Source organism: Mesoplodon mirus, assembly GCF_964341445.2.
Source record: "Mesoplodon mirus genome assembly, contig: HAP1_SCAFFOLD_810, whole genome shotgun sequence".
Taxonomy (NCBI): Eukaryota; Metazoa; Chordata; class Mammalia; order Artiodactyla; family Ziphiidae; genus Mesoplodon; species Mesoplodon mirus.
Window position 1 is genome coordinate 112,836 of NW_028295226.1, and position 122,623 is coordinate 235,458.

Below are 122,623 nucleotides of genomic sequence, written 5' to 3' on the forward strand. Positions count from 1 at the left end.
TAAGCCTGTTGAAGTCACTGAGTCGGCCTAAATAATGACTGTGTGCCCAGGAGAATTACCCCTGTAGCTGAGCCTCAACCTTCTGGGGGAAAGGGAACTACTTTTTCCATATCATGGTGCAGATGGGTGACAGACAATGATAAGAAATAGCACAGCCAGACTTGCTTCCTGCATGATCACGATAGGGAGAGACCCAAGAGATGCGAAACTGCTGTTCCACAAGGAGTCTCCATCGAATTTTGCAGCAGCCAGGTGTCTGGAGGGTCTGGAAGGTAAGTCTGGAAGGTCTGATCCCCCTTGGTCTCCCAGGGGATGGATGGTTAGTGTGGAAGGGAGATAGAGATTGCCCAGCCGTTTTGTGATTATCACGGATTGATTGAGTCTTCTGAATTAATTTTTTTCTTTATATTTTGGGTATTGGAGCTTTTAAAAATGTTTGGTTTCAGGTATTTTTATTCATGTGAAGTGTATATGATTCTCTTGAGATAAGGTTTTAAGCTAAAATATTCCTTGTTTTAGTTTCTGAACTCTACAGATAAATGGGAACTTTGCTGGTGTAGTCTTTTTATAGGTTTTATAAACCACTTGAGCCTCTATCAGTCACTTTAGTGTCTGACATAACGTTTGGAACTCTCAGTGCTTTGTTGGTCTGTAGATGATGGCTTCAATTCTTTTTCTGGTCCGTTTCCTTCTTCCCTTCCCCCCACTTTAAAAATTCTCCTGTAACTTGCCTAACAAAATACCAAGTGTGATTCACAACCTCCCAGAGTGTTTCTCTTCAACACATCATCTGGTGCCAAATGAAGATTCTTAGGAGTGCTTATTAATTATGAAGGGCAGAGTTGTGGTACTGTCACTGACGATAATAATAATGGATTTTTGGCCTAGAGTTTTGACCTATTTCACCAGTGTTTTACCATTGACTGCCCCTCTATGCTGCTTCCAAAAGTGATAGTGTGTGATAAGATTTTTACTTTCATTTCTAAAGTTTGGTTTTTTTAGGTGAGTCCTGTTCTTCCTTTTTCTTTCAGCAGAAATGAAATCCCAGGTAAGTATAAGTATTCAAATATTTGATCAGTAAGTCACAGTTATCTCCAGTACATTAAATGACTTTCATCAAAAAACATGTTATAGGTAAAAAGCTCTGAAGGACCAGCTATGTATATGATAATTATGTTTCAGGCCTTCTAGGGTATTATATATAATAACTTGTCTTCTGGTCGTGGTCTTGAAGTCTTTATGGATTCAGCCTCAGTAGTAGCGAACTGCACTGCTACTTGGTTTGGAGTACAAATTAGACTTTAGCCCTCCTGGAGGTTGAGTTTTTGGTATTGAAAACCATAGGAATGAAATTATTGTATTTCATCAAAGGATCGAGGGCTTGAGGCTTAAACAAGCCAACATATGTGTGGGAAGCAGTCAGCCTTGAGAGCAGGCTACGGACATGCCAGGCATGCCGCTGCTGCTCGAAGGCACTGTCCCTACTTGTTCCCCTCCTTGTTCCATTCCACGGGAGATAAATCACCAGGGCCCAGAAATCAGAAAGAATGGAAAATGAGACAAGCAAATCTGTCTCCACCCTGCACGTGCAGGTTATTTTGGATGATTCTGGGTTTATGGGTTTTCTCCCAGGGAAGTTAACCTTGAGCCGAGACAGTCATTAGATAATGTAAACCACCGTCTGGCAACCTTCCCTTTTCTAGTCTATATAATCTGCAACTGTAGCATAATAAAACTTGCCTTGCAACCATCACTTGTCTTGGTCCTTCTGACCCCATTCGTCGGTGCTACTTCAGTTCCTTACCCCGTCCCTTCTGACCCTGGGCGGTGAAATCCTCTTTCTGAGGCTGGTCCGTGGCAAGTGGCGCCCGAACAGGGACCTGAAGCGTGAAGCCAATGAAAAGAAAAAGAAAGTTCAGGTAAGAGAACGCTTATGCAAAATATGTGTGGACACGAGTAAAAGTGAAACTAATAGAGGCATAAGGCAACAGTCAGAAGTAAAATAAGATGGGGCCAAAGGGCTCAAAGGAGCATGAATTATTTGCTCTGGTTTTACTTTTGATGCTTCAAGCTCGGGGTAATAAAGTTTCTACCTCACAGTTGACTGAATTTTTGCAGCATATCCATGATGTATCTCCCTGGTTTCCTGATGGCGGCTCTGTGACATAGAAATCTGGCAGAAAGTTGGAGAAGATTTAAAAAATTATTATGAGTCTCGAGGGCCTACTCATACTGCCGTTGTTACATTTAGTTTGTGGAACCTGATAAAAATATGTTTAGGTTCTTCTCATGATAGTGTTGATTTGAATGTAAAGTCAGAAAAACATAAGCCTCTGACAGAAGAAAAGCCTGTATTATCAGCTACTGTGTCGCCACTTCCTAAACCGAAAGAGCTAATTAATTTAAGTATTTCAGATGAAGAGGAACATTTTGACTTAACAGATGAGGCTTTTAAACATAAAAGAGAGAAATATCCTGAGGATGATTTTCTAATGGCTATAATAGATAAGTCAGTGCAAAAGCTGCAGATTAGTAAGGACTGTCTTCCTCAAAATTCTCCATCTGTAAAAATGCTCAGTCCCTTGCAACGTGCTGTACAAGCAGCAATAAAACGAGGAGAAGATCCTATTTTCTGTTGTCCTGTCACGGAAAGACCTGATCCTAATAATCCTCAACAGGCTATTAGGGAGCATCAGGCTCTTCCTTTTAAAGTTTTGAAAGATTTAAAATCTGCTTGTGCTCAATATGGGCCCACTGCTCCTTTTACTACTGCTATGGTTGACACTATTACAGGAGAAGCTCTTCCCCCTGCTGATTGGCAGTCTATTGCACGAGCTTGTTTAAATGGTGGAGATTATTTAATATGGAAGTTTGATTTTTATGAACGGGCTGCTGAACAAGCAGAAAAGAATGCTACCCATGGTATTCCAGTTGATTATCATATGCTGATTGGGGAAGGACCATATATTTCTTTACAAGATCGATTAACTTATCCCTTTGTTGCTTATCCTCAAATAAATCATTTGGCATTACAAGCCTGGAGGAAGTTATCTTCTACACACAAAACTGAGGATCTTTCAAAAATTAGACAGGGCGGGCCTCCCTGGTGGCGCGGTGGTTGAGAGTCCGCCTGCCGATGCAGGGGATACGGGTTCGTGCCCCGGTCTGGGAGGATCCCATATGCCGCGGAGCGGCTGGGCCCGTGAGCCATGGCCGCTGGGCCTGCGCGTCCGGAGCCTGTGCTCCGCAACGGGAGAGACCACAACAGTGAGAGGCCCGCATACCGCAAAAAGAAAAAAAAAAAAAAAAAAAAAAATTAGACAGGGACCTGATGAACCATATGCTGATTTTGTAGATAGATTGTTACAGCCGGTGGGGAGACTCATTGTGGATGGACTCACTGGTACAATTGTAGTTAAGCAACTTGCTTTTGAAAACGCTAATAATGCATGTCAGGCTGCGATTCGACCTTGGAGAAAACGGGGAACATTGGAGGATTATATTCGCCTTTGTGCAGACATTGGGCCTGCTTATATACAGGGTGCTGCTATGGCTGCAGCATTAACTAAAGTGGGGTTTAAAAACAATCCAAAGAGAACAAAGACTAGTTTTAAATGCGGAAAGGCAGGTCATTTTGCTGGAGAATGTAGATCTTTTCACTGTAACCCTGGTCCTTCCTTCCCTACTCAAAACCCTCCAGATGGTCAGAAGATCCCTGGTTTATGCCCTAAATGCAATAGGGGAAAACGTTGGGCACGAGATTGTCGCTCAGTGGCCCACAAGGATGGAACACCACTGTCGGGAAACTCCTCCCGGGGCCTTCCCCGGCCCCAACAGATAATAGGGGCAATGTCTGTGTATCCTCCTCAAACTATCAATCAGACATTAACCAAAATCAAAAACATACCATACATTTGCTCTCCAGAGAAACAGCAGGAAGTGCAGGACTGGACCACAGTACCTCTGCCTGATATGTATTAACTCCTGAAATGGGTCCTCAGGCCCTCTCTACGGGCATCTATGGACCTTTACCCAAGGGTTTGATGGGACTATTATTGGGAAGAAGTAGTGTCACCATGAAGGGTTTAACTATTATGCCAGGAGTCATAGATTGTGACTACGAAGGAGAAATAAAAATCATGGCACAAACTATTAAAAATATAATAATGATTTCTCCTGGGGATAAAATTGCACAATTGCTACTTTTGCCCTTTGTACCTCATGGACAAATTTTACAACATCAAAAGAGAGACACAAAGGCTTTTGGATCATCTAATGCTGCCTACTGGATTCAGAAGGTAGGGAAAGAACGTCCAGAAAGGAAATGAACCATTAATGGAAAGGTTTTTTCAGGTTTGTTAGACACTGGAGCTGATGTCTCTGTTATGACACAGATTCACTGGCATAAACATTGGCCCGTTAGTCCTACTATTACAGAACTTCAAGGAATAGGACAGAGTTCTTCTCCTATGCAAAGTAGTCAGTTATTATTATGGCAAGATAGTGAGGGCCATTCAGGATACTTCCAGCCTTATGTTTTGCCTAGGCTGCCTTTAAACCTCTGGGGCCGAGATATATTAAAAGAAATGGGAGTATTACTTTATAGTCCAAATTCTCAAATCTCTAATATGATGTTGGATCAAGGATTTCTTCCCACAAAAGGGCTGGGAACAAATCAACAAGGAACTGTCTATCCTATTGATGTGAAAATAAAAAATGATAGACAAGGTTTGGGTTTTTCTTAGGGGCCTTGGATTCTCCTCCACTCACTGCTGATCCAATTACTTGGCTGAGTGATGACCCTGTATGGGTGGACCAATGGCCCCTCACAAAGGAGAAATTAGAAGCTGCAGAACAATTAGTACTGGAACAATTAGGGCATTTAGAAATTTCCAATAGTCCTTGGAATACTCCTATTTTTATTACCAAGAAAAAATCTGGAAAATATAGGTTATTACAGGCTCTAAGAGCTGTTAATAAAACTATGCTAATAATGGGAGCTCTTCAAGCAGGCCTACCCTCTCCAACAGCCATACCACACAATTATCATCTTTTAGTTATAGATTTAAAAGATTGTTTTTTTCACTATTCCTTTGTTTCCTGAAGATAGAAAACATTTTGCTTTTAGCTTGCCTTCCTTAAATTTTAAGGAACCCAGGAGGAGATTTCAATGGAAAGTATTGCCTCAGGGCATGGCAAATAGTCCTACATTATGCCAAAACTATGTGGCTCAGGCCTTAACTCCTGTGAGAAAAAGGTTTCCAACGTTATATCTCATGCATTATATGGATGATATACTTTTAGCCACTGATAATATTTCTTTATTAGAGACTGCTTTTCAATTTTTACAACAATCCTTACAATCATTTGGCTTGGTCATTGCCTCAGAAAAAATTCAAAGACAATCTCCATTTTTCTATTTGGGAAAATATATTGATAACACTACCATTAGGCCTCAAAAACTGCAAATTCGAGTTGATAATTTAAAAACATTAAAGGATTTTCAAAAATTACTTGGAGATATTAATTGGCCAAGGCCTTCCTTAAAACTTACTACTGCTCAATTAGAGCCTTTGTTTGATATTCTTAAAGGTGACTCAGATCCTTCTACTTCATGCTCTATGACTCCAGAAGCACTTCAAGCTTTACAAATAGTTAATAGAGCTATCAGCTCTGAACAATTAACTCGAATGCATACTCACCTGCCAATTTCTTTAATTGCTTGTCCAACACCTCATGTGCCTACTGCCATCTTATGGCAAACTGTTGGAATTATTGAATGGATTCATATGAAAACTACATCCTCTAAGGTTATTAACCCTTATTTTGAACTTAGTAGTAAGCTAATAATGCAAGGTAGAACTAGATGCTTACAACTTCTGGGTATAGAACCTTCTCAAATTATTATCCCTTATTCAGTTAGTCAACAAAATTGGCTTTTTCAACATAGTAATGAATGGGGTCTTGCTCTTGCAGGATTTTCAGGTGCCTTGGAATGCCATTACCCTGCTGATAAATTGATCCAATTCGACAAAGTTAACTGTTATATCTTTCCTTCTATAATTAGGCAACAGCCTATTCCTCATGTACCTTTGGTTTTTACAGACGGTTCTTCTTCAGGAGTGGCTACTGTAATCATTGATGACGGAACCAAACTCATTAAACAAACTTCCTTGACTTCAGCTCAACGTGTTGAACTGTATGCTGTCATTATGGCTTTTAAACATTTGCCTTCTATATCTTTTAATTTGTTTTCTGATAGTAACTATCTTATCAGCTTATTATTTCTTCTGGAGACTGCGACCAGAGGACATACTAATGACCCTGAATTATCATCCTCTTTTCGTTTGCTTCAACAGCTTATTCGTTCCCACGATGGTCGTGTTGCAGCTCTGCATATCCGTGCTCATTCTAACTTGCCTGGTCCATTGTCTAAACTTAATGCGACTGCAGATGTTTTAACTCGATCTAAACGTGATCTTTATCCTGTGCGTTTTCCTCCCAAAAATAAAGTTAAAGTTACTCTTCCTCCTCAACCTCTTTTCCCTAAAGCAGGACATATCCCAATTTACCGTCCTCCTCCTTTCCATTCGTCATGCTGTCAAGAATGGCTAAGGTATTGCATTCATTATCTTCATACTGTTGATACTCATGGTCCATGTCCTGGACACCCTCATATCATGGTAAGTTATGATCAAACTGCTTCACAAGCAGCACAGCAATCGCATGCTTTACACCATCAGTCGGCGGCTACGTTACGCAAAGAATTTTCCCTTACTCGTGAAGCCGCCCGACAAATTGTTAAGCAATGCCCACAGTGCTTACCTCACCTTCCTGTTCCACATTATGGTGTTAATCCTCGTGGATTATCACCTAGTCATTTATGGCAAATGGATGTTACTCATATCCCGTCTTTTGGGAAATTACAATTTGTTCATGTCACTATTGATACTTATTCTGGTTTCCTCTGTGCTACAGCACAGACCCGAGAAGCTACTAAACATGTTATCACTCATTTATTACATTGTTTTGCTTTCATGAACCTTCATTTTACAGGAACCAACATTACTCTTACAGGCCCGGCTACCAGCCGACGAGAGGATCTTAAGGATACCATCATTTGGTATAAAAATGGGCAAGCTATTAATATTAGAGGTCGAATCTCATATGCCTCACCACTTTGGGATTCCTCTATTACTATAGCCAAGGTTCCAGGTGAAGATTCAGGAAATTATTTCTGTGTGAAGCATTTACTTGGAGGACAAGGGATACTTATAGTTGGACATAAGGTTACTATTCTTAACAGAAAATAAAAAACTCAATTTCCTCCTTTTATGACCATTAACTTTGCTGGATCCAATTTTGAATGTTGCAATGCATCTTGGAATAATAACCAAATATGGTGTACTACAGATCATACCAAGGGGTCAATTCTTCTCTCTTCTATTCCCATCATAGATAGGTTTATCACATTTCAAAAGAACTGGGATATATGGAAACTAGCTCTAACATATTCCAATGCACCTGTTATAACTTGTGTTGCTCCTCCATATACACTTTTGATTGGTTCTATTAACATTGGTAATTCTTCCAAAGGAGGATATAATATTAGCTGTGTTCATTGTATTTTTAGCAGTTGTATGTTCCCTTCTGCAGGAACACAATCTGTGCTTATACTAAGGCAACCCATATATGTTATGGTGCCTGTACATCTGAGAGAACCTTGGTATGAAGATACGGGAGTACAGGCATGGGTGGAACTCTCCAAAGCCTTGCAGAGAAGGAGACGCTTTATTGGGTGGCTAATAGTAAGTTTACTTGCCTTGGCTGCTCTGTCTGCTACCGCGGCTACTGCCCGTCTTGCTCTTTCACAGAGTATTAATCATGCTCACTTTGTTAATCAGTTATCTCAAAATACCAGTCTTGCTTAATCTTTACAAAGTCACATAGATTTACAGATTAATAACAAGTTAGATGAATTTAAAAACGCAATTTTGAGGATTGGAGATCAGATGGCAGCATTAAAATTGAGGATGCATTTAGCTTGTCATGCAAAGTATACGTGGATTTGTGATATTCCTTACAAGTACAATGACTGTATTTGGGAATGGGAAAAAGTAAAAATGCATCTGCTGAGTGTTTGGTCAGATAATATTATTAGTCTTGATCTTAAGAAATTAAATGCGGAAATTCAGGATATACAAAATGCACATCTTGATGATATTTCACCAGAAGATGTAATTCAAACTTTACTGGATCATTTAAAGTGGTTAAACCCTTAGTCGTGGATTACTAGAGGGTTGTCAGGATTTATTACCCTGGCCATAATTTGCCTATTATTGATAATAATCTTCTCATGTCTGTTTCGTATCCTCATGCAACAGTATACTACTCTCGGCACTAAGGTTCATGGAATTATTTTGCAGCAAAACTTAAAAAATAAAAAAGGGGGACCTGTGGGAAGCAGTCAGCCTTGAGAGCAGGCTACAGACATGCCAGGCATGCCGCCGCTGCTCGAAGGGACTGTCCCTACTTGTTCCCCTCCTTGTTCCATTCCATGGGAGATAAATCACCAGGGCCCAGAAATCAGAAAGAATGGAAAATGAGACAAGCAAATCTGTCTCCACCCTGCACGTGCAGGTTATTTTGGATGATTCTGGGTTTATGGGTTTTCTCCCAGGGAAGTTAACCTTGAGCCGAGACAGTCATTAGATAATGTAAACCACCGTCTGGCAACCTTCCCTTTTCTAGTCTATATAATCTGCAACTGTAGCATAATAAAACTTGCCTTGCAACCATCAGTTGTCTTGGGCCTTCTGACCCCATTCGTCGGTGCTACTTCAGTTCCTTACCCCCTCCCTTCTGACCTTGGGCGGTGAAATCCTCTTTCTGAGGCTGGTCCGTGGCACATATGAATATGTTTTTGTCTTGCTGTACTGCACATATGCTGTCTAGTAACAGATATTTTGTCTGCTATTAGTGTTTTAGATTATGTCTTTCCAAAGCGCTGAGGCAGTGCACCTATTTTGAAGTTGCAGCTGATGCCTGAACGTATCCTAGCTGACAAATTATTGATTAATAAAAACATGAATTTATGAAAGATTTGTACTGTTAACCAAAATCTGAGCAAGGAGTCTCAAATGTAATTCTTAGCCAGAATTACATGTTAATGAACCATTTAGCAGTGTAAATCAAGGAACATCAATGTAGGAATTTCTTTTCATTTATTTCTTACCTGCTTGAAATAGCAGTTAAAGGTTGCCAGCTTGGTTGCAGATGAACGGACGTTTGAAGTTCCCCGAACTACTTAATGTGGAATAGGATACTAGACTTCCAACGCCCTCAAGGCTGTGACCTTGCAGCCATTTTACATAGCACATCATCCTCCTATAGGGATGAACCTTTCCCTGGCCCGAAAAGTAGCCACTCCGTTGAAGCTTTGCTTATTGTAACAGGCTTTTGTTTCCAGGTTACATGTCTGTGGAAGACTTAATTCTGAATAGAGATATAGATATTACTGGAAACTAATTGTTTTTGCTATTATACTCTGCTTATACTCTGTTTTACTCTGTAAAACATTTAAATTGTGCTACAAAAATTCAGATGTTGTCTTGCAATCTTTAAACAATAAATGAATGAATTGCCCTTAAAAAAAAAGAATTAAGCAGTTAGTTAAGCTGTTGGTCCCACATCAGACAAATTATCCTTATACCTCCTGTCAATATTGTTAACAGAGACTGTTATTTTATTAATCCTTATGATCCCGTGATTCTTTCTTTCATGTTTCGGGGCACAGCAGGTGAGAGAGTGGGTTTGTTTAGCTGGGTGGCTTTATCCTTCTTTTATGCGTTCATTCAATTTTCTGTTCGTTTACTTATTGTATACATATGGCAATAGAAGCTGCTAAGGCAATCATTGTTATTCTGCAAAACAACAAGGCACAGAAGCAGATGTCTTATTTCCGAGATTTCTCCCCCCAGGATTATTATGATTAAAGATCCTTTCCCCCCACTCCCTGGAGTGGACAAGGGGCTGCTCGCTGGAGGATTTTTAATGACTTGGGGAAAGGCTCAAATATCCCCCCATTATGGTAATCCACCCCAGGGGCAAACCACCAAGAATATTATGAATTTATTTTATTTTTCTATCCTTGCAAAGGTAATACTCAGCTCATTAGAATATGAAAACTATACTGTCAAATTTCAGAATTACATGGATGAAGAAAATCACCAAAGTGGCATCATATCATGTGTGTTATAGTTGTATTTACTATATTGACTATATTAAATATGTTGTGTTAACAATGTATTGTATAACTATATATTGAAAAGGCAAAATGCTGTAACGTATTTCAGAGAAAATAATTATGTTGGCCAACCCCAAATTGTACATTGTAGACGGGTCCTAGGAAAAGAAGATTTAATTCATAGTGAACAAGAGGTTAGCTTCTGTTTTCAGCCATGTGCTATTTCAAGAATTAAACATCATGAATAATACAGGATATAAGAGGAATAGTCTAAAGATGGAAAAGCACATTTTGATTAGGAAAGAGAATTTAAGGCTTAAGTCTTTTTTTTAAGGAAAACTGCCTTATTACTATGAGATAAGAAAATTGTTTCCTTCTTTTCTTCCTTGCTTTCTTCTTCTTTTTTTTAACCTTTTTAATTTTGGATATTGGACCTCTAAGCTGAGATGACTGAAAATGCCTCCTCTGGGCATCAACCTTTTTGAAAGACTTTTTCCCCCTCCCTGAGGGCTATTTGTCTCTTGGAGGCTTTGTCTACATTACTCCTCAAGAGGCAAGCATTTGTCCTTGCACTAAATGCTGACATCTCCTGAGAAAAGGGAAGCTGCAAAGTAGAAGAATTGAAGGTCAGTATGTTGATATTGGTCTCAAGCGCATTGATGTACATTTGTGTATTGGGGAAGGGGAGTGAAGCTTGAGAGTGGGCCAGTGGGGAGGGGTAAATATTTTGTGATGCTGTCTACCTATGGGCTTATAAAGTTTACAGCTGCATTAGGAGGACAAGCATTACCATTAGCATGAAAAGTAGGGCAGACCTCAGTTGCAAAAGCTTCTAGCCATACACATAGGGCAATACGTAAATGATACACCTTATTGCATTCACCCATTCACCCTCCCCTGTTCACGCTAATTGGAAATTTCCATCCATTTCAGAGAAGTAACACAACTATCAATCATTTTCCCTGGCACGAATCTTCCAGGAGGAAGAAAATGGAATACACCTAGCAACAGAGCTCACGCACTAGTAGTCCATGTGTCTTAGATTTAATATCTGATGACTAGCTGCATTGAAGCCAAGAGGTGGTTCACAAAGTTGCTGCACATTAGAATCACCTGGGGAACTCTGAGACCTCCCCGTGCCCAGGCTCCTCCCTAGACCTACTGAATCAAAATCTCTGGGGCTGGGACCCAGACACCTATGTTTTTCTTCCAAGCTCTTTAGGTAATTCAAACGAGCAGCAAAGCTTGAGAACCAGCCCAATAATGGGAACAAACTTATTTCACACAGATAAAGTGGGGCAATTCATATGTTAAAAGAACGTGAATATATGTATATATTTCTTTTTTTTCGCTTTATTCTGTTTGTATTTCAAATAGGCTTTTTTTTCCTTCTGCAAAAAGCGTTATTGGGGCTTCCCTGGTGGTGCAGTGGTTGAGAGTCCGCTTGCCAAGGCAGGGGACACGGGTTCGTGCCCCGGTCTGGGAAGATCCCACGTGCCGCGGGGTGACTGGGCCCGTGAGCCGTGGCCGCTGAGCCTGCACGTCTGGAGCCTGTGCTCCACAACGGGAGAGGCCACAGCAGTGAGAGGCCCGCGTACCGCAAAAAAAAAAAAAAAAAAAAAAAAAAGCGTTATTGTTTCCATTTGGTCCAAGGCTTGGGAGAGGGCTCCAGGGCGGTTACAAAGCTGCCTAGTGGCTGCAGAGCGGGGCTTCAGGCAGAAGCTCTGACGCCAGAGGGTCTCCTCAGACGCGGCTGGACTTCAGAGACTCCTGTTTGGCTCGAGGGTGAGCCTTTCAAAGAGATACTCGCCCAGCACAGCCTGCGGACCAGCCAGCCTGCGGAGGTTGGTCAGGTGGTCGCCCATCTTCTGGATGAGTTTCACCTGCTCCTCCAGGAAGCGGCTCTCCAGGAAGTCACAGAGCTGGGAGTCTGCACGGGCAGGACCCAGGGCGCGCAGATCCGATAGTGCCTGGTTCAGATTCTTCTCCCTAAGAATGGCGGCTTCCACAGCATCCTGGGTTTTACCCCACTCATCCTGAGAAGGCTTCTGCGCCTCCTGGAAGAGGGCGCGGCCGCAGCACTGGTTTTGCATTTTCAAGAGGCGCTGGGCGCCCTCACACTTCTCCTCAGCCAGTTGGCGAAAAATGTGGCCCATACTGTCCAGAGTCCCATTGTTGCTGTCGAAATAGATACTCAGAGAGAGGTAAGTGTCCACAGATGCATGTTGAACAGGCGGTGGACGGCGGCCTCCACCTCGGTGGAATAACTCTGACGAACCTGGGAACTCGTGGTTGATCAGTGATAAAGAGCTAAGCTCAAAAACTGGTGTTGGCCTGTCCTGGAGGCTGAGGATAGCTGAGTGTCTGATTCCAAAGGTTGCGAAAGGAAGAAAGGTTGGAGGGTGGTCGGGGGCTGGAGCAAGGAGCGTCCCTGGGTCTGTTCATTCCAAACACTGTTGAAGCAAAAGACAGATCTGCAGGACTGCCGAACGCACTGCCTCAAATAGGCTTCGATATAAATGAACAAGAAGTCCAAGCAAGGACAAAACTTACCCTTCCTCCCACCAAAATAGCTGGTGATACTAGAATCTAGATCTGGGAAGGGATTCTTCCATTACTTTCTTAACATTCCAAGCCACTAGAGCAGTGGTTCTCAAAGTATGGTCACCTTGTAACCAAGCAGTACCCTATGGGGCCTTCCTAGGACAGACCCATCCACCATATCCTCTATTGTAGTTTCTCTCTGAAGTACTCAGATAATAGTATCTCAGGCATATTTCTTGAGTTTTCAGATGCTAAAAACCACCACCCAATGGAAGAAATGAACTCCTTGATGATCATGAGCACATAGCCCCCAGACCTTCTGGCACCTAAGGATGGATAATGTTACCTGCCTTGTGGCCTCAACATCAGCCAATCAGAGGATTGTGCACGAGCTGATCACATGCCCTGGGATGTCCCTCCCTCACCTGGCCTTTAAAAATGCTTTGCTGAAATCCTTTGGAGATTTCAGGGGTTTTGGAACACGGACCACCCCTCTCCTTGCTCGATCCTGCAATAAGCCTTTCTCTTCTCCAGACTCCAACCTTTAGGTTTTTTTTTTTTAATTTAATTTAATTTTATTTTATTTTTTTTATTAGTTTCTGCTTTATAACAAAGTGAATCAGTCATACATATACATCTGTTCCCACATCCCTTCCCTCATGCATCTCCCTCCCTCCCACCCTCCCCATCCCACCCCTCCAGGCGGTCACAAAGCACCGAGCTGATCTCCCTGTGCTCTGCGGCTGCTTCCCACTATCTATCTACCTTACGTTTGGTAGTGTATATATGTCCATGCCTCTCTTTCGCTTTGTCACAGCTTACCCTTCCCCCTCCCCATATCCTCAAGTCCATTCTCAAGTAGGTCTGTGTCTTTATTCCTAAAAAGAAATGAAACTGAGCTATTTGTAATGAGGTGGATAGACCTAGAGTCTGTCATACAGAGTGAAGTAAGTCAGAAAGAGAAAGACAAATACCGTATGCTAACACATATATACGGAATTTAAAAAAAAAATGTCATGAACAACCTTTAGGTTTGTTTGGCCTCACTGTGCTTCAGACACACGAACCTGCATTCGGTAACAACCTGACCAGCTTTACCAGCGTCCCCTGATAATGTGTCAGATATTCAAGTTTTAGGGCCCTATCCCAGCCCTATGGAATCAGCAACTCTAGAGGGGCTCAGTGATCTCTGTTATAACAGGCCCTCCATATGATTTTTATTCACCTTAAAGTTTGAAAATACCTGCATTGTCAGCTGGCCAAAGCGTCCACCAGCAGGTGAAGGGGAGTGAGGCCTGGAAAAGATAGGGAGTAGCCAAGGCAAGTACAGCAGCATTTGCCGTGGTAGTAATGGAGAATGCCTTTTCTCCACTGGTTGGCACAGACTAGTATCTGGGAGCAGTGGCAGGGTTATTTAGGATGCTTTACAATTCAATGTAGAGTGACCGCTGTCCTGGTTTGCCAGGGACTTCCCTTGTGTGAACACTTAAAATCTCATCCTGGCAAACCCCTTAGCCCTGGATTTGAAAAAATTAGGGAATAACATGAAATTTAGGGGAAACATGATCTAGGATTTGGGCAAGTCACAAGTGCTAATTAAAGCTAAGCAAGTATGGACAACATCTAGCCTTCTTTACCCCTTTGTGGGAAGGTAAATCTGATTGGGTGAAAGGACTTATTGTTAAGAAATCTTTGTAGAAACATCCCCTTCTGCTTAGTCTGCTGGTTCTCAGTTCTGGCTAGACACTGGCATCGTCTGAGGAGATTTAAAGTTATTTTATTGGTCTAGGATGACCAACAGTCAGTGTGAGGGTTTTTAAAAAGTGCTTCAGATGATTCTAATATGCAGCCAAATTTAGGTGCCACTGCTTAAGCTTTTGAACCACTGCTACTTTTTTCACCTCATCTTCCTATGAGAATATCCAACTGTAGTTGAGGTGTGTTGTTTTTTCTTTTTCTTTTTTTAACTCTCTTATTATAAGATTTACTGTCTTAAATAAGATTGAATGTACAGAAAATCCTGCTAGTCCATCTGGTATAGCTAGATACTTAGAATAATATCATTAAGATATATACCATTTAAGTACTGTGACTGGCCTTTTTAAAATTAACATATGCATTGAATTAGTACAATCTCTTTTGAAGTTGTCATGTTGGGGAGCTATACCTGTAATCTGCTGCCATTGCTAAATATCTGGACAACTCTTATTAGGAATTGTTTTTAAAAATCTTTAGGGATTAAAACCAAGAGTGCTGTATTATTTGTACTGGGACCACAAAAACCTCACAAAGTTTCCCCACTGTACCTTCTACCCCCATCTCTAACCCTTGGCAACTTCTAATCTGTTCTCCATCTCCACAGTTTTGTTATTTTTTTTTCAGTTTTGTTATTTTAAGAATAATATGTAAACATAATCATGAATTACTTAATCTTCGGAGATTGGCTTCTAAAAATTTTTTCTTCGGCATCATTCCCTTGAAGTTCATTTTAATTTTTGCATATATTAATAATTTGTTCCTTATTGTTGCTCCGTAGTATTCTATCATAAGATTTTATCACAATTTGTTTCAACATTCATCCATTGAAAGACATTTGGGTAGTTGCCAGTTTTGGGCTATTATAAATAAAACTGCTATGAACATTTATGTGTAAGTTTCTGTGGGAACTTAATTAAGTTTTTGTTTCTTTTGGATAAATGCTCAAGAGTACAAGTACTGCGTTGTAGGGTGAATCTACTTTTAGGATTAAAAGAGACTGTCAAGCTGTTTCCCAGAGTGGCTAAACCATTTTATTTTCCCACCAGTGACGTGATATAACTTTTCTACGTACTCGCCGGCATTTGATGTTGTCACTATAATTTTAGTTATTCTCTGATATCTCATTATGGTCTTAATTTGCATTTCCCTAATGCTAATGATGTTGAGCATCTTTTCATGGGCTTCTTTGCCATGTGTATATGCTCTTCCATGAAATGTCTGTTCCTGTCTTCTGCCTATTTTCTAGTTGGATTTTTTTAAGTTGTTTGGAGCGTTCTTTGTATATTATAGATACAAGTCATCTGTCTCATATGGGATTTTCAAATATGTTTTCCCACTGTGTAATTTGAGTTTTCATCCACTTAAAAGGATCTTCTATGAAGCATTTTTAACTCATTTTGATGAGATCCAATTTATCAGTTTTTGCTTTTATTGATCATACTTTCGGTGTCAAGTCTAAGAATTATTCACCTAGTTCTAGATGCCAAAGATTTTCTCCTATTTCTTTTTCTAAAAATGTCCTGCTTTTACATTTAAGATTATGATCCACTTTGATTTAATTTTTGTGTAAGGTGTGGAGGTTTAGGTTAAGGTTCATTTTTTGTTTTTGTCGAGGGATGACCAACTGTTTCAGTACCATTTTTTGAAATGTCTATTCTTCCTTGATAGCTTTTGCACTGCTGTCAAAATCAGGTTAAATGTATTTATGTCAGTCTATTTCTGGGTTCTCTATTCCATTCCACTGATCTATGTATCTACCCTCCAAAATTACTGCAAAGTTTTGAAATTGGGTGGATTAATTCCTCCCATTTTAATCTTCCTTTACAAATTGTTTTAGCTATTCTTCAGCCTCTTCTTACCATATAAATCTTAGAAAAAGCTTGTCTATATCCGCAAAAACCTTGAGGGCATTTTAAGAGTAATTGTGTTAAGCCTCTTAAATTGGGGAGAATTGACATCTTTATTATGTTGTGTTCTCTAATCCATGAACAAGGTATGTCTCCCTATTTGTTTGGGACTTTAAAATTTTTCTTCATCAGCATTTTGTAATTTTCAGTATAGAGGTCCTATAAATGTCTTCTTGGGCTTGTATTTAAGTACTTATTTAGGTCAGTTGTAAATGGCATCACATATTTTAATTTAAGCTTCTACACATTTGTTATTAATATATAATGTGATAAAATTGTGTTGATCTTGTACTCTAAAACATTTACAAACTAATATTATTTCTCAAGCTTTTTGTGGATTCCTTGGTATTTTCTCCATTTAGATTATCATCTCCTCTTCAGACACAGACAGTTTTACTTTTCCTTAGGCAATATAATAGGATATATTACTCTTCAACATTCAGTAGGATATATTCCTTCCTATTCAACATAGTAGGAATAGTCCTTTTATCTTTTAAATGAACTTTTTAAAAATTTAACTTTTAAATGTATGTATTTATTTATTTTTGCTTTATTTTCTTACTAGAACCTCCAGTAATATATTTAATAAAAGTGGTGAGAGCAGATATCCGTGCCTTGTTTCTGATCTTACAGAGAATGCATTCAGTCTTTCACAGTTAAATATAATGTCGGTATAGGTTGTTTGTAGATCATCTTTATGAGTTTCAGTATGTTCCTTTTCTATTCCTAGTTTGCTTGGAGTTCTTTTTCCTTCTTTTTTTAAAATCATGAATGAGATTGGATTTTGTCAAGTGCTTTCTCTGCATTATTGGATAGGATCACATGACTTTTCCCTTTAATCTATTGGTTATGGTGGATAACATTGTCTGATTTTCAAATATTTAACCAACTTTGCATAACTAGAATAAATGCCACTTGGTCATGGTATATTATTCTTTTTGTATATTTCTGGATTTAATTTGCTAATATTTGGCAGAGGATTTTTACAGCCAATTTCATAAAAAATATTGGTCTGTAGTTTTCTTCTTTCTATACTATCCCTGTCCAGTTTTGGAATCAAGGTAATACTGGCTTCATAAATTTAATTAGGAACTGTTCCTTCTACTTCTCTTTCTTATCAAATCACGTAAAATTGGTGTTAATTCTTTATGTCTTGGGTAAAAGTGAAATATCTAAGCCTGAATATTCCTTTTGGGAGTTTTTAAATGAAAAATCAGTGTTTCTAATGGTTACAGGAAAATTGAGATTATCTATTTCATCTTGGCTGAGTTTTGGTAGTTTTGAGTGTAGAAGCATTGGCCCATTTCACCTACATTTTTGAATTTATAGTGTAGACTTGCTCATAACAACTTGTTCCTCATTAACCTGCAGGATATGTCATGGTATCCCTGGTTGCATTTCTGATATCTGTGATTTGTGCCATCCATGTTTTTATCTTTATCAGTCTTGCTAGATCTTTATTGATTAGATTGTTTATTTCCAAGAACCAGCCTTTTGTTTCATTGATTTTTCCCCCCTATTTTCCTGTTTTCAGTTTCATGGATTTCTATTTCATCTTTATTATTTCCTTCTTTCTGCTTGTTTAGTGTTTTTTTTCCTCTTCCTTTTTTACTGTTGTAATATAGAAAATTAGATTATTGCTTTGAACTACTTTCTTTCCCAATTTAGTGCTATAAACTTCCCTTTCAGCATTGCTTTCACTTCATTCTGCAAACTTTGATCTGTTATATCTCCATTTTCTTTTATTCTATGCATTAAAAAATATTTCCTTGCTGCTGTCTTTTTTACCCATGAGTTATTTGGAATTGTGATGTTTAGTTTTCACATGATTGAAGATTTTCCTGTTGTCTTTCTGTTATTGATTTCTAGTCTGATTCCATTATGGCTAGAGAACATACTCTATGATTTTAATTCTTTTAAATCTGCTAATTTTTTATGAATATATAAATGAAAGAAATAAGAAATCCTCTGAGTCTTAGCATCCAACACTTAGGCACATTACAATTTAAATCTGCTAAGGTTCTTTTTATTGCCCAGTATATAGTATATGAGTGAATATTCCATGGACACTTGAATATGTATTCTGCTATTACTGAGTGTGTTCTTTAAATGTCAGTTATATCCTATTGATTGATGATGTTTTCATTTCTTCCATATTCTTGCTGATTTTTCTCTCTGGTAGTTCTATAAATTGCTGTGCTGAAGTCTCAAATAATAATTGTGGATTTAAAATTTTCTCCTTTTACTACTTTTTTCAGTGTTTGCTTCATGTATTTTGAAGTTCTGTTGTTTGGTGCACACACATTTAGTATCATTAGGTCATCTAGGTGGATTATTCCTGTTATCTTTATGTAATGACCCTGTTTGCCCCTAATAATTTCCTTTGCTCTGAAGTCGATTTTATCTGATATTAATATAGCCATTCCTACTTTTTCTGATTAACATTCACATGATATATCATTATCTTCCTTTTACTTTGAACTACCTATATCATGATGTTTAAAGTAAACTTCTTATAGACAGTATATAGTTGGATCATGCTTGTGAATTTTTAATCTACTCTTCCAATCTCTGTCTTTGACTTGGTTATTTAGATCATGTACAGTTAAGGTAATTATTGCTATGTTAAAGATTAGGTCTACCATTTTATTTTTTGTTTTGTCTTTTACCTTAGTTTCTCAATCCTGTGTTTCTCTTATTTTGCCTGGTGGGTTACTTAAACATTTTTTAATAAGTCCATTTTAATTTACTTTATTTATAATCATTTGTGTATACTGTTTGTATAGTTTTCTTAGTGGTTGCTTTTGGCATCACAGTATACATATGTAACTTACCATAGCCTACTGGAATCAGTGTTTTATTACTTCAAGTGAAGTTCCAAAATTTTACTTCCATTTAGTCTCTTAATATTCCCCAGTTTTAAAGTATGATTTTCTGTAGTATTTCCTTTCTCTACATTGAGAACCACATCAGATGGTGTCATAATATTTGCTTTGACCATCAGATAGTATTTAAGAAACTCATGAGGCTAATGATAGTCTCTTATATATACCCCATTTGTTTTCACCCATTCCATTGTTCCCCTTTTCTTTCTGAAGTTCCCAGTCTTCTGTTATTGTTTTTTTTTAATGTTTTCATAACATTAGGTGATATCTGGGCTTTCCAGTGCCTTTGGATATGAGTTTCAGGAAACACTGAGTCTGGCTCACTTAATGCTGCTGAGTTGGAGGGTTTGTATATGTTGGGCCTGTTGGCGCAGCAGGTGCTAGCAGATTAGACTAATGTTGATGGGACTAGTGCCACAGGAGGATGGGTTCCCATTCAGGCTATGCTGCTGCTACAGTAGATCGAGTCCCCCTCTACCCCAAGTGTGGGGCAGTGACCTGCTGCTGTCACTGCTTTGTATTAGGCTGCTTTTGCCTCAGGTGTGTGGTGGGATCCCTTGGAAGCTGCTGTCAATCACAAGGTTAAATTCATTTCAGAAATACTTAAGTATAAATATATAGCCTGGCTCCTGTAGGACCCCTGTAATAGTTTTTTATTGCTTCCATACAAATGACCACAAATATAGTGACTCAAAACAATGTAGATTTATTACCTTACAAGTCTGACATTGGTCTCAATTGAGTAAAGTAAAAGTGTTGGCAGGATCTACAGATGAATGGATAAAGATGTGGCACATATATACAATGGAATATTACTTAGCCATAAAAAGAAATGAAATTGAGTTATTTGTAGTGAGGTGGATTGACCTAGAGACTGTCATACAGAGTGAAGTAAGTCAGAAAGAGAAAAACAAATACCGTATGCTAGCACATATATATGGAATCTAAAAAAAAGAAAAAATGGTTATGAAGAACCTAGGGGGCAGGGCAGGAATAAAGACGCAGCCATAGAGAGTGGACTTGTGGACACAGGGAGGGGGAAGGGTAATCTGGGATGAAGTGAGAGAGTGGCATGGACATATATACACTACCAAATGTAAAATAGATAGCTAGTGGGAAGCAGCCGCAAAGCACAGGGAGATCAGCTCTGTGCTTTGTGTCCACCTACAGGGGTGCGATCGGGAATGGAGGGTGGTAGGGAGATGCAAGAGGGAGGAGATATGGGGATATATGTATACGTATAGCTGATTCACTGTTATGAAGCAGAAACTAACACACCATTGTAAATCAGTTATACTCCAATATAGATGGTTCAAAAAGAAAAAGAAAGTGTTGGCAGAGCTACATTCTTTTCTGGAGACTCTTAGGGGTGTTTCTGTTCCCTGGACTTTATCCGCTTCCAGCGGTCACTTGTAGTCCTTGACTCAGAGTCCCCTTTCTCCACCTACAAAGCCCAAAATGTTGAATCTCTCTGATTCTGCTTCTATTAGAACATCTCTCTTTCTCTTTCTACAGTTGGGAATGGTTTTCTACTTTTAAGGACTCATGCAATTAGATTTGTTCCATGAGGTAATCCAGGATAATCTTTCTATCTCAAGGTCTATAACTTCAGTCATATCTGCAAAGTCCTCTTCACCATGTAAGGGAACATATTAATAGGTTCTAGGGATTAGGGTGAGGGCATTTTTCGGAGCCATTATGCTCCCTACCACACCCTTAACAAGTGACCTTGAGAAAATTACTGAGATTTTTAAAGCCTTACTTTCCTCAAACATAAAATGGAAAGAAAGCTAACTAGTTAACATCATGAAAGTGAAACAGTATATATGAAATCAACTAATTCAAAAAATAAGATTTCTTCTTTTTCTTTATGATTTACATGATTCTCAGAGTTCAGTTACTTGAAGAGTTCCTTTTTTTTAAACAGAACTAAGGAATTTCAGGGTTCAGGTGCTGTAAGATTGTCTGAATTATCTGAGTAACAATTAGCTAAGCACAGGTGTAAAGCATTTGATTTACTCCCTGGTTTTCTTTATCTTCTCATCCCAGTAAATGCATATCCTTTTCTAGCTCCAGCCAGTAGAGTCAGAGCTTGTTTTACTGTTTAACTAAAGTTGAATTTAAATTCTCTCTACATCTCCAGATTCTCAGCCCTGGTTGCATATTATAATCACCTGGGGAGATTTCAAGAACTACTGATGCCAAATTTCTACCTATCATGGATATTTGAGGAAGGACCTGGAAGGAAATGCTCTAGCTTATGGTTTTTGGAACCAAATCATAGTCTACACTGAGCCAAATTATTTGCGAGATCACCTCTAAAAAGGAATTTATCTGTGGTAACTAATGCTCTTCCTTTGTCAGTATGCTTGATTTGTCCCTCTTTGGGGGAAAAAAGAGGGGGAAAAAACCCCCAGCAGTTGTGCTCCCTGAATTATAACCTGATGCTGTGGAATTAGTGTTGGCTTAGAGCACACATCTTCGGATACCCATTCTCTCTCCTGCTTCCTTGCATGAACTTATATCCTTGGGCAGTGTTTCATCCACCACCCTCTTTTGCTTCTAATCTTAGCAAGTAAAGTCTCCCCTTCATGAAACAGCATTTCATGAGGCTTACTGGGAGCATAGGTCTGTTCCAGACCTATCCTATGTTAGCTAAAGCAGATATAAGTGATGTATTTTTGGCATTCATCCTTGTGGGTTGGAAAGAGAAGACAGAATTTTATCCTTTAGGTGTCATCTGACTGGACAAATGGGCTCTTTCCCTCTGCTGCCTACCATGTAAAACCCTGAGGGTGTTACCTCTAGACGGTATCTTCTAGTTATCAAAATAGTTCAGATAAGTCAAATTTCTCAGTAAAAGATGACAAAACTATGGCTTAGGTGGTTAATTTTCTATGTCAATTTGTCTGGGCCACCATGCCCAGTTATTTGGTCAGATATTATTCTGGATATTTCTGTGATGGTGTTTTCGTGTTTTTTACAATTTTTATTTATTGATTGATTGATTGATTGATATTTTTGGCTGCGTGGGGTCTTCGTTGTCACACGTGGGCTTTCTCTATTTGCAGCAAGCGAGGGCTACTCTTTGTTGTGGTGTGCAGGCTTCTCATTGCGGTGGCTTCTCTTGTTGCAGAGCATGGGCTCTAGGTGCACGGGCTCAGTAGCTGTGGTGAACGGGCTTATTTGCTCCACGGCACATGGGATCTTCCCAGACCAGGGCTCAAACCTGTGTCCCCTGCATTTGCAGGCGGATTCTTAACCACTGTGCCACCAGGGTAGTCTCTGTGATGGTGTTTTTGGATGAAATTCATATTTAAATTGGTGTTGGACTTTGAGTAAAGCAGATTATCCTCCATAGTATGGGTGCGCCTCATCCAATCAGTTGAAACTCTTAATAAAACAAAGACTGACCTCCCTGTCGCAAAAAGGAATTCTGCCAGAAGACTTACAGAAATTGAACTGCAACTCTTCCTAGAGTCTCTAGACAGCCTAACCTGCAGATTTTGAATTGACCAAGCCTCTATTATTGTGTGAACCAATTGTTTAAAATATCTCTCTCTCTTTCTCTATCTTTATATAGATATGGATATTGATCTAGGTATCAATATTGATATCTAGATCTAGATCTATCAATATATATGGGCACATTGTATACACATGCTGTTGGTTCTGTTTTTCTGGAGAAGCTTGACTAATATAGTGGCCCATATAAATAGAAGGATGAACTCAAGTTCACCCAGGTAGAAAGTAGTACAATGAGAACTGGAGCTTAAGGCCTCATGACTCATTCAGCTGTGAACACTGACCCAGAACTGGGGTCCGCAAACTCTGGCCCACTGATCAGATCTCGCTTGACTCCTGGTTTTATACATAAAGTTTTGCTTGAACACAGCCACACCCATTCATTAACGTATGGTGCATGGCTGTTTCTGTGCTACAGCAGCAGATAGGCAGTTGCAACGGAGAGGTATGGTACACAAAATCCAAAATATTTACTATCTGACCCTTTACAGAAAAGATCTGCTCACCCTTGCTCTAGGATGCCATCTGATTTCTGATAACACAGAGGAGAATAATTCATGCACATTGGGGTTGATTGTTAATCTCATGTCCTCCTTAGGTCAAAGATCTCTTAAATGCTCACCCTTGCAATAGCCAGCTTGGGGAGCATTGTCTGAGGATGCAGAAATATTTCTTGCCAGGTCTTTCCAATCCACACTGCTCCCTGACTATGGTTCTTAAAACCTATTTTTTAAAATAATTTTATTGGAATATAGTTGATTTACAGTGTTGTGTTAATTTCACGTGTACAGCAAAGTGAATCTGTTATACATATACATATATCCACTTTTATTTTTTTTTAGAGTCATTTCCAAATAGCCCATTACAGAGTATTGAGTGGAGTTCCCTGTGCTAATAAGAAGAGCAGGTTCTTATTAGTTATCTATTTTATGTATAGCAGTGTGTATATTTCAGCCCCAATCTCCCAATTTAGCCTCCCCACCACAATCCCCTGGTAACCCTAAGTTTGTTTTCTACATCCCTGCCTCTACTTCTAAAACCTGTCTATTTTAACCAACTACCACTCATTGCTTACTGTCTCTGGCTTCATGTACTTCATAATAAATCTACCTCTTGTTCAATCCTGGATGACGTGTTCCAAAGACTGGGATAATATCTTATTCTACATAACTTGTGCTTGCTATTGTCTAACTTGGGGTCTTTATCTATGTCCCAAAGAAGACAGTCACACTCTGTCTTCTAGTACTACTAATAATACCACATTTTAGGGCATGAATTTGACCCAATGCACTGAACTATCCCTTTAGAAACTGTATGCAACCTGTCACTGGGTTTTAGCACCGGGATAGAGCTCAAATTAGTGTTCATATTTAAACAAATCTACTTGACCAGAAACTTTTTGTCTCACCATTTATTTTATTACACAAGTAACTTTTCTCTTTGCATCTATGATGTAAATATTTTTAATTTCCTAAATTATCTGAAAAATTATTTAGAGCTTCCATTTCAGTAGGCATTGGAATTGCTGTGTTATGACTATTTCATTATTTTATTTCCAAATGCTAAATTAGGCTTCAAGCTTTGGCCAGGAGTAGACAGGAAAGGGTTTTAAAAGAAATGAAGAATGGGAAAGACTTCTGATGCAACGGAGACTTAATAAAGATTTGCTTTTGAATCAAGAATTTATAATAAAGGTTTGATTTTGAATCAATAAGTTATGTCATTGCAAAATAGCTCCCTGGTAAAATTCCATTCTTTTGTAATCATTAAGTACAGAAATTAACCATCAAAATATGCAGTGATCTTTTTCATTTTCTAAAAACAAACCTATATCTAGATGAGAGGAGAATTCATTTCATAACTCAGGCTCTGGACTTACGACTCCAAGTCCTGTTTTCTTTCAACCATGCCTGCTAAGTTTCTGTCTAACTTCTTGAGCATGAGGTAATGGCTTCAGCTTTCATCTCCTTACTCAGTATATAGCTTGGTGACTAAGAGTAAGGGATCTAAACCTTGAGAACTTGGGTTCCAATCTTGACTCTAAAATTTACTTGTTGAGTACTCTTGAGCATGTTATCTGTTTCTGCCTCAGTTTTCTCATCTATAATATAGAGATAGCATTACTTCTCTCAGCGAGTTGCTATGAGGGTTAAAAGAGAAAATTCATACAATGCAAGAATTTATCAGTTCTTGGAACACAATAAATACTGAAAAGAAATGTTAGCCATTATCAAGGGCCCCTCATTTTATGGATAATATAGATTAGTTTATATAGGTCTAATATTTACATATACATAACTATTTTGTACCTATATGTGTGTATACGTTCTTCTTAGAAATTGAGCAGTCAACATTCACATCTAAAAGTATGTGCTCCAGGGAGATCAGCTCGGTGCTTTGTGACCGCCTGGAGGGGTGGGATAGGGAGGGAGGGAGGGAGACGCAAAAGGGAGGGGATATGGGAACATATGTATATGTATAACTGATTAAATTTGTTTTAAAGCAAAAAATAAATAAATAAATAAAAGTATGTGCTCTGTGAAATGTAGATCTCCTGTGTACAGACACAGTGCTGTAGTTATCTATTGCTACATAATAAAGAAGTCCAAACTTAGTGGTGAAATAAACAAAAATTTTAATATGTGCCCAGATTCTGTGGGTCAGCAATTCAAACAGTACGCAGAGGAGATGGCTTGTCTCTACTCTGTGACTGATGTCTGAAACCTCAGCTCAGGAGGATTCAAATGGCTGGGGCTGCAATCATCTAGATAATTTTAATTCACATGTCTGGCCCTTGAGATGGGATGACTTGAAGACTGGGCCCAACAAGGACTGTTGCCTGGAGTGCCTATAGATGGCTGCCCATGTGGCTTGGACTTCTCATAACGTGGTAGTTAGGATTCAAGATAGAGTATCCCAAGAATGAGCGTTCAGGGTTGAAGCATTCCAGGAGAATCATGCAAAAGCTGCATGACCTTTGATGACCTAGTCTTAGATGTTACATAGCATCACTTTATACTATTGCAGGCGTTGGAGACCTTTTTCCATAAAGTGTCAGACGGTCAATATTTTAGGCTTTACACGCCATACAGTCTCTTTTGCAACTACTTAGCTCCGCTGCTGTGATGTGAAAACAGACACAAACAATACATATACTAAGGAACATGGCTGTGTTCCAATCAAGCTTCATTTATAAAAGCCGGTAGAGGCCTAGATTTGGCCCACCAGCCATAATTTACTGACCCCTGCTCTACTGTTTGAAGCCATGGAAAGCCTGCCCAAATTCAAGGGGAAATGCCCACGTCTGGATGTGAAGAATGGCAACGAATCTGAAACCCTGTATTAAAACCACTACATATGGGATACTTAGAAGAAGATCTGTCTGCATACCTTGTTTCTCCCATGTATGGTGGATATGAGGTATTGGCACATGTTACATCTCTGTAAGCCTGGGTCAAGGTCAAAGTTGGAATCTGAACTCAATGACCTTGATTTCTGGAAGAATTGGTAACTCTACTTATGATATCCTTACACTCCTTACCCATATAAATACACCACAAAAGATAGATTTCAAGTAAACAGTTGCTTTATGGCAGATTTTTATTATGTCTCCATTGACTGAATTATTCCATTTTGGTTAGAAACATGAGTTTTGGTTCTTTCCTAAAGAGATCTGCAACTTTTCAGATGTGGCATTTCATTCTAATGAGAGGATGATGTAGGTTTTTATAAATGGAAAAAGCAGGGCAGGCTGAGTTCACTCAGATCATACCAATGCTTACAGGAATAACCGAAACTGGAACACAGGCTTCCAGGTTTTCCCGTCCTGTGCTCTTTCCGGTAGGTGCCATTGTCTGCTGGGCCTGGCAGTAATAAGTTTTGACCTTTACCTCTCTACACTCTTGTGAAGTGGTTTTGGGCTTTGTTAGCTTTCTTATGAGTTTGTACTAAATTGTGTCCATAAAGTAGGCTGAATTCCTCAGGGAAGGATGATAGCTGTTACTGTGTTATTACTGCAAATGTTGTGTTGGTTACTTTTTTTTTTTCTTTTCTTTTGTCCAGTTGTATCCTGAACTTAAAAGTTATATTATCTGAAATGAACGATGTGCATCTGGTGGAAAACACTAATTTAAGGGATGAAAATTCCTGATGATTGCTTCAGTCAACCCTTAATACACACTGAGCTTCATTAGTAAATAGACAACTCTCAGACCTTTCCCTTGGAAGAGGTCGCATAATCAGGCTTTGTGTTGATTTCGCATTCTGTTCGTTAGAGACAGAACAAAGTAGAATAATTGGCTGGTACAGGGAAAGCAGAAAGAACTTTCTTCTATTTTGGTGATGCATCCCGTAATAAGGGTTGAAAATGAGACTGGAGGTAAAAACGTGAAACTCAGAAGAGCAAAGGAGAGAGGATATTGTTTCTTTGAAAATATTCTTTCAGTGTTGGCCCAGATGAAATATGAAGCTGAAGAAATTTTTTTTAAATGATGATTTTTGTGTTAACAATGTGAGTGTGGAATTAGTAAGAATCAGAAAGCAAGCATCCTTTTCCACCAAGGACTTGGGAGCAAGTGAAACCATAAATACTCCCGGTTCTTAGAAACCCTTTTGGCGCAGTAATCAGAGAAGGGTAAAGGCAAAGCCTCAGAGCAGAGGTGTTCAGAGCAAAGGGATAGGAGGAGAACAAAAGGAGAGTGGATATTTTTAGAGCTGTCATTTTGAAATGTACCTGCTTCTGATTCAGTGCTGCTTTGCTACTGTGTTGATCCCGTGGAAATCCTCAAAGCAGGAGCATCCCTATTTTAAAATAATAAGGTTAGAGCAAGTGACTTGAATCCAGGTCTCTTTAGCTCAAGAGCACAGAGGAGAGTGTGAGGAAAGAGTGAGGCCACAAGGAATTGTTCACTGGGTACATTTTCCCCAAACCTCACTAACTGGGAGAAACTGACCACTGGATTATGTGGCTTGAAGGAAAGCAAAAATGTTGAAAGCAAAGAGTGTGGAGCTTGTTTAGAAAGCAAGCTCTATCGTTTGGTCACCTGCTGATGATAATAGCATTGGCTGAGTCCTGACCATTTACAATGAAGGCACTTCTGTAGGTCATAAGTTCCAGGAGGGCCAGATCTGAGTATGTCTGTTTCAGCATTTAGCATGGTTTAGCATCTTAGAGCCCGGTACATTATTGGCATATAGTAGACTTAAAAATGAATATTTGTGGATTGTCTGAATGAGTGGATGGATGTGTCTGATTCATATCCTATTTGCAGGTCCTATGCCCTACAGTGGATTTTCAGTGTCAGATTGGGAACGTATTTATGATGGGGATTGGCATTGTTCCCTATCTAATGGATAAAGATTACACATCAAAGGACTTTACATTGACATCCCAAAAACCTCATAGGAATTACTTAACAAAAAAATAAACTTGGATTCTGTATAATTTCTAATTTATAAGCTGGCCAGACCACTGGTATTTCTGCCAGTCCTCTGGTAGTTCCGATGATGTCCCCATGATGACCCAGGCATAATCAGAATGGCTTTAGGATTTGGGAGCCAAAATGTTCCTCAGTATTTACTGCTTTGCTAGTCCATTTAAGAAAATGGACTATTGAAAAAATAGCTTCAGACACAATATGGCATTTTATGATTTAGCATAAAATCTGAGAAATATAGAGGTTATCTGAGGCCTGCAGTGGTAAAGTTCCCTCTGCTATTGAAGTTATTGTCTTTAAATAAAGATTCTACATCAGTAATGCTATATATATATATATGTTTTTTTTCTGATATTCAGGTTAATTTCCTATTCTCTATAAGGAAGTAATTAGTTGGTTGGTATGAGAGATAGTGTGGCTTCCAAAAGTGAAAAGTATTATTTTGTTGTAATTTCCAGCTACCTAAGGATGGGAGAGGCCCAGGACACTGCAGTCAGTATATTATGTGGAGCAGGTTATATTGTGGTTTATTTATGACCTTTTACATGTTTATTTTCTATGCAATTTTGTGTGCTCCTTTTTGAGTTTTGGTAGATAAGTGTTTTGTAACTTCAGAATACTTGGAGTTATATATATATATATGACATATATATATATATATATATATTCTATATATGTATATATATATATATATATATCATATATATATATATTTATCATAGTAGTTAAAGCCGTGGACAGTGTACTAGTCTACCTAGGTTCAAATTCTGGCTTTACCCTATGACTTCCCTGTGGCTTCCTCTGCTCACCTATTTAAAAGGAGTATAATAAGACTGCTGTGGTGAGTTATATACTAAGTGCTATTTAAGCATTTGCTATAATGATTATGTATACTCGAAGGCAAGGAACTTGCCCCTTGATTGTCTCTGTATTCCTAGTGCTTAAGAATTCCTAGTGCTTTCCTAGTGCATTGTCTTAGGATAGAGATAGCTCAGTATAGTTCTTCTCACTATAAAGTACTGTTACGTTGAAAGTCTTTGCTTGTGTACTAATAATCTATGACATATCTGCTGAGGACAAGGAAAGGAATAGTTTTAAAACTGCAATGGATAACAAAAGATTGTATGATGTAATGCCTTTATTATGTAATTATAAAACTAACAAATGATCATGGTAGAAAATTTGAAAAACTCGTAGACAAAATAGAGATCAATAAAATTTGGAGTAGCATTCAGAGTGTAGAGTTGTCCATGAATATTAGTGCTTTCACATTTTCCAGGACTTTAAGTAGACTCTGCTTCTTAAGAGGCTATTCATGATATTTTATTTTAATGATGTTTTCATCATGGGGACACACACACACACACACACAGAAATCTGTTTAAAAAAAAGAAAGACATGTAAATCACTGATGTTTCAGATAGCCACATGAAATAAAGTGAGAAAGGTCAACAAGCTGAAAGAATGTGGAGTAGCATCTCCTTAATTGCTTACATAATTCTGATAATTACCTCTCTGTGGATAATGTAATTAATGGGGAATCTAATTCAAGAAAAATGTATGAACTTCAAGCCTTCTCGAAGCCAAGTATTTCTTTCCACAAAAGTTTAATTTCCACGGCCGTGCTTCCTTATTACCTGACAGGGTAAGTGTATTGTATGGCAAAGGATCTTCCCAAAGGAAGGTGCTTCCCACACTGATCATCATAAATGACTTCGGAATTATTGTTGCTATATTACCAAAATCTTAAACTAGGGTATTTTTGACAAATGTGGTCATTAGTTAATTTTTAGAGCTACAAACTGTCAGATGGCTCTGCAAAAACAATTGTCTGGCTGTTCTTCAGGGTGATCACAATATGGTAATGACCTTGAGGTACCACTAAAAAGCAGGAAGGTGTGAGTCTTCCTTTGGTTCCAGAGTGAAATGCGAGTTGGAGTTGGAGTTTGAAAAGAGGCCGACAACCAAGTGATAGAGAAGGAAATGTGAGGTCATTAATGAAAAACCAGGTTTAAGTTAAGGTGAAGAGGCATGAGGAAATGGTCAGCTGTTACAGTATTACAAAGATCATGAAGGAGCATATCCATGAATGTGGTTTGTATTGCAATCTGCTGAAAAAGAGACAAATATCCTGGCCTGGCCTTCATGGAGATTATTTTTATTGATTCTGATAATAGATTATTGTTGAAAAGGGCCTCCTATAAATTATAACCATGCAAAGGCAGCAAGATAACTTGTTTTTTCTTTATGTATGTGTTTCTCATTCCTACTCACTTCTCTCTTAGGGGAAGAGAAAATCACAAAAAACAAAAATGTCAAATCTCAGCTATTCATTTCCAAATAATTTTTTTTCCAAATTCCAAAGGAGGCAATAGGTTAACTGTTAAGATTTGTCAGGCTCAAAAAACTAGATTTTTACAAAGTGTAGCCAAATTTTGTTTCATAAATAGTAGCTTTGGAAAGAATATGTGATGATGCAAAGTTGGAAAAAGCTGGTTTTTCTTCCGTAAATGACTTCACCGTGTGAGAGAAGAGGCAGAGAAGAAATCAAAGTAATTAAACATGGGGTGAGTTTTTCTGATAGGGGACTCTAGTGCTTTAAAATAGACTAGATAATCCTCGGGATAATCTGAGGGTAGAACAGACCAGTGCCTCATTTCCAATCTGGTACCCTGGAAGAAACAGTGTATTTCCTTTGAGGTCTTGAGAGGCTTTTCTTCTTCTTTGTTTTGTTTTTGGTTCATTTTGTAATCAACTTTATTAAGGTATCATTTACACACAATAAAATGCAGACATTTTTAGTCAACGGTTCAATGACTTTTAATTAATGTACACATTTGTATAACTACCACCCCCATGAGATCGATAACAATTCTAAAACCCTAGAAAGTTTCCTCCTAGGCTTTTGCAAAAGTATCCCCATCTCCCACCCCAAGGCAACCACGGATCTGATTTTTATCTTTAGAGATGAATTTTGCCCAGTTTAGAATTTCACGTAAGTTGAATAATACAGTAGGTGCCCTTTTGATCTGGCTTCACTTGCTCAGCATATGGTTTTTGAGATTCGTTCATGTTGGGATGTTTTAAACCAGGACTTTAGCCTGGGTGGCTGATGTTGTCTGAAGGCACCTTATAGGTAAATCTGAGTCTCTGGCATTGTCACTGTCTGTTCTTGGCTCAGTATTTTCAACTTTACTAAGAAGCACAAGGTTGAAGTAAGGAAGATCATTGTCAGTATAATGGAGGTGAAGTGGGTTCTGTTATATAATATTCTCAGCATAAATTGACCTGCTTGGAATCATTGTGTTGAAAATCGACAAGGATACTCTTCCTCCAAAAACCTTGATACTATAAAACTTCTAAAGGACGCTGTCCTAGGACTCTTTTAGTTTTCAATTTTTGGGGAACATTTCTGGAAAATTGAAATGCTCACAACCTGAAAGAAGCAATTATTCACCTGAAGGCTAACTCTGCTAAAGTTGAGTTGTCCGACCTTTACATGCTGATAGAACCCAAATAGCCTTGCAAAACAATGCTCTTATTGGATATAAGCATATAGATTGTTTAAGATGGACGTGTATATGCAGTAAAGTGAAAAAACAAAGAATCTTTGAGTTTTCCTTGCTGTTTTTTTTTTTTTTTTTCACTTACGCTTCTATATCATACGCTAATAGTTTAGGGTAACCTCAGGTTAGTTTTAGGTCCACTCTTTACGTAAATGTTGATGTACTCCATACGCAACTTTTTTCTACCTTCCTTCTTTTCTTCCATCTTTCCTTTCTAACTTCTTATAATCCATTATACTTAATCCTGCATTTGTTGAGGTGGCAAGTACTGTAGGAAAATTGAAAGCAGTGTGAAATTTTGCTGTTCAGAATGCATGTTGACCAAATTCTATATTGAGAAAAGGTCTGAATTTACCCACAGTAACCGTTTCTCAGCCTCTCTGAATAAAGGCCATAGAAACTGGGCTCTATATAATATCCTGACAGGTATGTAGAATTCATAGCAATTGCCCTCAAAGAGCTTACCTAGCGTAGATGCATATGAATGCATTTAATGATTGCTTTATTGGCAGCAGTGCCAACACACACAGTCTATTTTGTTTTATATGATTATCATTACCTGCTGTTTACCACTGTATACATTGCTAATGGTGTGGTTTCTATGGCTTGTGAATTTCACGGCCCAATATTATGTAATTTATTGCACACTTTAGTGTAGAAGATGGAGACTCCATAAATTTTCGTGTGCTCTTTGCCCCTTTGGAATCTATTACACTGAGATCAGACAAAGTAATAAATTTATTTCAAATGTGCGTGATAGCTAAACATCAATTAGGACTTGATGGGAAATATTTCTTCTTCCAGCAACATAACAGTTTTTAAAGACTAAGCCATTGAACGTGGAGTTCCTGAACATGGGACTCAGTTCACTGGGATCCCTCCTTAGAAAAATAAAGGAAAACTTGAATTGGATATGTGTGGCTTATTCAAGTAGTAACTAATCAGCTACATCTTTGTTAACTTAATTTGTCACAATGGTTTGGTATTTTATTAACTCCCTTCCCCTTCTTCCCCTGACTCTCACGAGAATGGATCATGAGTATCTTAAAACATACTAAGTCGTCTTCCATCCCTGTTAATCTAACTACAAAAACACACTTTCCTTATCCAATGTAACATACTGTCTTTTAGAGTAGCTGTGGTTTTAATTCTCTACAAAATTAAAACCAGCAAAGAGAAACATTTTCAAGGAGCCACCACATTGTAGAGCTTTAGAAAGAAGACTTTAGAATTAAGGGCAACTATATCATTTTATAGCTAAAGCACCTGAGACCTAAAGTAGGAAGGTAACCATTGAGGTCAGGGAAAGGGGTTGAAGATCAGGTTTCAAGCTGAGAAAGAGTCTACAGGGACTCAATCTGAGCAGGTCAAAAACTGAAATGAGACCACGAATGTTCTGGGAAGGGTGGCACCTGGCCTCGAGGGTGGGATTCAGACAGGGAGTGGGCCTGGGGGAACTGAGCTTCCGCAGTAGGCAGAGAAGGCCACCTCATCTGTGGAAAGTGCCACTGACATCAGGGAGTTGAGGGGAAAGAGCAGTGAATTCCAGTCCCCCTGAGAAAGCAGGCCAATCTGATTAACTCTGAATTTAGGCTTATTTCAGATACTTCTAATTTTCTTTTTTTTTTTTTTTTTTGTGGTACGCAGGCCTCTCACTGTTGTGGCCTCTCCCGTTGCGGAGCACAGGCTCGGACACGCAGGCCCAGGGCCATGGCTCATGGGTCCAACCACTCCACGGCATGTGGGATCTTCCTGGACCGGGGCACGAACCAGTGTCCCCTGCATCGGCAGGCAGACTCTCAACCACTGCACCACCAGGGAAGCCCAGATGTGTAGTTCTTTAAAAATATTTTTAACATTTTTCCAGCTACATGTAGAATATAACTTAGCATAAAAACAGTATGGGTTTTATTTTAAGTAGTTTAACATTTTGACATCCTCATAATGAAATTGAATCCAGACAGTTTCTCTCCATGATCTCTTGAAATAGTCCTTGATCATCCACAGTATTTCCCATCATCACAAAGGTGGTACCAAGGGCAGAGAACTCCAACATTATTAAAGTTTCATAAAGCAAAGTCAATTTTAAGAATATAATGTCCCCTAACTGATAAAGGTCTTGACAGATAATTTCAAGGGAAGCATAAATTATTTTCTGTTTGTCAGAGGGCAAAATTATTTAGGTTGACTTAATGAATGGCAGAGTTTTTGAGTGGAGAGTGTTCTTAAAATATTATGTAGATCTGTACTGTCAACAGATGCTAGCCACGTGGCATTATTTATATGGAAACAAATTTTAAAATAAGGTTAAAAATTCAGTTCCTCAGTTGCATTTGCCATATTTCAAAGATGTTTATTAGCTCCATGTAGCTATTGAATACTGCTTTGCATAGTACAGATATAGAATATTTTCATTATCACCAAAAATTCTACTGAGCAATACTAAAATTATACCCAGATATTCACAGAGAAGGCAACCAAGTCTCAAGGAAATGATATATCTTCCCCACGGTCACACAACTATGTTTTTAAAGAAAATCAAAATGACACAAAGGAAATAGTAACAGAGGCATTAAAGAAACCCAGTAAGTTTCTGGAGCAGTCAAAGTAGGGTTTAAAAGTGCACACTTAGCTGTTAGCAGGGTTGAAGCTCTTGATGGTTAGTAAGATCTACCTGCCTGAATTTGGACATTAGCATTTTATGCAATGAATTAAAAGCAAAAAATCATTTCAACGAATGCCTTCCAGCTCCATATTTTTAGCCACTGCCGTGCTTCCAGATTATGTTTATCACTTTCATATACAGGGCACCACTGTGAAATGTGATGGTTTATCTGACCCCAGAGAAATCAGGAAATCTTGTGGGGGTTATGGCTCTATTTGAAAAGGTTGATTTTTCAATGCATCATGCAGACTGGCCCTGTTTTAAAAGGGATTCCTGCCATCAAATAATCAAAATGTAAACCTCTTCTCAGCTTGCAAAAGTCAAAGATAGTCCCTGCATCTTTATTATTTCATTGAAATCCAAATATTATTTTTCCTTTCTCTAACTTGTTTTCCTCACAGTGTGATCAACTATTGCCAAGGAAGGAAAGGTTAGATTTATCAATCAAAGTTTACTAAAGGCCCCCTAGGTAATTGAACCCTCAGGAGAAACAATCCTCATGTATTCTTTTTCTGTTGTTTCAATAGCTTTGTAAAGAGTCATTTCAGTATGTTTGGCTCTGTAGCAGAGGTTCTGTGAAGTGCTTGTCATCCTCAGAGGTCCAGAAAGTCTGCGAGTCTGTGGGTAAAGATGGGTAAGGAGAGAGAGGGAAGGAGGATAGAGAGAGGCTCAGGGCTGAGATAAGGACAGTGATCTAAAGCCTCCTGGGGGTGAGGCTGGGGTGCACAGACACCCACGACTAATCTAGACAGAAACTGAGTAATCAAGGGCATGACCACTGTGAGGTCATGTGGTCACCTCTCCCTCTAGAAATAAACATTGCCCTCAGTAAGTCTCCTCCCGCCCCAGAAGAGCATTAGGAAGGTCTGGGGAGGGGGCTTATTGGCAGAAATGGAAAAAGCAGGTTGAAGGGATTAGCCTGGAGCAGAGAGACCAAGAAACCCAAGCCAGTAGGTGGAAGGCAGACTTTTCATGGAAGTCTCCAAGCCCAAGTCAAGTTCTGGGACCACCAAGTACAAGTCAAAGAGTGCACATTTAACCCCTTTGGGCCCCCATGGGAGTGGAGGAAGACTGGACAGAGAGGGAGAAGGGGCCAATGAAGGTACAGTATTTACTATGGGATTTAACTCCCGAAAGGCCTCCCAGTAGCTTCAGGTCTGCTCAAGAATCCTTCATGTCCTGCTGGTTTGCAGTGAGTGGCTCACAGCTTCAAGGCCTCCTCTGCCAGATAGAGAACTATTTCAACCATCCTGCCTCTATTTTGGACTGTAGCAATGCAGACAGGAAACCTGACCCCATTTTCAGGTTCTAAAGAGAAATTCTAAGTACCTGAAAGACTGAGGAACATGGTGGCTTTTATTTAAGATGGGGAGCTAGAGAGCACATACCTGGACTTGGGCCTGCAGCAGCACCAAACTGCACCAAGAGTTCCCTTTATTTTCTCTCGCATCTCTGTTTCTCCTTTTCTCTCTGCTGGATTAGCCACGTGGACTCCAAGTTCTTCATTGTGTGGTCCTGGTACCAAGATTCTCCTGGGAATTGTAAAGCTATTCACCTTCTACATCGAGCACTTCTTGTTTTTTCCCCAGCAAAGTTAAGTCATCCTTAAGAGGAGTCAGGGTGCTAGCTCTTAAAAATATTTCAGTCATCCCTTTGTACATTAAATGCTCTTTCTTGGAGACTGCTCCTGACGTGGCGTTCACCGTGCTCTCAGCTGGCCTCCTGAAGTTCTGCCCTGCCTTCCCCACCAGGTACAGTTCAGGAGCTGCCTACCTCAGGGTGATAGGTTATCTTCTAGTTGCTTTATTCCTTTCCCTTTTACATTTAGAAAATATAATTTGAATACATAAACTTCTCTGTGGCCACAGCTTTATTTGCAACCCACAGGTTTGGTTATGGCATATTTTCATTATCATTCAATTAATAAAATTCTAATTCCCATTGTGACTTTATCTTTGACTTACATAATGATCAGAAGTATGTTTTTAATATCCAACTATTTGGTAAAATATTGGTTATATATTTTTAAATTTCTTGCTTATTTGGAGTCTTGTTTTATAACCGGAATATAGTCAATTTTATAAATGTGCCATGTGCACCTAAAATTTTCTGCATAATATATATATTACATCATTGTTGTTGCAGTGTTTTATGTAAATTTAGGCCAAAGTTTTTAATGTTGGTATTCAGATCTTCTCTAATCTGCTGATTTGTTGTTGTGGTTCTATGTTACTGATCTAGGTAATTTAGATTTTTCTATTTCTACTTAGTTTTTTGGAATTTCCCTTCATCTATTGCATTGAAATTTAGATTTATAATATATTCCTTGTAAAGTAGCAGTGGGTTTTATTATCCTGCCTTATCGCCAGTGATACTTTTTGCTTTCAAATTTATGTTAACATTAAAAAATCTTCTTCAATTTTACTTATTGTTGTTAGGACATAATTTTTGAATCCTTTAATTTTCAATCTGACTCTTGTCTCTTGTAGGTGGCATAGAATTATGTTTTTTGTTTTAATAATCCTTGTCCTTTAATTTGAGTATTTACAGTTAAGGTATTTTCTTGTAGACCGTTTACTCCTCGTTTACTATCTGTCCCACCTTGTTATGTTCCTTTTGCTCTTCTTTCTTCCTTTTAGATTTCTTCAAATTCCATTTTCCCTTGTATTAGCTTGTTATTTTTACATAAGTAGCAGTTACACATGTACCATGACTTATTAGCTCTTTTACTGCTTCTCAAGCAATGCTGAGATCTTAAATATCTTTTACTACTTTTTCTCTTCCATTTGTTTTAATGCATTTTAATTTTTGATATATTTCATTATTACTTTTTTGTGCTGTTAGATTTTATTTAGGTTTATCCACTTATTTATTCCTTCTGTTATACATAATTCTTTATAAAGTCCTTATTTTCGTCTATGATAACCTTCCTTCAGCCTGCGGGTCTCCCTGTATAATTTAATTCAGTCAGTTCTGATGAGAACATATTTTCTAAATTTTGTTTGTCTGCAAATTTCCTTATTTCATCTTTCCTTCCAAACAACATTTTCTCTGCCTCTAGAATTCCCAATGGGCAGTTATTTTCTTTAGCACTTAAAAATGTTATTCCATTATTTTCTAGTATCCAGTTTCGTTGAGAAGAAAGCTGTAATCTTAATCCTATTGTTCCTTTGAAAGTAATCTCTCTTTTTCGTCGGGCAGCTTTTAAGATGTCATGTTTTTCTTTGCTATTCATGAGTTGTACTGTGGTGATCTCAGGTGTGGTTTTCTTTGGATTTGTTCTTGTTGCATTTTTTAATGCTTATTGAATTTATGGCTCCATATATTCCTTTTAGTTTTAGAGAACTCTCAGCTGTTAATATTTCTGAAATATTGTTTTCATCCCAATCTCTCTCTCCTTTTTTCCTTGGACTCCAGTTTACACATATGATAAAAAATATTTACTGTGGCCCATGTGTCTCAAATGCGCTTTTGTCTACTTTTTATTCTTTTCGTTTCCCATGCCTTAGTCTTAATATTGTTACTACTCTATCTTCCAGTTCACTTACCTCTCTTTACCTGTGTCCAATCCAGTACCGAGTTTTAAATTTCGTATAGTTTTTAATTCTATCAGTTCAACTTCAATCAGTTTATAGTTTCTTGTCGTCAAGTTAAGTTCTCCACCTTGTCATCTATTTTCTTGAACTTGATAATATTTACCAAAATATGTATGAACTTTAATGTTTAGGTCATCCATGATTCTGATTCTGTTTTGTTTTTTATTCTAATTCTCCTTTTCTTGGTAGTCTTGGTGGCTCTTCAGCGAATACCAGACTTGGGATATGACAAGTTGTAGAGAATCTGAATGACATTACAGTTGCCCTTTGAACAACCTGGGTTTGAACTGCACAGATGCACTTATACATGGATTTTTTTTCAATAAGTAATACAGTACTACATGGTGTGTGGTTGGTTGAATCCTCAGATTCAGAACCACAGATAAGAAGGGCCGACCATAAAGTTATATGTGGATTTTTGACTGCACAGGGAGTCAGTGTCTCTAACCCCTACATTGTTCAAGGGTCAACTGTATTTTCTTGAGGAGAGAATTTCCTATTCTTAGGTAGGGAGCAGAGGGGAAGATCACCTCAGTCACTGGACCAACTTCATACTCATTTTCCTTCTTTATAAGGTTCAATGTAGACGTTGCCTCAACCTTCCTCACACACACACACACACACACACACACACAAACACAGACACACACACACACGTAGAGATTTCAATGTCCTAATTCATATCATTAGTTTACCATTGGGCCACAAATCTTTCATAGGTTCTGAACCCCAATTTTGTCTCTTCAGCATTATGAACCAACTAAGTCTTTGCTTTGACTTCAGTTAGCTTTTGTTTGACTTCTTAGCATCTTGCCTTGTCTACCTATTATACATGGAAAATACTGCAAGGGAACACTGTTGCTGAATCCAGCTCCGCTCTCTGAATCTTTACTCTCTCTGTGATTTTGGTCCTTAAAATTCTAGCTGCCTTGTTATTTCTCAATTCCAATTCTGGTTTCCTTAGTCCTATGACATTGTCCTAAGATCTACTGGCTTTTCTACCTCTTAGGAGCCACATTTGGTTTCTCAGCCTTACCTCTTAGGAGCCACATTTGGTTTCTCAGCCTTTTGCTCTTCATCAGTAGTTTCTAAATGACTGGGCTAGAAAAGCATGTGCAGAATATTGTTCTCACTTCAGTGAGTTTCTTTCTCTATTTTACTTTTCTAGGTCATGGCTACCTCAGTAGCTTTCTAACGCTCACAGTCCAATGTTGCTTATGATTTATCTGGCCTTTCTAGTATGTTTTCCTAAGGTAAACTGATATAGTTGGAAACAGAAGTTCGTACCCACCATTTAAAAAATGCTGTTTTGTCTTTCTATGAACTCTCTTTTCGTCCCATCTTCTGTCACTTTTTCCCAACAAAAATTCCCATTCTCACAGATAGATTATTTTAAGATGAAAAATTATTATTAAGCTAATATGTTAATTTTGAAAGGAATTAATTTTGCTTTGAACAAGAGCACAGATTGGTGAATGGAATATGGAAGATTCCTTAAGACCTTTTTCATCTCTAAGAGTAGTATCCAACCATCGGTACCATAATAAGTTTGTCAACAATGGAAGAAAGCAGTCTTTATAAAATCAGCATTATTCAGTACTCTCAAAAACTGCTTCACGCCGCCGACACCGACGCGGCCCGCCGCCGCCGCCGCTGCGGCCCGCCGCCGACGCCGCCGACGCCGCCGCCTGCCGCCGCGAGGCCTGTGTGCGGGCGCGGGTCGCTGTCCGCCCCGCCTTCCGGGGGGCCTGTGCACCCCGCCACTGCCGGGGTCCCGAGACCCGGGGGCGGCTTTCCCAGTAAAGCGCACGGAGCGCCACGGGCTGCTGCAACGTCACGCCGGCCTCTGCCGCCGCAGGGCCGCCCCACACTGCCCGCCCCTCCCTCCCCTCTGCCTGAGTGAGCCAGAGCCCCCGAATCAGCGGCTCCTTTAAACCCGTACTGTCTGAGCGAAGAACGGACGCCCTCCAGCGACCTACGCACAGAGGCGGGGCCGGGTCCAAGGCTGAGACCCGGGAGCTGTGAGAGCAGAGACAGGGAAATTTCTCTGTGCAGTCTCGGAGGCAGCGGATTAAAGCTCCACGGTCCATTTGATGTGCCCTGCGTCTGTGGAGTGCATGAATGGACAGCGAATCATCCCAAATTGAGGAAGTGGACTTTGAGGACAAGATTTAAGACTTTCCCCCCTTTTCCTCTTTTTACAACGAATTATTCCAAATTGAGGAGGTGGACTTGGAGAGCAAGATTTTTGATTTTTCCCCCTGCTCTCTTTTTGTGAATGTGTATGTGTAATCTTCTGTGTAAGATTCTCTCTGTATAGCTTTGCTTCCACCATATGTCCCAGGGTTCTATCGGTCCGTGTTTTTTTTTTTTCAATAATTACTTTCTAATTTTAATAACGCTACTATATTTCATACTTTATTCTAATTTACTTTACCTGCTCTTTCTTTTTTCCTACCTTCCCTTCCTCCCTCCCTCCCTCCACTCCTCCTTTCCTTCTTTCTTCTTTCCTCCCTCCCTCCCTCCCACCCTTCTTCTTTCCACTTTCTTTTTCTTTCCTTCCTCCCTCCCTCCCTCCTGTCTTTCTTTCTTTCTTTCCTTCCTCCCTCCCTCCCTCCCTTCTTCCATTCACTCTTCCTTTTGCTTTCATTCCTCCCTCCCTTCCTCCTTTCTTTCCTTCTTTCTTTCCATCCTTCCTCCCTCCCTCCTTTCTTTCTTCCTTCCTTCCTTCCTTTCTTCCCTTCTTCCTTTCTTTCCCTCTCTCTTTCTTTCTTCTACTAATTCTTTCTCTCTACCTTTTCTCCCTGTTATTCTGAGCCGGGTGGATGAAAGGCTCTTGGTGCTGCAGCCAGGAGCCAGTGCTGTGCCTCTGAAGTGGGAGAGCCAACTTCAGGACACGGGTCCACAAGAGACCTCCCAGCTCCACATAATATCAAGCAGCGAAAATCTCCCAGAGATCTCCATCCCAACACCAGCACCCAGCTTCAGTCAACGACCAGCAAGCTACAGTGCTGGTCACCCTATGCAAAGCAACTAGCAAGGCAGGAACACAACCCCACCCATTAGCAGAGAGGCTACCTAAAAACATAATAAGGCAGTAGGCACCCCAAAACACACCACCAGACGTGGACCTGTCCCCCAGAAAGACAAGATCGAGCCTCAACCACCAGAACACAGGCATTAGTCCCCCCCACCAGGAAGCCTACACAACCTACTGAAACAACCTTAGCCACTGGGGTCAGACACCAAAAACAACGGGAACTACGAATCTACAGCCTGCAAAAAGGAGACCCCAAACACAGTAACATAAGCAAAATGAGAAGACAGAAAAACACACAGCAGGTGAAGGAGCAAGATAAAAGCCTACCAGACCTAACAAATGAAGAGGTAATAGGCAGTCTACCTGAAAAAGAATTCAGAATAATGATAGTAAAGCTGATCCAAGATTCTATTTCCAAGATCCATAATCTTGGAAATAGAATAGACAAAATGCAAGAAACAGTTAACAAGGACCTAGAAGAACTAAAGATGAATCAAGCATCGATTAAAAACACAATAAATGAAATGAAAAATACTCTAGATGGGATCAATAGCAGAATAACTGAGGCAGAAGAACGGATAAGTGAGGTGGAAGATAAAATAGTGGAAATAACTGCTGCAGAGCAAAATAAAGAAAAAAGAATGAAAAGAACAGAGGACAGTCTCAGAGACCTCTGGGACAACATTAAACGCACCAACATTCGAATTATAGGGGTTCCAGAAGAAGAAGAGAAAAAGAAAGGGACTGAGAAAATATTTGAAGAGATTATAGTTGAAAACTTCCCCAATATGGGAAAGGAAATAGTTAATCAAGTCCAGGAGGCACAGAGAGTCCCATACAGAATAAATCCAAGGAGAAATACACCAAGACACATATTAATCAAACTGTCAAAAGTTAAACACAAAGAAATCATATTAAAAGCAGCAAGGCAAAAACAACAAATAACACACAAGGGAATCCCCATCAGGTTAACAGCTGATCTCTCAGCAGAAACTCTACAAGCCAGAAGGGAGTGGCAGGACATAATTAAAGTGATGAAGGAGAGAAACCTGCAACCAAGATTACTCTACCCAGCAAGGATCTCATTCAGATTTGATGGAGAAATTAAAACGTTTACAGACAAGCAAAAGCTGAGAGAGTTCAGCACCACCAAACCAGCTCTACAACAAATGCTAAAGGAACTTCTCTAGGCAAGAAGCACAACAGAAGGAATATACCTACAATAACAACCCAAAGCAATTAAGGAAATGGGAATAGGAACATACATATCAATAATTACCTTAAATGTAAATGGACTAAATGCTCCCACCAAAAGACACAGAGTGGCTGAATGGATACAAAAACAAGACCCATATATATGCTGTCTACAAGAGACCCACTTCAGACCTCGAGACACATACAGATTGAAAGTAAGGGGATGGAAAAAGATATTCCATGCAAATGGAAATCAAAAGAAAGCTGGAGTAGCAATTCTCATATCAGACAAAATAGACTTCAAAATAAAGACTATTAGAAGAGACAAAGAAGGACACTACATAACGATAAAGGGATCGATCCAAGAAGAAGATATAACAATTGTAAATATTTATGCACCCAACATAGGAGCACCTCAATACATACGGCAAATACTAACAGCCATAAAAGGGGAAATCGACAGTAACACAATCATAGTAGGGGACTTTAACACCCCACTTTCACCAATGGACAGATCATCCAAAATGAAAATAAATAAGGAAACACAAGCTTTAAATGATACATTAAACAAGATGGACTTAGTTGATATTTATAGGACATTCCATCCAAAAACAACAGAATACACATTTTTCTCAAGTGCTCATGGAACATTCTCCAGGATAGATCATATCTTGGGTCACAAATCAAGCCTTGGTAAATTTAAGAAAATTGAAATTGTATCAAGTATCTTTTCCGACCACAATGCTATGAGACTAGACATCAATTACAGGAAAAGATCTGTAAAAAATACAAACACATGGAGGCTAAACAATACACTACTCAATAACGAAGTGATCACTGAAGAAATCAAAGAGGAAATTAAAAAATACCTAGAAACAAATGACAATGGAGACACGACGACCCAAAACCTATGGGACGCAGCAAAAGCAGTTCTAAGGGGGAAGTTTATAGCAATACAATCTCACCTTAAGAAACAGGAAACATTTCGAGTAAACAACCTGACCCTGCACCTAAAGCAATTAGAGAAAGAAGAACAAAAAACCCCCAAAGCTAGCAGAAGGAAAGAAATCATAAAGATCAGATCAGAAATAAATGAAAAAGAAATGAAGGAAACGATAGCAAAGATCAACCAAACTAAAAGCTGGTTCTTTGAGAAGATAAACAAAATTGACAAACCATTAGCCAGACTCATCAAGAAAAGAAGGGAGAAGACTCAAATCAATAGAATTAGAAATGAAAAAGGAGAAGTAACAACTGACACTGCAGAAATACAAAAGATCATGAGAGATTACTATAAGCAACTCTATGCCAATAAAATGGACAACCTGGAAGAAATGGACAAATTCTTAGAAATGCACAACCTGCCAAGACTGACTCAGGAAGAAATAGAAAATATGAATAGACCAATCACAAGCACTGAAATTGAAACTGTGGTTAAAAATCTTCCATCAAACAAAAGCCCAGGACCAGATGGCTTCACAGGCGAATTCTATCAAACATTTAGAGAAGAGCTAACACCTATCCTTCTCAAACTCTTCCAAACAATATCAGAGGAAGGAACACTCCCAAACTCATTCTACGAGGCCACCATCACCTTGATACCAAAACCAGGCAAGGATGTCACAAAGAAAGAAAACTACAGGCCAATATCACTGATGAACATAGATGCAAAAATCCTCAATAAAATACTAGCAAACAGAATCCAACAGCATATTAAAAGGATCATACACCATGATCAATTGGGGTTTATTCCAGGAATGCAAGGATTCTTCAATATACGCAAATCAATCAATGTGATACACCATATTAACAAGTTGAAGGAGAAAAACCATATGATCATCTCAATAGATGCAGAGAAAGCTTTCGACAAAATTCAACACCCATTTATGATAAAAACCCTGCAGAAAGTAGGCATAGAGGGATCTTTCCTCAACATAATAAAGGCCATATATGACAAACCCACAGCCAACATCGTCCTCAATGGTGAAAAACTGAAACCATTTCCACTAAGATCAGGAACAAGACAAGGTTGCCCACTCTCACCACTCTTATTCAACATAGTTTTGGAAGTTTTAGCCACAGCAATCAGAGAAGAAAAGGAAATAAAAGGAATCCAAATCGTAAAAGAAGAAGTAAAGCTGTCACTGTTTGCAGATGACATGATACTGTACATAGAGAATCCTAAAGATGCTACCGAAAAACTACTAGAGCTAATCAATGAATTTGGTAAAGTAGCAGGATACAAAATTAATGTACAGAAATCTCTGGCATTCCTGTACACTAATGATGAAAAATCTGAAAATGAAATCAAGAAAACACTCCCATTTACCATCGCAACAAAAAGAATAAAATATCTAGGAATAAACCTACCTAAGGAGACAAAAGACCTGTATGCAGAAAATTATAAGACACTGATGAAAGAAATTAAAGAAGATACAAATAGATGGAGAGATATACCATGCTCCTGGATTGGAAGAATCAATATTGTGAAAATGACTGTACTACCCAAAGCAATCTACAGATTCAATGCAATCCCTATCAAACTACCACTGGCATTTTTCACAGAACTAGAACAAAAAATTTCAAAATTTGTGTGGAAAAACAAAAGACCCCGAATAGCCAAAGCAATCTTGAGAACGAAAAACGGAGCTGGAGGAATCAGGCTCCCTGACTTCAGACTATACTACAAAGCTACAGTAATTAAGACAGTGTGGTACTGGCATAAAAACAGAAAGATAGATCAGTGGATCAGGATAGAAAGCCCAGAGATAAACCCATGCACATATGGCCAACTTATCTTTGATAAAGGAGGCAGGAATGTACAGTGGAGAAAGGACAGCCTCTTCAATAAGTGGTGCTGGGAAAACTGGACAAGGACATGTAAAAGTTTGAGATTAGATCATTCCCTAACACCATACACAAAAATAAGCTCAAAGTGGATTAAAGACTTAAATGTAAGGCCAGAAACTATCAAACTCTTAGAGGAAAACATAGGTAGAACACTCTATGACATAAATCACAGCAAGATCCTTTTGGACCCACCTCCTAGAGAAATGGAAATAAAAACAAAGATAAACAAATGGGACCTAATGAAACTTCAAAGCTTTTGCCCAGCAAAGGAAACCATAAACAAGACCAAAAGACAACCCTCAGAATGGGAGAAGATATTTGCAAATGAAGCAACTGACAAAGGATTAATCTCCAAAATTTATAAACAGCTCATGCAGCTCAATAGCAAAAAAACAAACAACCCAATCCAAAAATGGGCAGAAGACTTAAATAGGCATTTCTCCAAAGAAGATATACAGACTGCCAACAAACACATGAAAGAATGCTCAACATCATTAATCATTAGAGAAATGCAAATCAAAACTACAATGAGATATCATCTCACACCAGTCAGAATGGCCATCATCAAGAAATCTAGAAACAATAAATGCTGGAGAGGGTGTGGAGAAAAGGGAACACTCTTGCACTGCTGGTGGGAATGTGAATTGGTACAGCCACTATGGAGAACGGTATGGAGGTTCCTTAAAAAACTACAAATAGAACTACCATATGACCCAGCAATCCCACTACTGGGCATATACCCTGAGAAAACCATAATTCAAAAAGAGACATGTACCAAAATGTTCATCGCAGCTCTATTCACAATAGCCCGGAGCTGGAAACAACCTAAGTGTCCATCATCGGATGAATGGATAAAGAAGATGTGGCACATATATACAATGGAATATTACTCAGCCATAAAAAGAAACGAAACTGAGCTATTTGTAATGAGGTGGATAGACCTAGAGTCTGTCATACAGAGTGAAGTAAGTCAGAAAGAGAAAGACAAATACCGTATGCTAACACACATATACGGAATTTAAAAAAAAAAATGGCATGAAGAACCTAGGGGTAAAACGGGAATAAAGACACAGACCTACTTGAGAATGGACTTGAGGATATGGGGAGGGGGAAGGGTAAGCTGTGACAAAGCGAAAGAGAGGCATGGACATATATACACTACCAAACGTGGGGTAGATAGATGGTGGGAAGCGGCCGCATGGCACAGGGAGATCAGCTCGGTGCTTTGTGACCGCCTGGAGGGGTGGGATGGGGAGGGTGGGAGGGAGGGAGATGCATGAGGGAAGGGATGTGGGAACAGATGTATGTGTATGACTGATTCACTTTGTTATAAAGCAGAAACTAATAAAAAAAATTGTGTAAAAAAAAAAAAAAGGCAGTCGATATCAAATGATCCATACTATCATTAAGTTCTGTAGTGCATAGTGTCACTAGTAGTCTAATCATAGTAAGTAGCTAAAATACTTGTTGAATTGTACTGTATCATGTTTACTTTCCAATATAAGTAGGGTCATGTCCTGAACTGTACTCAATTATAATATAATAACTAATGCTAATGGACACAGTAATAAAGTTAAAATAAGCACCTGAAAAAAAAAAAAAAACTGCTTCACTTTCCTGCTCATGCCACCAATTTCCAAATGTTCAATAGGAGCAGAGAATCATGGGATGGGATGTGGAGAAATGGCCTGTCATAGTAACTATAAATATTGGAAGAATGGAATTATAAATAAAGAGGGTTTTCTATGAATATATTTGAAGTGTTTGTTCCTACAGAACTTCTAGAATAAGACTCAAAAGTTTAACAAACACCTCTTAATAAGTATGAAAATCACTAAAATTTATCTCATAATACTTTTTTCTTTTGTGTTATGTGATTGTCAGAGTCACACCAAACTATTTTTACCTGGACTTCACAGATCTTCTTATTTTTACTATGGGATCAGTTACCCTACATTTTTGAAATTTGGCAAAATAGTTAAAGTTGGAACATTTCCCCAAAATCCAGGGCATATGACTTACATTTCTGTAGAAGGCAATATTATATTTCTGTCTAGTTCTGGGGTAAACATTTTCATACCTGCCAATCCAATTTGACGAATGTATCATTTTTCCAGTGCACTAGTGTAAAGTAAATGGTAAATTCAGTCAAACAGTCATTTCATACATCAAAAAGGAAAATCAGTCAACACAACTGTCTGACTGAAATGAATGAAGAAAACAAATCAAGGCAAACAACTGTCCCAGTAGACTTGTATAAACACAGTAGTGGTGTCATGTGCAGAATTAATCTTCCCTCACCCTTAACTGGAGAACACTCTGCCAGCCAATTCAGTCACTCAAATGATACTGAATTATAATATTCCAGTTTCATTTACTCTCAGTTACTGCTGACTGCCCTTCCTTCTCCTTCATCTGTCCATCAGTGGAGAATGTCAGAGCAGGAGAATAGTAATATTGGCATATTGTAATGTACTGTCGTGAATTCTACAGCTTCAAAATTCTTAGGATAACTCAATGATCTTAAAGAGTCTGGTGCAGAAAGGATATGTGAATTAAATCGCAGACCACTGTCTGACCCTTCCAGCACTAACACCCCTTATTCCTGGTTCTAATATATCACAGAATACGCAAGAGGAAGGTTTTGAGTGGTCAGCAGAAATATGGCTCCAAAGCAGGCACATGGAAAAGAAATGTTGTCATCTCTGATCCACTTTAAAGTTGACTTGTCTTTTACTCATAAACCAGATTCAGTGTGAATTCTGTTCTGCTAAATGTTAGAGAATCTATTGGAGGAGTGTGGCCAATTCTTTTGAATTTTTTTACTCTCTAACTTTTTGTTTTTTTAACATCTTTATTGGAGTAGAATTGCTTTACAATGCTGTGTTAGTTTCTGCTTTATAACAAAGTGAATCAGCTATACATATACATATATCCCCATATCTCCTCCCTCTTGTGTCTCCCTCCCACCCTCCCTACCCCACCCCTCTAGGTGGTCACAAAGCACCGAGCTGATCTCCCTGTGCTATGTGGCTGCCTCCTACTAGTTTGTGTTTTACATTTGGGAGTGTATATATGTCCAAGCCACTCTGTCACTTCATCCCACCTTACCCTTCCCCCTCCCCGTGTCCTCAAGTCCATTCTCTACGTCTGCGTCTTTATTCCTGTCCTGCCCCTAGGTTCTTCAGAAGAATTTTTTTTTTCAGATTCCATATATCTGTGTTAGCATACGGTATTTGTTTTTCTCTTTCTGACTTACTTCACTCTGTATGACAGTCTCTAGGTCCATCCACCTCACTGCAAATAACTCAATTTCATTTCTTTTTATGGCTGAGTAATATTCTACTGTATATATGTGCCACATCTTCTTTATCATTCATCTGTCGATGGACACTTAGGTTGTTTCCATGTCCTGGCGATTGTAAATACTGCCACAATGAACATGGTGGTACATGTCTCTTTTCGAATTATGGTTTTATTAGGGTATATGCCCAGTAGTGGGATTGCTGGGTCGTACGGTAGTTCTATTTTTAGTTTTTTAGGGAACCTCCATACTGTACTCAATAGTGGCTGTATCAATGTACATTCCCACCAACAGTGCAAGAGGGTTCCCTTTTCTCCACACCCTCTCCAGCATTTAGTGTTTGTAGATTTTTTGATGATGGCCATTCTGACTGGTCACAGAAAGAACTTTGGCATGATGTTCATCATCTAACTTATCCTAACATGCAGACATTTATGAGAGTAAAGTCATGTCTTTGCCAGAGTGGGTTGCTTATCTGGGCAACTGGGTCAAATCAAGAAGGGCAAATGTAGGCTGCCAGAGTAAATAAGGAGAGGAAAAACAAAAGAACGAGCCATATCATTCATCAGTGATTTTCCCCCCAATATTCTTAGCCTCCACCTATCTCCATCTTACTGGTAACACAGGAACTAGACTGAACTATCAGGTAAAAGGTCTCTACAGAAACTGAGGTAATATAGAAAATTTAAAAAAACATAAAATTGTAAACTTTCTTCCTAGGGCTAATTGAGATGATACTTCAATAATAACATAAGATCAGGTGAGGTCTAAAGAAATTTTAGAAAACCTGGATACAGTAAGAAAACATCTGTTCGCCAGCATCCGAATGTTAGAGAGACACCAAGACATGTGGGCCAAGTTGTGGAGAGAAGGGAAACACAGATGCAAGCTTGACATTTGGTGCAGCTTTTCTCCTTGGGGCATTTGCTGATTCAAATGTTACAGCCTAGGAGCTGAAAAGCCAAGGAGTTCAAAAGACTGTAACCACAGAAGCCAAACGGCAAGAGCTCAAGCTAAAGGCAACAACTAATGGAATGACAAGCTACACGTATCCTTAGTCTCACAGGGCTGCGGGAACCATTACATTTAAAGCCTAACAAATACAAGGGTAGTTGGGAATAGGGAGAATCCAAACTTTCACACGGTTAAGCCCAAAGGGCAACACCCGTAGAGGAAGGACAAGACAGAAATAGAGCACCCTTCACACAGACGGAAAAAAAGGCTTTGAATGAGCTCAAACTGAGAATGGACTAAGGTTTCCAGTCCCTATAGTAACTGTCTGCCATGGGCAAAAGGAAATCTTTTCAAGAGAACAATAACAACATCCAGAATGTGGAGGTATCTTTATAGTTTCCTAAAATAAGTTAAGCCCAATTTTAATAGAAAAAATAATTGGACATACCAGGAAAAAGACTAAATGATCAAAAGCTCAAAAAAGAAAGAAAGAAAGAAAGAAAAAAGACAATATAAATAGACACAGGAGGACAAGAGTGAGTAGGCATTGGGTAAAAAACAAAAGAAAACAACTATGATTAAACAAAGAAAATAGACACATGGCAAATAAGCATATGAAAAGATGCTACACATTCCATGTCATCAGGGAATTTTAAATTAGGATAACGAGATACCACTACACACCTATTCAAATAGCTAAAATCCAAATAATGAAATACCAAAGTTGTTGATGATGCAGAACAACTGAAATTCTCATTTGCTGCTAGCAGGGTACTTGGCAGTTTCTTACAAAACTAAACATACTTTTACCATACAGTGATCTAGTAATCATGCTCTTTGGTATTTACCCATAGGAACTGAAAAGTTATGTCCTCATAAAAACCTGCACATGGATGTTTATAACAGTTTCTTTCATAATTGCCAAAACTTGACATCAACCAAGATGTTTTTCAATAGGTGAATGGATAAACAAACTATGGTATATCGGTACAAAGGAATAGCATTGAGCAATAAAGAGAAAATGCTATGAAGCCATGAAAAGACATGGAAGAAGCTTAAATGCATATTGCTAAGTGAAAAAAAAGCCAATCTGCAAAGGCTACATGCATATTATATGATTGCAGCTATATGAAATTTAGGAAAAGGCCAAAGTGTGGAGACAGTCAAAAGATCAATGGTTGCCAGAGGTTGCGGGGAGGGAGAAAAGGATGGGTGAAGCGCGGAATTTTAAAGGCAAAGAGACTTCCTGTGTATGGTTCTGTAATGGTGGATACAGGTTATTGCACATTTATCAAAAATCATATAATGTACAAAACAAAGAGTGAAGTCTAATGTAAACCATGGACATTAGTTAGTAATAATGTATCAATATGGGTTCATTAACTATAACAAACATCTTACGCTAATGTAAGATGTTAATAATAGGGGAAACCGGGTAGAGAGCTAAGGAGGTACGAGAACTCTGTCCTTTCTGCTTAATTTTTCTGTAAACCAGAAACTGCTCCGAAATAGTCTGTTAATTTAAAAAACAAATCTAGACCTGCATACATAACTTGCACGTAAATCCAACCACAGCAGCATTATTCATAAGAGCCCCAAAGTGGAAATAACCAAATGGCCATTTACTGTGAATGGATAAATGAAACATAGTAATATCCACACCATGGAATATTATTCAGCCATAAAAAGACATCAAGTACTGATGCATGCTACAACACGGATGAACCTTGAAAACATGCTAAGTAATTGTATGATTCCATTTGTATGCAATGTCCAGTCTAGACAAATCTGTAGAGACAAAGTATATTAGTGGCTGCCTAGGGTTTGGAGAAATGGGGGAGTGAGTGACCTATAATAGATTCTTTTTCTTTTGGTGGGTGGATGAAAGTTCTAAAATTGATTGTGGTGGTAGATGCATAACACATGAAATTGTACACTTTAAATAATATGGAAAGTAAATTATATCTCAATGAAACTATTATTTAAAATTATGATTAATGTATTAAAAGAAGGGCAACATGTACAATTTAAGCAAAAATTATCTGTGAAATGCCACCAAAAGAAACTTCTAGAATTAAAAATGTTGAAATTAAGCACTCAGAAGATTGGTTGAACAGTACCTTAGTCAAACAAAAGAAAGGAATACAAATGTCAATTAAAAAATAACTACACAAAAATTTGGAGGGAAAATGATGGAAAACAGAGAAATAAGTACTTAAGACATATAGAGTATATGTGAAACACTGTGTCTAGCCAGCCCCAAGTCACACAGCCTAGGAAGGAGACACACAGCCTACCTGAATCACAAGGACTTCTCCAAAGTAAAAATGAGGTTCTGAGGCCAGAAGTGGAAGGAATGAATTACAAAGGAAAAGAACAATGGTAAACTGTAATGTAGATATACATCAGTAAATACATAGGTTCCCTGGGGTTGTGATCTGGTACAAACAATAAAAAGAAAAGAGATAAGACTCATAGTAGAGGCTGCTAGATTCTGCTGAGGAAAATGTCCAGGGAGGGAAGAGTTGATTTATTTCATTATTTTTTTAGAGTCCACATATAAGTGACATCATGCACTATTTGTCTTTGTCTTATTTCACTTAGCATAGTGGCCTCCAGTTTTATCCATGTTGACTTAAATGATAGGATTTTCTTCTTTTTTAAGGTTGAATAATATTCTATTCTATATATATACCATATTTCCTTTCTCCATTAATCTACTATGGACACTTAGGTGGTTTCCATACCTTGGCTCTTGTGCATAATGCTACAGTAAACATGGGAGTACAGATATCTCTTCAAATTATGATGATATTTCCTTTGGATATATACTCAGAAGTGGGAGTGAGGAAGAACTTATGACACAAATTGACCATATGTAAAAGATGCTGTAGGAATGAAAAAGTCTGAACACCTAGAAAGAGTGTGGAGTATTTGGAAAGGTCATTGTTCAAGGTCATACATAGTTTAAAGTTATGACATTTCAGTGAGCCTGTGTGCATGAAGGCTTGCTTATATTTGGGGATTTGAATACAGTGCAAAGAAGTGTTGCTAAATTTTCGATCAACATCAAAAAAAGGGTGGAAATGTTTTTTCTTTGATTATGAACCTGCAGGAAAGGAAGCCTAGAATTCTAAGCCCACTAGAATTTTCCCTGATGATAGTGCTAATTTAGGAGAAGAAGAAGGATCCAAGGCTATAGAACAATTTTGAAAGCAAAATAAGACTGCCGAGTCTTCACCCAGTGTATGAGATTAAGTTTTAATGGCATATGATGAAGTGGCCATGACACAGCCGGCAGAGCTCGTTGAGTTTTGGAAAATGGCTCTTGAAGCTACAGGAAATGGACAGTAGACATAGAAAAAGAACAAGGTAAATGCCAAAGAGTGGAAGGACAAAATTAATCAAGAGAAAAGTCAAAAATAGAGAAGAAAAGCAGTAAACGTGACAAAGAAAACCAAAAGCTTGCTCTTTACAAACACCAATAAAATAAGCCATATTTGGCAAATATGATAGAGATGGGACTAGCTATAAAACAGAGAGAATTTTTTTTTAATTACAAAAGAATACTATGGTAGCTTTATACCAACACATCTAAAAATCTGGACAAAATGGCTGATTAGGATTAGTTATATGCAGCCATTATTTACTCCTGTTTTGAGTAGAGAATACAAGAAGCTTTATGAAAATAGAAAACATAATCAAAGATATACACCTTAGAAAGACATCAGTTATTTTCCAATATATATAAAAAATTAGAAGAGTCCTAATACAAAAATCAGATATGGGGCTTCCCTGGTGGCGCAGTGGTTGAGAGTCCGCCTGCCGATGCAGGGGACACAGATTCGTGCCCCGGACCGGGAAGATCCCACATGCCGCGGAGTGGCTGGGCCCGTGAGCCATGGCCGCTGAGCCTGCGCGTCCAGAGCCTCTGCTCCGCAACGGGAGAGGCCACAACAGTGAGAGGCCCGTGTACTGCAAAAAAAAAAAAGAAAGTGAGTGACAACTTAAATGATATATGGAATATTTTGCTGACTTACAAGAGCATGCATAATTAAATATGACCCAGTTGAAATGTTAATTTTATTTTAATGTGTATGTTGGGATGGAGTCTTCAAGGTGCCAGAAAACAAGCATTCATCCATGCTGTTTGGAACTGCAGCACACAGACACCTTCAGTTACCAGTTCTGTTCATGCCACAGAATCATCTTCAGAAAACATACTGTTTTTTATGGACCTGGTATATATCTTAATTAGTTTGAAGAATTCCCCAAATACCTGTTAATATGTAGTGCTCCAATTCCAATCTTGCCACGTCCTGTACCAGTGACACAGCACATAGGAGTTTCATTTCTCTTTCTTTCTCTGGGTTGTTCAGAACCCAACGAAAGAACAATGGAATGGCATCAAAGAGATCAGGGTTCTTGTCCCAGAGTTACCATAAAATAATAGTGTCCTCTTGGGAAAATTATAGTTATTCTAGGCCCCTTTCCTTTTCTTTACTTTGACAGAGCTGCACTAGGTGACCCCAAGTAACATTGCACTCTTTGCAGTAGTAGCTTAGATGTTACTGGTTTTCTGAAACAAATGAAGACAATGACACATGAAACTGTGCCACATCTCTGTAACTATGTTTTCTTAGAGTTGCCTCCATTTGACAGATGATAAGATGGCTGAGCACAGAAGTAGATGTCTTGACCAGAGGTTGCAGAGTAGATGGAACTGAACCACAAGTTTCCTTCTTTCCTGAAGCTCACTTAGCCAAAACATAGGCTTCTGAATATTAAGCTGTAAAGCATATTATCAGTATGCTTTAAAAGAAGCGGTTCTTCTAGGATTTCCAATTAATAGCAGGAGGTTTTGAAATTCTTCAAAGATCATCTAATTTTGTGAGATTTACAGCTCTATTTTCCTGTCAAGCAAGTTGTATTAGTGCCAATCATCTGAGCTGCTGGATGCTTCTCTGAACTTCTTGAAGTTTTCTTCTTGCTCTCTGAAATTCATGCCAGATAAGCCTTTTTCTAGAGCGCATATACAGACTTGTGTATTTTTATACAGAAAAGCGATGCAGTGAGTCAGGACGGGGGTTAAGCCCTCATTCTCAGAGTGGTATTGAGCTCCTGGTGAAATATAATCATCATTTCCTCAGAATCGAAAAGCAGTTATCTCTAGTTTTTAATCCCATTAACTATTTATACATTTATGTATGATACATGTATTTATTGTACCTACTAGGTGTGTTCTCTTTGGGAAGTACAAAGCTCTTTGAGATATAGGTTGTTCATTTTTTCGTTTTCCCACAAATACTGTGACCTTTTGAGCAGGAAGGTCTATATTTTACTAACATCTAGAACCAGCAGTTAACACGGTGTCTAAGATGTAGTCAATAAATATGAAATACATAAATGAACACATTTTTAAGGAAGGGCCAGGGAATGAACAAATAGAAATTTTTCATTTTCAGTCACAAAGCAACCAGAGACATAAAAATGATACAGACAACGAGTGCTACGGTCATTCAAATAAGGCATAGAATAGATACAACAAGGATCTCCTTATTGGCACAGGGAACTCTACTCAATATTTTGTAATAACTTATAAGGGAAAAGAATGTGAAAAAGGAATCACTGTGCTGTACACCTGAAAGTAACACAACATTGTAAATCAACTATACTTAAATTAAAAAACAAACAAACAGACAACAACAACAACAAAAAAACCCGAAAGAGGTCATAGAAGTTTTTATGAGATTCCATAAGAGAAGCCAAATGAGGACGGGCGAGATGGCTTTTGAATCAATTCAGAGGAGAGGTCACAGAGAAACTTGTCTTTGACCTGAACTTGAGTTTCCATTAAGATTGCAACACAGGGATATTACAGATGAAGGTAATCACATAAACTTACTACACTGAAACTTGCAGAGCTTATGAGTGTTGTTCAAGATCCCAAAGCAAGTGCATTGTGGAATCAGAATTTTAAGTGAGACCTAATGAACTAAAAACAAACAAACAAACAAACAAACCTTTTCTGTGATACCATGTTGCCTTTGAAGTCGTTATTTTGGTGGGTTGGTAGAAAGTGGTTCCTGTGTTTCTGGCAGCAATGACTAGTTCTGTCCCCCCCGCGGCCCCCCACCCCCGAGTTGATCCTCAAAGTTTCCTTTAGAATGGACTTGCTAAAATGCAGACATGCAAGTATTCATGACGCCTGTGTCCAATCATTTCTCCTGCCATTGCCTACTTCACTTCTGGATTATATGAACAATTCACTGTCTTCATTTATGCTTTTCCCTCCTCCAAGAATTCCTTTCTCCCTATGGGGCACCTGGGAAACCCACTTCAGTTTTCAAACCTCAGTTTACATATTATGTCTTTTGTGCAGTCTTCTTTTTAGTGTTGTGATCACATGCTCCTTTTTGCTACTCTTGCACTTCTGCATGCCTGATTGTTGCACTCGCTACACTGTATTGTGATTGTGTTGTTTACATATATCTGTGTTCTCCTGGGCAACATTCCTTGGGGCCAGGGACTACCGTTTTTCATCTATTGATGTTGCCTTAGCATGTTACTTGTTGCGAAGTAGTTAGTTATAAAAATGAGATTTGTTTAAATTGAAAATTGTTATGTACATATTAGTTATTATCATTTACAGATATAACAGGAAAAAATATTAATGCTGGTGCTGAAAGTTCACTTCTAGTAAATGATGGTGGTACTTGACTTCACTTATATTATTTTCCCCACTATTTTATATCTTTCTACCTGATATCTCTTCTTTATTCCCATCTCTTTCTTTATTACTAAACCAAGAAAAACAGGGATGAGGGTAGGGCTAGGCCATACTTGGCTGGAATAGTAAAGAAATTGTGTGGGGCTTTGGTGAGAAAATCCTGAAGCATACAGGTCTGCATCTTCCTTTTATTTTTATTTTTTTGCGGTACGCGGGCCTCTCACCATTGTGGCCTCTCCCGTTGTGGAGCACAGGCTCCGGAGGCGCAGGCTCAGCGGCCGTGGCTCACGGGCCCAGCCGCTCCACGGCATGTGGGATCTTCCCGGACTGGGGCACGAACCCGTGTCCCCTGCATCAGCAGGTGGACTCTCAACCACTGCGCCACCAGGGAAGCCCCTGTTTGAAGTTTTTTGATAAATTAGATTTGATAACACAGTTTTATAAAAACTTAGTTTGGACATTTCTGAACCTCTTTTTTTGTTTCCTTATGGAAGAAAGCTGCTTGTTTAGGGTTAATACTAATTCAATGGGGGTAAGATTTACACAGGACCAACCCTAACATTCATAGTGTGTGGCACAGGAAACAACTTTGAATGGCCATTTCAAGGAACAATATACTTAAGTGTATACAATGAGTAAAATGGATGAACTACACAAATTTATGAGTTGAAAACCATAGAATCATAGAATTTTCTCACTGTAAAGGCTCTCACTTTTCCAACTGCTTAACTTCAACCTCTGTTAAAGCGCTTCAGTAACAGGGAGTTCTTGAGTTTAAAATGCAGTCGGTCCATTTTATAGTTGAAAGGTTCTACTTGTCAAAATATTCATCCTTTTATCAACCTAAACCTGTCTACTTGGTCTAAAATCTTCAGTGTGGGACAGTCTAAACCCTTTTTCATAGGACAACTCCTAAAATCGTTTAGAGCGACCACCTACTTCTCTCCTGGTCTTGCTTCATGTCATCTATTCCCAGTTCCTTCAATTACTTCTTATTTTAGATTCCAGACACTTTACTGAATTCATCACTTTCTTCAGTATAATAACTCATTTGCTGAATGTGATATTTTAAGCCTAAAAGGATTTGTTTACTGTTTTCTGTAAAGAATTAAAACATAAAATGTCCAATCAACCAATAATTCTTCACCTAACATGATTCATATACACCAATTGATAAGGAAAATTTAAAAACTCAAATTACTTCATTCTTGAAGAGTGATCATAGTATGTCCTTATTTATAATGTACAGGAAATATGAATTTTCTTTCTGTGCATCTATAACAGTGCCCTCTTGCAGGGTACAGAGGATCCTCCATTGATGCTGCCTAATGATGTGTATGTGATATCCTGATATTTACTAAGAAGTTAGACATTCAGGAGGATTTTTTGTTCCCAGCAGACATACACATATGAATTTTTCTTCTCTATTTTTGTGTGTTTCTAACTTTTATTATTCATCTATTGGCACTTAAGTGCATTCACCAAACTGCATCATAAACATCAAAGTAGATTACTTCACTTTTCCTTTTATGAGATTATTATACTTGTCAACCAATATTTGAGCCCTTAATATGGGCAAATCATCCTAGCCTGTTAAGCACAGAGGTAAAGAGCATGGAGTTGAGAGGGCACACACCAAGATTTGAACAAATTACTTAATCTCTCTAAGTCTTCATTTTTGTATGTGAAAAATGAGAATAATTACAATGATTGAACTCATAAGGCGGATCGTAGAAAACATCTAGGTGCTATGTGCAAAGAGCTTGTTTGACTACCTGGCAAATATATCCATTCTTTATTAACATGATGGTGATGATGTTGATGGTGATGATGATGATGATGCAGCTACCAGCAGGTGTCCTTATTAGGTTGGTAAGGATGGTGAATAAGCCACAAGATCATGTCTGTGAACATTTGCATTCTAAGGCTACACTGCCTTTGCCTTCCCAACTCCGGCTCCACTCCTCATCTGTTTAAACATCTCCCAAGATAGCTCAGGTCTTCTCCTCTGTGAAGCTATTCTGAACTACTCCTCTAGAATGAACTTAAAATACATTGCTTGCACTTATATTAATTTATATCAAGTACAAACTTCTGCAGTGGAATCACTCATCCTCCGTCAACCTTATATGGACCTTTACCTCCAACCCTGATACCTAGCAAATCCTTCCACTACATTATAAATTATTAACCATAAGGTTTAGCATGTTCTCTCTTCCAAGGTATTTAGAACTTTAAAGGAGAAAGAAGCCTGCCCAAGTGGACAAAGCTAACACTTATCAAGCATGAGCTCCCAACATTTGCACCAGACAATTTCACATCATCTCATTATAAACTGACAATAATCTTTGTGAGGTTGGGGTCCTAACCTTCTTTTTACTGTGGATCCCTTTGACAATATGGAGTGGCCCATTTAAAGAGTCTTAAAATAACACTTTTAAATTCATAAAATATAATACATAGAATCTCAAAAGAAACTAGTTACTATGTTTTAAGTGCAGTCATTAGAATATTTTAAAAACCAAATTTGTGATATAGAAACGAATGGGTATTTAAACTCATTAAATAATGAGATACAACAGAGACTCTATTAACTACTATACTTAAAAATAGTGATGTTGGGGAGATGGGTTCACAACTCTGGTACATGTGTACTGAAATTGAACAATTAAATAAATAGATGGTGGATGGTGGTAGCCACATTTCTCAATATTGAAGTATGAATTTACAGATAAACAAGAGGAGGAGGCTAAACTAATCTCAGCGTTAATGCATTATAGTTGCAGACATCAGTATACACTCAGCTCAATATAGATATAGATAGTTATATATAGAAATATTTACTGATATGTGTATATACATGGGTTAGTATACATATATATTTCTTTGTTCTCTCAGTCAAGAGAGCCTAATCAAATAATAGCCCATTAGCAATAGCACATCTAGAGCCCAGATCTTGGTTTCTATTACTACTCTCCAATAAAAGGAATCAGGGCTCCTCAGAGAAATGACTGATTCTAGGACTGGGGCAGGACATACACAAAATGAGCCTGGAGCATCTTGTGGTACCAGAAAGTCAGGAAGTGTTAAACACACACACAAACATGCATGCTAAACACAGATACACAGACACACACAAACTCACACACCCCAAAGGGAGTATGTCAAAGGAGCACAGGCGCCAGAAGCAAACGCTCCCAATGGCCAAAGCTGGGACAATTCAAACAACAAAATAAAGTAGTATTGGATTATAACCCAAAGGATAAAATAGATATCCATGAGTCTATACTGATATAAATAAATATCAATAATTGAATAAATTAATGTTTAGGGGAAAATAGACAAATCTGTGTGGAAGAATTCCAAATACTTTATGTACATACTCTGTCCTCAAGGAGGTGGATCATAACTCTCCACTCTTTGGGTTTGTGCTTCACATAGTGACTTCCTTCCAACAAGTGTAGTGTGGAAGGGGTGGAGGAGTAACTTTACAGTGGAGAAATCTGAGACACGGCCTCAGCCAGGTTATCAAGGTCAACATCAACAGGCAAATCACGTTGATAGCATGTACCCTTGATAAGATGTTATAAAAAAGGCACTTTATCTGGTTGTCCTCCCAATAAACCATAATCCCAGTCTTACCATGAGAAAAGCATTGGACAGTTTACATTAGTGAGGTATGCTACAAAACACTTGATCACTGCTCCTCACAACCGTCAAGGTTGGGGCTTCCCTGGTGGCGCAGTGGTTGAGAGTCCGCCTGCCAATGCAGGGGACACGGGTTCGAGCCCTGGCCTGGGCAGATCCCACATGCCAGGGAGCAACTAAACCCGTGCGCCACAAGTACTGAGCCTGCGCTCTAGAGACCGTGAACCACAACTACTGAGCCCATGTGCTGCAACTACGGAGGCCCACGCGCCTACAGCCCGTGCTCCACAACGAGAGAGGCCACTGAAATGAGAGGCCTGCGCACTGCAACCAAGAGTAGCCCCCGTTTTCCGCAACTAGAGAAAGCCCACGCGCAGCAACGAACACCCAACACAGCCAAAAATAAATAAATTAAATAAATACATTTAAAAAAGAAACTGTCAAGGTTATCAAAAACAAGAAAAGCCTGAGAAACTACCACAGCCCAGAGGAGCCTAAGGGGGCTTGATAACTAAATGTAATGTGGTGTCCTGGATGGAAGCCTGAAATGGAATTAAGGACACTAGGCAAAAGCCAAGGAAATCTGAATAAAGTACAGACTCTGGTTAATATTATTGTATTAATATTGGCTCGTTAATTGTAAAAAAGGTACCACACGAGTGTACGGTGTCAATAATCGAGGAAATTGGGAATGAGATATATAAGAACTCTGTATTATCCCCTTAATTTTTCTGTATATCTAAAACCATTCTAAAATAGATATAGTCTATTAGATAAAACAAAAAAGGTAATGATGATTTGATTGTAACAGCAGACTAGTGATACTTTGAGATAACTATAAAAACTGCCTTAGGAAATTGTCTGTGGTATCTGCTGGGGATATAGTCACAGGTACTCCTAATATTATTGTGGTTTGTTGTCTGCATTTAGATTTAAAGGACATGCTAAATACTAAATTGCAGCTAGAGGTTAGTGAAATTAAAGATGTAATATTCCCATCCAGATTCCACATACACTTTGATACATATTAAGAATCCCCTGCTCTTTGGTGAGGTCTAATGTTATGAAAGTGAAACTCAGAGAGATGAATTAGGTTGTTCCAGCTTTTAAAAAGCCCGCATTCTAGGGTCAAGAATTCTTACTGAGCCTTGTTGAAACTGTTTGCTACACTACCTCCTAATTTGGGAACTGCTAAACAGAGAGTTGGGAACTCTTCCTAGATTAAAAGTACTGCCTTGGCCTTGTGCAATTATACTGTTTAGGTTGCTGGACAAATCCAAGGATAAAACTGGCCTGGACCTAGTGATGGGCAATTCCAAAAGCAAGCTGAATGTGAGAAGTTCACTCACAGAGAACCCTAGTGTCAAAAAGCCTCTCTACTTGGGAATGGCTGAACACCGGGAAAATAAGCCCTGGTTCAGCTGTAAAGAGAGCACATCCTTGGCCTTTTTTCCCCCTTAAGTCCGGAAACTGATGATCTGGTCAGCTTAGGAGAGGGAGGGAGGGAAGGAGGGAGGGAGGAAAATGAGAGAGAGAGAGAAACCTGTTAATAGCTGGTGCCAATTTAAAGAGAGAAGGAAAGGGTTTATTATATACGTATATGCTAATATTATTCCTAAAGCCAATTCTGATAAATCCTTCGGGAAAGAAAGAGATGCAGCCACCTGTTAATGTGGCTTCAGCTTCTTTGTTTCCAAATGTTACAGCGGTCACCAGACCAGCCATTCCACTTGGGGCGGGGCCAGGGGGTTAGAGGGGGAACATCTGTCCACTAAGGACACTACTGAACAGCAACAAAATCTTGGGGCGACCCCTCTCTCTTTCCTCGAGTGCTTTCGCTAGCCGGTCCTACTTCCCCACTCCTTTGGGAGTTTCCTGTTCCATTACGTAGGCAAGAGGGCGAGAGGTCCCAGCTTTCCTAATTGTGAGTGGTTTGGCTGGGTGTGTACGTGCGAGTAACTGTGTGTGTGTGTGTGTGTGTGTGTGTGTGTGTGTGTGTGTGTGTTGAGGGAAAGTGGAGCTTGCTACAGGGGCTTAGAAAAACTAGTCGCCAATTTAAAATATTTTCGGAGTGTTTGAATGATATCTTCAAAGCTAATCCCACTCTCAAATTCAGCGAAATGAACAATACAGATAAGGAAGATGAAGAGGGTGGAAAACCCACACAGCGGAATGGAGCTGTCCATGCCGCGGGAGTGACAGGGGAGCGCTCAGAGGTAAGGCGCTCTGCAGAGAAAGTCACTCTGGCTCTTCTCTCTCGGTCCACCAGCCGGCGACGCTTCTTCTGTAAAAGCATTCCTAGAAAATAACCCTACAACCGGGAAGGGTAGCGATCTTTGAGCGCAGTTTCCAGGAGCCGGTCCCCGCAGCAGGGAGAGGCCCCTCTCCCCCCGCGGCTGGCGCGGAATGTGGCGATCCGGCCCGGCGCGGGGGATGACTTCCTGCGGCCGGAGCTCGGCGGCGGGAGCGGCGGGAGCAGCTGCTGCAGCTGGCAGGTGGGGTGGGGGCCGGCCGAACTGACCAAGCACAGACCCGGCGCGGCGGCACTGCGGCCCCGGGGCAGCCGGCGCGGGGACATGCGCTGATTCGATCCCTCCGGAGAAGGTAAGCAGCCCGGCTATTATTAGCCTCGGCCACACTGCGCGGTGCTTTCTGCTTGGTTAGTAATGGGGTTTGTAATACAGAGGGAAGAAGGGGAATATCCCTGCCGCCTTCTGCAATGGGAAAAGGAGCAGCAACTGGAATTGAAATATTAATCAGCCAAGTGCTTGAGATGATTGGAGGAGCGGTGTTACTGGGCAAACAAAGAAGGCGGTCAGCCTCTGTAATCTTAAGATAATCAACCATTGCTGTGCCACACTCGCTTCGATATTGAAGAGGATTCAGAATGGAAAATAATTTGAGTTTCACTTTTACGTTGCTACCTTCAACCTTCGCTTGGTTAATTTCTGGTTTGCGAGCAGCAGGTTCTTGTCAGCAGCCTAGAGAAGTAATCGGAAATCTTCCCTCTCCTTTTGCCTTCCTCAGTCTTCTCCCTTTCCAGTTATTAGAATGGGTCTGCACATTTCAACGTCAAACACCCCCTTCAATACTGAACCTTTAGAAAGAATCTCAAATTAGAGGAGAAACTTACCTCCTGGAGTTCAGCTTGGGTTGAGCAGCACTTGTCCCCACTTCTCCCTTCATTTACCATCTTCTCTTGTCAATCATTTCATTGATTCCCCCACCCCCCACCCCGGGGATGCTGTGCTCATTAACAAGCCAGCTCTTGTCAGCTCCTGTCCACCACCTCTGTTCCGTGACTGATTTTTCAAGGACCCAGAAAGGACATTGCCTTATACCATGTTTGGACTATTATCTGTGTCCTTCCCCAAAATGCATGGCATGAAAAATCCTTTAAACCCAGTACCAACATGGTTTCCGATAACTCCCTTCATTGTAGTCACTGCAGCTACCAGATGGGTTTCGAGGACAGCAGAATCTGTTGGGGTGTGAGAAAGAGGGCTATACCTACATATTTTGCTCCACGTGCATAAGACTAGGTGGAGGTAGAAATGCAAATGTCAGTCTGTCCCGTTTTTCTTGAAGCTTTTTTAGTCCAGCTAGGTTGTGAGACACCTAGCTGGGTAGGGTATGGGGCAAGTCCTCCTGCAAAAGCAAGCAGTGTGTTTGTCCTAGGATTCCCCCAATAACCTCAAAAGAGATTCCAGAGAGGCTTTTCCCACAGGCAGTCAGAAAGCCAGGGGAGGTGGCCAAGGTAAACCTCAGGTTATTTGGGCATCCTCAAGTTAGTCTCCCCTTTTGGGGGTTCTGACCTAGGATTTCCCCACAAACGCTTTGCTGCTGAGCTCAAGTGCCCATTCTTGTTGCCCACCTAGGGGTGTACAATTGAATGATATTCTGTGAAATGGTGAAGATTGCTATGGTGGGGATTACAAATGTGCCACTTCACCAACAGAGAACAGTTGCAATAAGCCAGACTGTGTGGTGTCTGTGTGCCAATATTCCATTTAAAAAGAGATTTGTTATCTTTAAATCTGAAATTAAAGAGACAGTTTGACTCAAAAGGCCATGGATTTTATTTTAACAAATTAAAATAGGAGACCAATGAAAAAGAGGTCCAGGGTTTATAGCTAACCTTCTTACCTTCTTTTTTAAATATTGCTTTAGAACAAGATACTGGTTCTGAAAAATCATGTTACTTCTATTATATATCGTTATTGTTTTTCTGATTACAAATTCTCTATTTATAGATACACTTTGGAAAGATTTGAGTTGGTTTCTTTGTCTCTATCTTCAGTATATGAGGCAGAAGGAGTGGAGGGGGGTGGGCAAATCCCACTCCAAATGGCCCCCTCAGAGAACTGTTCCCCAGACCATGCAAACCTCTGGACCGATATTGTTTTGGCTGGTTGTTATTATTATCTTTAAATGTGGTTTGGGTTTGAAATATTAAATTTTCAATATTCTAAAATTTTGACTCAGGCACACCAACTAGAAGAGAGAACAAAGAACAAGAATAGCAAAACTATTTTCCACCTTTCTTACCTAATTGTAAAATATTTAATTATATGAATAATTATTCTGAATAATAAGTGAAAAACATATTAAAATAATAATTCATTTTTTAGAAAGTAGCCCAAGGTTTATGAAATACAGGTTAGTGCAATTGATCTTAAGTACAGTACAAATTTCTGTAATTTTGAAAGGTGTTTTTATGTTGAGTATTAGTACATGAAAATATGCTAATGATGGTTAGAAATTGAAATGTCTGTTACTTGGTTTCTGAAGAAACTGAGTTCTTTGGCAAGAAATGGGTCAGGATTAGGGGACTGGAGCCGCCAAAGCCGGCATCATACCTGCCAGTGATTGTATAGGTGAGATGAATGCATTAAGTTATGGATTAGGGTTGGAGAAGCCTTCTGGGGAAGAAAGAAAACAAGATAGAAAATAGAATTTGTTATTTTAGTGCAACTAAGATAATTAAATTTAAGGTATTTCTGAATTTGGACTTCGTTATATTTAAACAATTTCTGAGGAAAGTTTCTAAATTCAAAGCCCTAGGTAGAAATAGTTGTATGATTTCCTAACCAAAACTAATTTATGACTCTATTTCCTTTGTTAAAAACGTTTCCCAGAGAAAGGAAAAATTAATTGCCCCGTGTTAAGGAGGAGTAATACCAAATAGAAGGATGTATTCTATTAGTTGCTAAATGAACTGTAGGAACTTTTTTGTAGATATGACAAGATAGAATTGAAATCAATCTGTTGCTTTCCAATCACATAAAAAAAAAACATGTAGTCTGGTGGGTGGTCAGTGTTATCAGTAATTTAAGACCTGAGTACCAACTTAGGATTCACAAAGTTGCCCTCTCTTTACAAAAGGCATTTTCTGGTGCTGCATTACTGCCATTAGCTACAATTGAAATAGACTTATCCTGAGATTTTGAAAAACAGAAAAAGAAATAGTAGGATTCATAAGGCTTTGCCTCCACTGAGAATGGGTAGAAAAAGTGCTATTTTGAAAGTTATCAATGGCCTCTTAATTGCCAGATTTCTGCGCTGTTTCAACCTGCTCTTTATGCCTTTATTTTTAAGTTCTCTTCTAAGTTCTTTTTTAAAAATTTTACTGCTTAGTGTTTTATTCACTAAAATAGCATTTTTAATTGAAGTATAGTTGATGTGTAATATTATATAAGTTACAGGTGTAAAATATAGTGACTCACAATTCTTAAAGGTTATACTCCATTTATAGTTATAAAATATTGGCTATATTTTCTGTGCTATGCAGTATATCCTTATAGCTCATTTTATAATAATAGTTTGTACTTCCTAGTCTCCTATCCCTATATTGTTCTTTTTTTAAAAATTAAATACTTGTGTTCAAAAGTATTATTAATAAGTAATACATAAAGAGATATCTCTTTATCTAGTTTCTCACTAATCCCCTTAAATTACCTCATGACCAGCCTAGAACAATTGCTGTTTATTTCTAGTTTGTGCCTCATGATATCACGACTATATGTCTTCATTTGTTCCTTTCACTCACCCTGCTACACGTTGAAACCTTGCTCACAGCATACACTGCCTCTTCCATGAACCCTTCCCCATACCCACCTTCCTTCTCATTTCAGATGTGTTTCTCCCTTGTCTAAATGCCTGTGGCACTTTCTATTTTGGTCTATCCTTTAGTTTGAACATGATTTGCTGTTGTAAAATAACCCTAGGGAGCAGAGTCTTTGACTAACAACTTTTTATTACCTGAAACTCATAATACAGTGCCCAGCTATGTATATGCAAAGTAGACGTTCAGCAATTTGATTTTAGTGAAGAAATTAGCTATTATTTTCCAGGGGTGTATATCCACCTACTCTAATATCCAAGTTAGGCTCTAAATAGTGTGTGCAGGTACATTTTAGTTTAAAATCCCTATATAATAATATAGTGAAAGTACATTCAAACAGTTATATTCAACAAAAGTTATTGTGAGCTTACATGCCCTTAAGTGGATATTGGCTCATCCGTATCAAAAAGCATAGTAAGCATTACAAAAGAAAACTTTAAAGAAGACATTGTACCAGCTTTCAGTATGCTTTCATTCTACTGAAAACAAGTAAGCAGGGGAAGATGTCTTGCATAAATAAGTACTAGTCTTAAAGCGCTCTGCTAGGTACTTTCATCTATGGTGTATAATTTCATCCTTCTACTATATGCTAATTTTACACTGAGACTCAGAGATCTTACCTAAATGGCAGAGATTCTTTCCACATTCACATGCTGTTCTTTGAAGTGTTAACAAGTGAAGGAAAACTATAAAAACATAATCAGAGTAGTTTAAAATGGTTTTGTGGTCAGGCTTTCCAGTGCTTTTTAAACTTTTGGGTCTTAACATCCCCTTTAATAATTCAATAAAGGCTATGCGTCCACTCCCCAAGTACATACACAACACACACACAGAATTTTGCCTGTAATTGCAGGTGTTCGCGGACCTAATAAAGCCCTCCTTTGCAAATGCTTTAAGGACATCTACGCTGGGCTCAGGTTTTCTTTTTGCTTGTTCTATGCTTAATATTTATTTTTGTACCTATTAAAATTAAACAAATTGTTATCTGTTATAGTTGAGATATAAACCTAAGCAGCTTCGTACTTTACAACTTTTCTTTTTGCATTTTTGTATTCTGTCCTTCTCTCTCACACAAACACACAAATTTATATAAATGAGATCAAATAATACTTTTCTGTGAAGAGAATGCTTAGAATTTATTCTTAACGATTTTTCTATATATCACACGTCAGTGTTAGCTGTAATCATCATGTTGTACATTATGTCCATAGTATGTATTTATCTTACAATTGGAAGCTTGTACCTTTGACCATCTTCCTCCAATTTCCCCTCCCCTGACCCTCTGTCTCCTGTAACCACAGGTCTGATCTCTTTTTCTATGATTGTTTTCTTTTTTTTTAGGTTCCACATATAAGTGAGATCATATAGTGTTTGCCTTTCTTTCTCTGACTTATTTAACTTAGCATAAAGCCTTCAAGGTCCATTTCTGTTGTCTCAAATGGTAGCATTTCTTTGTTTTCTTACAGATGAATAATATTTCAGTGTGTGTGTGTGTGTGTGTATACATATAATACGTATATATCTATAAATATATAAAACAACCTCTTTACCCATTTGTCCATCAATGGGCACTTAGATTGTTTCCATGTCTTGGCTATTATAAATAATGCTGCTATGAACATGGGGGTGCAGATATCTTTTTGAGTTAGTGTTTTCATTTTCTTTGGATATATTCCCAGAAGTGGAGTTGCTAGATATATGGAGTTCTAGTCTTAATTTTTGAGGATCCTCCATACTGTTTTCCATACTGGCTTTACCAATCTACAATCCCACCAACAGCACAAGGCTTCCCTTTTCTCCACATCCTCACGAGCATTTGTTATCTCTTGACATTTTTGAGGATGACTGTTCTAACAGGTGTGAGGTAATATCTCAATGTGGTTTTAATGTGCATTTCCCTAATGACTAGTGGTATTGAGCATCTTTTCATGTACCTGTTGGCTTTTCGTGTGTCTTCTTTGGAGGAATGTCTATTCGGGTCCTTTGCTCATTTTTTTAATTGGGTAATTTTTTTTTTTGCTATTGATTTGTATGAATTTTTAATTTATTTTGGATATTAACCCTTATCAGATATATGGTTTACAAATATGTTTTTCGCATTCTATAGGTTGTCTTTTCAATCACTTTGTTGATTTGTTTTTGTTTTCGTTTGCTGTGCAGAAGCTTTTTAGTTTGATGTAGTTCCATTTGTTTATTTTTTATTTTGTCGTTTGTGTTTTCAGTGTCATATCCAAAAAGTCATTACCAAACCCATGTAATGAGCTTTATTCCTATGTTTTCTTCTGGCAGTTGCATAGTTTCAGGTCTTACATTTGAGTCTTTAATCCAATTCAAGTTAGTTTTGTGAGTGGTATAAGATATTGGTCCAATTTCATTCTTTTACATGTGAATATCCAATTATCCCAGGGTTCCCTTGTATGTAACTTCTCTCTTTTCTCTTGCTGGTCTTAAAATTCTTTCTTTGTTTTTGACTTTTGATGATTTAATTGCAATGTGTCTCAGAGTAGCCCTATTTGAGTTCAACCTATTTGGGCTTGTTTGGACTTCATGGATATGGATGTCCATTTCTCATCCTAGGTTTGGGAAGGTTTCATCCATTATTGCTTTAAATATACTTTTTTTCCCTTTCTCTCTCTCTTTTCTTCTTCTGGAATTCCCATACATGAACATTGTTTACTTTATTGTGTCCCATAATTTCCATAGGCTTTCTTCACTCTTTTTATTCTTTTCCTTTTTGTTCCTTTCACTGGGTAATTTCTAAAGTCCTGTCCTCCAGTTTGCTGATTCTTTCTTCTGCATGGTCGAATCTACCTTTGAAACTTTCTATTGAATTCTTCAGTTCAGTTATTGTATTTTTAAAATCTAGTGTTCCTGTTTCTTTGATGTTGCTACTTCCTTGTCAAACTTCTTGTCTTGTTCATGCATTGTTTTCCTAATTTCACTTAGCTGTCTGTGCTTTCTTGTAGTTCACTAAACTTCCTTAGGAGGATTATTCTGAATTCTTTGACAGTTCATAGATATTCTCTTTTTTTTTTTTTTTTTTTTTGCGGTGTGTGGGCCTCTCACTGTTGTGGCCTCTCCCATTGCGGAGCACAGGCTCCGGACGTGCAGGCTCAGCAGCCATGGCTCATGGGCCCAGCCCACTCTGCGGCATGTGGGATCCTCCCGGACCGGGGCACGAACCCACATCCCCTGCATCGGTAGGCGGACTCTCAACCACTGCGCCACCAGGGAAGCCCAGATCTTCATTTTTTTAAGGTCAGTTATTGGAGTTTTATTACTTTCCTTTGGTGGTGTCCTATTTGCCTAATTTTTGTGATCCTTGATTCCTTACATTGGTATCTGCATATCTGAATAATTGGGCTCTTCCTCCAGACTTAACTGGGTATTATATTCAGTAGTAGTAGTACATGGGGCTATGAATTAGTTTCCTGGCAGAGAATCAGAGCTTGTATAGGACCTGGCTCTGGACAGGACCCAGAGCCTGTATAGTTCATTGTTTGGGAACCCAAATCAGGCCAGAGTGTGCACTTAATTCCCTGGTCAGGTGAGGGCACTGGTTTTGCCCTGCAGAAGGGGGAGGCCACAGGCTGTGCTGTCTGTTCAAGTGCCACTGTATCTAGGGCTGTTTAATGGGCTGTACAGCTTCCCATGTTCTCTGGTTAGGTTCCCCAGTTGGACGTGCTGAAGGCTGTATTCAGTGATGAGTAGGGCTATGAATTAGATTTCCTGCCTGGGTGCAGCAGGAGAAGCAGCTCTAAAGCCAGTAAAGCTCTTTGTTGTCTTAACTCAAGCTGATCCACACTCCACGTTCTGTGGCTGAACAAGGCCACTGGCTTTGCTTTGCAGACTATCAGCTCTGTCTACCCTTCTCTAGGCTTGAGCACTGCTTGGCCGCACAGTTTCTAGGAGTTGTCACCAATCCTTCTAGTCAGATGGGCCAGGAAGACACTCTCCACAGCAGATGGGATGGGGCTAGTCCCAGTTCCTTTGCCTGGGTGGGATGAGGAGGGACCACTCCAGGCGACTCTTAATTTCTCAAACAGGCTCCCCAGTTGGGAGGAGCTGGGAGCTCCTCTCAGCCTTAGATATGAATGAATCTCCCTGCCTGTGCATGGTACAGGATCCCTCCACACCTGATACTGGCTCTGCTTTGTACCAGAGCCAGTGATGAGCTCTGGCTGCCTGCCTCTTGGCTGGAGCACGACTGGGCCAAATGGCTTCCAGGATTTATTGCCAGCGCTTTTGGTCAGATGGCCAGAAGACACTCTCCACAGTGGGTGGGCTGTGACTCTGCTCTTTCCCTGGGTATGGGCAAACCAGGTTCAAGGGCCAGATGCGTATCAGGTGGATCTGTACCCTGCTGAGTTCCCCGGTTGTAGTGTCCCACCAACCTGGCTCTGTAGATAAGCAAAGGTGCCAGTTGTGACCACTACTTGGGCACTGCAGGTATGAATTCCATCGGTCGCAATCCATGTGCTGGCTGTTGCATGCCCCTTCCCCCTTCATCACAGTCCAACTTTTAGTGGTCAAACCCTGCAGATTCCCCTGCAATCCCAGTGGAGCAGGTTAGAGCAGTGGCTCCCACAAAGCAACCCCGATGCTAGTGGTGGTGCTTGCTGTCCCCCAGTTCTCTTCTCCTACTGGAGGAACCAGAGGTTCAGGGGAGACCTCACCCATGGTGCTCCACTGGCTTGGGGGAGGGGCAGTGTGGTCAACGTGTAGCTCCTTTTCTCACCCTTCTAATGCAGTCTGTCTTGGTCTCTGTGGTGCACAGGGGTGCTTCAGCCTCACCTCCATGTTCTAGGATTCTCTCAAATAGTGTCCTGTTTCCAAATAATTGTTAGTTGTTCCTCCTGTGGGGGACGTGGAGCCAGGGATGACCTTGGTGATGTCACCCCACTCTGGGCTTACTTTGACAATATGTGTGTCCTTTATAGCCCAGACATTTCTGGTACTTGAAATGAGGTTCTCCTTTTATTGTTCTCCCTGCTTTAGGACCTAAACTGGGAGCTCTTCATTAGCACTGGCACAAAGGCTGCTGAGATGACTAGGAAGCAAGTGCCAAGGAGGATAGTGAATCAAAGAACCTTGATTCATGGAAAAGGAATCCCAGAAGGAGCTCTAAACGTTACACATTCCAAAGGATTTATTCAGGGTTTCCCAATCAAAATCATTTTTACAAAAAAGAAACAGTTCTCAGACTTCGAGTAGTATACTGCCAAGTATGTGGAAGAACATTGCCAGCAGTTGAGTGGTGTGGTCTGCTTTGAAATATATTCAGTTTGCTTAGGATGGACATATGTCTACTTCAAAGTTACTATTTCTTTCTAGTAATGCTGTCTACAGTACTATATTTGCTTTTGGCAAGTTAAGAAAACAATGACATCCCTCCCAGGTTCTAAAACAATTACCAGCATAAAAATACATTAAACTTTTTAGCTGATACTTAAGGAAACCAGTACTAGCTAGCATTCCTACTGATGCTAGTATTCAAAGAGAGGCGTGACAAAACCATTAATCTAGAAAACACCAGGTTGGAAAGATGGAGAGAAAGAACTCAAGAGGACTACTTAAGCTGTTGCTTTCTTTACATGTCCCCAAATATGATAATAACCATATAAGCTCCTAAAATAAGTGCAATTTTATGCAAACTTCATAGTATGCCTAGTAAGAGGTAAATTTGTACTTTATTTTATAGTATATTTTTATTTTTTATTTTGGTAAAATGTCCCATAATGTAAAATTTACCATTTTAACCATTTTTAAGTGTATCATTTATTGGTATTAAGTACATTCACAATGTTGAGCAACCATTACCATTATCCATTTTAAGACCTTTCTTGTTATCCCAAACAGAAACTGTACGCACTAAACAATAACCCCTTATTTCTCCCCTCCCCTTAGCCTCTGGTTAACTCTATTCTATTTTCTGGGTTTATAATTTGCCTATTCTAACTACCTCATATAAGTGGAATCATATAATAGTTGTCCTTTTGTGTCTGGCTTCTTTCACTTAACATAATGTTTTCAAAGTTTATCCATGTTATAGCATGTAGCAGCATTTCATTCCTTTTTAAAGCCATACAATGTATAGTGATTTTTAGTTGCAAAACACTTTTAGTACATTGTGTTTCTATTATATTAATGATATCTAGCATATATCACTACCATATTACCTTTAGTAGATGCCCAGTAATGTGTACTATGAGTGAGCCATAATTTCATTCAGTCAAAACCCATTGATAAACATTTATTAAGTTCCAAACAGTTTTATGATTTCAAGAAATGTGGTAATGGGCATAGAGGTTCATGTCTTTATGTCCTGGAGCTTTTACTTTTGATGGAAGAATTCTTGGAGTGGCATGGAATGGTATTGTTGGGTCAGAGATTATGCAGAAACATTTATCATTTGAATACATACATTGACTATAAAAACCATCAGCTTCTTCAACAGATAATATTCCTGTATTTTATGTAACCATTTGTGACTATCTTAAAAATGAATGCAAGTAATGTAAGGGAATCCACTTAATGTGATTTGAGCAAGGAAACATTCTCACTTTTTTCATTTCTAGTTCATGGAAGAAAATTCCTATACACAAGTATTGAAATATTTCAAGTCTCTGGATCACACATTTCATCATTTCAAAAATATTGCAGAGTACATCACGGATGTCAGTCAAGTCTTGTAACAACAGTGTAGAAAACTAGTAACATTTATAGCTAGTTTGTTTTTAAGCTTCAGCAATGGATCAATTCTATCCAGCCTAATCTGTAATTTTAATTAGATTAATTTTTAAAATAAAAAAGATTAATTTTTAATTTAAAAGTATTTTTAGTTCATATTTATGTACCTGCATTATGGTAAATCTTTTATTTTGTTGTTTTTTTTCTTAGTTTCTCTTCAGAGTATCTTTGAAAATTTATTTTTAAACAGAATAATTAAAGCCCAAAGATGAGAATGTCTCATTTAAGATAAACTAAAGGACGTTGGAATAGCTGAAGTATGAACACAATTGGCACAACTTTTCACTACCCTCCTTAGAAGAAGACTGTTTTGATTTGCATGGTCCAAGAAAGGAGAAACAGATAACTTGCTGGGGATTGCATCCTGCTTTACTTAAATTAGACATTAACAGGCTAAAAGGGTAAGGATGAAGCAACCTGTTTATAACATATTTTTGAAAAGCTACTTAAAGGTGAAGGGTGGCAAGAACACAGACAGACACACCCTAGACATTTCACTACAATATTTTAAGGTATGCCTTTTCTTTGGTTGATAGGGATGGAGGGACCTATTAATAAACATTTCTCCTATTTACTTTTGTCTTTATTGCTGTCTAATCAAAACCTCATTAAAAAACAGACATAAAACAAATAAGCATTCTGACTTTTGCCTGAATAAGCAACAACAAGCTCACATCTTAAACAATGGACTGCAGTGGCGATGAGACTGAGGATCCTTGGTCATTGCAACAGTAGCAGCAACACAACCTGCTTTGTTCCTTCTGTTGTATATACTGCAGAATCTGAGTAAATAGGGAGAAGTCAGTGATACCTTTAGTGCCATTTCTTACACTCCTCTCCATGATCTTTCACACTCAGGTTCTCTGGTCATCTCAATGTAGTGAAAAACCACCAGGATGTTAATACCCTCTATCCATTCACAAAACTTAATGCTTCTGAGACTTGCAGGAACAATGTTGAATCTGAATTGGTGGTACCCAATAGAGTCACTAAGAATAATCCGTCAGACTCACCAAATCCAAATTCAGATTTAAAGGCCATCAAATTTTAAAGATAATGAAGATTTTAAGATTTCCATATTTATTATATATGGTCATATGTAAAAATTTAGAAAAGTAAAATTACATGTATAGGTTTTTAATTATAAGCTATATTCACTGGAGAATTAATGCATTTTTAAAAGGATTCATTCTGAAAAGATTACATTAGCACTTTTTTTAAACCACTACCCTCAAAAATAAATTGTGACAAATCATTGTTCACCCAAGTTTATGTCTCATCTCAAGGAAGTGAGTTGTTCTTGGGGAAATTGCTTTCATCTAATTTGTGCTTTCCTGCAGTGGATCAAGCTGAAATGAAATGGGGCTGACATTCTTAACTATTATTATGCGCCCACATTTACCAGAATTACCTAATGATCAGTACCGAAGAGTTTTATAATAAATAAATATGTATGTACTGAGAGTCTCCACTGATAAAAGTTAGTTGAGACATGGCTGGTGATCCCATAGAAGAGATATCTAGCTTATATTTCTTACATCATCTCCATAGGAGAAAGCAATCCAGGATTGCAAAGCAAGGCATGAGACAGTAGCATCTGGTGTATTTTATAAATGTTTAGATTTCTAGGGAGCTCATTGGTATTACATATTGTGGTAAGCACTCAAATGTAAACTGTTACTTTAAAATAGTAAAATATCAAGACCGTACAAATTCCTGCAACTTAAATGGTCAGTTTGGTATTTGGCTTTATGATAGGCCTCTGCAAGATATTTATTAAACAACCAAATGAACCAATACCATTTAATTTTGAAAACTGCCTTCCTAATACAAAAGAATTGGTATTCTACACAAGTTCCTTGTGATTATTTTTGTAGGTGTGGTGGGAATGAATTACGGATGGCACTACCCTTTCTCCTGTTTCTTGTCTGAGGTTTTGGTAAGGTGGAAATTAGAGATGATGGACCTTAAAGTTTGAGCAGTTCAAGACACTCAACCAGTAAGTCAGAAGGAGAAAGACAAATACCGTATGCTAACACATATACATGGAATCTAAGAAAAAAAAAAAGGTCATGAAGAACCTAGGGGTAAGATGGGAATAAAGACACAGACCTACTAGAGAATGGACTTGAGGATATGGGGAGGGGGAAGGGTAAGCTGTGACAAAGTGAGAGAGTGGCATGGACATATATACACTACCAAACGTAAAATAGATAGCTAGTGGGAAGCAGCCACATAGCACAGGGAGATCAGCTCGGTGCTTTGTGACCACCTAGAGGGGTGGGAAAAGGAGAGTGGGAGGGAGGGAGACACAAGAGGGAAGAGATATGGGAACATATGTATATGTATAACTGATTGACTTTGTTATAAAGCAGAAGCTAACACACCATTGTAAAGCAATTGTATTCCAATAAAGATGAATAAACAAAAAACAGTGAGTAGAATTCAAATAAGTAATAGTAGATATAAAAATAATAAAAAAGAAATTTTGGCAAAACAAAAAAAAAGACACTCAACCAAGCACAATCCATTTACCCAGGACAAGAAAACATATGACATTACTCTTCTTTTTTCAACCACCATGGATTTGAACTTTTAGAAAATTGAAAATGCAAGATACAGATTTTATTTATTTTCTTAAGTAATTTATTTATTTCTGGCAGCGTTGGTTCTTTGTTGCCGTGCCTGGGCTTCGTCTAGTTGCTGGGAGTGGGGACTACTCTTCGTTGTGGCGCACGGGCCTCTCATTGCGGTGGCTTCTCTTGTTGCACAGCACGGGCTCTAGGGCACGCCGGCTTCAGTAGTTGCAGCGCATGGGCTCAGTAGTTGTGGCTCGCGGGCTCTAGAGCGCAGGCTCAGTTGTTGTGGCCCATGGCCTTAGTTGCTTTGTGGCATGTGGGATCTTCCCAGACCAGGGTTCGAACCTGTGTCTCCTGCATTGGCAGGCGGATTCTTAACTGCTGCACCACCAGGGAAGCCCAAGATACACATTTTAATAAGAAAATATGAGTCAACAGTTCTCTTATCTCTGTGTCTTTTTCTATCTCATTGATTGTGAAGAATACAATCATAGAGAAAGCAAAATCTACATCAGTTGAAAATTTTTTCCACCTGCATGCATGTTATAGTGGATGTGTAACATCTTCACAGGGTTTGTGAAATCAGTATTTCACCACAGAAATTAAATATGACACTAAAATGATCTGACACTAATTAGTCCATTGAATAAGGGGAGGAGGATCGGCATCTTGGTCATCGTTTAGAAGAAAAAAAAATCATTAACCTGTTAGGCAAAATACTTGTCTTTAAATTATCCCTTAATAAATATAATAGAAAATGAAATAAAATGGCAGTACAGTGTTATGAAAGGAAAGCAATTGGGTGATCTCAAAGTGAGTGAGTATAAAAATCAATATTTTTTGTTTAGTTTGTTAATAATTTTATTCTTAGAGCTCTCAGGCAGCTAGCTTTTGGTCATTTTTAAGATCAATCAAAAAGTTCTAAACATTATTTTTAAGGTATGCAGATCACTAGGCCCTCCTCCCCTCCTTTCTCTCTTTCTTTTAATTTTTTAATTTATTTTGGGGAGTTTTGGCTACCATTTATGTTCTAATCATGTTTTTCAGGAAGTGAATTTGAACTTTGAACCTCAGCTAGTTTGAATCCTACCTCTATTGTTTTCTATCTCTATGACTTAGGGTAAGTTACTTAACCACTGTGAATTGTTTCTGGATATTTAAAACAGGAAAATCACAGGGTTGTTGCGAAGATTAAAGAAGATAACATAAAAGGGAACTTACTGCAGTGTTTGAGACATAGTAAGGGTTAGTAAATATTTCCAGTTTTTATCTTTCTAATTCTCGTGAGCAGTTTACAATGAGATCTCATTACCACAGATTTTCCCTAAAATTATGAACCTTTTCCTACCCCTCTCCATTTTAAAGCAAACCTTGAAATGACTGAACCTCATAGGAAGATGTCTCAATGCAGGGAATCCCAGTAGCAGGAGAGGTTGGAAGCTACCACAATGCAAAGTTGTCAGGCTCTGATCTGGCAGTAGCTGTGGGAATTAGTCTTAGCTTCTATTTTTAACTCTGCAAGGAGTTGATTGGATGACCTGGGAAAACTCAGTTGGCATCTTATTTTCTTTCTGAATTTCTTTCTGCATCTTATTTTCTTTCTGAATTGTACCATTTGTCTAATCACTCTTTTCACTGACTCATTATCAGAAATGATATCAAGGGTGTTGAATAAGGGTGTTGATTTCAGAAGTAATGTTCTAGAAAATGGGAATTGTTCCCTTTCTTAAAAGCAATAGTTGACAATTTTATTTTTTTGTGATACAGTATTGAAGTTCCTGGGAGAGGGCAACTTTAATTTATAAAGAGTTGTTAACATTCACTTCCTCTAACAAAAGCCTTTAAAGGTAATACTACTAATTATCTGCCTTGTACCCCAGTCTTTTTTTTAATATGTAACTGTTGAAGTTTTTTAATGTTAATCAACATCATTAAGTTGTCCAGAAAGGAAAATTAATCTGTTACTCCATTGTACATCATATACAAAGGAATCTTCCTGGTATATGATATCTTTCTATTTGACTGAATCTCAATGAATTGAGAGAGTACATGTAAGAATTTTAATATTCAGAGTCTTATTCATAAAAGTGCACTACTGAGTAGATTCAATCACTAGCAACACCTTTAAACTGAAATCAAAAGTAGAGCCTCAATTAATGTGAAAACTTTAGTAGCAGAAACACCTGCCTATAAAAACTGCACTGTTAGTACACAGGCGAGCTTTAGCATGATAACAATTTTGTTGAGCTTGAAAAGCACATAATTTTACATTTTTTTCTTATTTGACTTTTTATCATTATGTGGACCCTTTAGGTCTAAGGAAACAAGTACAAAAACTGCCTAAAGCCTTCCATTTAATATGTAAGCCATAGTTGTCCGCAAGAGAGAATTTTGTGGTGATCAACAGCTCTAGCCAAATCGGCAATAATTTATTATAGTTGGTAGAGTCTAATCATGTGTACCTAACTATGTTCTTTTAAGTAAAAAGTGTAAAACATTTTTAGTAGTAAGTTTGTCCTGAATTTCCAAGTCAATATTTTTAATCCCTGTTTGAATACTGAATTCATTAGCTATTCACCAAAGGCTTGAGGCATAGATTTTGGGCCTAGTCTGCTTCTAAGATGAGATGTAGCAAACAGTCTAAATTCCAGTTTTAAATATACACGTGCAAACACATATCATACACATATATTATACAAAAATTTATATACAGACATTCCCCAAATTACAATGGTTCGACTTACCGATTTTTCAACTTTACCATGGTGCGAAAGTGATACTCATTTAGTAGAAACTATAGTTTGAATTTTTTCATTTTTTCAAAGTATACTTTGAATTTAGAGTAGAAACTATACTTTTCCCAGACTCCTGATATGCAGCATGATGCTCTCTTGTGATGCTGGGCAGCAGCAGCAGCAAGCCACTCCTCCCACTCAGCGACTCGATCACAACTGACACACTTACAACCGTTCTGGTTTTCACCTTCAGTACAGTATTCAATAAAACAAATGAGATATTCAACAGATTATGCTAATGTGAGTGTTCTGAGCACATTTAAGGTAGACTAGGCTAAACTATGACGGTTGGTAGATTGGGTGTAGTATAAGCATTTACAATTTATGATATTTTCAATTGATGATGGGTTTATCAGGATGCAGTGCCATAGTAAGTTAAGGAAGATCTGTATTTTATGTGTATTATATATATTCATTATATTATCCAATTATGTGTATATATGCATATAAATGCATGTATATATGTCTGCTTTCATGAACATTTGCCTTCTATTTCAAATATTTGATTATATTTATTTATTTTTTATTTTTATTTTTTTCTTTGGTTATATTTAAAATAAACAGACAAGTTCTTGGAGAAGCATTTGAAGAATCTTTGTTTCCAGAGTCAAGTTTTGCAAAGAAAACTTATTTTTTCACTAGCTGTTTATTTTCCAATAGTTAAAAAAATATTTTTAAATTTTAAAGTGATTCTTTAATATATGAATATGAATATGTATTTACTTCAGGTGCTATATATGTTATTTATACATATGTGTATTTATATATATTAAAATGTTTTTAAACCTGATCTTACTGGGTTATGTCTACTATCCAATTATGTGAGAATAGTGAGATTGTTGCCTTTCAGCTTGGAACATGCTTCTGTTTCATTTGATTATATTTTATCCATTAAGTGCTCTGGCCTTCCATTAGCTCTTTTGCTTTGAGGAATACATTTTATAGTGCATTAGAAATATTCTTCTATTTTTCATGCCATAATTTTCCAGTGTCTCACAAAATCATAATTTGGAATGTTCTGACTTGAATAGTGTTTCAGAATAGAGACTTGTCCCTTTTGGAATCATCAGATCTGTTGGTTAGGTACAGTATTTCTTATTTTTTCTGTTGGGGAAAGGGAGGAAGGAAACTGCAGTATGGAACGTTCCAGTTTTTTTTTTTTTTTTTCCTTACGCTTATACCAAAAAAATGCACTCTTCTAGTAAAACTAGAAACATGAGAGTGGCAGTTACATAGTTCCAAATTAGGACAACCTAATATACTGTAATTTTTTCAAGTAAAAGAATAACCCAGGTAGTATATACTATTAACTAGATTTTTTAAAACAGCCATTTGTTGCTTAATAATTCTATTCTTTTTCCATTCTTAGTTTCATAACATTTTTACACAAAGGTTTATATTAACAAATGCCATCGGTTGTATTGTTGGTTTCCTCCTGCTTTCTGATGAGTTCTATAATTTAAAAATGCTTAAAGTCCAGACTTCTCAACTAGAATACATAAGCACAGTAAAAGCAGTGTTTTTAAAATTAATTCTAGAATATATTTCTCTTGATGGTAAAGACATATAAGATTACAGATGTGTATGTTTGGATGCTTTATAAATAAAAGTAATAGGATTAATCATGTATTAATTTATACTACCAGAAATTCCCTCTAAATCCTTTCTAGGACACAAACATTTATGACATTTCTATATTGTTCTCATTTTATTATTTTAATGAAATATTATACAGGTAGTATTTCATAAAAACATTGCATCAATTGTAATACAAGTTTAGGAATCTTCATTTGGTATGTAAATATACTAACTTCTGTTGAAATTGCTATAGCTTAGGGTCAAAATTAATTTGAAGGTTATTAGTGTTATTATTCTGGTTTTTATTAGCTGCTGTCTCAAATTAATTATAAAGACAAAAATATCCCTGGCTTAGAGTTTCTGCACTATTAATGACATACCGAGATGTCTCTTGGGTATCGGTAAATGATATATTTTAGAGCATAACTTACAAAATGACTTGCCGGTTGGCAGACCACCTTTGACAATGAAATACATTTGATAGTCTACCTTTGCAAATTCATTGTACCACACAAATGTGATCTTGGTAATTGACATATGACTATTAAGCTTCAATCATTCTCCATAATATTCCTATTAGCAATTATTAACAGAATAAAGGGGAGATAACAATTCTATAGTATTTATTCAGATTTTTATTTAAAGTCAAGTATAATCTATATTTCTATAGTGCTTTTTTAATCTAACACCTCACTTAAGTAGAAGGACGTGTTCTAGAGGTTTGTTATCAGCTTTTAAATGAAGTCATCTTTATCTTTTATTTAAAAATACTAAAAACAAGTTTCATGGTCTTTAATTAAATATAAATAGTGGAATTGTCTATGAAACTTTTGAAATGGTCAATCACATAAAAACATAGGGATATCCTTTAAAGCAGGGGTCCCCAACCCCCTGGCTGTGTGAGGAAATGGGCCGCCCAGCAGGAGGTGGGCGGCCAGCAAGCGAGCGAGCGAAGTTTCATCTGCTGCTCCCCATGGCTCGCCATCGCTCGCATTACAGCCTGAACCAACTATCCTCCCCCCACCCACCCTGTTGGTGGAAAAATTGTCTTCCACGAAACCGGTCCCTAGCTCCAAAACAGTTGGGGATCACTGCTTTAAAGCATATGAATTTCTAATATATTTATTTAGGTTATAGATGCTGAACTTTTTTTTACATAATAGCTCATAGGTAACCTTCACTATTAAGTATTTTATGATGCTTAGAATCGGAAACAATACAGAAATTAACCAATTAAAATTGTTTTTTGTAAAATGTCAAGTGAGAAGAGAAGAATGTTAAATAATAAATACAGCATATTCACCACTTGGTTTTGAATATCACGCACATAGAGAAAAAAGACCCAAAGAAAATGTAAAAATTATTTATCAATGGTTAACTCAAGAAATAAGAGAGTCAGGGTGACCTTTACTTCCTCCCGTTCTCATTCTGTAGTTCCAAATTCATTGCACTATGTATGTATTACTTTTAGAACTGTTTAAGAAGAAATGTGCCAGTTTGGATAATTTTATTTTAACATCTAAACATTGCCGAGTATTGTTAAAATGTTCAGTTTTTATGTAGCTTTCTGGAAGATCTAGGTGGCCATAAAAAGCTGAATATATTAGCGGAGGGGGAGTTTTCCCTCATCTTGAAATAATAATGATAAATAATATTTTTAAAGCATTAAATAATTTTCAAAGCATTTTTATGTACATTTTCTCCTCAGACCATCCTAACTCTCTAGAGTTGGTAGAAAAAAGATTCTACTCATTCTGCCCAGGGTGGGGGTTGGAGAGTGGGAATTGAAATTCATGAAGTTTAGCAAATTGCCTATTTAAGCCGTACACAGTTATTAAGTGGCAGGGCCAGAATCCTAACCTGGCCATTCATGCCATGGCCAATCTAGTGCTTTCCTCTATGCTGTAGGAACTGGACATATTTAAGAGGTAAGCACAAACATGGAAATAGGTCTGAATCTTGCTCTAGTTGCAAATTTGCCTATAGACCTCACTGGAGCCTGAACCAGGAAGATCTATATGAATTTCTTTCTTCAACCCAAAGAAATGGCCATGTTAAATAATTCCTAGGTTTAATTTTAAAAAATGGATACTGTCTGTTTTTGCACCATATTCCAGTTTGTGTATCTTGTGTCTCTCAACTTCTCCAAAGAACCATGCTTCCTACCTAAAGGATTGCATTGCTTAAGAAACAAACATTGACAATTCTGATGCTAACCTGAATTAAATAATATACCAATCATTTATGAGATCTGCCTTAGTATTTTTACACTCCTGAAATATCATCTCTATGACCTGCTTTTTAAAATAGTCTGACACCTACCGAGTACTCTTTCACTTCCTACAAGAAATCAAGAAAAAGGAAGCATTTGTGTTTTTAATTTTAGTGAAGGGTTCTTGATTTAAGAATTAGTCATTTAATGTCATTTGAATTTCAAGTGTGCCTCAAGTACTTGAGGTTCTTTCTGTATGACTTCTCCAGAGTTTTCACATATATATATCATCATTAATTTCATCTTTCACTTGGGATTAGTACAAGAAAAGTTTTATTTACTACTATTTCTTAGTTTTCTTCATTTCAAATATTCAGTGCCTTGTCAAAAATAATATTACAGTCTTATACTGTTCATTGGTAACAGATAATACCAAGAAATTGTGATTCTGGTTTTCAGTTAAAAAAACAAAATGAGAAACTAAAGAAATAATTACTATAACAATGTTTTTCTCCATTTAGCCAATCAGATATTCACATCAGTGAGTGTTAGATTTTGAGACTATGAATCCCAATACTAAATGTTTTATATATTCAGAGAAGTGAAAAATAATAATTATTATGCTTCCTCTGTGCTAAATACTATTTTAAAACCAGTTGGAATCCCCCCTGACAACAATCCTAAGAGGTAGGTACTGTTTGCACCTATTTTACAGCCGGACAAACTGAGGCACAGAATGATTAAATTATGCATGGTCACACAGCTAGTAAGGCACAGATACAGTATTTAAAATCAAGTCTGTTTTTGTGAGAGTCCACATTCCCAACCCCTGTAATGAAAACGTGTGACCCCTACTATTTTCTATGTACCCATTTACTTGCTTTGTGGAAAGAAAGGGAGTGAGGGAAGAGGAGGGAAAGGGAGGGAGGGAAAGAGGAAAAGAAGGCGGAATGGAGGGAGGCAGGAGAATTGTCAAAATTCTGCCAGCTTGTTGCTACTGTGTGTTATTTCTTATAATAAGGTGGAAAATAAGGACTTGTAGAGATTTACATAGAAGAAATAATTTTAAATTTCCTTAAGGGAAGTCTCTGGTAATATTATCAGATGGTGACAGCAAGTGAATTTCTGTTTAATTCTATTCATAATTAAAATGCTATAGCAGGCTCATATTTGGAACAAACACAGTTCTGTTAATTCTCATAGTAATAATTCTACATTTCCTTAAATTTGTTATCATGTTTTTCACCCTCAACACTCTCAGCTTATTTAATTTTAGTACCTACTCTTTTTCAAAAGTCCATAAATTTTAGTTAGGCTTAAATCATAGGAAACTTGAAGAAAGTTTAGAGCTTGTAACAGAAGGAAACCACCCCCTTCCCACCCCGAGCCCAGCTCTGTCCATCTCTATCAGAGCTACTCTACCAAGAATGGAGGAATTATTCTAATTGGTCAGATTTATGACACATTCTATTACATAGGGTGACTGTATTTGTTTAGAGGTACACAGCAACAGTTCCACATTTCTTCTTGTCCGTTGCCTGGTCCTGTGAAAGCAGGTAAGTGGAGTGAAGATCCTCAAAACCTAGACCTCAGTCTCTTGTTTCTGTTCCATTCCATTCCACCAGGGTGAGCTTAATCCAGCAGAAGAGTGAGCTCTTCTGTGTTTCGCTGGATGGTTCCATGCAGATGAGTCAAGTTCCATTTTGAGCCTGGAAAATCTTGCATGCTGTCTCATCAACTTCTTCCTCTTCTGAGTGTGTCCTCAGAAAATGGTACCATGCCCCCAGTAAGCCTTTACCACAGCTCTGACTCAGGGTTATTAGGAAGGGATTCCAAATCTCAGACATGTTCTGTATTTTAATCAACAGATAATTTGTACTTATAGTTAACATTTACTCTGGATTAGTCACGTGTTCTTATGCAGTTGGAACCTATTTCTGTCTTCATGTGCTTAAAGCTAGGATGAGTATGGATTTTAATCAAGATAATTTAGAAATTTTATTAAGTGTTTCTTATGTGGCAGGCACTGTTCTAGGTACTGGTGATAGAGTTTTAAACAGAGTGGTTACAATCCACACTCTAAGAAAGGGTACTTAACATGAAAATTCATATAGGAAAGATGTACAGAAATCATACGCAAAAAACGAGTCCGTTTAATATGCATGGTTGGCATCTTGGGGATAGAAGAAATCTAACACAAGGAGCTTTACAAGACTGATGATATTATAGTCACTTCAGTTGAACTTTGTTCTATTTAAAACAAGCAACCTTTTTTCAAACCAAGTAAAAAAATTATTGACAGTAATTGTACAACTTTGTAGCTCCTTATTTAGTAAAGAGAGGGTGCTTTGACTTATGATATGAGGCAATTTCAGTATTTTGATAAACTAACCTTCAGCATTTTAGAAATTAAGCTTTTTCATTGATGGAAATTCTAATATTTGCCCATCAGTTTTATTTCATGCCTCCGAAATTAGATTAACTTTTCCAATTTTAAGTGAAAACCTGGCATATTATCTATTGACACTACAGTTCCAAGTTTTATCATAAGAAAAGGTGGGTGAGAGGAATCCCCAGCTCAAAATCCTATCCAAATTTGAATTCTGAAAGTCTTTTTTTGATTGATTAGTAGATGTTGGTATCACATTATTTGCAATGACAGAGGACACTGTCAAGTTGTTATTAGCATTCATTGCCGCACCGGCTTCTGAGAATTCAGTGGTTTTTTTTAAACCACGTTTTCTCCTCTTGACCCATGACTCCAACTCTCAAGATATCTTGACTCATTCATACATCATACATTCAAGAAATAATTACTGATCGCATATACTATTCCAGATACCAAGCTGGTCACTAGGGAGTCAAAATGACTAAGGCACAGGCTTGGCTGTCAAGGAGACCCCAATGTAGTGAACCTTTGCTTCTTACTCTTCAAGTGGCATTGATCCTGTGTCATCAGAAGTAATAAGGAATTAAGTAGCATTCATATTGTAGTTAAATGTAGATTGAGCCAGATGATTTTCCAAAATCAGGTTTAATCAGAGATAGGGCAAGAGTGTTCTTTGGGATTTTTCCTTGATGAGCATTGTTAACTATCCTTGAGATGCAATAATAGAAGTCAGTGAGTGATTTATCAATTTGGTTTCCTATGGGAACCAAGATGAAGGACGTTTCCTCCTTTAGTCATTGACTTTCTACAGAGATAGCAAAGGCGCTTCAACTTTCCCAGAAAAGCAATCACCAGTAAACAGCAGTGATGGTAGATGTGGGTTATTTACTACCATGGGGTTGAGAATATTAGTGAGCTGCATTTTGACCACTTGTCAAACATTTTGACATCTTGGAACAGAAAGTGTTATTTAAATATAAAAAGCATTTCCTGTTGAATTGCTGTTAGTCATCCCTATGAGGAAATGACCTATTAAGTAATAGATCGGGAATAAGATTGATTTCTGCTAAAGAGTCCTTAAAGTAGCTACATGTTTCAATTTGTGGGTGTTTTCCAACCATTTGTAAGTTACCACAGTAAAAACCCCATATAAAAAGCTCTCTGAATTTACTTTCCAGCATTCTTTCCTGGGCTTTCTGTCTCTTTCCCCCCCTCCCTCTCTCTCAGATCAGAAGAAGAGCAATGGGTCTCAAGCTTTAGCTAGAATCAGAAGGCTTGTCAAAACAATGATTTCCGGAGCCTCAGCTGGGAATTTGCATTTCTAACAAGTTTCTAGGAGAAGCTTCTGCTGCTGTTACATATTTGATGAACCACTGCTCAAGTAAAAGGAATGGGAATTTAGGAAGTAGAAAGATGGAGAGCTATGAAAAGCTGAAGTCAGCTTCTGATCTTCTTCACCAATCTGCCCAAGCTATTGGGAAGATAATCACTACTGCCCCAGGGAAGCGTATTGAAAGTCACACCGATTAGAATGGGCATCATCAGAAAATCTACAAGCAACCAATGCTGGAGAGGGTGTGGAGAAAAGGGAACCCTCTTGCACTGTTGGTGGGAATGTAAATTGATACAACCACTATGGAGAACAGTATGGAGGTTCCTTAGAAAACTAAAAGTAGAATTACCATATGACCCAGCAATCCCACTACTGGCACATACCCAGAGAAAACCATAATTCAAAAAGACACATGCACCCCAATGTTCATTGCAGCACTATTTACAATAGCCAGGTCATGGAAGCAACCTAAATGCCCATTGACAGACAAATGGATAAAAAAGACGTAGTACGTACATAAAATGGAATGAACTTGGGTCATTTGTAGAGACGTGGATGGACCTAGAGACTGTCATACACAGTGAAGTAAGTCAGAAAGAGAAAAACAAATATCGTATATTAACACACATATGTAGAATCTAGAAAAATGGTACAGATGAACCGGTTTGCAAGGCAGAAATAGAGACGTAGATGTAGAGAAGAAACGTATGGACACCACGGGGGGAAAGCGGGGCAAGGGTGGTGGTGGTGGGATGAATTGGGAGATTGGGATTGACATGTATACACTAATATGTATAAAATAGATAACTAATAAGAACTTGCTGTATAAATAAATAAATTAATTTAATTTAATTTAAAAAGTAATTGGCCCTCCTCTGAGTAAGTGATTGCCCGAGGGCATCATGTTGAACACTCTTGACTGTCCTCTTAAGCCCAGGTTTGCAGTGAATGAGCCATTTAACCTCTCTTTACCCCAGTCTTTCTAGATTACAAATAGTAACGGTAATTTCCCTTCCCTCTTGTTAAAAAACAAGACAAAACAAAAAATACGCAAATCCTGATGGTGCTTTCCCTTTGTGGAAAATTCTTTGGATTTATCCATCTATTACTCTGATGTAGTAAAGAAGAAATTTAGCACAATTTCTCTCTGTCCATAAAGATTTTAGGCTTTTAAGCTTAACTCTTCAGCAAAAACTATCAAATGCCTATTCTCCACTGCCTGGGGCTAGACAGTTCCTTGATTCTGTCTAAGAGGTGGGGAGCCACAAGGGAACAAGTACTTAAAGAGACTCTAAAAAGCCCTATCTTTTCTGCACCCCCTTCGCCACCACCAGCTCTCCAGTTTATCCACTGCTCTTCTCACTCTTTCCACACCAGGAACACCAGCCTCTTAGTTTGTACTTTCAACACTCAACGTTCTCCCATCCAAAGGCCCTTGCATTTACGATTTCATCTTCTGGAAATGTTCTAGAAAAGTAATCCATACACATATAAATAGAATATGATACTAGAGGTTATGATAATAGATAGGATATGACTACCTTCAAGTCTCTGGTCAAATGTCACCACATCAGTGAGACCTTGATCATCCTATAAAAAACAGCTGTTGTGCATCCCCATGCAGGTGCACACATTAACCTACACATGCTCCATTCCATCTCTGATATAGTTTTCTCCATATGTTTGTTCCCGTCTGCCAAACAATATATCAATATTTTGGTATTGGTTTATTTTCGGTCTCTTCCCTAGGTAGAATGTGAATTCCGTGCAGGTAGAGTCATGATTTTTTCACTGCAGAACCTACAACAATCATTGGCACATAAGAGTCACTCAGTAGATATTTCTAGGGTGAAAAAAAGAAAGGTGATATATCCTTACCTTAGATTATCCACTGCACATTTTGGTATCCTTTGCATTACTTGCTCAAATGATCTTACACTCCAGTCATACGTACCTATTGGCAGTTCTTTAGGACCACCATTGCTCTGTATGCCCTCGTGTCTTTTTTAAAATTTAATTTTATTTTGTTAACATCTTTATTGGAGTATAATTGCTTTACAATGGTGTGTTAGTTTCTGCTTTATAACAAAGTGAATCAGCTATACATGTACATATATGCCCATATCTCGTCCCTCTTGCGTCTCCCTCCCACCCTCCCTATCCCACGCCTCTAGGTGGTCACAGGACATATATACACTCACTACCAAATGTGAAATAGATAGCTAGTGGGAAGCAGCCACGTAGCACAGGGAGATCAGCTCTGTGGTTTGTGCCCTCTTGCTTTTTAAATCTTGCTGTAGCCTCTGCCTAGAATGTTCACTTCTGAAACTTTTTTGTTATCTTTCACACTTCTACATTTCCTTCAAAACACAAATCAGGTGTCCTGTTCTTCAAAAATATTTCATGATGAACTCATTCTTTCTCTGTGTCCTCCTTCCCACCCTGGCACCCTGTCCTGGCACTTATCTACTCATTATGTTATACGATTCTGTCCAGTTGAAACTCCTCCCAGCTTTACCAGAGACCACTTGAAAGCAGGGACTGCTTCTGACGTCAAAAGCACGATGCCCCAATGCCTGGCATATGACAGCTACTCATAAATGATCAATAAATGAACAACAACCCACCTTATTCTTTTTTCTTATCGTAAGAAGCTGCTCTTCATTGCTTTAAACTTCTAAAATTGCCCTGAGGGATATAATAGTAATGAGTGTTCCTGAAAATCAAGAGAATGGACACTTATGATAAGTAGCTTGAAGATCAGCCAAGTGAAAACTGGAATAGCTCCCAAGGAAGAGGAGTGAGGCATTCGAGCTCCTTTAGGAGTAGCAAGTAGCAGTGATGCTGGTGTTCACACTGCCATGAAGAAAACCACTGCCATGTGAAGCTCCTAACACGAGTAAATATGTAGTATCTCTGAGGTATGTGATAGTATGTGAGAGTCGATCATGACAGAACTCTTCAGCAACCTTGTTTCTGGATTTTACCTCATCCAGCATCACTTGGTGTATGTTGAGGTAATGCACAACTTTTACTAGGTAATTAGTCTCGGAATTATTCCTCTAGGGTAGAAAGATGCTATCTTACTCCAATCATGTTGCTATAACAAAATACCACCAACTGGGTAGATTATAACAACAGCAATTATTGCTCCCAGTTCTGGAGGCTGGGAAGTCCAAGACAGAGGTGCTAGCGTGTTTGCCTTCTGATACCAGGAGGAAAGTGGAAAGTAGTCATGTATGTCCCTGCAGGTATTTGTAGGTTGTCTTCCACCCTGAGATTTCTCTGCTGCCGCCCCTCCCCTAAACAAGTGTCAGAGAGGATTGGAGCTCTATCTTCACAGCGCTTGCTGACTTTTCAAGAGAAACATTGTACAGATAGACCCACAGACATACTGAAATAGATATCCGCAGCTCTGTTGGATGTGTAGTATTTAGCTTCTTCGGTCTGTGTGTGAAACACTTCTAACATGCTTCCCCTCCTCCAGTGCCCACAGGGCCACCAGTTTTCAGCCTGTTTTCTCTGTTCTGTTAAACACACCTCTTTTTCTAGCAGCTGAATGGGAAGGAGGACCCCCCTTTCAGTTGTCATCTTCCTCGAAACTGTTCACTCTAAAGGAATTCTCCCATTTCCCTTCTGAATCTATCTACCATCTCCCTCTATGTCCAAACTCCTCCTGACAGACAAATTTATTGAGCGCTTAAATGTATACCAGTTACTGTTTGTCAGTGGCATTTAACCCTCACAAATATTATCCACATTACACAGTTAAATATTGAGGCTTAGAGAAAGTAAGAAACTTGCCAAAAGTTGCACACTTAACAAGTGACATGTCTAGGATTCAGGCACAAAAGATTTGAGCCCAGAGGCCATGCTCTTAACCATGAAGTGAAACCCTCTAAACAGGAAGAAGTTAACACCTGTTCAAGGGAAATAGAGGGTCCATACTAGCTCCCTTATTTATACCAGCTGCCCGAGGAGAAAGTTTAACAGAAAAGTGTTCCCATTTAATTTTTCTGTTTCTTTAACCATTGAATTAAACAATAACACATCCTCCTTAAATGCAATCTCTCTTTGATTCAAGCTTTCTGATTATTTCAGAAACTTCAGTGAATAGTTTATATCTTCATAATTTTTTTCTTTAATTTCAGAACTTTGTGAGAAGGATAATGCTATTTTCTTTTAAGTGATTAGATAATTTTGTAATTTTCTATGCTAAAAAGTATACTTATACTATAGTATATATAAATTCTATGTATTTAGTGTGTACTTTTGTTAAAGCATTGTAAAATAACAACTGAATTGTACTCCAATAAATACATCATTTTCCTCAACATTGACTTAATGTGCACTATAGTTCATATTTTTTTCTGATTAGTTCAGAATTATCAAATTAGAGAATTATCATTTTGAGACTGGTTTTTACTAACTCTAACTTCCATGTTCCTAATTTCCATGTTCCTAATGAATAAACTAAGCTTTATTTATCCTTAATATTTTCTGACCTCTTCACTTCAATTGAAATCTGGATTGTTTCAAATGATTCCCCTACCATCTCCACCACAAATTTAGCTTTCTCTTTCTCTAGTATAAGAAGAGCCAGCCTGCTTCTTACATTTAGGCCACTTTCTGATTATTATTCTATAATCTCTGTATTCCCCTAATTTTAACTTACTGTTAGGAAGTAAAGTTGGCCCTCTCTCTATTCAAACCACTCCTGTATCCTCCAGAACCAGTGCCTACTTCTACTTTCCTGAATGAGGTCAACTACACTTCACCAAGCTTAATGTTTTTTAATTTTAACTAATTAATTTTTAAAAAAATTAATTTTATTGAATTATAGTTGATTTACAGTGTGTTAGTTTTAGGTGTACAGCAAAGTGATTCAGTTATACATATCCATATATCTATTCTTTTTTTTTTTTTTTTTTTGCGGTATGCAGGCCTCTCACTGTTGTGGCCTCCCCCGTTGCGGAGCACAGGCTCCGGATGCGCAGGCCCAGCGGCCATGGCTCACGGGCCCAGCCGCTCCGCGGCATATGGGATCCTCCCAGACCGGGGCACGAACCCGTATCCCCTGCATCGGCAGGCGGACTCTCAACCACTGCGCCACCAGGGAGGCCCTGTATATCTATTCTTTTTCAGACTCTTTGCTCATATAGGTTCTCATAGACCAAGCTTACCAATTTTATAGTTTCATTGCCTGTCTTCATCTATGCCATGACCTCATTTCTCATTCACATCTCAAAATTAAACTTTCAGAACTCCATTGCAACAACGATCAGTGGTCTAATGAACTTGTATAAGATGACCAGAAGTTGAAGTATTGTAAGCATTAGTAATATAAAAGTCCAACTTCTGTCTGTTCTGCAAATGAATATATGTTTAATACTAAATATATGTTTAGTACTAAAAGTTTCACCATGGTAGTGTGAGTCTTTCCAAAATTTATTACATTCCTATTATATGCCAAGCACTGACTTACTCTTTGATTTCATTTTCCCCCCAATTTTGTTTTCCAAACACAGAATGACAACTTGGTGAAAAAACCCTGCGGTATATACCAAATACCAAGATGTGCATCCTCTGCCCATCCTCATTTCTGTATTCCCACTCATCCCATCGTAATTAGATTCTGCCACTTTTCTCCTGAGCCCTATAATAGTCTCATGTCTACTCACTTCCCATCTCTTCCCCGTCTTTTAATCTCAAATACAGTTCATACATACAGAACGTCACCTGAATGATGTTCATAACTGATGGCTGCTTGCTTTCTTAAGAATGCTTAAAAGATGCAGTGTTGGAAGAGAAAGCTGTCACCACCTGCTGACTTGTGCCCAAAGTCTCAGAGGCTGAAACTTCTGCTTTCATAAATGGGGAGGTCCAGCACAGAAGTGAATTGAAGAAGTGCCATAAAAGAGCTTATGAGCCTTTTAAAGACTTCCCAGGAGATATACACACACACATACATGTACACAAGATGTTCAGTGTGATTTCAGAGAAATTCTCAGAGACCTCATATGTCTCGAACACTGGGTAAGACCTCTGCTTCCAGACATTCTAAAATTTACTCTTGAATAATGCAACCCAGAGAGTGGAGTACTTGGACCAAATTACTTATATCCCTTATAGTATTATTTCTGGCAAATTACCCCATCCGCTTTTGGCTTGCATAACACACAATTACAAGAACTTCTTTTCTATCTATTGGTAGAGGTCCTCTTCCATCACATCCTGTATACAAAGACTATATAAGTGCACATAATGTCTTACATATTATTTCATAGGGTTAACAGATACTTGGTGTCCAATGTAGAATAACATGGACTATGGGCTAACAGTGTTCTATAAAGAATAAAGTAGTTCTTTGTAAACTAGACTGTTTATATATTTCATACACACGCTTTGTTTCCCAGTTATTCTCTCTTATCACTTAATAAATTCTTTTGATGTCTTTTCTATATCATTTGTACTAAAGTGAAACAAAGCAAGATGTTTTTGATTGCTCCATACCTGGACAAAAGTGTTAGAATGGAAGCCTAGAGGCTGCTATGGTGGTAGCAGTCATAATGAAAATGAGAGAACCCCTAAATGGATGTGGTTTTCCTGCTTCAATTACCTGGAGATTGTTTTCCAGTGCTGACACCAGGATGTCCTGCATTTTGCTTTAGTGAAAGGAATGAGTGTTTCCTCTACAGTTTTAATTATAATTTTGTTTCCTCTAAAATGGCTATGTAATTTCATTGACCATTGAGTTAATACAAAGTGAACTCCTTGGCCTGGCCCTCCAGGCACTCCAACTGTTCTAACCTATCCCTGCTGCTCCATCACCTCCCCTTCTCCTACACATGGGCCTGTGCTGCCATCAAACTGCACAAACCTCTCTTCTCTCAAGTGCTGGGGAGTTTTCTAATCTCTGTGTCACTTTTCATTCTGCTGATTATGTCAGGAATTGGATTTTCTTAGATGCGATGCATACTAAATCTACTTTACATGTATAACATGCTTATATAGTTAGTAAATTTGACAAAAAATTATTAAATGATACCTAATGATGACTACATTATAAAATCATATATATATATGCTTTTTCATATATATATTCATGTCTTTCAACACTAACCTCACCCTCTCCATTCTCATAATACTTAAAATATGCTTGCTTTATGTTTTCCAGGCCATTGCATGTGGTGCTCTCTTTGCCTGGACTTCTCTCCTTCCTCCGTTCTTCTACTTGCTACCACTTCCCCATGTAATGACCCGATTTGGAGAAGACTTGTTTCTGCTTCTCTTATGGGTTCCCTTAGTACCCTATTCTAAGTTCTATTAATTCAGACTGCATTGTAACTCCCTGTTCATTGTCTTACTTGCTCATTGTGTCCCCAATGCCTATACAGCACCTAACGTTTGGAAAGTACTCAAATAAATGAAAGTTGGTGACATTGAAATACATGTATAACTGGTTTAGAAGAGTTAAATGATCATTGTTATTGAAAGTCATAAAGATACTTACGCCTTTGACCCAGTAATCCAGGAGTCAAAAATTCAAATGCTTTCAGGGTCAAGCAGGTAATCTAAATGTACAATGTTGGCCTGGGGGAAGGCAATGGGAATACAGGTTACTGTACTTGCCTCACCTAAACACATTCAGATTTACACTTTTATAAATACTGTCGATACAAGCCAAACAAACCATAACCCCTGTCTCATTCAAAGAAACAATTCTGTAGAGGAAAAAAATATTCATAATAATATTATTTGTGAATCTATCTGTAATAAGGAAAAAAATGAAGACAAATAGCTAGTAATAGGAATCTGATTAAATTAAATATAGATTGTATCCATTAAATATCATGTATTCTTTAACATTAAAATAATCCCCCAATTGTAATATATGAAAAATGCTTTCGTTATTGGAAATGGTGAAGGAATAACACAAAACCCTGTGTTTGCTGTAATTGCAACCATGTAAAAATGTACATCCTTGTTTAAAAAAAAGGATTATGCAAAATGAAGATAACTATGTTAGGGTGCTCAAAATAGAAATGATTTTTGTAAAGTTCAGCATTTAATAATGCCGTCATTTTTCCAATCCTAGTCTCTGGAGAAAGCTTTGGCAATATCTCTTGGAGTCTTAGAAGATGATACCTAGCAAGCAGAACCAGGTTACTTTGGGTAAAAGCTGAAGAATATGAATTGTGGGCTGAGCTACAAATAACATTGTCATAGCAACCTCCAAAGATTTCATAGAAAAGGCATGACTTGGATTTCTCTTTTTTTTTTTTTTAAGGAAAATGACTAACAAGATCCCTTTTAAAACAGTTCCGATATAGTGCGGGATAAGATACAATAAGTTTGATAAAGAGTTTTGTTGAGAAATTGGGATAAACTGGCATAACCTTGAGATCAGAAGTGAGACTCCCTAGTGTAGCCTTAGCACCTTATTTTGTGTGTATATTGATTAGTTTTCAGTGACGTAACACTTATGTGATGCCAATCTGCCTTCCCTGCAGATAATATTTATTTAATAATAAAATATTAAGAACAATATAATAATTCTATAATGATAATAATGGTTATTGTTAGTAAAAAAGTTCAATTCTCCTTGTTAAGAGGCATTTAATATATTTCTCTGATTCTTTATAAAGGCTTGATTATCTGTTCTCAGGGTTCTTCTGTGATACTATATATAACCTCCTGGAAACAGAGGACTGTGGAAATACTGATAGTATCAACGGAAATCATTGTAACTTCTTTGGAAAGGGCGTATTCCATCAGTCTCATTGCCTCATTTGTTAAGCTGAATCGCCATCCTCAGTGACAGATCTTTTCAGTGTCCAAACTTCCTGCAAGGATTTATGTATTAACCCCATTCTGTTTGAGTTTAGATCAGGAGTGTCCCTTAGGTTATTTTAGGAACCCAGGTTTCCTGTAGTTTGCAAAAGCTGGCCCAGCCCACTGGCAGAAAATCTGCTTCTGATAGCATAGTCCTGTGGTAACAACTTTGGTATCTTGCACAGATAAGCAGCCTTGATATAGGTCCATGTGGTTAAGGAGGAAGACATTGTCAGTAATTACTTTTACGGGGGAAATTCTAGTTAGCAATTTTTTTCCAGTTCGAGGTAAACATGTAAATCTGGGCTTATCATAAATAGCAATATATCCAAAGTATCATTCTCAGACTACACACAAATTTTTGACTCTAGCTTTCTGTGTAACGTTAGAAAAACAAACAAACAAAAAAGCATAGTCAGATCACCTGTTACCTCAAAATAAGCAGCTGTGTGGCAGCATCAGGAAGCATAATGAGTGAAGCCAGAATTAACAAGCAGCAGGGCTGAGTGTGGAACCCCTGCAGTTCAGGCCTGATCATTGAAACTGGCACCTGATTGCCCTTACAAGTACTACCTGTTCACTCAGTTCTTGAAACAATCAAATATATACCGTAAATATCATGGTTCTGCTAACACCTTCTGTATGTTTTCTGAAGCCACTGGTAGAACTAACCTTTTTAACCATCTGCTGAGGACAGAAGTCACGTTATAAGTCAAGTGGAACTTTGAGTTCTATTTCCATTTCTAAACATTTGACCACAAAATTAAACCTCAGATTCTTAAAGAAGAATTCAGTCTTCTGGGTAAGTGGGATCTGTCCACTCGTTCATTCAACAGTTACTGAGCTGCTGCTTCATGTAGAATGTACAAGTGGGTTAAAAGATGTTTGAGGAGATTACTGTCTCGTTAGCCATCCAACTAATCATCACTCATGCTGAAGTTTTGAATCAGAAAAAAAAAAGAGTTGAACCAATATTTGTTAAATTTTGCACACAAATAGCCCTAGGGAGCACAGAAGAGAAGATTTTTTCCATTGAAAAAATGTATGACTTTTCTGAATAAATTAATATGTATCTTAATCATCTATGTTTCAACTGAGGAAAAGATTAATTTAACAGAATCATTCTGTAAAACCCCTACTGCTTTGAATCCTATGAGAACTTGTTGCTAATTTGAGGCTTTCAAATTTAAAGTCATAAGATAAGTTGAGCAGTCAATAACCTTGAAATTTAGGAAAGTGACTGACATGGACTAGCCAGAACGTTTTTTGCAGTAATTTGATTTATAACTCTGCCCTAATCACTCTTAAAAACCAGCTAGACAGTAAAAAGTTCTCTACCTTCAAACCTCTTGATGCAGTTTTGCAGATTAATCTGAATGGGTTGACAATTTGATGAAAGGATGGAGAGCATCTAAATTTAGTTTTTCTGGATAGCCACACGCAAAAGAATGAGACTAGACCACTATCTTATACCATACATAGATATCAACTCAAAATGGATTAGAGACTCCAATGTAAGATCTGAAACAATAAAACTCCTAGAAGAAAACATAGGCAGTATTCGCTTTGACTTTGGTTTTAGCAATATCTTTCTGCATATGCCTCCTCAGGCAAGGAGACAAAAGCATAACTAAACAAATGGGACTATTATCAAACTAAAAAGCTTCTGTACAACAAAGGAAACGTCAACAAAATGAAAACCTACCAAATGGGAGAAGATATTTGCAAATCATGTATCTAATATCCAAAATAGATAAAGAATTCAAGCAACTCAACAACAAAAAAGCTAACAATCCAATTAAAAAATGAGCAGAGAAACTGAATAGATATTTTTCCAAAGAAGGTATATAGATGGCCAACAAGCATGTGAAAAATGTTCAACATCACTAATTATCAGGGAAATGTAAATCAAAACCACAGGGAGATATCACTTCACACCCATTAGAATGGCTATTATCAAAAAGACAAGAAATAAGTGCTGGAGAGGAAGTGAAGAAAAGGGAACCCTTGTGCACTTTTGGTGGGAATGTAAATTAGTGCAGCCACTATGGTAAATCATATGGAGATTCCTCAAAAAGTTAAGACTAGAACTATCATATGATGTAGCTATTCCACTTGTGGGTGTTTATCCAAGGAATACAAAAACACTAATCTGAAAAGATATATGCACCCCTGTGTTCATCACAGCATTATTTAGAATAGACAAGATGTGGAGACAACCTAAGTGTTCACTGATGGATGAATGGATAAAGAAGATACACACACACTTACAATGGAATAATAGCCATAAAAAGATGAAATCTTGGCACTTGGGACAACATGGATGGACCTTGTGGGTATTATGTTAAGTGAAATAAACCAGATGGAGAAAGACCAATACCATATGATTTAACTCATATGTGGCATATAAAAACAAGCAAAACAAAATGAATGAAGAAACCAAACTGAAACAAATAGATACAGAGAACAGAGTAGTGGTTAGAAGAGGAGAAGGGGGTGGAGGGAGGGCAAGATGGGTAAAGGGGGTCAACAATATGATGACAGTTGACAACTAACCTTTTGGTGGTGAGCACACTGTAGTTTATATAAATGTCAAAATATAATATTATACACATGAACCTTATGTGTTATAAACCCATGAAACTATAAATAAATAAAAATTTAATAAATAATTTTACTTTCATTAACTTATGAAACAGCGACATACTTTGCCCAATTTACTTAGCTTCAGAATTTTCATTTGTACAGTTTGAACCAGAAGAAGTACCTTTTTATTGGTTTATTTTTTTTCTAAAATTCTAAGACTAAATTGTTATTACAATGTCTTCACAAAATTATTAATAGAATGCCTTCATAATTATCTCACGTAAATATTTAGATAAATAGCTATGTAATAGCTGAATTTTCTCAAACTGTTAAAATATTATTTCTAAAGGTATATTTCAGGTTAAGAAGGATTAAGCTGCAGAGATATAATGTTTGATGATATTTCTCAAGTGATAAGAACTTACTATCAGAAGCATGTAATGTATTAGTACCCTCATTATGGAGTTCAGATTCTCTCTTCAGCAGAAAATGCTCAGGGCATATGTGAGTGATGATAATTATTTTTTCTATGCCTATATTCCTATAGCATTTCTTATCATGATGTCATTGTGTAACTGCATTTAAAGTGGGCTCTTAGGGACTTCCCTGGTGGCGCAGTGGTTAAGAATCCACCTGTCGGGGCTTCCCTGGTGGCACAGTGGTTGAGAGTCCGCCTGCCGATGCAGGGGACACGGGTTCGTGCCCCGGTCCGGGAAGATCCCACATGCCGGGGAGCGGCTGGGCCCGTGAGCCATGGCTGCTGAGCCTGCGTGTCCGGAGCCTGTGCTCCACAACGGGAGAGGCCACAGCAGTGAGAGGCCCGCGTATAGCAAAAAAAAAGAATCCACCTGTCAATGCGGGGGACACAGGTTCGAGCCCTTGTCCGGGAGGATCCCACATGCCGTGGAGCAACTAAGCCCATGCACCACAACTACTGAGCCCGTGTGCCACAACTACTGAAGCCCACGTGCCTAGAGCCTGTGCTCTGCAACAAGAGAAGGCACCGCAATGAGAAGCCCGCGTGCCACAACGAACAGTAGCCCCCACTCCCCGCAACTAGAGAAAGTCCACGTGCAGCAATGAAGACCCAACACAGCCCAAAATAAATAAATTTTAAAAAAAGATGATTCTTTAATAAATCAATCAATCAATCAATAAAGTGTGCTCTTAAGCATTTGCCAATTAAAGAAACTCAACATAAAGACCCAAAGACCCCATCTGAGTTTGCTAAGTGATGCAGTGTTAATAAAACTGTGGCTCATTGGAATCTAGTGTGTTACAGGATTTTTTGCACACTTAGCTCTTCAACTGATTTGGTTTGGATTCTAGTCAAATTACTTGGTACCTTGGTTATGTGGGCTTGTGAAAAATACCTGATATATACAACCACTTCCTATGGAGCTAATAGCTATGTGTTTGCTAAGTATTTTGTGAGAAGAAAAGATCAGAGAGCAAAGAAAGCTGGATTTCCTTAAAAGCACTGAACTGTAACATGTATGTAAAGACTGGGTAATTACTGGGCAGAAACAGGCCTGCCAGTAAAAGCCAAATATATGCAGCTCCCTTCTTCTGCTGAAAATCTGTCCTAGTTTCATGTTAAATTATATATTAAAAGAATACTGCATTTTTCTATAATGATGTTTTTATAATATAGAGGGTGTTTCTGACCAAAGACTCTACATCCACAATATATGATAAAAGCAAAGGTATAATGATAAAATATCATACTCAACTCATTTAAGTAGTAAAGTATATTCTAAACCTCATAATGGACAAATACAGTCACTGTGAGGTGGTTCTATAAGTCTCTAATATATTTTAAAAAGGTATATATCATGTTCAAACCAATTTCTACTATATCTTAAATTATAACTATATAAAATGAACCCATTAACTTTAATGACCACTTATTTACACTAATATAAGTCTGTTCCCCAACAAGAAAGATGTACATATGTATATGGGTGTTTGTATGAGTTAGATAACTGGCATCTTTTAAAAAATTGTTCAAGAAAGTTTGAAGTAATGAATTTTCATGTAGCATGAGGAGGTAATCAAAATCATTCTCCCATATTTCCTTAATTCTAAGGTGCCATATGTTGTATATGTCCTTAAGTTAGTGAAACTTTTTTTGGAAAGAAAAAGCAAGTACACCCAATGCGCACATTAGAAGGAAAATTCTGGTTTTATAAATTTTATAATGAAAAAAAGAAAATGGAGTACATGTTTTTATTTACCTTAGAATTAAATTTGAATTTAAGCTTAATTTCTACAGTAACCTTTAGAAATTTTTATTATGCAGTCTTTCTTGATGATAATTTGTAATTTGCTATGATTGATTTAGAATTTCCAAATTTCCATCCATTTTTAGAATTCAAAATTTTGTCTAAAACCATCAATTATTGGAAATCCTCTCAATGTAGACTGTGCATGAGGCCAGTACCTGAGCTGATCCTCTAGGGAGCTTCATGGAGAGTATAATAAGGGGAGCCCTTGTTGAGTAATTTATAGTTGATTAACATCATCATGAATTGCTCTCAACTTTATTCATGATTCTGAACACTTGAGATAATTGAAATACCAAAAGAACGAGTATAAAGCTATTAGCTATTAGGACGAGTGGATACTTGAGCCTACTCACAGTCTCTTTGAGGCAGAGGCTCATTTTGTGCATAAGTGTAAAGAAACATATTTTTGGAAAAATAATTCTAGTTCCAGTTAGAAGATGGTGAACTCAGAGATTTCATTTATCACTGCTCAAAGTGTTTAGAGCCATTGAAAACATTTCCCCCTAGACATTGACATGATGGACTTATTTTAATCAGCAATTACAAAAGTTGACCAAGTGCCAGGCATCAGTGAGTAGATTATTGGGCAAAAATCAGTTTTTCCCCCTTGTACAAAACCTGGATGCATCCTGTCCAAGGACAGACTTAAACAGGCAAGGGAAAGTTTATTGAAAACGATTGCAACTGGAGAGAGAGATTGGACTAAACTCTGCTGAAACAAAAGGTGGGACAGTTTATCAATTCTGGAGTGAGCTAGTGGACTGGTACTGGAGGACATTAGGAGGAGACTGGTTAATGTGATTAGGCCATCTGTGTTTGCTAATCAGCACTTATTGAAGTTAGACTCTTGCCCTCCCACAGAGAATGCGGTGCTATCTTTCTTGATGATTACATTTCGAAAAATGGCTCCCATGTCCGTGAGAAAGACATTCCTGGGTTGTAAATCTGGCAAGATTACTAGAAGAAGATTTACGTGTCAAAGGGGTGAAAAAAGAATTTGCATGTTTTTTAGAGTAAATGTTCTAAATAAGGGGAGGTCAAGGGCCTCTAAGTCAGGAAGAAACCTGTCTAAAGTTTTATTAAGCTGAAAGGAATGTGAAGGCTGTCTTGGTCAATCTAAACCTTGAACACAGGTAAAGATGTTTGCCAACTCTAGAGAAAAGCCTACAAGTACGGCAAGCTCCTTTACCTTTAATCTCCCATCCTCCCTAATCTGATTTAGATATTTCCCTTGTGTTGTCACAGGCTTACCAATATCACAGAATTTATCAGGTCAAATTGCAATTTTTTGTCTGTTTACTACTCTTGACACTAGACTGTAAGGTACCTGAGAACAGGGATCCTGTTTACATTTGTAACCACAGGACCTACTGTAATTCCCCTTACCTCAATTAATGCCTGCTGAAATAAACTGAATTCTAAAAAATTAACAGAAAAGTAGCTGAGATAGGAAATAAGAATGTGGGGATTACAAAAAAATTAAGAGCCTTTAGTTTAGTAAAATGAAGATGGTAAGGGAATATGATCAGAAGCCATATATTCCTAGAAGGTATGAAATTTTCTAGTAAATCCTAGAAAACTAGAAGTTGGCCACACCCAGTGGAGATAGGAAAGAGGGCTCACGTTTAATGTACACTATATGGTAGACACTATGTTAGCATATCAAATTTAATCCTTTATCTGTGAAGAAAGCACTGCAAACCCTAGTTTATAAGTAAGAAAACTGATACCTGGAGTGGCCATATACCACCTACAGAACAGTGAACCAAGATTTAAACACTCACCTTTATGGCCCCAAAGCTGTTAAATTTGGCTGCCTTAAACATAAATTATAATAGTTTAAGTTTAGGAGAGAAAAATGATCAATACTTTTAACTTTGCATATGAGATGATATCCCTAAGAAGGGATCACCCTCAAAATATAAATAGAATCAATAAGTATCAGATGTGTCTTTAAATACTAGAGACAAGCAAGGTTGTAAAGAAAACTGGTGATGTTTGGGGGTACCTTGCAAAACTTTTGAAGGTGATGTCACCACAAGGAGACTCTGTCTCTTGGTAGCACCATCAGCTCTGCTTCTGGATTGGATGGATTTTGAGATGACATTAGAAGTGCTCTTCTCTTAGTTAGGACGTTCTCGGATTCTTTAGTAATGAAATACCTTTGATTCTTTGCTTTATCACCAAAAAAGATGGTTTAAAGGAACAACCTTTTTGTTTTTCCAGATACACACTGGGAATGCTATTTACTAACTCTCACTACATGCTAGAGATATGATGGTAGTCCCCTTATATATCGCAGTATACCGTACAGAAAATATTAAGGCTACTGGCATCAGTCCCATATGGTTAAATAAGCTATTTAAAGGAGGATATTCCTGAACTGGAGAGGGATGTCTGGGACAAGAGCAAGCAGGATGAGGATTTAATCAACAATTTAGTTTTCTCTGGAAGCCTGATAAAATTCAAATACCCATGTCTCGCTTACATGGGACTTATTTTTCAACATAATATGGCTTGACAATTTTTCTTAAGAATTTGGGATGAGAAGGAAAAACATAATAATTTAATCTAGTCAATAAAAGGAATATTGATGTTCCTCATATTTCTTTGAAGTCCTTTGGTAAATTTCTTGACTTGTCATCTGACTGACTTTTACCCTTTTCTAGAAAAAAAGCATACCGGGAGGAAGTAAGACCTAGTGCTTTTTAGTGTACTCTTGGCATTCTTCCAACTCTCCTGGAAAACATCATTCTGTCACTTATATTCCTGTCGAACTGTAAGTTGAAATGAAGAACGCTCTTACCCAGTCTCTTACACAAAAGTATCATGATATTCTTTAAAAGACCCTATCCAAACAGACACATTTTAAATAATTATTAGTTCATCATCATGACCCAACAAGACTGCAAGGTTGCTTAGCAACAGAATCAGGCACTCTTAACAGGAACATGCATGGGAACAATGGTGAAAAGTGATGGAGATCTTACAAAGGCAAATTCTTTGAATTAAATCTTTGTGAAAAGACATCACGGGGAAAATGAGTTTTTTAACCTAAGAATTGTTTCCTGAGATTGATACATTATTTCATAGCTAAACATCAACCACTTTCCATAGAATAGATAGAACAATGGAACTTTTAGTCTTTACATAATTTAGGGCACTTACAAAACATTATTTATCAGTGTTAGCTTGAAAATGAATAATATTTCTGTGTTGTCCCATTATCTTTAAAACTGTATAGATACATAAAGAAAGGAAGTTACTTACAAAAATAAATACTGCAAATGTATTTGATTAATGATGTTCTATTTTTATGTCATACATAGACTATAAAAAATTGTATTCTTTTAAATTTGAACAAGATATAAGTATATATATATACATACATACATACATACACACAAACATGCATTATCTATCTAATTCCCATTTCCAGTGGAAAAAGAAAAGAAAAGAAAAGAAAAAGCCTGCAAAGCATTGTCTCTTTGGGACTCCTAGATTGACTAATTTTTGACTAGTTTGACTGAATGGGCTGATTTTATACTACAATACCTGTAAAGGCACTAACTTGCTTCTATTAGTAAATGGAAGAAAATCCAGTACATATGGGCTCTGTTGATGCAATATGTAAACACCCAGCAAGTTCAAAGAGTAAACTCAACATCCTGGCAGAAGACCTCAACTTTGACCCTAGTCCCATCTCTGGCTTGGACAATTCACTTAACCACCATAGACCTCATATTCCTCATCTATAAAAGGAGGCCTCCAAGATTATTTTCAGCTCTAAAATTCCTAAAGTTCATGTCCATCAACTCTAAGTAGCATCATTCTTTTTTCTCACAGAAGAATTGTTTGTTTTACTGCATTGGTTATTTGACTACTGTCTTTATGTAAATACTAGAAGTAGCAGGCTTGTTCACCAATACATTCAGGTATCAGGCAGAAAATTTTCAATACTGGGTTTTTGTTTGTTTCTTTCTTCATGGCTGATTGCATGTTGCAGAGCTGATTTTTAGTTTCTGGAAGTTAAAAACATGCAGGTGTAGATATAATATGCTGCAGCCATTTATATCACCAGCCATAATGTTTTAAAACAACTGGCTTTTTTGCATAGTCTTTAGAAGAGGGTTAGATGAGCACTTCTGTTTTCCTTTTCTTGAGAAGTTTTATAAAAACACCAAAAGGTCATCTTTAAAATGTCAGACGAGATTAACAACAAAATCTTGGAAGACAGCCAGTCCACCAAGGAAACAAACCCAAAGGACTCTTTACAGATGCAAATCTTAAATAAGCAACAGAACCTGAGAGTGGGGTGAGGGCAGGGGAGAGAAATACTTTGTAGCAAAGAAATGAATTCAAGAGATGCCTCGTGGCATTGAACTGATGGAAAGGAGTAGCAGTAAACAAACCTGGCCCCCAGCAATTGCTAAAGGGCACATTCATTAGGAAGTTGGAAGCAAGAAGTCTAAGATCATGAGTCAGAGAAGCAGAATCATGAGCCACACCCACACTGGGTTCTATATGCTATTGTTAAAACAAAGAGAAGTTGATGTAAATATTTTAATTGCAAGGAATTGAAAAAGTGGTTATTAATCCCACTAGTTGATGCCAGGCCAGGTTTCTGATTATACAACTGAGGATGTAGCTCTATAGTCCTGACAGCTGGGTAGTAGAGAAGATGCAGTTTTCTTCCCACAAAAATACCACTTCTCCTACTAACAATTCTAAAGGGAGAGAAAGCCTTTAACAGAGAACACATTAAAGGAGAGTCACAGTTATTTAAAACCAGAAACTTAAATAGTGATGGAAGAAGCAAGTAGGTTTAGGAAGAGAGCAAGCTACAGAAATTGATAAAAGCTTTGCACTTTTAGTTGAAATTTTTAAAATTATAAACAGAAATGGAGAATTCTCTGCCATTTGTATTTTATCCAGTATTCAACTAAGTGGCCTATTAGTTTAGTAGGATGAAAAGTATCTTGCTGGCAAATGTGGAAACTAATACTGAAACAAAACTATAAGGCAGAGACATATTTTTGTAGCAAAGGATTTCACCAGCTTTGTCAGGGTTGACACAAGAATCATATTATAGGGGCTTCCCTGGTGGCGCAGTGGTTGAGAGTCCGCCTGCCGATGCAGGGGACACGGGTTCGAGCCCTGGTCCGGGAAGATCCCGCATGCCGTGGAGCAACTAAGCCCGTGCGCCACAACTGCTGAGCCTGTGCTCTAGAGCCCGCGAGCCACAACTACTGAGCCCACGTGCCACAACTGCTGAAGCCCGTGTGCCTAGAGCCCGTGCTCCGCAACAGGAGAAGCCACCGCAATGAGAGGCCCGCGCACCGCAACGAAGAGTAGCCCTTGCTCGCTACAACTAGAGGAAGCCCGCACGCAGCAACGAAGACCCAACACAGCCAAAAATAAATAAATAAAATAAATTAAAAAAAAAATCAGATTATAGTTATACTTAATATAAATGTTAGATTATGTAATACATACATGTATATTCAGTAGAAATAGTCAATAAATTGTACATAATGTACTACAGTAGTAAATGTTAGGTTCTTTTCAATGAATACTTTATAGTGTTTTTGCGATCTTTATAAAGAACCTGGTTTTTAAATAAATACTATTTCAAATTTGGGGAATGAGAAGTTTAAAATAAGATGAACCAGATTTCTACAATCCATTTTCTGATGCTCAAAGTGGGCAGACTACAAAATGGAGCATGGCTGAGGCCATGTGGTCATCTGTGTGTTCCTTGCACTGTTTGAATTTTATTATACATCCGTAATATGCAGGGGCACAAATCACTCATAGGTTATGCTTTTTAGGCAAACTTTTACACACGAATAACAACTAATTAGAATAGACCTTAACAAAACCGTGATGTTTGCTTGTTTCATCAAGCTCCACTTTCTGAGTTTCCCCTGTGAGTCTATTTATTGCTCTGTCTTCTCTATTCCCTAATACCCTCTGCAGAACACTTATGCCCTCAAGTTCTCTTCCCTCTTGCACATCATCAAAACTTGCTTTTGGATCATTCAGGCTGAGGTAAAAATGACTATGATCTTAAAGCACAACCAGTATTTGAATTTTAATGGGAAAAAAAGATTTAAGCTAAAGGGATGAGATTCCGAGATAAAAGGATGAGAGTTGAGTGCCAACCATCAGTTAGTAGATGAGAAGACATTTTTAGGCATCAAAGCTTTTCCGCGGGCTTCCCTGGTGGCGCAGTGGTTGAGAGTCCGCCTGCCGATGCAGGGGACACGGGTTCATGCCCTGGTCTGGGAAGATCCCACATGCCACGGAGCAGCTGGTCCCGTGAGCCATGGCTGCTGAGCCTGCACGTCCGGAGCCTGTGCTCTGCAACAGGAGAGGCCACAACAGTGAGAGGCCCGCATACCACACACACACACACACAAATGCCCAGATAAAACATTTCATTTTCCCATTAGAGAAATGCAAATCAAAACTACAATGAGGTATCACCTCACATTAGTCAGAATGGTCATCATCACAAAATGTACAAACAATAAATACTGGAGAGGGTGTGGAGAAAAGGGATCCCTCTTGCACTGTTGGTGGGAATGTAAATTGATACAGCCACTATGGAGAACAGTATGGAGGTTCCTAAAAAACTAAAAATAGAACTACTATATTACCCAACAATCCCACTATTGGGCATATACCCAGAGAAAACCATAATTCAAAAAGATGCATGCACCCCAATGTTCACTGCAGCACTACTTACAATAGCCAGGACACGGAAGCAAACTAAGTGTCCATCAACAGAGGAATGGATAAAGAAGAAGTGGTACATATATACAGTAGAATATTACTCAGCCATAAAATGGAACGAAAACGGGTCATTTGTAGAGACGTGGATGGACCTAGAGTGTGTCATACAGAGTGAAGTAAGTCAGAAAGAGAAAAACAAATATTGTATACTAACACATGTATGTGGAATCTAAAAAAAATGATATAGATGATCTTATTTGCAAAGGAGAAATAGAAACACAGACATAGAGAAAAAATATATGGATACCAAGGGAGAAGCAGGGAGTGAGACGAATTGGGAGATTGGGATTGACATACATATACTATTGATACTATGTATAAAATAGATAACTAATGAGAACCTACTGTATAGCACAGGGAACTCTACTCAGTTCTCTGTGGTGACCTAAATGGGAAGGAAATCCAAAATAGAGGGGATATATGTATAGGTATAGCTGATTCACTTTGCTGTACACCTGAAACTAACACAAGAGTGTAAAGCAACTATATTCCAATAAATTTTTTAAATTAAAAATAGAAAATATGGGGAAAAAATCAGGGATTTAGGGGGAAAAATTTAAAGAATCATTACCATATGAAAAAGTGATTAGTGTCACTAATGATAAGGCACGTACCAATTGAAAGCACAGAGAGATCTCACTAAGAGATGGCAGGGAAGTAGCGCAACTGTTACACACATTAGTGTTCTGTTGGGTGAATATGGTGATCCAAGAGATTAAGAAAATATTTATTTTTAAATGGGGGAAAGCAGAGCCTTTTTTATTTTATTTATTTATTTATTTATGTATTTATTGCGGTACGCGGGCCTCTCACTGTTGTGGCCTCTCCCGTTGTGGAGCACAGGCTCCGGACGTGCAGGCTCAGCGGCCATGGCTCACGGGCCCAGCCGCGCCGCGGCACGCGGGATCTTCCCGGACCAGGGCATGAACCCGTGTCCCCTGCATCGGCAGGCGGACTCTCAACCACTGAGCCACCAGGGAAGCCCCAAGAAAATAATTTGGCACAATCGAATTTTTAAAAACTGAAAATATCACACTATGATGCAGACATTGTTATTAGTTGTTTGCCTAACTGTTCTTGCATATTTAACACTAGGAGATGTGTCAAAAAAAAACAGAAAAATAACCCATAAATTCTCTCAATTTATTTGGTAAAGCTTAAAGTCATAGCAAACAAATTTTAAATGCAAAACTGAAGATAGTGGTTACCTCTGAGGGGATCAGAAAAGAGGAAAGGTCACCAGAGTCGTGCAAGTGATATCAAGGTAAGAGTCATGTTCAGTTCTTAGACTGAATGGTGAGTCTTTGAAAAGATAATCTGGAAAATTAGAAGTCACCGCCTCTACTCTCAAGGTCAGAAAATACGTAAGAGACCCAGAGAGATTTTTTTTACCACACGTGGTTGCAATTTTATAGATAATAAAAAATGAAATCTCATTCTTGCCATTAAATCAATGTTATTTTTTTAATTTGAAGAAAAATGAGGCTATATAAATTTTTACAGTGGTGAACCCTGTAAAACTGCTCCTTTGAACATTACAGTGGTAATTTCAAGTCTTTAAAACACAAGTTTGAAGAGATAGGAAAATCCATTACATGCTCTTTCATACTTTCATGTAAATTAATATGAAAACAGCTTTATTAAGTTGTTTATATAATAAAATGCACATATTATAGTATGCAATTTGATGAGTTTTGATGTATGTATAAAACCATGAAACTATCACCACAATCAAAATAATAAACAGATCTGTTGACAGAAAAGTTTCCTCGTGGTCTTTTTAATGTATTCTTTCCAACTCTACCTACCCCTCTAATCCCGGGCAACAACTAGTCTGTTGTCACCATGCAATAATTTGCATTTTTCTAGAATTTCGTATATGTTCAATTCCACCATATATACCCTTTTTGTCTGTCTGCTTTCTGTCAGCATATGTGAGATTTATTCATGTTGTGTATGTCAATAATTCATTCCTTTTTGTCATTTTATTACTTTTTATGAATATAGTACAGTTTATTTACCCCTTTGCTTATTGTTCATTAAACTTTTTTTGACCATATTTAGTTTGTCTTTAATTACATCCGATTTATTTTCATCTTGGACATTGTAATTTTCATCTCTAGAAATTTGAAAGTCTGTTTTGCATTACTTTTTATCTTCTTTGTTTCTACTTCCTTTTGGACATAGGCAGTACAGGTATAATAATTGTTTTAATATCAGTGCTTACTACTTCTAACACTTCCTTGGTAACTTTTCATTGGTTTTCTAACACTGTGAATTTTACATAGTGAGTGTTAGATATATTTATTTCTATAAACATTCTTATGCTTAATTTTGAGATTTATTAAAATTCCTTAGGAATGTTTTGATCCTCTGGATCTGGTTTATAAGATTTGTTATTTGGAACTTTTGCAGTTTTGTTGTAGGCTAATTTTTTCCCACTACTGAGGCAAAACCCTTCTGTGTACAGCACCCTGTAAACTTTGAGGTTTTCCAGTCGGGAAGGTGGGGTGAGAACATGCACTATGACTGCCTTTGTGTGAATGCCATGCCTTGTTACACCCAATCCTTGAGGTGGTTTTCCCTAACCTCAGACACATGCCCTGATCAGCACTTAGCCAAATGCTGGAGGGGAGCACTCTGCTGCCATCTGGAATTCTCTCTCTGTGCAGCCCTGTCACTGTTCCTCTGACCTACGAATTCTAGTCTTGGTTTCTCTGAACTCTCAGCTCTGTCTCCTCAACTCATTCCTCAGTCCCCATCTGCACTCAAGATCTGTCTGAAATCAGAAGGACTGACACCAACATGCACTGCAATGCGTTATCTTATGTAAAATTGGGTTTAAAACAATAATTTACAATTAAGGATGCTTATAATACTAGTGATAAGTTTCTTACAGTAGTAACAATTACACACAGTAGGTAATATGTTCAAAGGGCAATTTTCATCTAATAGTCACGTTATTTCAAATCATTTTTGGAGTCATTCCAAACATGTTAAATACTATCTCAAATGTAGTAAGTTTTCTTTCTATATAGGACAAGTAATAACTGTCTTATACATATGTATATATCAGACAAATATGAATTGATCTTTTTTCTAGGGTATACTCATATATTACATAAGTTTAACTATACAATAATTGTTCTTTACTAATTTCCCCCTTTTCAATAAGAAAATGTTATATTTCCTTACATATATTTTTATATATTTTATATATACTACAAATATGTATTTATATATAGTCTTATGATGTATATGTGTATATATACATAGACTAGAAACATATATATATATACATAAAATACATATACATACACACATAGACTAGAAACAATTAATTGCATCAATTGATAAAACACTAAACTCAGGAAAATCTAACGCTTCTCTAACAGTGCTCTGTACCTCCTCTCTCTCTCAGCATACAAATTAGGCAATTTTATATTAAGTCAACTTCTAGATCAAAGCATTCATCACTTAGCCAGAGGAAATCTTTTTGGCACAAACTTCCTTTCACTTCTACAGATGGTTCCATATTGAAACTGTTCTTTTGTTCCAATCTCAAACACTATATTAAACAAACTTGTAACATGTTTAAGATACCTTATTATTTGATAGTTTGTGTTGGGGCCACTCAAAGTATATTTGTAGTCATGAAAGACACTGAGACGCTTGACCCAAGGGTTAAAAATTTCCAGAATCTCTAGTGACAGGATGAGATAGCATTTACTGACAAGCTACCCTGCTGCAGCCTACCACTTCATTTACACATCACAATAGCTCTGAAAAGTAAACAGGATTTTCCCAGTTAGAGATGAAGAACTGTAAATTAAAAGTCAAGGAGTCTACCTTTGGTAAGCGATGAACGAAGAGCCTTGCTGAGATTTTAATCCAGCTGTATTTTGGAGCAACATGGATGGACCTAGAGGTTGTCATACTCAGTGAAGCCAGACAGAGAAAGACAAGTATAAGATATTGCTTATATGTGGAATCAAAAAAAAGAAGATACAAATGAACTTATATATGAAACAGAAACAGACCCACAGACATGGAAAACAAACTTATGGTTACCAAAGGGGAAAGAGGGAGGGAATAAATTAGGAGTTGGGGATTAAAATATACACACCACCATATATAAATTATACAACTAACAAGGCCCTACTATATACCACAGAGAACTATACTCAATCATTTTTAATAACTTATAAGGGAAAAGAATCTGAAAAAAATTAGGTATATATGTATGTATAACTGAATCACTTTGCTGTATACCTAAAGCTAACACAACATTGTAAATCAACTATACTTCAATAAAAATTAATTAATTAATTAAAAAATAAACCAAAAACTCTAAATGGCATACAGGTAATTTGACTCAAGGTAGAGTGAGCAATAACTGAAGTATCAAAATTTATATAACTCCACTACATAAGCCTCTTCGAATGATCTCTGCTCCCTATCAGCTCTGTGTTCCTACCTCTATCTTTAGTCTCAGGCCTAGGTCTAATGTCAAACAGTGCACAGTATATTGGAAAGAGGGTGGATTTTGGAGTCTGAGAGTATGAAAATCTCAGTTTTATTTTTTTAATAGCCATGTGAGTGTTATGAACTTAATATTGTCCTCCTAAATTTTTTTGTTGAAGTCTTAATTCCTCATAGCTTACAATGTGACTGTATTTCTCGATAGGGCCTTTAAAGAGAAAATTAAGATTCAATGAGGTTATATGGGTGGGCCCTAATGCAATGTGACTGGTGTCCTTATAAGAAGAGGAAGAATCACTAGGGATGTATCTGCACAGAGAAAAAGCCATTAGAGAACCCAGTGAGAAGGCAGCCCTCTCCAAGCCAAGGACAGAGGGCTCAGGAGAAACCAACTCAATCTTGTACTTCAGCCTCCAGAGAAAATAAGAGTTCTGTCTTTTGAACAGCTTAGTCTGTGGTATTTTGTGATGGCAGCCCTAGCAAACTAAGACAAGACCTTAAAACATTTTACATGACCTCTTTGAATCTAAATTTCCTTAGTTATTATTATAGTTTATAATGATAATAGATTGTATTGACTAATAAGTGAAATAATCTAGAGTGCAATGATGTACATATTCATAAATCTTATTTTCTCCTGGTATGTTTTTCTTGTGACTTCCAACTCCAATAAACTACTCATTAAGCTCATTCTCAGCAGTGGTTCATGAAACAAATCTAAGGGCAGAGAAAATAGGAAGAGAAATTAATAGTCAAAAGCATCTCGAGAAAGTTCACTTGCATAAAATTCACAAAACATTATTATTATTTTTACTTTCCTCAAGTTCTGGTCATCTCATTCTTGATGAATATGTCTGTGAGAATATTATTTTTTTCTTTAAATGGAAAATTTCAAAATGGATAAACCCTTAGCATTTCTTAAATTCGGACAATATTTGAGTGAGTAAATATAAAATGAAAAATGATTTCATCTTATTGTATAAGCAATTAATGCGGTTTTTTTTGTTTCTCTTTTTTTTTTTTTTTTGGTCTCACAGATTTACATACCAATTTGTTTGTGTTCCTGAATCTTCTCCTTCAAACTTTTGAGTCATATTCAATTGTGTTGTCTACTCAACAGAAGGGATCTTTCTCTGCCCCAATTTGCTTCACTCCATAGTCCCACAGACGCCTTACAGTTTTGGGGGTTTTTTTTTGGCAAAAAGCTGATAATCATGATTAACCCCTCACTTTCTTTCACTTCCTATTTCACATCTGCTAGTTCAACCATCAGAATATCACCACCATCCCCACCTCCACCTCTACCAATTCTAAATTCAAATCTCCCCTGAATTATTTTTATTTATTTATTTATTTTGCGGTACGCGGGCCTCTCACTGTTGTGGCCTCTCCCGTTGCGGAGCACAGGCTCCGGACGCGCAGGCTCAGCGGCCATAGCTCATGGGCCCAGCCGCACCGCAGCATGTGGGATCCCGGACCGGGGCACGAACCCGTGTCCCCTGCATCGGCAGGCGGACTCTCAACCACTGTGCCACCAGGGAAGCCCTCCCCTGAATTATTTTAATAGCGTTAGCTGTTAATTATTTTAATAGATACACAGCTGCTACTTCCCTTTCCCTCTTTCTCACCCTTTCCTTACCTTCAGTTCTTTTCAGGCCTTGAACCAGGAACTCTTCAAGGGATCAGACCACACACCTCCACTCTCCACTGGGAAGTGAGCTTTGCCTCACAAGGCAGGTCCTGCGCATGCTTTCTTTCTGTCCATCAATTTCCCCAAACCAGGTTGAATCCCCACTTGATCTCCATCTCCTAATTGAAGGAAGGGAGAAGACGGGAACTAATATTTATTATTTTCATCTGGGGATTCTAGGCTAGCTTCCTTATATATGTTAATCTTTACATACATGATATTATTATACTCATTTTACAGGCAAATGAAACTAATAAGTGCCTGGGATATTTGCATGACTATGTTAACAAGTGTTAACCTAGCCAACGAGTAGCAGTACTAGAATTCAAACCCAGATAAATCTGGGGCCAACTTCCAAGTCATTTCTACCTTGTGTTTCTTTGAAGGCATACATTAGCACTTTTTGTTGGCCACCCTGGGATCCCAGAATGACTGTTTGGGCAGGTAGCAAGAGGATATGTTTAGGAAGCAGAAAAAAACAGAATTTGTGGACCATTTCTTCAACTGTAAAATAGAAATAAAAATTCCTAACAGTTCTTTTAAATAATAAAATCAAAGAATTTAGTACTGTTTTTAGGAAAGAATAAACACACACACGCAAATAGATACACACCTGTTATTTCTCTTCCCTCTTTCTCATTAAAAAAAAAATTCTAAAGTATCACTTAGGGATGGAGAGTTGTGTGTGGCCTGAACGCAGAGTTCCTGGTTCAAGGTAAATACATACACACACAGCAAATTAAGTCACTGCCAGTTGTCCTTTTGGAGACCCCTCCAACTTCACTGCCTACCACCTTACTTTGTCTTCATCCACTACATTGACTTCCTCACACTTCCAGGCACACACAATGCCCCTTGGGGCCTTTACTTTATTGATTGATTGATTGATTTAATCTATTTATTTATCTATCTATCTTAGGCCTTCTCTTTATTCACCTATCTATCTTACGCCTTCTCTTTACTTATTTACTTATTTATTTATCTATCTATCTTAGGCCTTCTCTTTATCTATCTTAGGCCTTCTATTCATTTATTTATTTATCTATCTTAGGTCTTCTCTATATTTGTCTATTTACTTATTTATTTATTTAGTTCCCGTATTTTTTTTGGCTGCGTCAGGTCCTAGTTGCAGCACGCGTGATCTTTTCGTTGTGGAGTGTGGGCTTCTCTCTAGTTGTGGCTCACGGGCACCAGGGTGCATGGGGTCTGTAGTTTGCGGCCCTCAGGCTCTCTAGTTGAGGCACGCAAGCTCAGTATTTGAGGTGCGTGGGCTTAGTTGCCCCGCAGCGTGTGGGATCTTAGCTCCCCGACCAGGGATCGAACGTGTGTCCCCTGCATTGGAAGGCAGATTCTTTACCACTGGACCAGCAGGAAGGTTCAGGACCTTTGCTTTAGGTATCCGCTCTGCCTGCCAAGTTTATCCTGGAGCCTTGGCTTGTTCATTTAATTTCTTCCAATGCCTTTTCAAAGGTAGCTTTATTAGAGAAGTCACCCTACATTATTCTATTAAAATAGCTCACCACATCTCACCACAGGGACTGTTACCCTAACTTATGTTTGTCCCCCTAACTTTCATCACAGTCTAACACACAACATGTTTACTTTTTTTTCCCCACAAATATCTGTCTTCTCAAAAGAATTCTTGTACCATAAGGTAAAGGGGTCTCTTTATGTTTTATTTACTTCTAGATCCCAAATGGCTAGATTAGTGCCTAGGGCCTCTTAGCTGATAAATAAATACTCACTGGATAAACTTAATGAAATAATCAAATATTTATATTTGTTACTGTGCAAATAAAGACTTTAAAAAATAAGATCAGTAAATCTCTGGCCACTTCATCTGACAATTGTATCTTCTTCTTTTGTCTTTGTCATATTAAGGACTTTTAGTAGAAGCCTCAGCTGATTGATCATTTGCAGTAGAGGTCAAAATTGCAATTATTTAATTCCACAGATTGCCTTGGAGGGCAATGAAACAGAAAATTGATGCTGCTTGATCTTTTACACAGTTGTTCCTTTATGAAAAATAAACCTTAAAAAATGCTGTTGTGGAATATAGTAAAGTGCTCTGAATATTTACAATTGTAAGAAAATGTCCAAGAATGGTGTATATGGCAAGTATTTCTATGTTGTACACAGTTTATTAAAATTTAATAAAATACCATTTGTTATCATTTTTTAAAAAATGTCCAAAAGGTTTCAAAAATTGGTAATTTTTCTTAATCTCTCTGCTTTCAATATTGTTTGCAAACTCGAGTTTTTAAATTTAGTTATGATAAATACAATATCTTTTAAGGAATCCCTTTGACTTATGGACCACACCTTATTTTTTATATTATTTCAATATTAAAAAAGAATCACTGGCCCTTTGGCTCTGATCAATTAGATAAAAAATTCTGACTCCCTTTTTTAAAATCTGTCTAATTTTTGTATGGTTTTATGATAAGGCAAGTTTTAGGGTAATATTTATCTTGAAGATATTTGAGTTGTTAAAGTTTCCACTTTTCTTAGAAATGTGTTTTCCACTACCAAGAAAGGAGCACTGAGTAGTACAGGGACATTTTAGTTTATTATTCTTTTTCTTTTCTTTTTTCCAGTGGAATTTCTCAGCAGAGTTGGAAATTCCCCAGATTTATAAAACATTAATATTCAATGTATAATAAATGATTATGCTGCAAAATCCAATCACATAGGAATTGAAAAATACCCTTTCTCCGTTAAAACTTTTTTTAGGAATGGAGAGTTTATAAAGGATTATCTCTTGAATGCAGGAGAAAAATCATGCCCCACACTCCATAACCAAAAATAGCATTATCAAAGGCAAACACCATTATTCAGTGTAATGAAGATAAGGCTGAGAATTCACAGGACAAATTCTATGAAAAAGTTAAATCATTTATGGCGTCTCTATTGCAGTGGAAGAGAGCTCAGCTACATATATGTATATATATTACCATCCAATTAGATCTATCATTTGGTGGTGTCAAAGAAAATTTTGATGTGACAGAAGAACTCTTAAACATGATGCCCATGACAAGCACGACTGTGTTCTGGGGTTTAATTAAGTCTTTTTTTTTTTTTTTTTTTTGGCACACTGCATGGCTTGTGGGATCTTAGTTCCCCAACCAGGGATTGAACGCAGGTCCTCAGTAGTGAAAGCGTGGAGTCCTAACCACTGGACTGCCAGGGAATTCCCATAATGTCTTAACAATGCTAATATGAAAGTAGTCAAATTTAGGACATATGACTACTGAGAGTGCTCCCCAAATGGTCGAAGCTGTTAGACCATTAATTTAAACTGAGGTGGCAACATTTTTCAAGGACATGGAACTTAAGTCAGTTCCTTGCATGACTGACCCAGAGTTACCCTCCACTAGAAAATTAAAATAGAAGACATACTGTTTGTAATAATTAAGTCTATGAACTTTGTGCCCTCCTAGGGCCAGACCACTGGCAATGCAGTTATGGTTGATGGATTAGATGAACAATAACAATCTGCTTACACATTGAGATTAAGATGCTTCAGAAGCGGCATGTTCTGGAAACAACTGAAATTTTAAGAATTCAGTTCATTTGAATAGTTAACAATAAACAGTGGAGCAAAGTCTTGAACTTTGCAATTTCATTTATCATACTGATCTCAGTTTCATCAAATCAGAGTCATGACCAAACTAAATTACAAAATAGTGGGGTTAAAACTTATCCTTCTTCTCCCTCCCACCAAAAAAAAAAAAAAAAAAAAAAAACAGCTTAAAAATTCTTCAGGCCACTGTTCTCAATATTGAAAGTTTGTAAAAAGACGTACAACTGTGAAGTTACTGAATTGAAATTTAAATACTGTGCTGAAAGCTAAATATGGTAATGATGCAGAAATAGAGGAATTCTATCTTTATGTAACTGTTTTTTAAATTAATTTAAAATTAAAATAATTACCCTAGTTCTATCAATATTTGGAAGTACATTCTCAATTCCTTCCCCTTGATAAAATAAAAGAATGAAATTATTATATACAATTAAAGGTAAAAGAGTTTACTATAGGCCAGATACTCTTATTGTTATTTATATGTTCCATGATAATCTAACTGAATTTTAACAATTCTGTGAGGTAGATGGTATTATTATCTCCATCTTATCTATAAGGCTACTGAAGCACATGCTAAGTAGTTAGCCTATGTCTCACAAGGAGCAAAATGTAGGGTTAGAATTTGAATCTAGACAATCTGGTTCTAGGATAAACGTTTTCAGGTACTAGACTGTAGCTACATTACTAAATAAATAAATAATTAAATAGGGTCTGCATCCAAATTAAAGTAAAAAAGAATTAATACAATTCCATTTCTGGGCTTCCCTGGTGGCGCAGTGGTTAAGAATCCACCTGCCAATGCAGGGGACATGGGTTCGAGCCCTGGCCTGGGAAGATCTCACATGCCACAGAGCAACTAAGCTCGTGCGCCAAAACTACTGAGCCTGCGCTCTAGGGCCTGTGAGCCTCACCTACTGAGCTCACGTGCCACAGCTACTGAAGCCCGCGCGCCTAGAGCCCGAGCTCCGCAACAAGAGAAGCCACCGCAATGAGAAGCCCGTGCACCGCAATGAAGAGTAGCCCGAGCTCACCGCAACTAAAGCCCGCGCGCAGCAACAAAGACCCATCGCAGCCAAAAATAAAATAAATGTATTAAAAAAAAGAGAAAACTTCATTTCACGAGAAACCACTAAGCACTTATCAGAATGGCTAAACTCCAAAACATGGAAAACACCAAATATTGGTGAAGATATAGAGCAACAGGAAAGCTCGTTAATTGCTGTTGGAATGCAAAATGGTACAAGCACTTTGTAAATTTCTTATGAAGCTAAATATAGGCTTACCTATCATACAATCCAGCAGTCACACTCGTAGTTAATTATCCAAATGCAAAACATGAAAGCCTACACACAGATTTTTAGAGCAGCTTTATTCATAATTGCCAAAAATTTGAAGTAATCAAGATAGAGCTTGGGAAGATGGCGGAAGAGTAAGACGCGGAGATCACCTTCCTCCCCACAGATACATCAGAAATTCAACTACACGTGGAACAACTCCTACAGAACACCTACTGAATGCTGACAGAAGACCTCAGACCCCCCAAAAGGCAAGAAACTCCGGACATACCTGGGTAGGGCAAAAGAAAAAAAGAATAAACAGAGACAATAGGATAGGGACGGTACCTGCACCAGTGGGAGGGAGCCGTGAAGGAGGAAAGGTTTCCACACACTACAAGCCCCTTCGCGGGCGGAGACTGCAGGTGGCGGAGGGGGAAAGCTTCGGAGTAGCGGAGGAGAGCACAGCAACAGGGTTGTGGAGGGCAAAGCGGAGAGATTCCGGCACAGAGGATCGGTGCCCTCAGGCACACACCAGCCCGAGAGGCTTGTCTGCTTGGCCGCCCGGGGCGGGCGGGGCTGGGAGCTGAGGCTCGGGTATCGGCTTTCAGTCAGAGCGCAGGGAGAGGACTGGGGCTGGCGGCAGGAAGAGAGCCTGAGGGGGTTAGTGCACCACGGCTAGCCCAGAGGGAGTCCGGGGAAAGGGTCTGGAGCTGCCGAAGAGGCAAGAGACTTTTTTCCCTTTTGTTTCCTGGTGTGCGAGGAGAGGGCATTAAGAGGGCTGCTTGGGGAAGCACCGGAGACGGGCGCGAGCTGCGGCTAAAGGCGCGGACCTCGGAGACGGGCGTGGGACGCTGGGGCTGCTGCTGCCGCCGCCACCGCCGGGCCTGTGTGCGAGCGCGGGTCACTGTCCGCCCCGCCTTCCGGGGGGCCTGTGCACCCCGCCACTGCCGGGGTCCCAGGACCCGGGGACGGTTTTCCCGGGAAAGCGCACGGAGCGCCTCGGGCTGCTGCAATGTCACGCCGGCCTCTGCCGCCGCAGGCCCGCCCCACACTGCGCGCCCCTCCCTCCCCTCTGCCTGAGTGAGCCAGAGCCCCCGAATCAGCGGCTCCTTTAAACCCGTCCTGTCTGAGCGAAGAATGGATGCCCTCCGGCGACCTACGCGCAGAGGCGGGGCCAGGTCCAAGGCTGAGACCCGGGAGCTGTGAGAGCAGAGACAGGGAAATCTCTCTGTGCAGCCTCGGAGGCAGCGGATTAAAGCTGCACGGTCCATTTGATGTGCCCTGCGTCTGCGGAGTGCATAAATGGACAGCGAATCATCCCAAATTTAGGAAATGGAATTTGAGGACAAGATTTAAGACTTTCCCCCCTTTTCCTCTTTTTACAACGAATTATCCCAAATTAAGGAGGTGGACTTAGAGAGCAAGATTTCAGACTTCTCGCCCTTTTCCTCTTTTTACAACGAATTATCCCAAATTGAGGAGGTGGACTTGGAGAGCAAGATTTTTGATTTTTCCCTCTGCTCTCTTTTAGTGAATGTGTATGTGTAATCTTCTGTGTAAGATTCTCTCTGTATAGCTTTGCTTCCACCATATGTCCCAGGGTTCTATCTGTCCGTTTTTTTTTCAATAATTACTTTTTAATTTTAATAACGCTACTATATTTCATACTTTATTCTATTTAACTTTACCTGCTCTTTCTTTTTTTCTACCTTCCCTTCCTCCCTCCCACCCTCCGCTCCTCCTTTCCTTCTTTCTTTTTCTTTCCTCCCTTGCGCCCTCCCACCATTCTTCTTCCCACTTTCTTTTTCTTTCCTTCCTCCCTCCCTCCCTCCTGTCTTTCTTTCTTTCGTTCCTTCCTCCCTCCCTCCCTCCCTTCTTCCATTCACTCTTCCTTTTGCTTTCATTCCTCCCTCCCTCCCTCCTTTCTCTCTTTCTTCCTTCCTTCCTTCCTTTCTGCCCTTCTTCCTTTCTTTCCCTCTCTCTTTCTTTCTTCTACTAAATCTTTCTTTCTACTTTTTCTCCCTGTTATTCTGAGCCGGGTGGATGAAAGGCTCTTGGTGCTGCAGCCAGGAGTCAGTGCTGTGCCTCTGAAGTGGGAGAGCCAACTTCAGGACACGGGTCCACAAGAGACCTCCCAGCTCCACATAATATCAAGCAGCAAAAATCTCCCAGAGATCTCCATCTCAACACCAGCACCCAGCTTCAGTCAACGACCAGCAAGCTACAGTGCTGGTCACCCTATGCCAAGCAACTAGCAAGGCAGGAACACAACCCCACCCATTAGCAGAGAGGCTACCTAAAAACATAATAAGGCCACAGGCACCCCAAAACACACCACCAGACGTGGACCTGTCCACCAGAAAGACAAGATCGAGCCTTAACCACCAGAACACAGACATTAGTCCCCCCCACCAGGAAGCCTACACAACCTACTGAAACAACCTTAGCCACTGGGGACAGACACCAAAAACAACAGGAACTACGAACCTGCAGCCTGCAAAAAGGAGACCCCAAACACAGTAAGATAAGCAAAATGAGAAGGCAGAAAAACACACAGCAGGTGAAGGAGCAAGATAAAAACCTACCAGACCTAACAAATGAAGAGGTAATAGGCAGCCTACCTGAAAAAGAATTCAGAATAATGATAGTAAAGCTGATCCAAGATTCTATTTCCAAGATCCAAAATCTTGGAACTAGAATAGACAAAATGCAAGAAACAGTTAACAAGGACCTAGAAGAACTAAAGATGAATCAAGCATAGATTAACAACACAATAAATGAAATGAAAAATACTCTAGATGGGATCAATAGCAGAATACCTGAGGCAGAAGAACAGATAAGTGAGGTGGAAGATAAAATAGTGGAAATAACTGCTGCAGAGCAAGATAAAGAAAAAAGAATGAAAAGAACAGAGGACAGTCTCAGAGACCTCTGGGACAACATTAAACGCACCAACATTCGAATTATAGGGGTTCCAGAAGAAGAAGAGAAAAAGAAAGGGACTGAGAAAATATTTGAAGAGATTATAGTTGAAAACTTCCCTAATATGGGAAAGGAAATAGTTAATCAAGTCCAGGACGCACAGAGAGTCCCATACAGAATAAATCCAAGGAGAAATACGCCAAGACACATATTAATCAAACTGTCAAAAATTAAACACAAAGAAATCATATTAAAAGCAGCAAGGGAGGGCTTCCCTGGTGGCGCAGTGGTTGAGAGTCCGCCTGCCGATGCAGGGGACACGGGTTCCTGCCCCGGTCCGGGAAGATCCCACATGCCGCGGAGCGGCTAGGCCCGTGAGCTATGGCCATTGAGCCTGCGCATCCGGAGCCTATGCTCCGCAAAGGGAGAGGCCACAACAGTGAGAGGCCCGCGTACCGCAAAAAAAAAAAAAAAAAAAAAAAAACAGCAAGGGAAAAGCAACAAAGAACACACAAGGGAATCCCCATCAGGTTAACAGCTGATCTCTCAGCAGAAACTCTACAAGCCAGAAGGGAGTGGCAGGACATAATTAAAGTGATGAAGGAAAGAAACCTGCAACCAAGATTACTCTACCCAGCAAGGATCTCATTCAGATTTGATGGGGAAATTAAAACGTTTACAGACAAGCAAAAGCTGAGAGAGTTCAGCACCACCAAACCAGCTCTACAACAAATGCTAAAGGAACTTCTCTAGGCAAGAAACACAACAGAAGGAATAGACCTACAATAACGAACCCAAAGCAATTAAGGAAATGGGAATAGGAACATACATATCAATAATTACCTTAAATGTAAATGGACTAAATGCTCCCACCAAAAGACACAGAGTGGCTGAATGGATACAAAAACAAGACCCATATATATGCTGTCTACAAGAGACCCACTTCAGACCTAGAGACACATACAGATTGAAAGTAAGGGGATGGAAAAAGATATTCCATGCAAATGGAAATCAAAAGAAAGCTGGAGTAGCAATTCTTATATGAGACAAAATAGACTTTAAAATAAAGACTATTAGAAGAGACAAAGAAGGACACTACATAACGATAAAGGGATCGATCCAAGAAGAAGATATAACAATTGTAAATATTTATGCACCCAACATAGGAGCACCTCAATACATAAGGCAAATACTAACAGCCATAAAAGGGGAAATCGACAGTAACACACTCATAGTAGGGGACTTTAACACCCCACTTTCACCAATGGACAGATCATCCAAAATGAAAATAAATAAGGAAACACAAGCTTTAAATGATACATTAAACAAGATGGACTTAGTTGATATTTATAGGACATTCCATCCAAAAACAACAGAATACACATTTTTCTCAAGTGCTCATGGAACATTCTCCAGGATAGATCATATCTTGGGTCACAAATCAAGCCTTGGTAAATTTAAGAAAATTGAAATTGTATCAAGTATCTTTTCCGACCACAATGCTATGAGACTAGACATCAATTACAGGAAAAGATCTGTAAAAAATAGAAACCCATGGAGGCTAAACAATACACTACTCAATAACGAAGTGATCACTGAAGAAATCAAAGAGGAAATAAAAAATACCTAGAAACAAATGACAATGGAGACACGACGACCCAAAACCTATGGGATGAAGCAAAAGCAGTTCTAAGGGGGAAGTTTATAGCAATACAATCCCACCTTAAGAAACAGGAAACATCTCGAGTAAACAACCTGACCCTGCACCTAAAGCAATTAGAGAAAGAAGAACAAAAGACCCCCAAAGTTAGCAGAAGGAAAGAAATCATAAAGATCAGATCAGAAATAAATGAAAAAGAAATGAAGGAAACGATAGCAAAGATCAACCAAACTAAAAGCTGGTTCTTTGAGAAGATAAACAAAATTGACAAACCATTAGCCAGACTCTTCAAGAAAAGAAGGGAGAAGACTCAAATCAATAGAATTAGAAATGAAAAAGGAGAAGTAACAACTGACACTGCAGAAATACAAAAGATCATGAGAGATTACTATAAGCAACTCTATGCCAATAAAATGGACAACCTGGAAGAAATGGACAAATTCTTAGAAATGCACAACCTGCCAAGACTGAATCAGGAAGAAATAGAAAATATGAAGAGACCAATCACAAGCACTGAAATTGAAACTGTGATTAAAAATCTTCCAACATGGGGCTTCCCTGGTGGTGCAGTGGTTGAGAGTCCGCCTGCCGATGCAGGGGACACGGGTTTGTGCCCCGGTCCAGGAAGATCCCACATGCCGCGGTGAGGCTGGGCCCGTGAGCCATGGCCGTTGAGCCTGTGCATCTGGAGCCTGTGCTCTGCAACGGGGGAGGCCACAACAGGGAGAGGCCCGCGTACCGCAAAAAAAAAAAAAAAAAAAAAAAAAAAATCTTCCAACAAACAAAAGCCCAGGACCAGATGGCTTCACAGGTGAATTCTATCAAACATTTAGAGAAGAACTAACACCCATCCTTCTCAAACTCTTCCAAACAATATCAGAGGAAGGAATACTCC

At 38.3% G+C, this 122,623-nt stretch overlaps 1 long non-coding RNA gene and 1 pseudogene across 2 annotated transcripts; one reads left to right on the forward strand and one right to left on the reverse strand.

Annotated features, from left to right (window-relative positions):
* Positions 1-11,839: 11,839 nt before the first annotated feature.
* Positions 11,840-62,425, reverse strand: LOC309797634 (ferritin light chain-like; annotated as a pseudogene). Its single transcript has 2 exons — positions 62,228-62,425; positions 11,840-12,524 (listed from the first exon to the last, which is right to left on the reverse strand). The product of its transcript is annotated as a ferritin light chain-like (transcript).
* A 5,249-nt stretch (positions 62,426-67,674) lies between these two features.
* Positions 67,675-71,270, forward strand: LOC309797632. Its single transcript, XR_014292740.1, has 2 exons — positions 67,675-69,229; positions 70,970-71,270. It is a non-coding gene; the product is annotated as an uncharacterized lncRNA (long non-coding RNA).
* Positions 71,271-122,623: the final 51,353 nt, after the last annotated feature.